The following is a 144,179-nucleotide window of genomic DNA, read 5'->3' as shown; positions in this document are numbered from 1 at the left end:
CCTGACATTTCCCCGATGCCGGGAGACTGGCGCCCGGCATCCCGATCGAAGAGTTAGGGGGTTAGGTTAGTATATACTTACCTTAGCGACGATCGGGATTTCCAGCGCTGCCGGGCTCTGCTCATCTGTCGTCCAGGCGCTGCCGGGAATCGAACCATGCGGCCGGCGGTATTTCATACCGATTCCATAGGGACCACGCGGTAGACGCCATTTCACTCCGGCTGTGGAGACTGAACAGGGAGGGTGGGTAGTGTAGGGCTGGGAGAGTGGAGCTGTGTGCTGTGCTGTCTGCTGTGTCCTGGGCTGGTGCATTGCTGATCCATTCTGGCTGGTGCTGCTGAGTGAAGATCCATTCTGGGCTGGTGCTCTGCTCTCTGCTGTGTCCTGGGGTGCTGATCCATTCTGCTGTCTGCTGTGTCCATCTGGGCAGGTGCAGAATTCATCTGGGCTGGTACTGTGTCCATCTGGGCCCAACTTCTGGACTCCCCCCCCAAAAAAAATGATATATATATATTTTGTAATAGAAAAATATTACACTAGAATACACTTATTTTTATTATTTGTGTGTGTGCGTGTTAGGCTTAACCGCACTAGATCCAACCAGCAACGCAAGTTGCAACATAGTGCTGCCCGACTCCAGTCGTGATCAATCGCTGCTCTGGGCCCAAGTTCTGGAGCTGAAAAAAAATAAAAATCAATTTTCTTTTTTTTCTAATAATTGGGTGCGTGTCTGTGTATGTTAGGCTTAGCCGCACAAGATCTAGCAAGTTGGCAATGCAACCTACTGCTGCCCGACTACAGTCATGATCAATCTGTGCTCTCGGGCCAAGTTCTGTAGCTGAAAAAAAATAAAAATCAATTGTTTTTTTTCAAAATAATTGTCTGTGTGTATGTGCGTGTTAGGCTTAGCAGCACAAGATCTAGCCAGTCGGCAACACAACCTAGTGCTGCCTGACTCCAGTCATGATCAATCAGTGCTCTGGGCCCAAGTTCTTCTGGAGCTGAAAAAAAAATAAAAATAATTTGTCTTTTTTTTTTATCTTTTACTGTCTGTGTGTGTGCGTGCGTGCATGCATGTTAGGCTTAACCGCACAAGATTCAGCCAGCAATGCAAGTTGCAACCTAGTGCTGCCCGACTCCAGTTGTGATCAATCGGTGCTCTGGGCCCAAGTTCTTCTGGAGCTGAATAAAAATGAAAATCAATTGTCTTTTTTTTTGTCTAATATTTTTGTGTGTGTGCACGACTGCACGTGTGTGAATTTTGGAACCGCACTTTGGCTACACTATTGGTGCTTGTGACACTGCTTCAAGACCGCAGAAAATATGGAGGGCTGTGACATGACAGGAGAGCAAGGCCAAGAACCACATGTTGTAGCTGCCGCCAGCAGTGCAAGGCTGTCAACTTCCTTGTCCTCTATGAAGGCCCATGCCCCAGAGCTTAAGTCACGCCATCGATATGGTAAAGCTACTTGTACTGAAATTAAGTAAAAAAAATTGAAAGGAAATTTGCCTTTAGATAAACAAAAAATTGTCAATATGCCCTTCACTACACGAAGTGGCAAGGAAAGGATAAGGCCTTGGCCTTTCTTTGGGAATACTGCTGATAGCCAATCGGAAAAAACAACTGTGTGCCCTGAGAAATCGAAATCACAAATCCCCGAGGAGAGTGCAAGTGTGTCTGCGGTTGCCATGTGTGAGCCAGACCTAAATACTAGTGAACTGGAGGATCCTCCAAGTTCCAACATTTGTGTGCCCTCTGTAAATGTGGGGAAGGGCAGTCAACATCTTGCAGATGTAGTCATTGAGGATGCTTCTGTGAAATTGCACATGGAGAAGGAGGATATTTTGGTAGTTGAAGGTGCTAAGGATGATGAGAATGTTGATGATGAAGATGTTGGTGATGAGGATGTTGATGCCAAGGATGCCCTTTGTGTAAGTAAGGCAACAGCTGTTGCCCATGGATTCAAAAAGCCAAAGCCCATTGTTGTCATGCCAGGACAAAAGACAAAAAAATCCACTTCTCACGTGTGGAATTATTTCCACCCCAATCTGGACAACAGTTGTCAAGCCATATGTGCCCGTTGCCATGCAAGAGTGAGTAGAGGGAGGGACCTAAACCATCTAGGAACCTCCTCCTTGTTATGTCACTTGGAGCGCATTCATCAAATATGAAAGTGTATATCGCCAAGTTCCAAAACTCAAAACATAACAAGTCCAGTGTCACCTACCTGCTCCCTCTCTGTGAGATCCAAGTGCCTTCGATCTCCAACACCAACACCTGCATCATCAACATCCTCATTCGTCATCGGGAGTAGTCCTGTTGCATCCAATGTTGGTATTCGAAGCATGATTGACTCCTCTCCTATCCGTGATTCCTCAGAAGGATCCTTGATGACTATGCCTGTTGCAGTGGCGTAACGATAAATTTTGCTCCTCCCTGCCAATATTTTTTCTGTTGCCCCCCCCATATAACCCCCCCTCGCCATTTTGGTAAAATAATTACAGGGCCATTTATACGCAATTTGGCCCCCAGTGCAAAAGTAAAAAATTTGCTCCCACCCCCCCTAGACAGTTTACAGTATACAGTAGTGCCCTTATACAGTGCCCCCAGAAGTGGTCCCCCTATGCAGTGCCCCAGGTAGTCATCCCCCTATGCAGTGCCCCTTATATAATGCCCTCAGTAGTAGACCCCCTTAAATAGTGACCCCAGTACTAACCCCCCAGCAGTGCCCCCAGTAGTAGTAGTCCTCCCCCAGCAATGCCCCCAGTAGTAGTGGTCCCACCAGTGCAGTGCCCCCAGTAGTAGTCCCCACCAGCAATGCCCCCAGTAGTAGTAAACAACCCCCCCAGCAATGCCCCCAGTAGTAGTAGTAAACAACCCCCCGAGCAATGCCCCCAGTAGTAGTAGTAAACAACCGCCCCCCCGCCAGACAGACAGACACACAAAATCCACTTACCTTGATCAACGCTCCGGCATCAGCTCCTCCGTCCGGCGTCCTCCCGGGCAGGCCCGCTCTGCTTGATGGGAGAGACGTCATGACATCTCTCCCATCATCACCCACTGCGGGAGCCGGAAGAGCCCGGCTCCGGCAGTGGGCGCAAGACAAGCAGCCAATGAGTCCGTCTGACTCATCGGCAGCTAAAACAAACACACAGCTGCCGGCGCCGGCGGCTGTTTGTTTGGTTATACTAGTGTAGTGCGGACGGCACTTATGTGTGGTCCGCACTACCGCCCTGCCTGCATGACTAACAGATGCTAGAGATCCAGTAGGACCTCTAGCATCTGTCTCCTCCTAGGCGGTGGCCATTTTTGGAGGGCCATTTTCTGCAGATTCCATGCGGATGGCTAGTCCGCATGGAATCTGCGGCCACCTCGCCCCACAAGCCCCCGCACTCCCCATGGCACCGCGGGGTCTGCGGGGGCTGTAGTTACGCCACTGACCTATTGCTGCTGCTGTTGCTGTGAGTGGATCTTCATCCCAGAAGGGGACCAGGAGGAAGACTACTTGCAGCGTATCCTAAAAAACAATTAACTGCTAAACAATAGTTTGCAAGGGCTAACAAGTATGACATCAATCACCCATTTGCACAGCAGCTTACTGACGCCATAACAGCTATGCTGGTATTAGATGTGCATCCAGTATCCGCCATTACTGCAGTGGGTTTTCAACAGTTAATTAATGTCCTGTGTCCTCACTACCAGATCCCTTCTAGATTCCACTTCGCTAGAACAGCAATTCCAAGTCTGTACAAGGACATTAAAAAAAACCCTTATTAATGTCCTCAGAAATGCCATTGTACCCACTGTCCACTTGACCACTGATATGTGGATAAGTGGGACAGGGCAAACTAAGGATTACATGACTGTGACAGCCCACTGGGTAGGTGTATTGCCTACAACAGCAACAGCAGCATCATCTACCAAAAGACAGCTGATACAGAGGCAGGCTACTCTTTGTATAACTGGTTTCACTGAGAGGCATACCGCTGAGAACCTCTTAGAAAAACTCAGGTAAATCATTGCTAAATGGCTTACCCCACTTGGACTCTCCTCCGAATTTGTGATTTCGGACAATACCACCAATATTGTGAGAGCATTACATGTGGGCGAATTCCAACACATCCCATGTTTTGCTCACACAATTAATTTGGTGGTGCAACGTTTTTTAAGAACTGACACGGTCGTGCAGAAGATGCTCTCGGTGGCCCGCAAAATATCCAGACATTTTAGACATTTGGCGACCGCTTGTCGAAGATTGCATGACCAGCAGGTACTGTTAAATTTGCCCTTCCATCAGCTGAAGCAAGAGGTAGTAACTCGTTGGAATTCTACCCTCTATATGCTTCAGCGGATGGAGGAACAGCAAAAGGCCATCCAGGGCTATACAATGGACTATGACATAGGCCGTGGAGGGGGAATGCACCTTACTCAGGCACATTGGAGAATAATTTACGTGTTGTGCAAGGTTCTCAAACCCTTTGAACTTGCCACACGTGAAGTTAGTTCAGACACTGCCATCTTGAGTCAGGTCATTCCCCTCAACAGACTTTTGCAAAAAAAGCTGGAGAAACTGAAGGAGGGGGTGAAACGGAGCGTTTGCTCAAAGTATGTCGGATTGGTGGATCAAGCCCTTGATTCACTTCACCAGGATCCAAGAGTCGTCAATCTATTGAAATCTGAAAAATATATTTTGGCGACCTTTCTGGATCCTAGGTTTAAGTCCTACCTTGTGAGTTTTTTCCAACAGACCCAAATCTAAAATTGTGCAAAAAGCTGTTGGTAAAAAAATTGTCATCTGCAGCCGCACGTGAAATGCCATCATCTCCTCCTTCAGTTTCTGCAGCTGCCAGGAAAAAACTAAATTTTCCTTACAGAATGCCTACTGTTCATGCAGATCATTCACCAAAAAATGACATCTGGTCAGGCCTGAGATTTGGAGTCCCATACACAAACTGGCTTTGCATTACTTAAGTTGCCCACCCTCCGTTGTGTACTCCGAAAGAGTTTTCAGTGCAGCTGGCAACCTTGTCAGTGATCGGCGTAGGAGGTTACTTCCTCAAAATGTGGAAAAGATGATGTTCATTAAAATGAATTACAAATTCCACAAGGAAGACCTCTACCAACAATTACATAAAAAAATTACAGAGGCGCCTATGGTGGATTCCAGCAGGGACAAATTAATATTGTGTGAAGGAGAGGATGTACACACTGATGGGGATGACGAGGACTAGGATGACGACAACTTGTAATGTAATGCCAGTTTGTGCGTGGGATAATTTTCATTTCCATGTCCAATGCACATTGACAGCTTGTTTTATGGGGGTCCAAACAAACCAATAATTTCAACCACAATTGGCAGTCCTTGTCGCTGAAATGATTGGTTTGTTAAACTGTCCTGTTTCGTGTACAACATAAGGGAGGGTCTTGCACCTTTTCCATTCCATTATGTGCTGATTGGGGCATTGCTGCCAGACATTTCAAATTAATGTTATGGTTGGTTTGGGAACCAATGATTTATTTTTAAATTAATTTATTATCAATATTACAGCCAAGGTCTGTACCAATTAATTTCATTTTATCAATTATTCAGCCAGGGGCTGCACCCAATGAATTGTTTTTTATTTAATTTATTATCAATTTTACAGCCAGGTGCTGCACAAATTAATTTATTTTTATTAATTATTCAGCAAGGGGCTGCACCCAATGAATTGTTTTTTAACTTTTTCAATTAAATTATTAATAATTATTCAGCCCAGGGCTGCACCAATGAATTGTTTTTATTTAATGTATTAATCAATTTTACAGCCAGGGGCTGCACCAACCATCAGCTATCAATTCTTCAATCCTCAAGGGTATCCCAACCATTATCGTTGCACAGTCCTCAACTCTATTAATAATTATATCAATCAGTTTTGAGCCAGCAAGCTGGATGCAACCTTTCGGCCCTATAACTAGATGAAAAAAAAATCAATATTGTCAGCTGGCCAAAATTGACTGGAAACGAGTGGAAATAAATGTTATTGAGGTTATTAATACTGTAGGAAGAAAAAAAGGCCCATTCTATGTGATTTTAGCTGTTTTTTTGATATTTTAAGAAAAAATCCAGATCCAAAACCAAAACACGAAAACAAAACACGGAGGCGAGGTTTTGGCAAACCAATCCAGATCCAAAACCAAAACACGGGGGTCGGCGCACATCTCTAGTTTAAACCCTGTGGTTGTGGTAGCAGAACTTTGATGTTGGTGTCAATCATTAGTATTAGCCTATAAAGGTGCCTTGGGGCTGGTATAATAGGTTTGTTATCAAAAGACTCAGCCTCTTTGTTTCTGGAAGGCCCACCTTCCCTCCCTGTTTGTTGTGTATTTGTTTGTTATGTGTGTTGTGGTGGAAAGAACGGTAGTGTATTTTTTTAGTTACACAAATTAGATGGGTGCGCTCTCCTTGTTCAATGATAGGCCAGAAACGTCCCCACAGGGAAATGACACAGCCCGTCCGGGCGTGCTTTTTGCTGGAGAGTTGAACACCAACGGTGATGTGTTTGGTCTGCGTGTGTTTTGTGGGAGTGTCCATTCTTTGTTGTCCACCACCATACTATCTTTAAACTCACAATCAATTTCAATGGGCAACATCTAATTATCTAATTCAAGAGCACAAATTCAATATTTTATTAATTATTAATTCATTATTAATAAGCTGATGTCAAATTAATTTGACCTTTAATTTTAAATCTAACTCCTGTTGTCCGTGTGTTTATTTTTAGATGAGTTTTTAGTTGTGGTAAGTCTGTAAGGTATAGTGCACATATCAACCATAGGGAGTTTATAAGATTAGACAAACACAGTTTAAACTATCAACACAAAAATTACAGTACCTTTCTTGTCCTTATTGAATACTGTACATCTTTTTAACTGTCAATGTAAAGGTTGGATAAAGTAGATGAAACCCTCGGCTAGTGACATCTTAAAGAGTTAATTGGTGTCAAGAGTTAACTAACTAGAGTTCAATCAATGAAAGGAGGAGTTGGTTAGAGTTGCCTTGCCCTATAAGAACCACTCATAAATGTTGGGTTTGCTATTCACATGAATCATTCCTCGAGTAAATAAGACCTCAGAAATCTTAAGATTAAGAGCCCAATTTATCAATGAAGGTAAACACCAGCGGAATCTTTCGTTTAGTATCACTGTGATACAAACGAAAAATCCTCTGGTATTTACCAATACTTGCCGGCAATGGGGACTGCATCGCTCTCGCCATCTAAAAATGGCGAGCGCAATGCTGTGACAAACAGCGGTAATCTTAGATTACCGCTGTTTGTTAAATCTAGAAAGGAAGTCATAACCCTATTAGCGAGCGCTAAAGGGTTTATGCTTCATTGATAAATGGAGCCCTAAGAATGTTGATTTGCATAAATCTGGAAAGGGTTACAACAATAATGTTCATCAGTCTAAAACAAATTGTATATAAATGAGAAAGTTCAGCACTGTTGCCACCCTAGGACTGGCCGTGATGCAACGATGACTGCAAGAGCACAGCACAGAATGCTCAAAGAGGTTCAGTATAACCTTAGCACCTGACTGTTCTGCAGCACTACTGGCAAAATGTTCTGTGGACAGAGGAAATTAGAGTTGTTTGGAAGGAACACACAACACTATGAAGCATATATATTCATTGATTAATGGGAATTGGTCCCGATAATTATTGCTGTATTAAGAAATTAAGGTTCACCAGGATTTACCATTAATCACATGCAGGTACAGGGGCTCCGATTGGTAATGCAGTAATTTCCGACTTCAGGATCCAGATGTGCTACTGCGCATGGGCGGTCATTAGATTGCTCATGTGATGTGTACTGTAGCCCATGTAGACATCTAAAGATGGCGTTAGCTTCCCTTACATGTGTTTATTCTTGTGACTTAAATGAAGATCAGAGGGTGGCAGAGTTAAGTGCTACAGGAAGGTGTGTGTGTGTGTGGTAATTCCCACGGGGAGGGGAGTTGGGCTCTATTTGCACTGGGGGGTTGGGGGAAGTGGGGTGGAGCGATTTGAAATTAATTAAATGGGTCCAGTCACTGTGGGAGGAGAAGGGCATGTGCAAAAATGGTGACCACACTGTGGGAGATTCAGCCCCATAGCTCTCCCAATACACAAGGGTCTGAGGGTGGAAAAGGGAACATAAAAGAAAGTTGGAGGGCAGGGGCAATATAGTAACATGGATCCCTTTAGAAACTTTCATGGACATTAGATTGAATTGGAATGAGAATGGGACAAGGCCACAACTAAATACTGGTACAGGATAAGGCTCAGTTTTATCTATGGGATGAACAGAATCCAGGACACAGGGGTCGATGTGCTAAGCCTTGGAAAGAGATAATGTGGACAAAGATAAAGTACCAAAAAATCAGCTCCTACAAGCTGTTTTTGAAAAATGACAGGAGCCGATTGGTTGGTATTTTATCTCTCTCCACTTTATCTCTGTCCAATGCTTATTACATAGACCTCAATGTAAGGTATGTTATGGATTCAGAAGTACAAGCAAGTATCAGTGTCTTTTTTCAAAAGAAAGTCCCAACTATTTGACACATCGCTCCAGAGGACAAGATGTTGCTTCCCTGAGAAGAGGAGAGTACCTACTTGATGGAATCTGATATCAGAGGAGCTGCACTGTTGGTCTCCAAATTGGATAGACAAAGGTGAAGTAAAGTAGAGACCAAAGCCCTCAGGGAGTGTACTTAGGGCTTCCTAGTGGAATTAGATTGTCCACTTGTTTGGAAAAGTATTGGTTTTGTAATAATCTCCTTGTAGTTATGGAAAATTAGTGAGCACCTCTGCTATTTGGTTATCCCTCATAGTTGTTAGATGAGGAGTGCTCAGTGCTACCTCTGTTCATGGCAAAGAGCTTGGGGGCACTAGGATCCAGCTCGGTTATTTCCCAGAGGTCTGACCTGCAACATGCGCTACTGCTCATACGTGCCTTTACTGCGAATCTTTCTACATTGATGTCCATGCTGTATAGATGTGCCCCTGTGACTCTCCTCTCTACAGAGCCATAGAAGACCGTACAATGTTCCACAATAACCTGTGCCACCACCATTTACCATAGGGAGAATACTGCTGCACACCACCAGAGCATATGCTCTAAAACTAGCCTGAACACTACAAGGCCTACCATACCCTATATAATATAGGCTGTATCTGGCACCATATCTGTAATCTGTACCTGTGTTAAACCCTGTATCTAATGCCACCTGTCTGTTTCTACTTGGTTATAAAACCTTCCATTAGGTTAAGATACTTGTTGTGTGGACTAACCATCACTTGCAGCTACACTGTGCCTCCTGCCCAGAACCCCAGCACCCATCTAATAGGCTCTGAGCCCCAGGTCACTGGTGTTATCATCTGCTAATAATTGTGAGGGGGTAAATAAAGGTGAGGACAAAGTCAAAGTAAAGAAATACTATAGAGAGGGTACTGTCCAGCAACCTTTGGCAGTTGTATGCCTGTATACAACTTTGCTATCTAGAATGGCGGGCTCCAGATTTTAGTCAGCTATTTCATTTAGACAAAACAAATCTGATAAATCAGATGACGTATACACTATTTTGAAGAATCAAGGTATCTTGAAAGTCCATGGTTCTGTCCAATCATCTTGTTTCTGACCAGCTAGCAGAGAACACTTTGTGGATTAAAGCATCCGGGTTCCGGACTATAGATAGACAATGTCTAGACAGACACCAGATGTTAGACAGTCAATAGTTAGACAGGGACAAAAGGTCAAACAGGGAAAAAGTCAGACACACTAAAGTTCGACATGTAAAAAGTAGGGTTTAGGGTTAGGCACTTACTGGAGGGCTAGGGTTAGGCACTTATCCAGATGGTTAGGGTTAGGCACCAGGAGGGAGGGTTAGGGACCAAGGGGAGGGTTGGGGTTAAGATGAGGGCTAAAAAAATAATAATAATTGTTGACCATTTTCATATCGAACTTTTGACCCTGTTGACCTTTTGTACCGGTCATCCTTTTTACATGTCGAACTTTAGTGTGTCTGACTTTTGTCCCTGTCGACCTTTTGTCCCTGTCTAACTATTGACTGTCTAACTAGACATTGTCTATCTAATTACTGTCTCTCTCTTATACCACACCCAAAAGCGTCCATGCTGGAGAGAACATACATTTCTGCTGCTGAGGACGATCACCAGAACTGGAAGGGTTTTTTTTTGAACCAAGATTACAAGATTGGTGAATAAATAAATGTAATCACAATTGCTGGTTGAATACCTCAATATAGCCAAGCCATCCAAATGTGATTAACTAATTTCTATAAAACACCTATGATTGTTTTGGTATTAATATTTCTATATTGGATCAAAGTTCCCTGAATGAAAAGTAAGCAAGAATAAGTACTTCCCAATTAAAGAATTATAGGAACACTAACCATCAGGGCTGTAACTAGGGCAGAGCGGCAGGTACCACCACCTAGGTAGCATAGTTTAGGGGACGCCATCGCCACCCTCTGGCCAGTGGTATTTTATGGGGTGTGAGTAAAAGCCGGAAACATAGTAACTGCATTGAAAAAGCCGGAAACAATGTAAAGTGTATTGAAAAAGCCAGAAATCCATAGTAAGTGTATTAGAGAAGCCGGAAATCCATAGTAAATTTATTCGAAAAACCGGAAATCATAGAAAATGTATGAGAACAGCTGGAAATCATAGCATATGTATTAGAAAAGCTGGAAATCATATTACATGTATTGAAAAAGCCAGAAATCATAGTAAAGTGCATTAAAAAAGCTGGAAATTATAGTAAATGCATTGAAAAAGCCGTCAATCATACATTTACTATGGATTTCCGGCTTTTCTAATACATTTGCTATGATTTCCGGCTTTTCTAATAAACTTATTATGGAGTTCCGGCTTTTTCAATGCATATACTATGTTTCCGGCTTTTACCCTCTTCCTATTTAAGGGTGTGTTACATAAAGTCGACATTTACTTTTGACATAAAAGTTACAAGAAAATAGTGCAGCCGATAACTAGGAATAATACAATAAATGACCTACTTCATGTAGCACAGATAAAGCTATTGAAACAGATAATAGCAGAAAGCAGAATAATAATATACTCATTTTAATACTTATGTGCTAAAGATAACAGGCACCTTGAGACAGCGTATTGGATGTCTTTTCCAAACGCTTTGTAGACACTTCTTATTCTGCAGTATTCAGCAGCACATTGCTGAACTTCCCAAAAGATAGAACGAATAACTGATGCCCTATCATTAAAATGAATCAAATACAGGCTCTCTAGGTACCCCACATAAAGGTTTGTTTCTCTCGCCCATTTTGTGCAGCATGTAATAACGACTTCCAATCTAGTTGTTCGTGTACTTAATTGAACCATAGGGGTTTATCCTTTAGCAGAACACTGAACGTTGGTTGCAAAACTCAATACGGATTGCTCAGCTGCTGTAGTCCTTATTTGCTTTACAAGGCTGGGCTCACCATAAACCTGTTCTCCTGCTTTTCCCAAATAAGAGCTATGTCAGGAGGTGTTGCTCAGCAAACATGAGCTCAGGTTGCAAATGGACTTTTTTACTTTTTTTTTGTAGCAGTAATAACAGAGAATGAGCTTAGGAGCATTAAAGGTTTTCCAGACATTAATTTAAACACATTAGAACATGGGCTGTTCATCAAGGCACAGTATAGGGAATGGGGATGATAAATAATCTTAATAATTGGTTTAGGCAACCCTTCACTCTTAATCTGATGGCCTATAAGTCTCATTAGGACTCCCTACCTTCAGGTGTATAATTATGGAAAGGACACAGCCTCGGGTGCAAAGGTGGCACTCTGCTGACTGTGCACATCATACCACGGGCTAAATAACAGTACAAATACTTTATATACAGTCAGGTCCATAAATATTGGGACATTGACAGAATTTTCATATTTTGGCCTCTATTCACCACAACAAGATGTGCTTTAACTGCAGACTTTCAGATTTAATTTGAGGGTAATTACATCCAAATCAGGTGAACGGTGTAGGAATTACAACGCTTTCTATATGTGCCTCCCACTTTTTAAGGGGCCAAAAGTAATGGGACAAACTAAACAATCCTAAATCTAACTTTCACTTTTTAATACTTTGTTGGCAATCCTTTGCAGGCAATTACAGCCTGAAGTCTGGAATGCATAGACATCACCAGACGCTGGGTTTCATCCCTGGTGATGCTCTGCCAGGCCTCTACTGCAAATGTCTTCAGTTCCTGCTTGTTCTTGGGGCATTTTCCCTTCAGTTTTGTCTTCATCAAGTGAAATTCAAGCTCAATCGGATTCAGGACAGGGGATTGACTTGGCCATTGGATAACATTCCACTTTTGAGCCTTAAAAAACTCTTTGGTTGCTTTTGCAGTATGCTTCGGGTCATTGTCCATCTGCACTGTGAAGCGCCGTCCAATGAGTTCTGAAGCATTTGACTGAATATGAGCATATAATATTGCCCAAAACACTTCAGAATTCATTCTGCTGCTTTTGTCAGCAGTCACATCATCAATAAATACAAGGGAACCAGTTCCATTGGCAGCCATACATGCCCACGCCATTACACTACCACCACCATGCTTCAATGATGAGGTGGTATGTTTTGGATCATGAGAAGTTCCTTTCCTTCTCCATACTCTTCTCTTCCCATCACTCTGGTACAAGTTGATCTTTGTCTCAACTGTCCATAGGATGTTGTTCCAGAACTGTAATGGCTTTTTTAGATGTTGTTTGGCAAACTCTAATCTGGTCTTCCTGTTTTTGTGGCTCACCAATGGTTTGCATCTTGTGATGAACCCTCTATATTCACTCTTGTGAAGTCTTCTCTTGATTGTTGACTTTGACACATATACACCTACCTCCTGGAGAGTGTTCTTGATTTGGCCAACTGTTGTGAAGGGGTTTTTCTTCACCAGGGAAATAATTCTTCCGTCATCCACCACAGTTGTTTTCCGTGGTCTTTTGGTGTTGCTGAGCTCTCCGATGCATTCTTTCTTTTTAAAAATGTTCCAAACAGTTGATTTGGCCACACCTAATGTTTTTGCTATCTCTCTGATGGGTTTGTTTTGATTTTTCAGCCTAATGATGGCTTGCTTTACTGATAGTGACAGCTCTTTGGATCTCATATTGAGAGTTGACAGCAACTAATTCCAAATGCAAATGTCACACCTAGAATCAACTCCAGACCTTTTACCTGCTTAATTGATAATGAAATAATGAGGGAATAGCCCACACCTGTCCATGAAATCGCTTTTAAGTTGATAGTCCCATTACTTTTGGCCCCTTAAAAAGTGGGAGGCACGTATTGAAACTGTAGTAATTCCTATACCGTTCACCTGATTTGGATGTAATTACCCTCAAATTAAATCTGAAAGTCTGCAGTTAAAGCACATCTTGTTTGTTTCATTTCAAAGCCATTGTCGTGGTGAATAGAGGCCAAAATCTGAAAATTCTGTCAATGTCCCAATATTTATGGACCTGACTGTAGATTGGATAAAGCAGGTGCTGGGAATTTACAGATCTCCGGCAGTGGTGTGCTTACCTTTGCCCTATAGCCATAGCCATAGTTAGGGATAGCCAATCTACATAGCACCTGATTCACAGTTGTACACTAGTACAGCTGTCGATGAGCGAAAATATGCTATTGCAACAGCGGCAGGGACTTGTACCGAGACGCCATTGCAGCTGTTCGCAACTGCGTATATATACACATACGCACCATTGGGCGCAGATCATGCAAACATCAACTCCATGAGTGAGTCTATGCTCACTCAGATTGGCTGCAGTAACTGACACGCTGAAGCCATGTTTACTGCGTACGGGATCTCAGACGCAGGATGTGACATGCCCCAGAAACGGTCGAGACCCATCTGCCTTTTAGCCTCCCCCAAATGCTCCCTGTATGTCAATCACACTGCAAATAGAGACTTGCAGCATACGACTACGGTAATGTACCTTGACGCATGCGCTGTGGAACTCACTCCATTTGCGAAAATATCGACATAGCATACAACTCTGAATCAGGCCCCTTGTCAACAAGTAGAATAGGAGAATTAATGGTATATTCACTAAAGTGCGGGTTTACTAAAGTGAAGATGTTGCCCATAGCAACCAATCAGATTCTAGCTATAATTTTCTAGATGGTACTAGATGATTATAGCTAGAATAAGTAGAATCTGATTGGTTGCTATGGGCAATATCTCCACTTTTGTAAACCCGCACTTTAGTAAATATACCCCTAAAGGTGCACATCCACAAGGCGATATTAATGTGCGATTGCACGATTATGACATCGTAATTGTGCAATCACTCATTAATCGTGCACAATTCGTGCATTATCGCCCGAACATGCCGGTAACGACAGATTGGCCATGTTCGGGGATGATGGACGGTGCCTACACTGAATGACAAATCGTTCAGTATAGGCACTGCAGGGGATGGGGAACGACGGTACGATTACGATGTTGTAATCGTACTGTCTTTCCCTAGTCGCCTAGTGGATGTGCGGCTTAAGAGTGCTAGGATATTGCATGTACGGACAATAAATGATCCAATAGTCTCTATCATACTTCCCTTCTCTCTCGGAATGTCAGGGAGACCCATGAATTTTGAGAGTTAACCAGTTATTAAGTTTAGGGGGGCAATTCATTTTTTAAATGGGTGATATATAAGTGTTGGATAACTTTTTTTCCCTTCAATAAATTAAAGGATCATTTAAAAACTGTATCTTGTGTAAACTCAGTTTGTCTATGTTATATATTTAATTGTGCTTGAACATATGAAACAGTTAAGTGTGACAAATATGCAAAAATAGAAGAAATCAGGAAGGGGCAAAAATGTTTTCATACCACTTATCAAAAAGTAGGCACAAGGCACGTCCTTGTTTGAAGAGTGTAGAATGGACTTGTCAGTGCGTAATTTAGTCTGCTCAGGGGGTGTAGAAATAGAGATTTACAACGATGGGAAGAGGGAAGAGGGCGAGTCAACAAACATGTCTGGGTGCAATAAGGTTTAATTTGGAGTAATATATTGTACCACATGGCAGTAACTAAGGCTGTGTGACCACTGCCACTGAACCTATGGGTGGATCCGTCACCACCCCACGGCCCTTGATACTGGCAAGCAGGATGCCTGGAACCCTGACAATGCTCTGGTCAGCGCTGCAATTACCATGCTACTAGTCCCGCCCCCACAGCGCATTGTAATGACGTCATGATTGCAACGCCATGACAGCGGGCGTTTAGGGATTATAAACACTACACTTGTAATATGGCATGGGCCACATTTATTGCGCATGAAACAGCTGTACCTTTGCATCAAGTTCCTTTTTTTTGCAAATCATCCCCTAGATCTTAAGTGATTATTTTTATACTGTTATTAACTAGAGATGTGCGCCGATCTCAGTGTTTTGGATCTGGATCTCCCCTGGTTTTGGATTTGGATTGGTTTTGCCAAAACCTCACCTCCGTGTTTTGTTTTTCGGTTTTGGATCTGGATTTTTTTCTTTAAAAAAATCATAAAAAACAGCTAAAATTACATAAAATGGGCCTGTTTTTGTTCCTACAGTATTATTAACCTCAATAACATTTATTTCCACTCGTTTCCAGTCAATTATGACCACCTCACAGTTCCCTATATTGTTTTCATCCAGTTTAGGCCCAAAATTTGCACCAAGCTAGCTGGCTGACTAAGCTAAGTGGCAGCAGTGGGCGGCACAAACACATGGCAGTTCAACTTTCAACATAGCACATCAGGAAACAAATGTTCTTATTATTCAAGAAAGGCCTGAGGGAGTTGGAGTATGTATGTAGTTGAAGGCAAGGTGGGGACAGGAAGGGTTGACTGGTAGTAAATATAATTACATTTTTTGATTCCGAAGAAAATTTATAAGGGAGAAGGGGAGGGGAGGAGACATTTACAAAAAAATATTTCACACATTCACATCAGTCCTTGCCCCAGAAGAATCCTTGAGCACCATGTCTGCTGCTGCTGGGAGAGGATTTTCTCATCCCAGAAGGGGACCAGGAAGACTTCTAGTAGTGCTTTCCACATGAAAAAGCATTTCCCAACCTGTACAGTGACATTAAAAAAAAAACATAGTTAGTGTCCTCAAAGTGCCACTTAACCAGCACAGATATGTGGACAAGCATAAGATCTATGATTTAAGGGAGGGGTATCCAATCCTGGTCTTCGAGAGCTACCAACAGTGCATGTTTTCCAGGTCTCCTCACAGAATCATAAGTGTAATAATAAATAATTAACTCCACCTGTGGACCTTTCCAAATGTGTTGGTGAGTAATGAATACACCTGGGCACCAGCTAGGTGGTCGGGAAAACGTGAACTGTTAGTAGCTATTGAGGACAGAGGTTGGCTACCCCTGATTTAAAGCCTAACGTTGTGTCTTTCTTGAGAATCCTGCACCTGCTTCTGCAGCTAGGAGTGGATTTTTTTCATCCCAGAAGGGGACAAGGAAGAGTGCTTTCCAAAAACAATTGACTTAAATAATCCTTTGCAAACCTTCCAAAAAAGCATTTCGCAACCTGTACAGGGACATTAAAAAAAACATAGTTAGTTAGTGGCCTTCAGTTCAACTGCCATTGTACCCACTGTCCACTTAATCAGAGCATTATTGTGGACAAGTGGAATAGAATAGTGGAATAGAGTAGCAAATGCAACATTTAAGGTTTAAGTCTTACTTTGTGTCTTGAGCACCATGCCTGCTGCTGGGAGTGGATTTTGTTTTTTCTTCCCAACGGACACAGATCTGAAGAGATGTAATTAACTAGTGACAGGAATAAGTCAATTTGGAGGCCCTTACACAAAACTGAGTTTTCAGCACAGCCGGGAACCTTGTCAGTGATCGGCCTGAGACTACTTCCCCAAAATATGGAAAAGATGATGCCCATCAAAATGAACGACAAATAAGGAAAAGATGATGCCCATCAAAATGAACTACAAATTCTACGAGAAAGACCTTTACCGTCAATTACGTGCAAAAATTACAGATGCACCAGTAATGGTGGATTCCAGCGGGGACAAATTAATATTGTGTGGAGAGGATACATCGCCCCAGATTATACCATCACTCAAGCCTATATCGTCATCCCATCCTGTGTTGTGTATAAAATTACAGCTGCACTCCCTGTTAGATTGGAGATTCATTGTCCACTTTAGTGGATGTGAGCTCCATTTTAGTCCATATCATCACCATACCTCTTACACATCATCTGACATGGGCTACAGGAGGAGCAGCTGCACTCTGGAATACAGTTGCATGGAGTTGCTCCTCTGCCTCACTGAAATTCAGGTAGACGGGCCATGGGTAGGGACACTATAATCAGAGACCGCCGTTTTAGCTGCTTTGTTCCATTTTTTAAACCATATCCTCTAATTTCACCTTTGAAAATGTTTTTGCAAATCTCAGCAGAGGGGTTTTGTGATGCCATGTCTAATGTGCGCTCGAGCACACACACAAAAAACAGATTGATTGAATACATTTTTGGTGGGCACTTGGGAGGGAGAGCACCTGAACAAGGCAGCAGCCTTTTGATAAATGACACCGGCAGCAAAGCACCCCTGTGCACCTACGTTGCTGATAAATGTGGCTAACACGCACACACACAAAAAAAATGTTTTACTTTTTTCACAGGTGGTGTGACTAACACGCACACAAAAATAATTGTTTTTATCTTAACACTGGTGGTGTGGCAGGCTAACGCACAAAAAAAAAATGATTTTATTTTTTCAACATTGGGGGTGAAGAGCACCCCTGAACGAGGCAGCTGCCCCTTGATAAATGAGACACAGGCAGTATAGCACCCCTGCACACCTTTATTTTTTTCACACAGGGGGTTAATAGCACCCCTGATGGACAGAGCAGCCCCTGGACAACACAGCAGCTCAACCAGCCCCTATAGACAATAGCTAGCCAGCCCCTATGGAGTGAACAGGACAACAGCAAGCCAGCCCCAGTATATGGACAACAGCCAGCCCCGCCCCCTATGGACATAAGCAGCAAGCCCCTGACACAACAATAGCCAGCCCCTGGGCACATATGGACATAATAAGCAGCTAGCCCTTGACACAAAAGTAGCCAGCCCCTATGCACAGCAGAACAGCACAACACAGCTTCCAGCTCCCTCAGCACAGCTCCAGCTCCCTCCCTCTTCAATCTCCACGGCCGGAATGAAAAATGGCGGCGAGCGCGGGACCTTTTATAGAATCAAAACCCAGAAGAATCAGACAGCGGGATGATGACGTTTTGCCTCATTTTCAGATCAGAGTCAGGCTGGAAAACCCGAGCTGACTCGGATCTGACTTTGATCCCCAAAGTTCACGTGGGTTCGGATCTCTGAAATCCGAACCCGCTCATCTTTATTTTTAACCTCTATAGAAATATACTGTAAAATGCCCACTTTTAACTATCCCTGGAGGTCCATTAACCCTCCACATTAACCGATAATAGCCCCAATATTTATATCTATTATTGCCATGGTAGCTGCAATCTTCATAATTTTGTTCCTGGAAATGATGTATTCCCTAATTCATTCCTGCACAATCCACTTTGCCTGTTTAACTAGTCAAAGCCAGGTCTGAATTTACAATATGGGTCAACTGGGCACATGTCCAGGGCAACATAGATGTAGTAGTGTATTAATTGTATGTTAATTATCTTTCTTTATATGTTTACTTTTAATTTTGTTGCATACTCTAAAGTTGTTGTTTTTGACTGCAATATTTGGCCTTAATAATACAGCCTTTTTTTTTTTTACAAATTTATTTTGTTTTATGCTAGATGCATGAGGTCATGTGGCCAATGGAATTGGAAAAGAAAAAAGAAATGGTTAAAGTACTTGTGAGAGGTTGATAAATGACAAGATATTCCCTGTAAGAGCGAAGCACATGTGTAAGTAGGATTGTAGTTTGCAATTTACCTGTAGTTTAAACCATATGCAAACAAATGCCTTCCTCTGGTAGGGGGTCTGTAATGCATTACTGTGCACCGTGCGGCCCTTTCAGGAGAAGACGTCTTAAATTACAAACAAGCTATGCTTAAAGAAGCCTTTGAAGATTTAGAAAAGGAAATATATGGAATGGAATTTAGTATTTGTTTTCATTCAGCATTCCGCTAAGTTGTATGAGGCACTGGTAGGTAAATACTGCGCAGTACTTTTAAAATAATCTATACATATAAACAGAACAAACTACATATACAGCAATAACAAACATGTCTTATGGAATACAGACTGGAGGAGACTGGTTTTGTGTCTTACTAAGAAAGTTATTTCCCAGAAGATCAGATAAATAATATCTATCCCTCTACCTACCAACCTATCCATTATCTGTAAAAAGTATGTACTACACACAGGCTTGTCCCCTTGGCCAGTTAAAATGAATTGACTACGTTCAATTATAACAGTAGGACATGCATCTAACATCCTGAATACTCTCTTATCGATCTTTAATTTTCAACAATAGAAATACTGATTTGTCTTCTCCTGAGGAATATTTAGCCATCATTGCATATAATTTATAGTCTGTTCCTGTCCCCCTTTATCTTCGGGCTTAACAACTTTCCCTATCTAACCATCTGGACAAAGGGAGGTCCAAGTGGGTGGATGCATGCAGTTCTATGTATTGAGTCATCATGGGGGAAGTGGGGGGGTTGTCTACTATCCTGGGAGTTTGGAGAAAAAAAAAAAATTCAGGAGTCTCCGGAAATTCTGGGATAGTAACAATACCAGTAGTATGCCAAGCCACCATGGTAGTAACCAGTGCCAAAAAAGGGAGACAGCTAGCTTTGTGCCAGCCCTGCCCCCTAACGGGGTGAGGCCACCAACTCTGGGAAGTAGAGCACTGCCCGAAGCGTCCCAAGGACGCTCAGGGCAGCTCTACAGGCTGCAGGGTGCCTGCCAGGAGTGCTGCAAACCTGCTTCTGAATATATAGCTGATAATTATTTGAACATTTGTATGGGATTGGTACTATTTGATCTAGTATTTTGCTATTAGTATTTCTGTCTGGAACATCCCTTGGATGCTCCAGGCGGCTCTGCAGTAGGCCTACTGTCTGCACGGTGGCATTCCAGACACCCTTCTAGCCACATGCAGGTGTCGTGCAAGGATTATAACTTTAAACATGCTTCTAAAACTGCATATTTAAGGTTAGAATGCCTGGAATACACACAGGATGGTGGCGTTCGGGATCCCGTTGGTCAGAATCCAGATGCTGGCATCACAACAGGGTTAGAATACTGACACTTTGTTGGTCAGTATCCTAACCCTCTACCTGTCCCTACTCTAACCCTCACTCCCCAGTGCCTTAACCTAACCTTTCCCTCTCCGCACCCTAAATCTAACCCTCCCCCTTAGTGCCTTACCTTAAACCTCCCCCTAACCCCAGTACTTACCTTCGGGATCCCGGTGGTCGGGATATTGTCCGCATCCCTAATCCCTGCATGGTTAAAAGGCTTTAAGTAGCACTACAGGCATGTGGGAATACTGGTGCCAGCTTTCTTGTGTCTACATAGTCGCTATCAGCATAGTTAAGCATCAGCATAGTGCATACCTATACAATCATCGGGCCGTCCATCCAATATCAAGAAAACGGCCGTTGTATTGTATAGGTGTGTACGCTGTCCCGATGCAGGCACGTTAGCCGATAAATGGCTTTTAATGCTCCTGCAACGGTCGGGATAGGGAGGTCACATCTTATGTACGGTTTAATATTTATCGGGTCGACCTCCCGATCCCATAGAAGCCCGTACACACTGTGCTATATCTGCACAATGTGTATGCAGCTGACAGGGGTCACACTAGGGAAAGACTGCACGGCTGATCGGGACAGTTTTACCCGAGATGCCTGCAATCGTAAAAGTGTGTACCCAGCTTAACTGTAGACATGTCAAATATATGCTGAAAAAGCTAAACGTATTTGGTCAAACAATTGTTTCAAGCTGAATTAGAGCAGGTGGAAGATAACCAGATGTAAACCCTTGGGGCTGGGCCCAAATGTAGTATGCGATTTAAACTACTCACAGCTGCATTAAATGCATTAGTTACACTGATATACTTATTGACTTTGGTGTTAAACACAAGGGTAGCATAAAAACACTTGAGGGGATTTTGGACACAGTAGCTCTTGCTTGGGAAGAATAGATAAAACTAGAATTGATATTCTTGAAGCAACATAGAATCACCAGTCTTGTCTATAAAAAGTAACATTATAGAAATCATATAGAGATTACCTGAAAATTACCACTCATTGGGGTCTATTCATGTAGCAGTGAAAAGTCCTGTTTAACTGAAAGCAGCTTTTCACAGCCTTCGTCTATTTATAGAGAGGCTTACCGTGGAAAAAGTTATTCTGTTTCCTGTGGCGCCTTTTGTTTAACGACTTAAATGCAGATTTTTTTCCAGCAAAACCGGTCAGAAATTGCCGGGTCCGCAGGCGAGTCCGGGGAGTCAGAGGAGATCCATTCTGCACATATGAAGAACGGATTTCCTCTTCAAAAACACAGTGGTGTGGTGCAGTCGCACCTTGTCAGCTGATGCACAGTTGGCAACGTTCGCATCCCATGCGATCATGTCAGTTAAGTGGTTAAGTAGATTCATCAAATAATGGAAAGCTTTGTTTTCCGTTTCGTTTGCTGGACCAGATACGTCGTCTGTGGACAGTGTAATCTGGGTCTCATTCAGACCCGCTCGCGAGCGCTGTACGCTTGCAAGCCGGTCGATGTTACTCAAATGCGCATGTGCTCAACGGAGGCGCCTCCGTCGCACGCATGCGCGTGACCCGGCGAGCGACGGGGAAGCCGTCGCTTGGGGTCTCGCACCAAAGGGGGCGTGCTGTCGATGGTGAGTGACAGCATACCCCCTTTGGTGGGCGTGCCGGGGGCGAGGCTGCCCAGACGGAGGCGTTCCCATGGGAACGCCTACCGTCTGGGTCGGGCCCCACTGACATCACTAGTAATGTCAGTGTCAGTGGGAGTGTTTTTGGCTCTGATAGAGCCAAAAGCACTCCTGGGCTTGCGGCAGCGAGACCCTACCGCAGGGTCTCGTCGCAAGCCCGATGGTCGCGATGGTCTTGACCATCGTGACCATCATTTTGGCTGCTCGCATAAGCTGTGGGTGGTCACCCACAGCTATGCGAGCGGCCAGGAGGCCGCTCCATTTTAAGCTAGGCCGGCCCTGATTCAGAGCAAACGCTCTGGTCAGAGCAGCCGGCTCTGAATCAGGCCCTCTGTTCGTTCTTATATTAAGAACGCTCTTCCATGATGGCTCCGCCCCCTTCTGTGACAGCAGCTAATCAGAGGAGCACAGGCATATGCAGGGTCAACTCCGTCCTGATTGCTCGCTGCCCCCACGCCCCCCACCGCTATTCTGTCCTGTATATATATTTATGAAGTGTGGAAGGCACAGTTGTCGGATGCTGCAGAACAACACTCGTGGAGACATCCCAGGAAGACTTGAAGGGGCCAAAAGCAGGGGTGCTGCATGGAGCTGTCGATGGGGAGAGATATCAGGCTGTACAGCTAAGGAAGATCGCTGCGGGCACAAGAGACCCGTGCGGGCAATTCTTGTTCAGACTATTTGGAGTTTCCACCCCTCAGCCCCGTGGGATTCCTGCAGTAATATGCCGATTGCCAGGCTCTGCACTCTCTCCCCCAATGCTCTGTCCCATCTGTCACTGTCGGGCACATGTGCATTTAGCACATACTTACAGAGATTATGATATCTCTGTAACGAATGGTGTCTGTGAGTTACCTGTCTCAGGTGATGAGTGGGATTCAATGGAGACCAACATGACTTGCACCACAGATGACATAGAGAGCTCTATTGCAAGATTTATGTAGCAGTGAGAACTGCCTTTGATGATGAATGACAAGAACTTGGAGGAACCGGACTGGGACCGACAGGAAGATTGTTGAGTTGAACTGGTGAACTTGGAACTTGACTCTGGACTGGAATAACGTGACAATGGCTGAAGGGAAATCAGGTAATGCTGAGATGAGGGCTAAACAGGGTAATCCAGAAATGGTGTGACAAAGGCTGGAACTCAGGTGCAGGCTGGATAGGGTAATTGGGAATAACAGGTTCAGGAAGGAATGGGTAGGTTTGGGATTTTAGGTTCAGGGAGGGAGTGGGTACATAGGAGCAGGAGTTGATCCACCGCAGGAAGCACGATGCAGGTTTGCAGGGTGCCAGGGACCAACCAGGAGTAGGGCTAGCACAGGACTAAGGTCAGAAGCACAGGAACTCACTTATAGCTGAAGCTGAAAACACAGGAGTTGCCCAGGCCTGGGAAATAGCAGGATTACTGGATTGCCAGGTATTGCTGTAGCAGGTTTTCTGGATTGCCAGGTATTGCTGTAGCAGGTTTTCTGGATTGCCAGGAGAGATGACCTGTTCTGGGAACCAGCAGGTTTTCTGAATGCACCAGGAATTGCTGTCAACAGGACCCAGGGATACACTTATACACAGAAACAACACGAACCATACACCACGGGAAGTAACGATATGTTCAGGCCTAGAATGCTATCAGGGGAGGCTATATATACCCTGGGTCTGGCTGCAATTGGTGGATATTGACAGGTGGTCTGGCAGTAGCATTCTGAGTGGTGGAAGGCACAACATGCAGAGGGAGTATTCATCTCTGCAGCACTGAGTCAGAACTACACCTGTGATTCCAATCAGGGCTAGCAGTGTTCACAGACAGGAAAGGACCCAGGTGAAATAATCACTGTGGAAGGAATGCATAGAGAAGTGCTGCAGCAGCATGATCAGAACAGGTCCTCCAGGCAAATTACACATACAGATCCATGGAGACAGCTGGCAGTGGTAAGTCAACAGGCAAAAGGTGAAAACTAGATAGGTTTGTGACAATCTCGATGTATCGCATTTCTGGCCGGGATCGTGGAGGGGCCTGATTTTCGGGCCACTTCGCCAGACAGGTATTTCTAATTAAATAGGCAAAACTACTATTTATCGCATCGATGTGATGCGATATATAGTAAAAAGGAACACTCGCCACAATGTTGTCTACATGAATAGACCCCAATATTGCAAACTTGCAAAGAGGATCACATAAAATATGGCTTACATAAAACACTTTTGCATGGTCTACACACACAGTATCTTTATTTTGTATCTTTACCCTGATTTCTACATATAAACTAACCAAAGTTCAATGTGATTTATAGCTTAGATAAGAAGCAATTCACGTATACTTACCTATTCTGCGATGCGGTATCCATGGGTCTAGCGCTGCAGTCTTCTCCTCTGCCAGCCGCCAGGTCTCCTCACTGTGGCATGTGGGGCAGTGTGAGGGAGGAGCTAGAGGTAGTGGGCGGTGCATGTGGGGAGCAGCGGAAAGTGCGGGGAGGAAGAAGGCACTGTAGAGATGAGCGGTTTGGTTTTACCGCTCAACTCCAGTTAAGAGTTAATATGTGGTGACACGGCATATGCCGGGTCACTTTATTATAGCAGCGACGCGCTTCTATGAATATCTCTTCCCATTCTAATGTAAAGGGAGGTGATCCCCACACAAAGCTGGTTACCCCTTCTGTAAATAGGAGGAAGCAGTGAAGAGCCCTGTTATCACTGATAAAGGGCTTTTCACTGCTCTATGTTTAGGCCCCTACAGTCTCTAATACAATACCAACCAATTTAGCATCACATTAACTACGAAAACCTTAAGATGGCCACACACTTAAGATTTACTAATTTAATTTGAATATTGTTGTTGTTTATCAACTATCGTTTTCACGTCATGTCCAACAAATAATCAGATATGATACATAACCAAGTGGGTTGGCAATTCTGTGTGTTGGCAATTTCTGTGTGTTCTTCTTCATAAAAAAATTGGATTTAAGCATAGGTTTGTTACTTACTATACAATTATCTATTCAATCTGGCTGGTTGGAATGAAAACCTGGTAATGTATGGGAGCAAATGACAGTCGATCATATGGTCTTAAACACTGGAAAACGGACAAAAAACAATTGTTCAAATTGGTTAAATTCGTGTGTTTTAGCCAATTTGTCTGAACAACCATTTTTGTCTGTTTTCCAGTGTTTGTGAGCAAATGGTCGATTGTCATTTGCTCCCATACATTACCAGATTTTCATTCCAACCAGCCAGATTGGACAGATATCTGACAGATAATTGTATAGTGTGTGTCCAGCATTAGTAATAACGAGATCTAACTAGTTTACATTGGCTCTATAAGTTCTAGCAATAAGGAGATAAAAACAAGCATCTGAAGTGAAAAAAAGTCAAAGTAAATTAGATAAATGGGATGATTTTCATAAAAAAAAATAAAACATAAAATATGAATACCCTTTTTCCCAACCCCATCCCCCATACAATATTGGAGACTCAGTGATTTCTATCTGTAGAGTGCAGACCATCAAGGATGTGTATATCATAAATGGGTGCAGCTTAGACAAGAATTCCAATAGGTATATGTAGATGTTGAGGGACAGGTTTGACTTCATTTTTTTGCACCTATAATCAGTATACAACAAATAACCCATGTTACATTTACAGTAATATAGTTTTTTGTAATGAATGCTTCGTCCTCTTGGAATATTTCACTTAGAACCTTATTTCTCTTGAAATTACCCTCACGCACCAAAAAAGGCCAGCAACTATCACTGTGTAATAAATTGGTGTCTAATGATGATTAAAGAATGGATTAAAATTACTTACAATATAAAAACTTTGTCAATTCTCATTTCACTGAACTTTTCTCCTCGGGTCCGCAGTCATCCAACCTTACCCAAATTTGAGTTTGAGCTCCTGGAAGGTGCTGGGAAATCTCCATAAAATATCCAGTGAATCAATTAGAGATCGGTCACTACCCAACATGTTTCGCTTGAGACAGCTTGGATAGGGATGATGAAGATGTCATAAGCTAAACATGTTGGGTGGTGAATATATATTTTAGAATTCATTATGAGAAGTTTATAAAATATTATGCTATCAGTGACCTTTTGGTGTGTGTATATTTGTGATCTCTTTCCAGGACCTACTTGGCAAGGCTTTTGATGTTATGAACATGAACATCGATGTCTGATTATGGAGCTGCAGACAAGTTCTGCTGTATTACTAGCTATTTACTCTATAGCATTTAAATCCACTTACAACAGATACATAGGGGACAATCTAAATGTCTGCGAAGGGTGTAAGTTGATGTTGCTATGGCATTAAAACGATGGGAACTGCACCTGAGCTCGCACCCCTCACGGCCCACTCTGAGCATGAATTCGCACAATTTCGCTCGCTGCCCTATGGGGCTGCAAGCGCTTTTGTGAGAGTTCGGGCTGTCGCAAAGTTTGGTTGTTGCAATGATGACTCAGGCCAGTGAGATCATTGCGAACAATGAAATTAACCCCATTATGTGATAAACTTGGGAAGACATATACACATCTGGGTGAATTGAGAAGGTACTTTGTTTTTACTAAATTAGTTACCTGTTAGATGCACTCTGATAGATTATCTAGCTACAAATATAAACTAAGTGGGTTTATGCATCAAGCAGTGAAAAGCGTGAAGAAGTGGACCAATGGAGAAGTTGCCCATAGCAACCAATCAGCTCCTACCTATTATTTTATAGACTGTACTTGATAAATGTTACTAGTTCAAAGCTGATTGGTTGCTATGGGCAACTTCTCCACTGGTCCACTTCTCCACGCTTTTTGCTGCTTGATACATAATCCTCTAAGTAACATATGTGCATGTTACATGCAAAGAATTTAAATAATCAATGCTGTTAGTAAGCTATTAAAGAATACAGTAAAGTAAATCTAAATATACAAAGTACAACATCGTGTTATGGGGCCTATTCATCAACACTAAAATAACGTTTTTAAGGACATTTTCCTTAAATAACGTTATTTTGGTATTCATGAACAGACTTAACACAGGAGATATCACAGATATCTCCTTGCTAAGTCCCCCTGCGTTAATTTCCACACTCCCCATACATTAGTATGGGGATGTGGAAATGATGGTATTCATCAAATTCCGAAAATTATCAATTTTCGGAATTTGATGCAGTTACTATTCGCCACTGTGAGGTGGCGAATAGCAGAATCCACTAACCTGTATCAGCGTGTGCGGGTCCCCCGACGAGTCCCTCCGGCGCTCTGCTCCGTCCTCAGGCTCCGGAGGCTGGTCTGTCATGTGGTCTGCAGGGAAACCACATGACAGACCAGCAGGACGGAGCCGGAGGCTGCTGCGCGGACAGGTAAGTCGGGGGGGGTACAAAACTTACCGCATCTGTAGGCAGTGCTGCGCATGCGCTGGTTTTACAGATGTAACAGCGCATGCGCAGCACTGTTTCCAGACGCGATAAGGTAGTGTAGAGAGGGAAAAGTATCTATTTCCCGAAAAGCTGTCATCGCAAAAATGACAGCTTTTCGGAATAGATACTTATGGAGAGGTGGAATGATGAATTCCACCTATAATTAGCTAGAACTCCATGAGAGTTCTAAAGCTAATTATCTCCATTGAATTTTTACGTTTAATGAATAGGCCCCTATGTGTGGCCGCTGCGGACCTTTCCTGACTGTTTCCTAGCAACTAGGATGCTGGGTGCTGCATGCAGCAACCCACCTGTTTGGAATACGTTGTTAGCTGACCCCAGACTCCTGTGATTGGTTTATTTCCCTTTCATTAGGGATTCTGGTCAGTTCCTGCCTGCCAGTGATATTTCCTAGTTCCTGTTTAGTGAGCTCACCACTCGGTCACTGTACAGTTCCCAGTCCCCCTGCCATAATATACCTGCATCCTTGAGCCCTGCCTCATGGGGCCCATCCATCAGCAATGGATTGCCGCGATCCTGCAATGCTGCAACCTGGCATCGCAGAAATCCAACATGTTGGATTTTTCCGATTTGACGATTGCGATCAAAAAGTTATTGTAATCGTTAAATTGGGGACATTTAACAAGTAATATTTCAGCAATCCTGCGACGGATTGCTAAACATTGATGTTGGTCGGCCGGCGTTTCCACCCGGCAGATCGGCATTTCCAATCACGTTGCAGGATCGTGGAAACACCGGTCAGATGTATGGGCACCTTTAGTCCTCTGTGGATAGCATAGCTCCCAACATGACCCTATCCTAGACTTCCCTGGTAATTTATGATTGTTGGCGGCTCCAGAGCTGGGGATGCAGCGCAGTCCAAAATTCAAATAGAGGAGTCACACCAACTGCCAGTGAGTGCCAGCCAGTGATGTTTGGCAGCGTTTTATGTTTTATGTGACAGTTGGTGTGACTCCCCTATTTGAATTTTGAACTGTGCTGCAGCCCCACCTCTTACCAGGGAAGTCCAGGAACAGAGTATTGTGTCCATCCTGGAGAAGGTCATGTTGGGAGGTATGGTGTAGTCCCTGCCAGTCCTGCTCCTGTGTCCTGCTGGATTCTGCCCTTTATCTATGCCCTGTATCCATCTCAGCTCCGGGTCTGTGCCTTGCCCAGACCCTCCAGCTTACCTCCTGTGACACCTCCGGTCTGTGTCCAGTCCCAGCGGGTTCTTGTGGATTCATGCTGCCAGTTTAATCATATGAAGTCCTGGTTCAGCTACAAACCAGTCTGTATCCAGAATAGCTGGTTCAGATATATTCCAGCTAGAATCCTGAGTAGCTGGCCTGCTACAACCCAGTCCGTATCCAGAACAGCTGGTTCAGCTATATTCTAGCTAGTATCCCGAGTAACTGGCCTGCTACAACCCAGTCCGTATCCTGCATAGCTGGTTCAGCTATATTCCAGCTAGAATCCTGAGTAGCTGGCCTGCTAACAATCCATTTGTATCCTGTCTTTCTAGTTCTGTGCACATAACAGCCTGTGTGTCTGTGGTTGCCTATTGGAGCAAAGCATATTTAACTCAGCTGTGTCTGTAATTACAAGTCTGAAGTTTGGTCTATCAGCCCATCTAACAAGTCTCCCTACAGTTGGATTTCATTCTGTCAGCACTCTGCCTTTCTTCAGATTTCAGTACACACCTGCACCTGATTGCTCCTACAATCACCATTGCTTTGCTGGGATTCCAACACACACTCCGCTCCAGATATTTCTGCAGTCACTATTGCCTTGCCTAGTCTGCCTGCAATTAACTCTTGATTGCCTGCTGCTAAACTCCAGGTTAATTACTCTGTGGAATCCTACCTATTTCATGAGCCCCATCAGTGAACTCTAGGGGTCTGATGCAAATAGTACAGGTTCATTCTTAACATATTGTAAACTAGTGTCATGATAGTTAACTTTTAATTACATTTTATATGCAATTCTATCCAAATGTGATTCCTTACCTCAGAGCAGAGGCGTCACTAGGGCTGGTGTCACCCGGTGCTATAACTCATGGTGACACCCCCCCTCCAAAAAAAAAAAATTGATATGCAGCTCCACGAACTCTCCCCAAATACCAGTCCAGCAATCACACTTACACAATGCCCCCAATAGTGGTGCCCCGTAGATTGCAGTGACCGCCAGATAATACAGAGAGCGTCGTAGTAACCGTCAGATAATGTAAAGAGTCACAGTGAATGCCAGATAATGCAGAGACCATCATTGACCCACATATAACACATAATATGAATACACCCCTTATACACACAGAAACACAATAATTATACCCACGCACATACATTAATCACCATCCCCAGCATAGACAGTATTACCTCCCCAAGTTAAAAACAAATACACCCTCCCCCATTGAATAAGTATATCATCCACCTAGGTCTGATGGGCAATGTCGCTGACGAAACGTGGGAGCAACCCTCGTCAGTGACATAGCGGGTACACACTGGCCGATATGCCCGATATGTACATATCTTCTAGTGTGTACCTGGCATTAGGTTTAGGGAGGGGAGGTTAGGTTTAGGCACCAGGGGGGAGGGTTAGGCACTAGGTGGGGAGGGATAGGGTTATGCACTAGAGGTGAAAGGGTTAGGCACTAGACGAGAGGGTTAGGGTTAGGCACTAGGGGAGAGGATTAGGGATAGGCACTAGAGGAGAGTATTAAGGTGTGGGGAGGGGGAGGTTAGGGTTAGACACTAGGAGGGGAGGGTTAGGGTTATGCACTAGAGGTGAGAGGGTTAGGGTTAGGCGCTAGGAGAGAGTGTTAGGGGGTGCGGGGAGGGGGAGGTTAGGGTTAGGCACAAGGAGGGGAGGGTTAGGCACTAGGAGGGGAGGGTTAGGGTGCAGGGAGGAGGAGGTTAGGTTTAGGCACTGGGGAGGGAGGGTTAGGGGTTATGGTTAGGGGTATGGAGAGGGGGAGGGTTAGGCACTGGGGGGGTTTGGGATAGGCACTAGGGGGGAGGTTTAGGGTGCGGGGAGGGGCAGGTTAAGTTTAGGCATTGGGGAGGGAGGGTTAGGGGTTATGGTTAGGGGTATGGAGTAGGAAATAAAGGACAGGGACAACACAGCCCCTGCAGGCACAGGTCTAACATAACAAACACACACACAATGACAGGTAATGCCCCCCCTCCTCCCTCATTGAATTATTTACATCCCATTACACCTACTGTATACCTGTGCTGGCTGCTGCTGTCTCCCAGTTCCGCTGACTGAGAGGTCAGAGGGTCACGCTGGGAAGAAGCAGGGACCGTGTACAAACTACTTGTCAGTATTCAAGTGTAATCAACAGTGTCTGAATACACTTGAACACTGGAAAAATGTTTTGTAGACTGTCCCTGCTTGTTCCCAGCGTGACGATCTATCAGACAGCAGCGAGGAGCAGAAGCTCAGCTGCCATCCATCCACCCCAGCGGCTTCAGCCAGGCTGATCAGTAATCAGCCCCCTGCCTCTAGCGCTTGCACGCCCGCCCCACATGGAGGGGACTGCATGAGGAGCTCAGCCGCACTTACTGTATAGAAGGCTGCCGCTGGCTGTCTCAGTGTGACAGGCGCAGCGGCAGCCGGCAGAAGAAAAAACTGTCTCAGCAGGCAGCTGCTGCAGGGAGAGCGCCTCTCCAGCCTGGCGTCTCCCTGCAGTGCAGGACCTGCTGAGCGGGGGGTGGGGATGAGTTGGATTTTGGTGTCACCCCCTTGGAGGGTGACACCCGGTGCGGCCCGCACCCACCGCACCCCCCTTGTGACGCCACTGCCTCAGAGGTTCCCAAATTCTGCCATTACAGTCCAGGCTTTAAGGATATCCAAGCTTGAGTCTACATGGATAAATCAAATTGACTGAGGTACTACTTAAGTCACCTGTGCTCAAGCATGGTTATTCTTAAAACGTGGACTGTAATGCAGAGCCGTAACTAGACTTTTTGGTGCCCTGTGCCAGAAAGACAATGGCGCCCCCCTCATTTTTCAAAGGGACATAATTCACCCAAAAAAGGGAAATGGCCTCATGGGGAAGGGCCAGGGAAGAGATAGGAGAGGCCAGGAGATGCTGGGGATGAAATAAGAGGAAGCTACAAGCAAGAATGATAATAAACAGAAATTTGACAAGCCCAAACAGCGCCCCCTGACCTGTGGTGCCCTGTGCGATGGCCCCGGCCGCACTATCCTAGCTATGGTCCTGCTGTAATGGTGGAGTTTGGAAACCTCTGCCTTACCTTTTGTTTAAAACAACGTCTTTACAGGATATGAAGAGCTGTCAGTCCTTCCTAACCTGTGAAGATAATACTGATTAAGTGTGATTTACCTATTAATGAAAGCATGAATGCAAATAAAGGAGATTCAAATTAATTGCTTTGCAAACATATCATTTATAAGATACACTAAATCAGGGGTTCCCAACCACAGTCCTCAAGGCACACTAACAGTCCAGGTTTGAGGGATAGCCATACTTGAGCACAAGTGACTTAATTAGTACTTCAGTTACTTTGATTTAACCATCTGGTCACAATCATGGATATCACAAAAACCAGGCCTGTTAGTGTGCCTTGAGGACCGAGGTTGGGAATCACTGCACTAAATTAAGTTCTTTTATCAAATAATGTTGGTATTTGATTCTGCATCATCCTTATGGGATGTCCTGGATGGCATTGACAAGAGTATCACCAACCCCATATCATGTTAGAACTGAATTACTTTTTGTGTTAGTCAGTCAGTACAGTGGAGAGGTTGCCCAAAGCATAGAGTGTGCTAGATGAATGATAGTTCAAAGCTGATTGGTTGATTTGAAAAACGTCTCTCCCTAAAGCTTGATACATTTCTCCCTTTCCTGTTTATTAACACCCAGGTGGAGATGTACTAAACCTTGTAGAGAGATAAAATACAAACCAATCAGTTCCTGTCATTTTACAGGGGGTGTTTAAAAAATGCCAGGAGCTGATTGGTTGATACTTTATCTCCATCCACTTAAAAGGCGCACATCCACATGCCGACTAGGGAAAGACAGTACGATTAAAGCATCGTAATCGTACCGTTGCTCCCCATCCCCTGCAGTGCCTACACTGAACGATCAGTCACTCAGTGTTGGCACCCTCCATCATCCCCGAACATGGTCAATCTGTTGTTATCAGCAGATTGACCAGCATGTTCGGGTGATGATTGATGTCGTGAACGCGCATTGCTGGTCATTGCCGACATTTGCATGCCCGATTTGTGCCCAATTAACGAGCAATTGAACGATAACAATGTTATCGTTCAATCGCTCTATTTAATCAGGTAGTGGATACCCGCCTTTACGCTCTACAAGTCTTCGTACTCTACCCCCCCAGTGCTTTTATTATTGTTTTTGTTTCCAATTGTAAACTGATGTGGAATCTACTTGTGCTGTATAACTAAATACATAATAACAATAACGTCAGTATACCAGATAAACACATGCATACAGCCTTTAGTATTGAAAAAGAAAAAAAAATACTTATTTTATTGAACATCATTTTCCTGAAACAAGAAGGACAGATATTTTTACTCTTGTTTTCCTTTAAGGGAAATTCCTGATTCCCAGGAAACAATGTAACTCTGATGCAAGTGTATTAAAAATATCACCAATTGTACAACAAGAAAAATATGGTCTGCCCACATGAAACGATCAGCTTGCTATTTTAAAACATGTTTTATGAGGGGTGTTACATGTAACTGATTGTTTAATACTTTCTGTCACTTAAATATGTCTTGAGCCATGTTTAATTTGAAGCAGTGTTAAGCTGTCTGTCTCCAGAACATGTATTATCCTCTTTGTACAATTGTTTTCAATTAAAAGTTTCAATTGTTGTGACATTAATTAGGAATCAGTATTACACATCTTGCTGGCACCCTTTGGCGGTAACTAGCAGAATGCAAATGTGCAGTAACTTATAGCAACCAGACATTTGCTATCACTGTCTACAACTGGCCAAACTAGGTAAGATCCTGACGTTTGAAGCTTTAGCTAAGCAGCTGGATTCTTACTTTTAGTTATACCCCTTTCACACCAAAATCCTAGGTCTGTCCCGGGATTTGGAACACTGTTCCAATATTGGTCAGCCCTGGGACAGACCCCTTTCACACCGCGGCACCGTTTACACTGCACATGGGTGCAGTGGAATTGTTCTACCAGCGCTTTAAGATTACATCATCTTCAAGTCCTGGGAATCTGCCACTCCCTATGTTGTAAACTAGTCCCGGGTCTTACGACCTGGGTTACCTGTTCACATTGCCCCTTAACCCAGGTCCAACCCTGCAACGGGTTGGAATGCTGGGTCATTGGACCCTAGAATTTTTTCAGGGACCTTTTCACATTGAGCCGCAACCCGGGTTACCCCGGCAATAACCCGTGACGAAATGGCAGTGTGAAAGGATTATTACTGATTTCTGGGAGTTTCCAGGAGGAGAAGGAAGTCTAGGCAAACAGCATGGTCTCAACCCTGCGATGTAATGCTACAATTTGCATCACTGCATCGCAGGGGGAGACGTAATGGTTATACGATTCATAGTGAACAGCATAATCAACTCTTATTACCTCTCGAGGACTGAGGTTGGATACCTCTGGTATAGTGCATAGATGCAGTTCCCACTGTAGCATAGTGATGTGTATAGAGCACATGTTCTCAATCTCGGTCCTCAGGACCCCAAACAGTGCATATTTTCCAGATCTCCTCACAGAATCACAAGCAAAATAATTAGCTCCAGCTGTGGATCTTTTAAAATGTGTCAGTGAGTAATGAATACACCTGTGCACCTGCTGGGTGACCTGGAAAACGTGAGCTGTGTGGGGTCCTGAGGACCGAGTTTGAGAACTACTAGTATAGAGTACACTGCAGTTCCCAGTATAGTATAATGAAATGCATGGTATATATTGCAGTGCCCACTATAGCAGTCTTTCCGAACCTCGGTCCTCAAGACACACTAACAGTCCAGGTTTTAGTGATATCCATACTTGAGTGCAGTACTAATTAAGACACCTGTGCTCAAGTATGGCTATCCTTAAAACCTGGACTGTTAGGTTGCTTGAGGGCCATGGTTGGGAACCCTGCACTATTCTGTAGTATAGTGAAGTCTATAGAATACACCTCAGTTCCCGCTATAATATAGTGAAGTGAATAGAGTGCACTGCCTAACCCTAACTTCCCCCCGGGGGTGCCTAACCCTAACCCTCCCGGGGGGGTGCCTAATCCTAAATCCCCCGGGGGAACCCTAAACCTAATACTCCTCCCCCCGCGGCTGTCCGCAGCCGGCGTCCAGCTTACCTTCATTCGGTATGCCGGGCGTCGGTCTTTCGGTGTATGGTTAATGACAGGCGTTGAATTTTCGACGCCTGTCATTAGTACCGTGCCGGGATTATAGTGTCTAGTAGCCGGCGGTCGGCATTTAGACCGTCGGCTTCCAGACTGCATCCCCCACTGTAATATAGTGATGTGTATAGAGTACACTGTAGTTCCCACTGTAGTATAGTGATGTGTATAGAGTACACTGCAGTTCCCACTATAGCATAGTGATGTGTATAGAGTACACTGCAGTTCCCACTGTAGTATAGTGACACGTATAGAGTACACTGCAGTTCCCACTGTAGTATAGTGACGTGTATAGAGTACACTGCAGTTCCCACTGTAGTATAGTGACGTGTATAGAGTACACTGCAGTTCCCACTGTACTATAGTGACGTGTATAGAGTACACTGCAGTCCCCACTATAGCATACAGTAGTGATGTGTATACAGTACACTGCAGTTCCCACAATAGCAGCGGTTCCAAACACGGTCCTAAAGGCACCCCTACAGTTCAGGTTTTAGAGATATCCATGGTTGAGCACAGGTGGTTAAATCAAATTGACTGAGGTGCTAATTAAGTCACCTGTGGTCAAGCATGGAAATACTTAAAATCTGAACTGTTAAGCTGGGCATCCACTATGCAATTTTCTGTCAGATATCTGTCTTATCAGGCTGGTTGGAATGAAAACCTGGTAGTGTATAGGAGGAAATGACAGTCGTCCATTTGCTCACAAACACTGGAAAATAGCCAAAAAAATGGTTGTTCAGACAAATTGGTTAAAACACACAAATTTAACCAATTTGAACAATTTTTTTTGTCCATTTTTCAGTGTTTAAAACTATATGATCGACTGTTATTTGCTCCCATACATTACCAGGTTTTCATTCTAACCAGCCAGATTGGACAGATGTCTGACAGAAAATTGTATAGTGGATGGCCAGCTTTAGGGTGCCTTGAGGACCACAATTGGGAAACTCTGCACTATACTATAGTATAGTGAAGTGAATAGGGTACACTGCAGTTCCCACTATAGTATAGTGAGGTGCATAGTGCATACTGCAGTTCCTAGTATAGTATAGTAGAAAGTATAAAGAGCACACCCTGCACCCAGAACAAGATACATGTAAGGCCCCTCCCTAAGTGGTGGCACCATCATTTATGTGATATATTTGGAAAGATGGTGATAGCAAAGACTCAGGGCCTGTGTCAGAGCCTTTTCTATCTTATGCACAAGAAGTCAAGAACCATCTTCTGAAGACAGGTAGGGGGGTTTCGCTGCATGGTGGGCTTGGGGGGAGCATTGCACACGGTCCCCCAGACTTAAATAGGCATCTGAGCCTACCCAAACAGTGTTGTTTTTAAATATTACTGCTCGTTGTATTCATTTAAATGTTCTCTTTGTTGCAGATTTCTGGAGGATGGACTGCAGGTTCCACTGACATGCGGGAGGACCGTTGTAAAAGCATGTACTGAGACAAATAAACTAATGACTATTTAATAAGTAATTTCTCATCAATTACTTGGGTCTTGCTGACTATGGCACCTAATGCTGGCCATACACTGGACGATTGAGCACACGATTTGGGAAGTTTCTACAGGTTGGACAGACCAATCATTTGAAAATAGTTGTAATTTGAGTCTTAAGCGAGCCCGATGCGCGTCCCCGCCGTCGTCTAGTTGGATCGCATATCAGATGGTTTTGCAGAGAGATCTCAACTGATCGAGTAGGAATTGACCCACATTATGTGATGTGATTGATGAAATTGTATGGTCTTATGTGAAATAGTTGGATTTTAAATACAAATCGTCCTGTTTCTGAAGGGAAGAATTTTCAAGGGAAATTGTAAAACTGATCTCTGATCTGACCAACTTTTGAATCTCCCCGTGTATGGCCACCGTAATACTTCACAAACCTTAGGCGTCAACAGTTCAAAATTCTTAACATTTCCTAATCAGTTACTTTGAAAAAAATATGCCCATAAACAATTCTAATACATTTCTATATATAAATAGTAACAAAATATAATTAGTACGTATCTCTGAACTACATTCATTTTAAAATTGCCATGTAGTATATGTGCAACATACAGGACAGGTTCCAAACTTTCCAAACTTTGCAACTTGTATGTCCTGGTGTCATTTTATATATTGTATTAAACTAATAGCATCTGTAAGCCATAGGTTTGGAAATGATCTTTACATTACAGTGTCAGCAGGATGCCATATCTTTACAACTTGTATTTTTTTCTTAATGATGAAAATGTTTATTTTATTGTCTGTCAACAAATTTACTGGCTGTTAGCAGCCCCAGCAGTTTATGAAGTACAGCTTATCTGACAGCAGTGATGATTAGCTGCAACACTACAGAAAGTCAGTCCATTAGGCAGGGACAAGGGAGGTGTGACAGCCGGAGAGGGGGGAAATCTGTCAGTTCCCAAACTCCCAGCCCTCCCATGTGTGTCCCTCATCAAATGATTCACTGCAACGTGGTGCAAGAACCCTTCCGGGTTCCCAATCCTATTTCCTGCACGGTGCGAGCTGAGCAGCTGCAGACAGCCGGAGAGAGGCTTCTGTAACCGGGATCCAGGCATCTGGGGGCACATAGGGCACAGTCACCCACCAGGGACTGCCAGCCACCGCAGAAAATGAGAGCTCTTTTGCTGACCCTGATGGGCTGCCTGCTGTTGGCATGCAATGCCCTGGGCAGCTCCATGTACAAACGGGAGCTGGACAAACTCTCCTCTTCTACAGCCAGCAATGCTAGCCATAGCACCACCCAGGTGCCCTCTGCCCAGGGCAACGACACCGCCAAGGTTACCCGCTTTCATAGCATTGAGCACTACATGCCCACCATCAAGAGCGTCTTCATATTCGTGTGCGGCTTCAGCACTTTCCTCATCGCCTGTCTCATAGTCAAGATCTTCAGGTACTGTACCTCCTCCTCCTCCTGTCTGTGTGTGCTGCTGGGATTGGGTTCCCTCACAGGGACCAGGGAGTTCTTGAGCTGTGCAAGGGGCATTTAGTTCACCTGTGCTCAAGCAGGGCATTGTTATCTGTGCTCATTTTGGTGTCATTCACCTGTGCTGAGAAGGGCAGGTACATCTATCTGTGCTCGGACACCGGGCTGCTGTCATATATGAAACTGATTATAAATCTTGAATTGTCACCATTTAGTGTTTATTGGTGCTGATTTGTATATGTATAGCCAAGTGCAAAGTGTAAGTACAATAATATGCTCATAGGCTATTCTCTCTCCCAGGCTGTCCTCCAGCTCTCTGAAATATTCTTGCAAATTTCTCTTTATTTTGCTCTTTAACTTTCAAAGCCTGTAATACTTGTTAAGTGACTTTGTAGCCAAACTGGTAAATGTTTAATTTGATTTTCTATAAATACCATACAAAATTGTATGTTGTGGTAGCAGTGAGATATCCTACTCCCCACTTTCCAAATTGCACATTGTGTAGCATGCGTGTAATTCTCAGTAATGTACTGTATGAGCCCATTATATAGAGAGCCCTGTGTAGTGTGAAACATCTGTTGGACAAAGTTATTGCAGAAGTCCCTGATCGATATCTCGTGCTTTGTGTGACTGATCCTTTTAGTCTGTCTGTTGACCTTAGACAAACACTGGAGAGCATTGCAAAATGAATGTGGTACTTTGTAGCTACCATTGCACCCTACTTTACATGTTTTATGAATAGCTGTTGTTTGCAAGTGAAATATGATAATTATCATGGTCAATGAATTATTTGGCCAATGTAGCCATTTTTTTTAGACTTTTGTATTGGGATTTTTTTTTTTCTTAATGTATGCTGCCAGTTTTTTTTTTTTTTAAGTCAATGCAGCATACGTTTGTTATATTCATAGGTCTATTAACCCATTACATGTGCATTGCAATATATTTTTAACTGTTTAAAATCAGATCTGTTGCAAAACTGTAGTTAGTTTATTTTTTTTTTTTATTTATTGTTTTAATATATGTGTGGCTTAACTGTGGTATACTTGCCGTCTCTGACCCCTGCATTGCTTTTCCCCATATACTACAGTTCTTGTTGCCAGGTCACAGTTTCCTATGGACAAGCATAGTAGCCAATTTCATTATTTTTGCTTGTGCGATAACACAATGGGTATTTTGGGATACCATGTTTTCCTATAGTATCCCAGCTGTTTACTGTGAGCAGAAGGAAAAGATGCACATCGCTAGTGTGCGTAGGGTGAAGGGGACAATATGTACATTGTAGTCAGCTGACACAACTGCAAATAACGGTGGCTGACATAAAGGACAGTTAAACACACCAACTGATATTGCTGTTCATTGTTCAGGCCTGGCAACTATAGGATTGTGTAGATTGCAAACTGACATTTGAGTTTTTCCTTCTTGATCCTCTGACTGCATGTAGTTCTTCAAATCAACTTTCTTCAACAGCCCTCCTCAGATACAGTTTTATATGGCATTTAGTATCTGATGCGTTCTGCAAAGAGGACTGTCCACAGGGCACCACCAGAATAGCAGGGCCATACCGTTCTCATAAATTGTATGAGGTAGAATATTTGTCTCAAGAATTCAAGTTATTTCACTTTCAATGTTTAACGTAATAAAAAAAAAAAAATTGCAGAGGTTACGCAGACCCACGGCAGAGTGATTGACAGGAAGTGCCGTTTGTAGGGGGGGGGCGGGTGAACGCAGCCGTTTCAGGGGTGTTCAGAAAATACCCACTGCGAAACCATACCGCAGCCTGAGGCCCAATAGCGTGCGCTGTAGTAAGCAATTCCTGAGTGAGGTCTGCCGTGCCTTAACTGTGCGTATGGGTCCGATGTTACTGATTATTTTGCTGTGTTGGCAAGGTATACGGATGTGAGTAAGGGGTAGTGGCTGTCCTTATGTCAGGCTGCAATCCCAATGTGAATTCAAACATTTACATATCACCGCTGATATTAGCAACTGCGTTGCGTGCGTATAAGCAGAATAACGATCCGTAGTGAATCAGACTCTTAAGGGGCCTATCCATTAGGCGACCTGAAAAACTGAACGACTAGCGTTCAGTCTTTCAGGTCGCCTAGGTGCGGTGCCCGCACTGAGCGGCGTTCACTGAACGTCATTCAGTGCAGGAGACCGACCTCCTATCTGCGAACATGTGGAACCTGACGGTCATCGTCAGGTTGACGAGCACATTCCACAGATAGTCGCGTAGGCAAGGATCCAGCGTGCACGCCCATCGCTGGTCCTTGCCGGCTATCCATTAGATGACTTTCTGAACGTTCCGACCAAAACCTCCTGGTTTTGGTCGGATCATTCAAAAAGTAGGCTAATGGATAGACCCCATTAGTCACTAATGATCCATCAGTTCTATTAAGACTTTAATAGGAGCTTCCCAGACAACCGGCCATACATTAAGCATAGTGTTAGTAGGCAAAATTATTATCTCAGAATATCAGTGTTTTTTAGTCATTGCCACAGTACATGTGTATATATATTTTAAATAAGATATCTTTTTACCTTTTCAAGTAATGTTGCCCTGTTTGGTAATACTCAGAACTTCTTTTAAATGTTCCTTATGGTAAAATGTTTTTTTTTTTTTACCTACCATATGAATTAAGATTCAGGGGTATATTTACTAGGCAATATTTTGAAAGCTCTTTTGCAGGTTTTACCTTTCATATAAAAAAGGCAATAATAGTAAATGCAAAAAATACATTTCTTAGTAAATATACCCCTAATAACCTTACTATAGTGTGTGTGTGTTTTTTGTTTTTTTTACACTTGTTTTGAGCTTCTATTTCATTATGTAAATGTAGTCTGTGTAAACGGCACATAAATGAGTAACTGAGCCAATACATGCCCATAGCTTTTTTTTTTTTGCTGAAAAGACTCCCTTCCATTTTTCCTACCTGACAAAGTTAATTTGCTAATTTCCGTTAACACCCCAGCTAACAAATTGATGGATTTTCCATGTATGATTCCCCTGGAGATCACGAGATCATATAACCAGTCCCCTAACAATCACTGCTTGGAGGCTAGAAATCGGGCATTGGAAAACAGTGCTGCCATTGGATGGCCGGGAAGACTTGTCCAATCGGCAGCATTGATATTATTTATCAACTGTATTTATGTTTGAGTCCTAGGATTAGAAAACCTCATAGTTTTAGATAGCAGTAGAGGAGGTGACATTGAGAAAATGTTGGGTTGACCCTTTAAAATAGTGTGGTTGATAAGTGATAGGTGGTTAACACATACAACAACTCTAGGGACACAGAGGCTTCACATGTTTCTTGCTAGGCATGAAATATCCAGAAGTCTAGACAATCTGCCCATTGCATTTGTCCTATGGTTGCTACAGTTGCACTAATCTAAACTGGGTCTTTCACATTCTCTGGCTCGCTGATAATCTCAGAGGATTTACTATTTTGTTTGTGTGCAAAGCTCATTTGTAGGACAACAAAGCATGACATTGCTCTTTTTAGACACAGGCTCCGTACATTAGACAGCTTTGCCTACTTCTTATGTTTCAATAGTGCAACGTACTGTACTGAAAATATTTTAATGTCCTCACATTAGGATGTTCCTTCAGGATACTTAGCTCTTCCCAGTTAATGCAGTAGGTGGCTGTAGTGGTGCTGGAACAAAACCGGTTTTATTTGCTTTTGGAGACTACAGTCAGAACTGGTTTTAGGCAGTAGAAGCGGCTGCTTCTTGTATAGAGGTGTGCAAATTATACTGGTCTGCAGACGGTGTAATGGTTAGCGTTACTGCCTCACAGAAATGAGGTCATGGGTTCAATTCCCACCATGGCTCTAACTGTGTGGAGTTTGTATATTGTCCCTGTGCTTGCGTGAGTTTCCTTCGGGTACTCTGGTTTCCTCCCACACTCCAAAAATATACTGTTGGGTTAATTTTTGTGGGGAACCAATTAACGTGTGTGTGTGTGTTAGGGAATGTAGAGTGTAAGCTCCACTGGGGCAGGGACTGATGCCAAATATTCTCTCTGTAAAGCGCTGCGGAAAATGTGTGCACTATATAAATAACTGGAAATAAAATAATAAATAAATCATTTCTAAATAAACTGAGTCTAAATGTATTTTTCGTTCTGAATTAGAATATGCATTCAGTTTGTCTTCCATCGGGAAGGATAATACGTGTAAAGTATTATTAAATTGGTACTTGCGCAAGTCTAAATGATAAATGTACACCTCATTCTGGCTGACCTAAAATGTTGTCGATGATGATCTTCGGGCATATTTTGCCTTTCGGATGTCTCTCTTCATGGTCCAGCAATAGTCAGCTAGCATACTGGAAATCCATTTGCCTTTGTACCTCTATTCCATCATAGAAATCTGCTAATGGGAACGCTTGTCATGCTCATCACTGACAGCCTCAAGATTTTCTGGGAAGAAGTCTAGGTGAGAGACCTCTAATGATATTTAACCACTTAACTGGCAATTTTTTTTTTCCAAAATCCGCTCCGAAATCGTTTTTTTTGTTTTTTTTGTTATGATTGACTTGGGTAAGGTTTAAAAAGATGTTCTTGACCTAACACAATTTTGTAAAAAAAAATAATATTTTTCTAAATGCTGTATACCATAAAAACAGCAATTTTTATGGCAGTGACGGCCATTGACTGTACCACCGTGGCCGATGGGTTGAAAGATCAATAGAATAATCGATTGTTTGGGACCACAGCTGCTGATGCTTCCTTAAAATCTGTTGGGGGCCTGCCATCCATATACGCATATAATTATATATGTATGTATGTGTGTGTGTGTGTATATATATATATATATATATATATATATATATATATATATATATATATATATATATATATATATATATATATATAAAATCAGGTACATAAATATTGGGACATTGACAGGATTTTCATATTTTGGCCTCTATTCACAATGGCTTTGAAATGAAACAAACAAGATGTGCTTTAACTGCAGACTTTCAGATTTAATTTGAGGGTAATTACATCCAAATCAGGTGAACGGTGTAGGAATTACAACGGTTTCTATTCTATATGTGCCTCCCACTTTGTTAGTCCCATTACTTTTGGCCCCTATCAACTCAAAAGCTATTTCATGGACAGGTGTGGGCTATTCCCTCGTTATTTAATTATCAGTTAAGCAGGTAAAAGGTCTGGAGTTGATTCTAGGTGTGACGTTTGCATTTGGAATCAGTTGCTGTCAACTCTCAATATGAGATCCAAAGAGCTGTCACTATCAGTGAAACAAGCCATCATTAGGCTGAAAAATCAAAACAAACCCATCAGAGAGATAGCCAAAACATTAGGTGTGGCCAAATCAACTGTTTGGAACATTCTTAAAAAGAAAGAAAGCATCGGAGACCTCAGCAACACCAAAAGACCCGGAAGACCACGGAAAACAACTGTGGTGGATGACAGAAGAATTATTTCCCTGGTGAAGAAAAACCCCTTCACAACAGTTGGCCAAATCAAGAACACTCTCCAGGAGGTAGGTGTATATGTGTCAAAGTCAACAATCAAGAGAAGACTTCACAAGAGTGAATATAGAGGGTTTACCACAAGATGTAAACCATTGGTGAGCCACAAAAACAGGAAGACCAGATTAGAGTTTGCCAAACAACATCTAAAAAAGCCATTACAGTTCTGGAACAACATCCTATGGACAGATGAGACAAAGATCAACTTGTACCAGAGTGATGGGAAGAGAAGAGTATGGAGAAGGAAAGGAACTGCTCATGATCCAAAACATACCACCTCATCAGTGAAGCATGGTGGTGGTAGTGTAATGGCGTGGGCATGTATGGCTGCCAATGGAACTGGTTCCCTTGTATTTATTGATTATGAGACTGCTTACAAAAGAAGCAGAATGAATTCTGAAGTGTTTCGGGCAATATTATATGCTCATATTCAGTCAAATGCTTCAGAACTCATTGGACGGCGCTTCACAGTGCAGATGGACAATGACCCGAAGCATACTGCAAAAGCAACCAAAGAGTTTTTTAAGGCTAAAAAGTGGAATGTTATGCAATGGCTAAGTCAATCCCCTGACCTGAATCCGATTGAGCATGCATTTCACTTTATGAAGACAAAACTGAAGGGAAAATGCCCCAAGAACAAGCAGGAGCTGAAGACATTTGCAGTAGAGGCCTGGCAGAGCATCACCAGGGATGAAACCCAGCGTCTGGTGATGTCTATGCGTTCCAGACTTCAGGCTGTAATTGCCTGCAAAGGATTTGCAACAAAGTATTAAAAAGTGAAAGTTAGATTTAGGATTGTTTAGTTTGTCCCATTACTTTTGGCCCCTTACAAAGTGGGAGGCACATATAGAAACCGTTGTAATTCTTACACCGTTCACCTGATTTGGATGTAATTGCCCTCAAATTAAATCTGAAAGTCTGCAGTAAAAGCACATCTTGTTTCATTTCAAAGCCATTGTGGTGGTGAATAGAGGCCAAAATATGAAAATTCTGTCAATGTCCCAATATTTATGCACCTGACTGTGTGTGTGTGTGTGTATATATATATATATATATATATATATATATATAATATTATAATATAATATAATTTTTTTTTTTTTATATATATATATAAATTTGTGGCAGTATTACCAGAGATGGCACTGGTGAGCAGCTGACTCTGTGTGTGGGGCAGGACAGATCTGCACACACAGAGTAGAAAAGCATTGTGAGAAGATGCCTAATTGCTGCCTTGTGGGACTGTGGCAGCCATAGAGCCCAGTGAAGCTAAGCGAGCCATTGGGGACCAGGAGGCCTGTGTCTGGATTTTGCAGGAGGCAAGGGGGGACCATAAACCTCTCAGACTGTGTGACATTGAAGCAGCTGGGCTGCAGGCTGAGGAAGCCAAGACCTACTGTATACCTGGAGGATACAGGGAAGGCACAGAGACTGTGAGAGACTTTATTGGCAGATTAGCTCCACCCTTGTAGAGAGGGTTCAAGAAGTGAGTTAGATGCCCTAAATAGGGGCTAGGTTGTTTATTTTCTGTTTTGTTTCCTGACTTTCCATGCTGGAAAGTAAAGCATCATTTATTTACCTGAAAGCTGTGTGTGGACCCTCATTAAGCACCTAAACACTGCACCAATCCACCCTCTGCCGAGCTAATTACCCCCAAGATATCACAAAACAAAATGTGTGTGTGTGTGTATGTCTTGGAGAGCGGCACTCCTGGCACAAACAGAGATTCCAAAAGGCGTGTATTGAGTCAACGTTTCAAAGCATTTAGTCAAGCTTTTTCATATATAAATTAGTGTTCTCCCCGGGCTGTTTTTTGCGGCTGCACTACCCAGCACGAAATGGCCTACCACCCGGCACTTTGGGAGCCTGCAAATGGGGACAGTATCTGGGAGCTGTATAAAAAGGACCAGATACTACAGACTTTGCAGCTTTTTCATAATCAGATGACTGGGCCTCTAATAAGAGAATTAATATATAAAATGGTATTTCAAGTTTAAATCATTATAAGGTCAGGGTGTAAAACATTTTATTATTGTGAAGGCCCCCACCCGGGTACTTCCTGATGCCACCCGACTGGAAAAAATTTTCTGGGGAGAATACTGTGTGTGTGTGTGTATGTGTGAATATATATATATATATATATATATATATATATATATAATATTTATTTAATTTTATACACATTATATGGCCAGAGCTCTGCTGCTTATAGGTCCTGCTGAGGGCAGGGTATACATGGAGGGGTGAAGCTTGCTCCCATTCCCCCGGGCTGGCTCTAGCAGGGCTGGGGGAGGGAGAAGTGGACCGCCGTGTTTGCTTGCTTGCCCGGCGGCTGCTCCATCCACTTTGCAGCCAAAGGCATTCCGTCGTAGGGCTGACCCTTGCAGGGCGGGGGGAGAGAGAGGATGATGGTACGCTGTTTGTTTGTATATGCCCAGCGGCTGCTATGTCCTTTCTGCAACCACCAGGTGTGGGTGGCGTCGGGCTCCAGATCGATCGGGCACACGGGGATGAAAGAAAAGTACGGAGGGACCGGGAGGTCCCTTTAAGCTAGGCGGCTGCTAGTAGATCATCTTCCAGCAGCCGCCCACTGAGCTTTTCTGACTGGTCGCATCAGATGTGACCATGTCAAGGAAAGCCTAGCCTGGTGTGGTCGCATCTGATGCGATCATGCCAGGACAGTGGTTAATCAGAAATAGCAATCCGCTTTATGGTTGGAATTTGAAATAGCATGTGATGTGACCCATTTTTCCAGCCAGTGAGAAGCCTAACACATGATACACAGCATATATGTGGGGCCCAGTTCTTAGCCAGGTCACCAACTTCACACCCGAAGTAAAATCCATGATACTTTTTTACGAGTGGTGTGAAATATTGCCTCTGAGATTTGAAGGTTACTTCACCATACACATAACAGAAATTGTCTAATACAGCAAATACTTGTGCACCCAGGGGTCACAGGACAGTGTGCTGAGCCCTGATTGGAGGAGCCAAGCACACAAGCTCCTCTGCCTCAACCAGGGGGTTAGTGCTACACGGGCAGGTCAGGCTGCATGAAGGATGAGGAGGAAGCTGCTGGAATCTCCACCTAAAGGGGAGAGTTGGGGGGGGGGGATACAGGGGGTATATTGTTGTACGCCCCTGTCTGTCTGTGTATGACAGGTCATGCAGAACACTAAAATCTGAAAATAGAAAAGTAACTGTCATAAACACACTCTGCCTGATGGAAAAATTCTATTCACATATTTGAATTCAGACTTTAAAACTGCACTAGAGTCAATATTCAGTTTTTTTTTTTAACAATTTTTTTATTGAAGCGTCCGCGTCGCAATTACAGACATTGCATTGAACAAGAATACAAATGTTCGTGAAAAAGAGAAATAATGATTACATATAGTTGTTCAATAGTGCAAATGGTGTATAACATTATCCAAACAGTGAAGAGATTAATCAATCGGTTCTTTTCACATATAGACTTATTACAATCCAAAAATTGATACAACCGATCATTATGAAGACAACAAAAATAAACTACCCTCCCTCGTTGTCCCCACCAAAAGTACATATGAAAGTAATTGAAAGGAAAAATCCAAGGTTATAATCGTATCAGAGGGTCATTAGCTGCAAGTTGTAACAGATACCAGGATGAGTTCTGTAAACTATGATGTATTTGGGAACGCATAGAGGTAGAAAGTGTATCTATATAACTTTCCCACATAAGGAAGAATTTCTCCATTTTGAGATCTTTATCCAAAATGACTTCAACCCAATTAATTCTAAACAAGTAATGTAACTTGGCTTTAAAAAGAGAAAGCGAGGGTGGGAAGGGGTTTATTACAAGCTGCTGCACTTAATGCCAATAAGAGGCATCTGCCCCCTTGAGTAATACTAGTATGTGGGGGAAATACACCAAACAGGGCCTTTTCTGCCATAAAAGGGACATAATTCACCAAATTGGCAATAGAGTAGGCACGTACTTGATACCAAAAACCACGAATCATGGGACATACCCCATATTCAGTTATCTTTTGAAGAACATCATGTTGACCAGTGTTATTAGTCCCAAACAAGGCATTTAAACTAAAGTAAAAAGGAAGTGAAAGGTGGGTCTGTCATCCAACCTAGTAAATGGCTAATTCAGATTGGCAACTCACACAGTAGGTTCTGCTGCATACCATAATATAGCGAGGATATAGAGAGAGCGTGCAGTGCTTATTAGTGACCATACCAAATGGTTTAGTAAAATGCAATAAATAATTTCAACAATGATGCACATAACAAATGTTCATGTGAAATAATTCCAAAAGTAGACCCCTTTGATGCTATATGAATATTAATAAATATATAAATAACCCTTTAAGGTGATCACACATGTATTTAGGACAAAATCAGAGTAAAATAAGAGACTGTAGCCAGGTCCCTCTCCAAGAAAATGTCCAGAATGCTATTGTCCCTCCTCTAAAAGCGATTCTACCACTGCACAGAGGTTTTATAATGTATTGACAGAAAGTTGTAATCAGTATCCCAGACAGTAAACTCCAACCTCACTGAGGTGCTTGTAAGTGCAATAAGACAATATCGTATGCCGCTTCTATGGGGATTGTTATTGTGGTTTCCTCCGTGGTGCATAAATAGAAAGTCAGTGCAAGGTGGTAAAGGTATGGTAGGGTGCAGAGCCCAAGAGCAGCACTAACATCACGAAGCTAAGTCTCCACAGTGTCAACTGCCCAATGTATAGCGCTGGTGTAATGGAGGCTCTGTCTTGGCTGTGGTTAGCGCTCACTCTTGGCATAGGGAGAGAGATAGTAGCAACCTGTCTCCTTATCACTGTGTGACATAGTGTAACCAAGCCACATTCGGGCACATGGCTTTGAGGGGCTGCAGCCAATGAAGTCACTGGAAGCCAGTGTTTTGTGCATGCACATTCCCACTTCCGCACGTGCCTGTCCTGGCATCTGCCAGATCCATTGCGCAGGCACCGTTACCCTGCTGCCTGGGACTACTGTCTCCTCCTCACCTTTCCTGCAGGCAACAGCAGCATGGGCAGCGGCAGAAGACCCCCTTACACAAGAGGGTAGGAGCCACTGCTGATCGTCACAAATTCAAAAAAAGCGCTCCACGCTTTCTCTATACAGGTTGAGTCTCCCATATCCAAAATGCTTGGGACCAGGGGTATTTTGGATATCGGACTATTCCGCATTTTGGAATATTTGCATACCATATTGAAATGTCTTAGGAATAGGACCCAAATCTAAACACAGGATGCATTTATGATTCATATACACCTTATACACACAGCCTTAAGGTAATTTTATTCAATATTTTCAATAATTTTGTGCCTCAAACAAAGTTTGTGTACATACATGAAATTCATATTTGTTTCATATACACACAGCCTATAGGTCATTTTATACTTTTTATTTAATAATTTTGTGCCTTAAACAAAGTTTGCGTACATTAAACCATCAAATAGCAAAGGTTTCACTATCTCAGTCATGCTAAAAATATTCCGTATTTCGGAATATTCCGTATTTCGGAATATTTGGATATGGGAGACTCAACCTGTATTTAAAACAAAGTCACACTGTCTATAAAAAAGCTTTTTTTGACACACTGTTTACAACTATTAATACTTTGTATGATATCCTTTGTTTATAATCATTTTGATACGGTTTGGCTGCAGTTCATGAGTTTCACAGTTTCTCTTGATGTCTTCATCCCTTTTGGCAAATTTAGATAAGTTCTTCTATGAGGCCAGTCTTGGTGGTGATTTGTCTTCTCCTTCAGATGTTTCTTTACAATTGCCCAAAGATTCTCATTGGTTTTTCATCTGGGCTGTTACCTGGCCAGGGAAGGACATCTACTATACACTGTTTTCTGACAAAGCTGCCACCTTTAAAAAAATATGATAGGGTTTTTTTTTTTGTGAACAGAAGACTATGAAAATGCCTCATTGCATTGCAAACAATTTTACAGTTTGTGACCAGTAAGTCAGGAAAATTATGAAATGTAAAAACTGGTGTCAAGTAACTCCTTTGAGCTTATTGAAAAGGTGAAAATTGCAGGGTCCGGAATACAGGGTGGATGATCGAAAAACTCAGACCTAAAATTGTGGCAAGTGATGGGCGTCCCGGTTGATATTATGCATGCACGTTTGTTCGGCCATATTGAAAATTGCACACCACTTTGTCACATCACCATACACCTACTGTAATTGACAATAAATTTCAACAGGTCTCGCTTTCTGCAAATTCAAACTTTGTATCGTAGGTTATTAACAAAGTACATCATCGCCAAAAACAACCATGACAGCACGCCACTCACAGAGCACTTAGACAACAGGATCGGGAGACCACCCGACCATGAATTGGGGAGAGGGAGTGTGCAAACGGTCTTTATTTTCTGAATTACCTTCATATTTAATTTTCAGTATATACAATATTGATTATTAAATTAATAATGATAACGGCAGTACAGTAAGTATTTGGTACAGGTGGGGTGATTCAGCTGGTGCATGAAAACAGCTTTGCAATTCCGTCCTTGGTAATATGCAAATACAGCAGGAGGTGTATGACACCCACGGCTGCATTTGCGATCTCAGCACTGCGACCAAGGTAACCATTGGTCGCGATGGTGGATGGCGTCTGGTCTCCGACCAGCTGAGTAAGCCTCGGCTTATGCACACTGACCTGTTTGCGAGGTCAAGAAAATGCTTCCCCCTGGCCTTGCCACTCCCGTAATACACTCCCTGTTTCAGGGAACGCCGGCTGCCCTGTACTGCCCCTTAAATGCCTCTGCCTGTGTGATTACGCAGGACCTTTTCTGGACCATTTGCAGAATGGGTCCTGCGCACGCGCAGATTTCCGATAATTGGGAATCTGCGTTCAGTGCTGAATCGGCCCCAGAGTTCTTTGGGAGCCAAGCTTTGCTTACAATTAAAATAGTTGGTACCAACCTTTCATTATTGTAATTGACTTGCTAAGATGGAAGGCTGATTCAGAGTTACAGTACACACAAGTTGGCATACTGTTGGTTTCAAAGCCATCATTATCACTGCGCATCAGCACCGATCCTATCCTTGGTGCAAATGATGCATCTGAAAAAACTGACTCAGTGTGTTTTTTTTTTTTCCCTTCTACTATTCCCAAGAATGTGCTATAAATTATAGTAACCCTCTAGATAACAGCTTGTATTGTTTTGGCTATCACGTTCTTCATAGAATATATCCATAATTTCCATTAATGGCAGTAGTGCATACGCCGGGTTAGAGTTTGTGGCCTTGGTTTGTAGCCACCTTGTAGTGCATTGTTCAGTAATACTTGGAACAGAAGAGTAAAGACTTCTATCTGTATATGCATTACCCCCTGCCTCCGGACACCTATAGATTGTATAAGCACCGAATATTAAAGACAGAAAATTGCCCAATGGACAGTAGCCTGAGAACGGTAAAACTGTGCCCCCCAGCGATGCTGCGAGCGATGTAATGATACATTGTGCACGTAGTACACACTGCGTATGACAGCGCAGTGGATCGTTATATGCTGCTTGTAACTACACCAGTGACGTGCGGTGAGGTAAATGGCTGGGGAGGCATTGGCTAGTATCAGAGACCGATTTACAGATACATATATGAACCTGAGGGTTCATGTGGGCATTATATAAAGGTGCAGCAGTATATAGTGCTGGAAATTTGGTGTGTTTTGATCAAGGATGTGCAGAAAAGGTAGACAGGGGAGGCAGTGCCTCACCTGCCATACACTTTTTACTCCAGAGTTTTGACTATAAAAATGATTAGAATAATACAAAGAAGATATTTACAATATTTTCTTTAACATTTTTCTTATTTTTATAGTTAAAACTTTGTAGTATACCCAAGTATGACAGGAAAGGCTCTGATCACCTGACCGCATATCACTGAACTACACCGCATCATTCATTAAATTGTCCCATCTGCTGTCCAGCACAGCAGATGGGGCGATTGAATGAACGACGGGCGGGAACATCGGATCAGGAGTACACACTATAGGATATGTATGATATATCGTTCTGATCCAGGTCGGGATGATATATTGTGTGTACCCAGCTTGAGGCTCAAAATAAAACATTTTTTTCTAATAAAGTTGTAATATTTAGTACAACAACATAGATCTTTGCACAACTTGAAATAATTCCATCATTGCATTCCTCTGAGTGCTGGGCTAGAGGTAACTAGCTGCTTGAGAGACAGGCTAGACCAGTATTTGAGTCAATGTATTAGTGTGCAGCTTTTTTTATTTTTACATACAGGTTGAGTCTCCCATATCCAAAATTCCGAAATACGGAATATTCCGAAATACGGAATTATTTTGGCATGACTGAGATAATGAAACCTTTGATTTTTGATGGTTCAAAGTACACAAACTTTGTCTAAGGCACAAATTATTAAAAATATTGTATAAAATCACCTTCAGGCTGTGTGCATAACGCGTATATGAAACATAAATAAATGTCATGTATGTACACAAACTTTGCTTGAGCCACAGAATTATTGAAAATATTGTATAAATGACCTGCAGGCTGTGTGTATAAGGTGTGTATAATACATAAATGCATTCTGTGTGTATATTTGGGTCCCATTCCCAAGATATTTAATTATGATATGCATATATTCCAAAATACGGAATATTCCGTTATCCAAAATACCCCTGGTCCCAAGCAGTGGCGTAACTATGGGGGGTCGGGCAGGGTGTGTGCCCTGGGCGCCGTGGGACCGGCGGCGCGGGGGGAACGCCGCCGGCCACGGTTCGGCCTGCCCTAGTTAGCCACCAGTGTAGCGCTGACTGCAATGAGTGCGGTCAGCGCTACACATTTACACAGGACCGGCGCTAGGCTTCCAGCGCCGGTCCTGTGCTGCACGCCTGAGCCCGTTCCCTCCCCCTGAGCGCTTGCCCAATAGCGCCAGGAGGCTGGCTCAGGCTGTGCATAACACACGCATCGCCGCCAGCGTTGGCGGCGATGCGTGTGTTAAACAGCAGCCAATGAGAGTCAGATAGACTCTCATTGACTGCTGCAGCACCCACTGCAAGAGCCGGACTTCCGTCCGGCTCCTGCAGTGGGTAATGGGACAGACGTCATGACGTCTGTCCCATTATGCTGAGCGCGCCAGCCCGGGAGGACTGGCGGGCGGCGGCGGGAGCGGCGTCGCGGACTGGAGGAGCAGCAGCAGCGTGGATTCAGGTAAGTATGTTTTTATATATATATTTTTAAAAACCTGTCAGCACTACTGGGGGCACAACGTGGGTGGCTACCACTGGGGGGACCTCTACTGGGGTGGGGGCACAACGGGGGGGGGCTACTACTGGGGGCACCATTATTAGGAGGACCTCTACTGGGGGGGCTATTACTGGGGGCACCATTATTAGGAGGACCTCTACTGGGGGGGGCTATTACTGGGGGCACCATTATTAGGAGGACCTCTACTGGGGGGGGGCTATTACTGGAGGCACCATTATTAGGAGGACCTCTACTGGGGGGGGGCTATTACTGGAGGCACCATTATTGGGAGTACCTCTACTGGGGGGGGCTATTACTGGGGGGCACCATTATTAGGAGGACCTCTACTGGGGGGGCTATTACTGGGGGCACCATTATTGGGAGGACCTCTACCGGGGGGGGGGCTATTACAGGGGGCACTTAATCGGGAGGGGGAACCTCAACTGGGGACCACTACTTGGGGGGGAACTACTACTGGGGGCATTATAAAAGGGGCCTACTACTAGGGGCACTGCCCTGGGGGGACCACAACTGGGGGAAATAACAGGAAGGACCACTACAGGGACCACTGGATAGGGGGGTCACTACTGGGAGCCTGCATCAGGGGGACCACTACTGGGGGCACTGCATGAGAGGGGGGGGGACTACTGCTGGGAGCACTATATAAAGGGCACTGCATAAGGGGATACCACTACTGGGTGCACTGCATTGTGGGGACTGCTACAGGGGGCACTGCATAAGGGGGACCACTGCATAGGGCACTGCATCTGGGGGGACCACTACTGGGGGCACTGAGTAAGGGGAACTAATTGGGGGCTGTGTAATGGGGACCACTACTGGGGATACTGTATAAGGGGCACTACTATGGGCCTGCATAAGAGGGACCACAACTGCATACTGGGGGTACTGTATAAGGGGTACTACTGGGTGTTAAGGTACACATGGATAGGAATGTTCAGCATGAAAATAAAGGGGTGTGTCATATTAACACACCCCATTTTTAAGTGACCACGCCCATTTTTCCCGGCCCGGCGCGCGCGCGCACATATCGGGGTGTTGCTGGGGGGGGGGGCTCCCTTTTCAAATTTGCCCTGGGCTCCAAATACCCTACTTACGCCACTGGTCCCAAGCATTTTGGATATGGGAGACTCGACCTGTAGTGCGTTTTAGGAGCCTATTTGTTAAAATGATGCTTCCTGAAAATCATGCTGATTTAATTATCATGGCTATTTAAGGAGAGACTAATGCATCTACATAATAATAAATGCATATTTAGGTGGTTAGATTCAGTTGTATTAGGCGCACATTACTTTGTGTCCATATGGCTCCTAAATGCATCGGGGTTAGATAAGTAAAGCGTCCAAACTATTGGGAGCACTACCGAAAATGCAGTTTGGGTTACCCAAAAGCCGGACTTTTTGCTTATTTTTGCTCACCGCCTCAGGAGGGTGCAAGCAGAAATAATGGGCACTCCCCCGTGCCGGGTACCCAAAAAACTATTGAATTACCCCCCTTAGAGTGTCATGTTGATCCCAAGATTTTCTCTGGTATCCTATTGAGCAATAGAATATGGTAAATACATGTGTTTATTATATTCCACATACATGTACTACAACTTTATTATTGGGTTATTAACTTCCTTAAACAGAACTGATAACACATTGTTTTGGTGTATAGGATAACTGATTTCTTCTATACTTCTGCTACTGTGAAAAATTGGCTTCTTTCTGGAGTTCGTCAAGCTCCAGAGATCCTGTAAGACAGAGGAAGAGTGGGATGGCACTGTGTCAGGCTGCATTTTTCTTCCAAACAGTTTAGTAATTGTAATGACGTTACAGGACGTGAGGCCTCTTTCTCTAAGCTTAAGCGTCTTGTTGGAGACCTATTCTGTTACAGTAACATCATGGATTACTTAAACCAAGAATAACAACTACGCTGGTTTGCCAAGCGGAATGAAAGCTAAAAAGGGAAAACACAAGCTCCTTATCTAAACACAAGCAGAATACAGAATTCATCAATCAGATGCAGCAGATGGGACTGTGGCAGAAGAATTTCATATACTATCACTGTCTTAGCAGACTTTAAGCATTCTGTTATTTGCATTGGGATTTCCATGCCCTAATTCGCTAGACCAACTTTCATCCAACCAGCCAACTAGTTGATTGGTTGGAATGAAAACCTGGTAAGGTATGAAAGCAAATGACAATCAGCAATTTGCTCCCAAACGCCGGAAAATGGAGAAAAACTGTTGTTTGAACAAATTGTTTAGATCAAACATTTAACAAACTTGTCTGACCGACCATTTTCATCTGTTTTCTGGCATTTAGGAGCAAATTGCTGATCATCAGTTAATCCCATTCCTTACCAGATTTTCATTCCAACCAATCAACAAGTTGGCTGGTTGGATGTAAGTTGGTCTAGTGTGTGGCCAGCTTTAGAATATTAGGGATTTGCTTTTATTTTTTTTCTTGTTTCTTTTTAATGTGTTTATTTTACTTTCTGCAAACTGAGGATTATGGAGAGAGTGCTACCATCTCTTTGCAGCCCTTTCCTGTCTTCTCTAAATAACATAATTTTTTCAGGATATAGGCCCTCATGCAGAGTCGGTCGCAAGAAGCGATCGCTCTCTCTGAATGACGGCGGCCGCTTCTTTTTTTTTTTTTTTAGTGCGGCCTCCTGGTCGCTAGCTAAGCTGTGGGTTACCACCCACAGCTTAGCGACCGACCAGGGTGATGGTCGCGATGGTCAAGACCATCGGGGCTTGCGACGAGACCCTAAGGTTGGGTCTCTGCAACCGCAAGCCCCAGGGAGCTTTGTGGGTGTTGGGGGGTGGGGCTATGCTCTGTGTCCAGGCACCATGTAAAGAAAAAAAACAAAAAACTATTTATGCTGTTCCATCAGTGGAGGGAAACCATCTGGTTCTACCCTATCAATGGGAAAAGCATTTGACATCGGCCATAAACCATCGATGAATCGTCGATGGCCGTCCCTAATCAGCAACTCTGTTCTGCAGGCCGTCTGTCATGGTAGACAGCAGACTGCCTATATGATAAATACCTGGGTTGCAAGGATCCCCTATAAGGTTTGACACACTGGGCGGTATGCATGACGAGAACCGCAAAGGACCGCTCTGTCGGTAAGAGCGGCCCTTTGCGATGGAAGGACGCCGGGTCCCTTCGGCGTCCTTCTGCGCATGCCACAGTGGGTGCTGGGAGGGATCCGATTGGATCGCGCTCTCAGCTCACTCCGATAGAAGTCCATAGGAAGATGGTATTACCCAACGCAACCAAACACTCCGAGGCTTGGTGCATTTGAGAAATGTGGTCAAACCCGCATTTTTGGGGTTTGACCACATTTTTCACATTGATGCATCCCGCCCACTGTTCTTGACACCCCTCCCACCAGGAAAGAAAACCTATATTGTGGATGTTAAGTTCAATACTAATAATTAAGTCATACTTGCCTACTCTCCCGAAATTGCGCAATTGCATCATCGCAGCCCCGCCCCGTTCTATATAATGTTGAGATATCTGGCATGGCAAAGCAAGGGGCGGGGCTATGATGACGTGATTCAAGTGCCAGGAGACTTGGCCTCTCGCCTGCTGGGGCCGGGAACGCCACCTGATTATGTCGGGAGCCTCCCGGCCTTTGCGGATGAGTCGGCCAGTATGCTTATAGGGTGACTTGGAAGATGCAAACAACACCCAGTTGAAATTACAGAAAAAAACACTATTTCTACTGATGGAGCGCTAAAAAATGGGTAGAAATTATGAATAAATGAGCAGCTGTAAATGTGAGGATGGTCAGTCCTCAAAGGATATAGTATACAAACAAACAAAGATAAACAGCGCTCTAAAGTATATATTTAAAATATTTAATATAAATGGTAAAATCACATTCATGAATTTAAAACCGCAAATGAGTGTACACACTAGTTACTCAGTCCTGATCATTGAGATGGCGAATCAGTGTCCATGTGAATGGAAGTAGTGGTAAAATATATGATCCAGCAGAATATTAACAAAGTCCAATATCCACAGCGGTGTTGGTCCGTATAGTAATTGCAGATGTAATGGATGCAATAGGTATCCCAGACCGCAAATTGTGTGTATGGCTTCTTGGGACAGGTCCGGTGTCCAAATATGGCAGGGTCCAATTAGTGGTTGCAGCGATTCGCACAATGGGGTCCCCAGGGCACCGGTCCAATGATAGTCTGGAATCGTCAACACTTCAATAGGCGATAAAATCCAAGGAGCTCGTCTCTGGGTCAGGAGGAGTATTGCAGTGTGTAGTAGCCAATCACTAACGCGTTTCACTGTGCTAAGGTCACAGCTTTATCAAAGGTAATGGGTATTGTGGCTAAACAGGCAATTTATACTCATAATCCAAAGGGCTGCTGATTAGCAGCTGTTGTATTTTAAACTTTCCATTTACATCAGAAAATATTTAGACAATGGTGATAGCATAAATAAATAGCTTAAGGTAGACAGACCTTTCTGAAAGATATGGGTTCAAGTATTTTGTGGCATACATTATAACCAAGAGTGTTGGTACTTACCGATCACGATCCTCTCCGTCCACGTGATGTAAACACACACACGTGGATGTGGGGAGGAAGTGACGTAAGTGTAAGTCTTCTATTGTATGTAAGTGGTTCAGCGGTGCTCACATGGACTATTTCTGATCATGTGCTGCAACTGCTGAATGTTTACAAACACTCCCGTTCACGTGATCCCTAAATATGTCACGTGATACGGGTATATATAGAACACAGTATTAGAAATAATCATGTTTTGTCAAATAATCATTATACAAAAATTCTAAATAATAATTCTGAAGCAGAGTATAGATAGGGACTAAATATAAAAATAAAAATAAAAACAAACAGCATAGCTGTGATATACTCCACCCTTAACACTGTCGTCTGCACATTGATCGCACTAGATCTCAAATATCTATACTATATCAATATTAAGGGACTGTTGACCTGATCTCATCCTGATATAGGAGGTAGGTAATATAATGGCGCAATTGCATCATCGCGGCCCCGCCCCGTTCTATATAATGTTGAGATATCTGGCATGGCAAAGCAAGGGGCGGGGCTATGATGACGTGATTCAAGTGCTGGGGTGGTCGACCCATCTAGGAGACTTGCCCTATCCTGCGGGGGCCGGGAACGCCACCTGATTATGTCGGGAGCCTCCCGGCCTTTGCGGATGAGTCGGCCAGTATGCTTATAGGGTGACTTGGAAGATGCAAACAACACCCAGTGGAAATTATGCTGGGCGTTTACCATGGCCAGAATGCGTTTCTACAGACGTTGTGACCAATGTATTTAAAACATTAAATGTGCAAAAATGTTCCATATAACTGTTTCACTGTCACATGACTTAGATTTACTGGAATTTGAGGCTATATCAAGTAGAATACAGAAGAATTTTACATGAACGAAACAGTGCTACTAAATTGATAGTAGGATGAACATTTATGGGAAAGTGTCACTGTCCAGCATTCCCAGTTAGTCCAGCAGTCCCTTAAAGGTGTTACTGTACAGATTGGTTATCGGGGCCAGTTCCGTAATGTGGAAAGATGGGTGTGCACCTAAAATATGCACGAGGGAGATAAGTAGGCGTACTTGCACAAGATGAAATGCTCTGCATGCCGCATATCTTGCACATTTGTAAATTATGACCTCTCTATGCCATATAGTGTATATGGAAAAAAAAAGGGGAATAAGGTATCTGCGCTGGTAATTATATAAATTTGTAACACCTGTATGAATCAATAATAAAGTTTATTCAATAGTGAACTGCAGTTCAATAAAACATACACACTTGAATCAAGTATTGTTAAAAATAGTTACCATAAATGGTACAGGCAGCCAAATATTTGAGATAATGTTTCAAAGAAATGTATCCAATGTTCCCAACAATTGGTTTAAATAACCAGTGGAATAAATGTAGCAATTCACACCATATACGTGCATAAAGGCTGCCCCATGTTAGGAATTAAGGTTCTGTAGCTGAACAATGTCACAAGTTCCTCTTATATCCAAATAAGTGTATTCCGTATAATAATCCTTACCCCACAGAGGCTCACACAATAGAAATAAACGGCAATGATGTTAGCGGATTTGCGCCATTGTGGTGATGGTGGCCCGCACTCTGGGTGTGGATCGAGGATCCGTTGTTTTGTGGGTGCAAAGTTGTGCACAAAGGGTGCCAAGGCTGAGCTGGATGTTGCCACCGATGTGACTCCCGCACACACCCCGGGATCTAAATCATCAGAATCAGAAACCATTATCAAATCTAACATTGCGGAACAGATACCTTCCAATACAAGTGGGCACACCAAAAAGAAGGAGAAATTCAGAGCTAGAGGAGTTAGAGGAGGACGAATGGTTTCTAAAGGAAAGGAAAAACTTCAGGGGTGCAAATATGGGGACTCCCCAAGAGCTGTAATTAATCTATCCTCTAAAACACTTTCTGAGGAACAGACTAATCTACTGTCAAGGGGATTGAAATTTGCTCCATCATCAAAACCAAATTTCTTTGAATTATTTGTTGAATTAAATAGATATGTACGCAGTCTATGCCGCAAAAGATATTTTGCAAATAAAAGATTAAAATGTAAAGATCCCTCAGGTGCGCCCGTTATTTTAGATAAAGATGATGAGGAGGCTGTCTTTATGTTGGAACAATTACAGTTGGAAAAATTCCGGTTTATAATATTAATTGTCCTCAAGAACCATCTAAGTTCTCTAAAAAATTGAAGTTTTTTCCTTTGCAGTATAAGAATTCCTGCATAGATACATTTTATAAAAAAACCTTGGAGGATTTTAGAGTGATGTGTGAGAAGCAACAGGATTCTTTCAAATATAAACAAAATCTGTCTAATCATGAATTAGTAGCATTGAGAGAATTATCCTCTGACTCTACCATAATTATCAAGCCAGCGGATAAGGGGGGAGCGGTAGTGATACAGGACGTAGGTGACTATCTAAAGGAGGCTATGCGGCTCCTTTTGGATGGGACCTACTATCGTACCCTCCCCTCTGATCCCACTATCTGCTTTCAGAAAAAGCTCAAATTATTGCTTGATGAGGCACATAATGATGGTGTGATATCCAGGAAGGAATTTGATTTTTTATTTTGTATTCACCCCATTATTCCCACTTATTATCACCTCCCTAAAGTACACAAAGACTTAATTTTTCCACCGGGTCGTCCCATAATTTCCGGTGTAGGGTCACTAACAGCCAATTTGTCATTTTACGTAGATCACTTTTTACAACCACACGCTGCCTCCCTGAGATCACACCTTAAAAACACTACCGATTTTTTGAATTGTTTATCTAAGATCACATGGAAGAATAGTTATCGATTTTTGACTTGTGATGTAAGTTCACTTTATACAAACATTCCTCATGAGGGAAGATTGGAAGCTATAGAGTTCTATCTAAAGCGTGAGTTTATTTTATAATCAATTTTATTTATTCTTAAACATAATTATTTTTTGTTTGATTCACAATTTTATTTACAATGCACGGGCACTGCGATGGGGACCCGGTTTGCGCCGAGTTTCGCCAACCTCTACATGGGTCGGTTTGAGCACTCATGTGTGTGGGAGGGCAGATTCGGTGCGAACCTGGTCCTCTATCGTCGATTTATTGATGATTTTTTTTTTATTTGGGATGGTGATGATGTTATGGTTTCTGAGTTTATGAGGCATTTAAATTCAAATAGTTATAATCTCACATTCACGAGAACTTGTCATCCCACTTGTATTACCTTCCTGGATATCAAGCTTGAGGTGATTGATGATCATATCAAGACCTCTATATATCGGAAGGAGGTTGATTCTTACAATTACATAGATTATCATAGTAATCATAAGAGATGGCTGGAGAATATTCCGGTTGGACAGTTGCGAAGTATTCGTCGCAATTGTTCAAGGAATATATCCTATGTTGAACAATCTACTCTATTAGTGGAAGTATTTAAAAAAAAGAACTATCCCGATAGAATACTAATCAATGCAGTGGAGTCAGTATCCAAGATTAACCGTAGTGATCTATTAGTTCCTAAAGTTAGAGTTATTGATAGTATCTCAAATGATGAAGCTTCTTTTGATAAATCGAATATTTTTGTCTCCAAATTTAATTGTTGTGCACATAAGATTAAGAATATCGTTAGACATAATTCCAAGATTCTACAGATGGATCCTCTTTTGAAGTCACAGGTTGGACTGGGTCCAAAGGTCATTTTTAAAAGAGCAAATAATCTTAAGAATTTATTAGCCCCTAGCTTTTTTTTCAAAGGGTAATGTGAATACCAATAAAATAAATAAAAATAAAAATAGAAGTGAATTATCAGCGTACTCCAATGTCTCGAGCTTATTGCCTAAATTAATTGGGTGTTATAAGTGTGGACATACTCGCTGTATCACATGTAATTTCATTAGACATTTACGATTAGGGATATAGATAGAGTTTTCTCAATCAAATCCTTTATAAATTGTAACAGTACTTATATCATTTACCTATTGGAGTGTTCGTGCCAATTATATTATGTAGGCCGCACTACTAGATCTCTTAAGATTAGATTCTGTGAACACAGGAGGAACATCATAAACGGTTTTGAGAAACATAGTGTGTCTAGACACTTTAATACAGTACATGCTAGAGATCCAGGATCACTTACGATTGTGGGTATTGAACATATAACACCCACATCTAGAGGAGGGGATCGTTTTCGTAAACTTTGTATGCGTGAGTCATATTGGATCCTCACACTGCGGACCATGTGGCCGGATGGTCTTAATGAGACAATAGATATGGATTTTGATTAAGAATGGTGTTCAGCATAAATTTGGATTGAGTTGATATAAGTTATATATTATTTAATAATAATATATCAATTATATATATTTTTTTATTTTTATTTTATATTTATTTTTAATTAAAATATTTTAATACTTTCTGTAGTTATATTTATATTTTTAATTTGATATATACCTTGTCTAATATCTGTATACATTATAGGTGTTATATTTAGGTTTATACACTTATACATTTATAGTTATTTATTTAGATTGTTTTTGGATATCCATTTATTTAGAATGTGATTTTGACTCCGGAATATAGCCCACTGATGGCTTATATGAGGGACCCTGAAAGAGAGAGATATATATGTATGTTCTCTTGATTTAGTATGCCTCTTTTTGTACTAATATTTTTAGATTTGTCAATATATTATTTATTGGATATTAATTTTATTGTCTCCTTTTGTCCTTGCACTGTCTCCTTTTGTGTCTATAAAACAAATAATTGTGCTTATGTTTAAAATGATATATGTCGGTTTGAGAGGAGTGAAATGTGTCTATTAACATTGGAGGGCTGTATTGAGTCAGCCACACAGATGGACACAATGCTCACTAATTATATAATTGGACTGAGTTTAAAAAGCGATTCCCATAGAGGATTGACATGCCATATGCCATTTGCCTTTTGAGAAAACCCCTGTATAGGGGAGAAACGCGTCAAGGAACCAGTGAACTGCTGACCGCTTTCTACAATCCCACTGCACTATTTGATCAAGTGTCTGTTATTTGGGCTCCCCGTTTTACACTAGCTGAATCTCCGCAAGTCCAGCTCCTGGCAGCCGCCTGTACAGCATTCGGCAGCCACTTGAATCTGCCTTCCACAGCCGCCGGGCTCCTGTAACATTGGGACGGACACGTGCACGCAGACTGCTGCCGGTGTCCCTCTCCCCCTGAGGCTCCTGTGCTGCGGCTTCCATCTCCGTGCGGGCCGCTGCCCGTCTGCCCGGGGTGTGTGCGGGAGTCACATCGGTGGCAACATCCAGCTCAGCCTTGGCACCCTTTGTGCACAACTTTGCACCCACAAAACAACGGATCCTTGATCCACACCCAGAGTGCGGGCCACCATCACCACAACGGCGCAAATCCGCTGACATCATTGCCGTTTATTTCTATTGTGTGAGCCTCTGTGGGGTAAGGATTATTATACGGAATACACTTATTTGGATATAAGAGGAACTTGTGACATTGTTCAGCTACAGAACCTTAATTCCTAACATGGGGCAGCCTTTATGCACGTATATGGTGTGAATTGCTACATTTATTCCACTGGTTATTTAAACCAATTGTTGGGAACATTGGATACATTTCTTTGAAACATTATCTCAAATATTTGGCTGCCTGTACCATTTATGGTAACTATTTTTAACAATACTTGATTCAAGTGTGTATGTTTTATTGAACTGCAGTTCACTATTGAATAAACTTTATTATTGATTCATACAGGTGTTACAAATTTATATAATTACCAGCGCAGATACCTTATTACCCTTTTTTTTCCATTGTTTTGAGGGCATTATGCAGAAGCCCTTTGGTATCAGCTGCAGGTTTTTATAGTAGACAGCAATTGAACAGTTAGCGCACCCATCTGGTTTTTTCTTTAGTGTATATGGGCCTGATTCATATTTGTATGCAAACCCAAAGACGACGTTACTGTGCAGTAGCATACAGGCCCTATGATCACACATTTTACTTTTCAGAGCATGTGCTGCTCTGCACAGTACATGATGCACTGATTTACATGGTCTGATCATGTGTTACTCTGTGTCCTCATAAATCTGTTGCTCTCATTGCGCCAGATAGACCCTTATGCTGGCCATACAGTAGCATGATTCCGTCCGATTATCCGATTTTAGACACGTCGTACGATGAATTGTCAAAATTGTGTAGTATTTAGGTAGGATACGTTTCGATGCGCACTCCCGGCGATCTTAAAACGTAAGGTATGATCAGATGTGAAGCCCATTTTATCTGTCGAAATCGTATGCAGACCGTGCCGTGTATTTGTGCATGTGATGCATCGTGCGTCCGACCGGCGTCATTTGAGTTACATTTTGGAGAAGTGTGTGTTCTTTCAATGACCTTCCCTCCTAAACTGCAGATTGATCGAATGTACATCGTGTGTCAATCGTGCGGCCGGGACTGCCAGACAGCTGCCAAGGAGTTCAAGGGAAATCGTAAGATTAATCTCATCTTATGCTGGTCGTACTAGTATATGGTCAGCATAAGGGGTTTATGTATCAAGCAGTGAAAAGTGTAGAGAAGTTGCCCATAGCAACCAATCGGCTTTCAAGTAGCATTTCTCAAGTACAGTCTATAAAATAGTAGGTAGGAGCTGATTGGTTGCTATGGGCAACTTATCCACTGGTTTACTTCTCCACACTTTTCACTGCTTAGTAAATAGACCCCTTAGACTCTTGGCACGGGCAGCCCTCCTGACAGGAAAAGGTAGGAACCGCCTCTGGACACAACTATATTGCTAGTGTACACTGACAACTGGGATTTGCGGTACTTCTACATCTGTCTGCCACTGAATCTGTGTAAAAAGGGTTCCGATCATTTCTTCCACCAACTTCTGTTGTGCTTCATTTTAGACTTTGTACGTGTGTTATATCAATTTTTGTGCATGTAAAGTCGCCGCCTAGCATCTATGGTACACTGTGAGTGCCTTTTCGCTGCATACTTATTGACATTTGTTTTCACCTTTCCAGGAGTGGCCTGGAAAGGACTTTCAAGTGGGCAGTGATGGGGGCGGGGCTGGAGTATCTGCGTCATTGGGCCACACCCGCTTGTGTGGGAATCCCGTGGGTCGCGCATATTTAAATAGGAGGTGGGGCCAAATGACGCGATTATGATAAACTAGTGTCATTAGACCCGTCCCCTACTACAGACCTCGGACTGCCGGTAAATTTCTCCCCATTCCTACTCACTTCACTAGGAAGTGGGTAGGATGCAGGAGAATTGCCTACTCTTTGGCGGGTGCAGGGACTACATCAAAAATCGTGAGGCTCCCGCAGGTCCCAGGACAGTAGGCATGTATACCCCTAGGTGTATTAAGGTATAAAGTTCTCATTAATCTCCATAATTTAATCTCTAATATTAGTGCAAACAGAAGTGCTATGTGATGTGGAATTGATTTAGATATCTAATTTCTCCAAAACCATACCTGGAGATTCCAAAATCCCACCTAACCAGCACAATAACATCAGGTCTATTTTTATGATTTCTGAAGGCTATAGCTATAGTAGAAATATACATTTTATGTCAAAATAGATAACAATGTTGGAATCTTTGATGGTGATGTCATCGACCCGGGATTATTGCTGGGTCAGGCCACCAGTCTGAAAGAGGTCTCAGGCGGGTCGCACCCGGGTTGGACTAGTGCACAAATCCCGTGTGCGACCCACCATTTGCTATCTGAAAGGGGTATTAATGGATTTTCATGGTCACATGATATTATAAGGGATGTACATTTTAATTGAAATTACACCAGACCACTTCTGGTTTCCTGAGTGTGATTAGAAATCTATTTATCTGTGTGGGCAGACTTATAAACTAACATCTAAAGGAAAACGTAACTCTTAATATGTTCTAATACTGTATTGGGTGTATCTACCACTTGGCACTCACCAGGGGCACCAGCTGGCACTGCCACCCCCAGCCAGGGGTAGAACAGCATTTTTCAACTGCTGTGCTGCGGGTTCCCAAGTTTGCCGCCAGAGATGCCTGCAGCGAAACTCCTAACTTCAGGCCCGCGCATCGCTGGACTCTTCCGGGTGGCTCAGCCATGGCCTGCTCCGTGACCAATGGAGATGCATCTTAGGTCACGCGTGCTGTATTGCCATCCTGCCCACACAGTGCTCATTGCTAATCAGTGAATGTGACAGGCTGCGCCCACTTTTGTGGCTGAGGGACAAGGAGCTCCTTTTTCTGCTAGCTAGGGGACAATGTGTATTGTTTTGCTTTCTGTTGGGCCAGTGTGATTGTTTTTTACTTGGGGGTCAATGTGTTTTATTTTTGTTTTCTGTGGGGGCCAATGTGTGCATTTTTATTTTCACCTTCCCCCCCCCCCCCCCCATGGGGAGCGATGTGTGTATTTCTCTCCGTGGGGGACTGATCGTGTTCCTTGGCAATTTTCACATCTTTGGTTTTAGTTGTGCTGCCAGCTGAAAAAGGTTGAAAATCACTGGGGTAGAATCACATAGTTACAGCCCTGAACAGCCTTGCTAATGCCCTCTGCATGCATATTAGTAGCGGTGTGCCCGGCTCCTTCTTTGCCGGGCACACCGCTACTAATAAACATTGCAGTGGGCATTGACTGTCATGTGCTCCGCCTCCCCCATCTTCCACATGTCTGCAGGGAGAGACATCTTGATGCCATGATGTCTCTCCAGAGTCCAGAGGAGTCTGCTGAGGAGTCCTTCCTTTGGTTAAACAAGTAGTACTACTGTGGGGCATAATATGTAAGGAATGCTACTGTTGTCATAATGTGTAAAGGGCATTACTACTGCATACATAATGTGTAAGGGGCACTACTACCTGTGTGGGCATAATGTGTAAGAGGCACTGCCACTATGTGGGCATAATTTGTAAGGAGAACTAGTGCTGTATGGCAAATAAGTAAGCGGCACTACTCTGGGTCATAATGTGTATAAGGATGCTACTGTGTGGTGTAACGTGTATTAGGGGTACTACATTGTGGTGTAACGGGAATAAGGGGCACTGTAATGTAATGTGAATAAGAGACACTACTATACATTGTAATGTGAGTATGGGTCACTACTGTGGGTAATTTGATTTGGGGGTACTATTGTATGGCCCCTCCCCTCCTCTCCCCACAAGACTATCCCCCATATGTGACGCTCTTGCCTTTTGGTGCGCACTAACCCTTTTTAAAATGGGGGGAAGGCAACAATCCCTTGCTTTGCCGGGGGCACTTGGACCCGTAGACACACTGCTGCCTAGTTATAATCTCTACAATGATATGAACTGCAGTATATCACATCTAATGGTATTACCTCATTAGTGGCGTGATGCATCGCATTCAGCATGCGATGCATCATGCCACTCTTTGCATGCATGCCGGCGTTAATTACGCTGGTATGCCTGAATAAAAATGCAAAGGACGCTGTCCTTTGTGAGTTAGGGACTCCCTCTGGTGTCATTCTGCTGGGAAGTGTCCGATTGGATCCATCTCACATCACTCTTGGAATAGAAGCTCATAGGCTTCTATTGGGTGTCGCATTTCGGGGCTTGGTGCATATGAGAAATGCGGTCATACTCCTGTCACGGTCCTGCGGGCCAACCGTCCCGATATGCCAATCTGAGAATCGCCACCCGTGACTTTTACAAGTTACCTCAGCACATGTGGTTCACTAAACCTGGTAACTGCCACCAGCAGAAGAAAAATGTAATGCTAAAACGTAATCGTTATGTAATGCTCAATGATGATGATAATTATCAAATACCAACAGCGGCAGCCCGGCGGGTCAAAATCCCGGTCTATTAACTACATCCCTGCTAAAACATAAGGGAACTTCTGCTCTCGCCTGCATACACAATTAGCAATACTTAGAAAAATAGGTAACATGAGCCATGAGTAATTGGGTCATAAAAATACAGATCCAGAACTAGAATTAATGTTTAATTCAAGAATATCTTCAAAGCTTATGTACAAAAAGTTACAAAGAATATAATAATTATTTATTATTATTAATAATAATAATAATAATATCCTTTATTTATATGGCACCACAAGTGTTCCGCAGCACCTTGCATAGTACATAGAACTAATAAGTGAACAAGAAACAAGTAACTTACAGTGCAGGACAAGGACACAATTTATATACATTGCTGTAATAGTGATTAAAGCACTCACAATAAGCAGCCGGGAGTTGGCAGTCACGTGTTAGGTGCCCTTATGGAGAGTAAAGAGTAGAAGAAAACGTAAATAGAAACACATGAGGGAAGAGGTCCCTGCTCGTGAGAGCTTACATTCTAAAGAATATAATAATGTTAAAGAGAATCACACCGTTACTTACAATTTCCAGAAAATAAAAAAAAATTAATTGGAGAATAAACCATTCTGATCCAGTTGGATTAAATGGTTCTGGGATGAGTCCTTTCCAGTGATAAATTAGGGATCATCTATATCCTTCTATTGCCTCATGCAGAATGAACGATGGGCCAGGGTTGAGTCACATATTTATGCCTGCTTTTTCATGTACCCCCCTCACCCCCTCCCTGGGGATCCCTTTTAACCCTTTTGAGCTCAGATTGTTCAGCTGGCTGTAGCTCAGGCAGGGCCATCTCTTCCATTGGGCTTGTTGGGCAGTTGCCCAAGGGCCCGAAGCTTGTAGGGGCCCACCAACCCGTCCCCTGCAGCCACGTCCAGTTGGTAAATATGTGATATTTTTATAAGCCGGCTGCTGGTGCACTGTAAACAACTATTTTTTGATCACTGTTCCCAAACCGAACACAGGGCTCTTAATGACTGATTTATCAAGGGTCTGACCAGCTGTCCTATAATTTCCACAAACATTATTTCTTTTATGCCCTGTACAGCGAGACAGGTTTATGGCTGACTCAGGAAGACAGACCATCCTATAACCTCTTTTGCCCAGCTTATTTCTACTTATTTTAATTTGATCTATTGCTCCGAACTAATATCTGCTTTAAAATGTAGCATTACCATAATAACCAGGCGATCCCTAGTGAAGCAAGACGTTTGTAAACACAACAGAATTATATTTAATATGACCTAAAGTTGTCACAATGCTTATATATATATATATATATATATATATAATATATTGCAAATGTTTTGAAAATAAAAGAGAATAAAACGGTATTAGCTTACATTTCTGTTACATATCCTATGCCTGGGAATAGCATTAAAGAGAGATGGACAGCAAATCCACTGATCACTTTTCTCAAACCCGGCAACTTCTTTTAGAATAACTGGGGTTTAAAAACCTATGTTCCCCTCTTTAACTCCCTCCTTGCTCTTTGGATATGACTGGCTATGATTGGAGAGTGTTGAAAGCTGATTAATAGCGTTGCCTCAAGGCTGTTGTAGTGGGGCGTCGCGCCCTGCCCGATTTGGCGCCCGGCTAAAACTTGGCAGGTGCTGCAGTGTCCTGCGCAGGCGGGAATTGCGGTGCAGCGATCGTCGCCGGTGAATAGATGCTGGGCGCAGAGACAGGAGAGCTTGGGGTCAGCCCGGCATGATCGTAAGTGCCGGGCACGTCCAGTTATTTAAAGTTGAAATAAGAGGTGGAAGGTTAACTGCTTATTTACACATGTAACAAGATGGTGGTTTGAAATACAGAAATGATACTAATCAGGGCATACATGCCTCATTGTTAATGCTGCAGTTCTGGATAATGCAGTGTCTGTATACCATTGAATCACGTCGGAATACCCCCTGACCGCCTACTTCATTCCCATGCCCTGAGTGTTGTGTATAGTTACCCTTCAGTAGACGTACATGTAAGTGACGTGGAGTGAGGGTGGAAGTGCGGTTCCAAGCCCTAAAAGGCCACCGAATGAAGAAATTTGTACCCTCGCGGACTCGCTTTGCTCGCTGCGCTTCGGGAATGGTTGCTTGCTTTGCTCACCACAGGTTACTATTGCCCCTCTGTGTCCAGGTGGATAGTAACTGATGACGTCAGGGTACATCTACTGAAGGGATCTGTCCGCTACCATGTCCTGAGGGTTGTAAAAATGTATTCAGCAATAGTTTGTACAGCATCCTGGAGCATACTCGTGATTTGATGAACTTTGTTTTCAGAAATATTGCTATAGCCTATAACATCTCTGCCAAGTGTAAGTAAATATGCATTAGTCCCTATTCTGTGTAGTCTTCTCAAATGTCTGCTAAGTGAACTTAGGTTAAAAATGTAACATATGACTGCAATATTGAAATACTGTAGGTATGAATTGACTGGTAATAAAAACCCTCTATATTCAATCAGGATTAGACAGTCGCTGCCACAAATTCGGCGGACAACAAAAATAATTTTTTAGATAGAACAATATAAATCTTTCATGAATTACAACTAAAGTCTTTCAGTTTGGCTGAAATAACAGTATAAATTTGTACAGCCCATTTGCTAAATGTCTCCATAGATATGATAAAATAAATATGCTGGGTTGGTGCTTTTTTTATTACAAAAGGTGAAATATCCATCAGACAGTGTCCCTCTTCCAGTAATTTGTCACTCCTGTTCCAGCAGGATATAAACTACCCTAATGAAAACCTTTAAGTTAAAACAACACATAGCAGATTCAGGGCACAGAGCCAATCGAAGCACACCCCTGCAGCTGTGTGACTGACCCTGCAGCTGCAGCAGTCACTCAGAGCACAACCGTGTTTTCTGAGACTTGCTTCATTTCAAGACTCAGTTTCAGATGTTTCAACACCCTTGCCAGCTCCTATACAGCAGATTCATGCAAGTTTTTTTTCTGTGCCTTGGTTCACTAAAATCGTCACTGTTCGACTCCCTTTTGTCACAGACGAATGGTTCATACTCCTAAACCTTCCATCAAAATCTGTCCAGTGGTTCAGGAGATTAGCCCGAACAAACAGACAGACCCCTAAACTGGGGACTATTTTATATATAGAGAGATATTTGTTGTAGAAAATGCTTCAGCTTGCTGTTTACATTTGTGAAATGATGTGCAAGTAATGTTATACATGGTAAGTTACTGTCATTTCTGCCTGTGACCTCAAAATATGAGTTTTGAAGCTGCAGGCAACAGATTGATAACAATGATGTTGGGCTGGTTCTCAGTAACCAATTTCCTAATTCCAGTGTTATTCATTGCCTACTGGACAATTGGCCACACAGGTCTCAAATGGGTTACTTGTAGTCTGTCTCACGAGGATAATTTCCCCCTGTTCGTCATCTTCCTGATTTTGTGAAGGCAGCACACTCTCTTTGTATCAAGTAAGTCCATGAATGGATAATTGTTTACTCATTCGCTTGGCTAGCCAGACAAGGTAACCTGCTGTCTTGGCTGCGTGGAAACATAATTCTGGTACTCTGATCTGAAAATGTGATCTGAGAATCCCTGCACAGTTCATTTGGGGCGAGTATTTTCAGTTTTCTTTATATTCTTGACAATTGACTTATGGGCTGCAAGAGAATAATAAAAATGTAATTACATAATTATCATGAAATTGGCAGATAGCTTGGTTGTCATTACATGAACAGAATATGTTCCCTTAACACACCCGACACAGAGAGGTATGATAGTACCAGATTACTGCATGTTATTCACGGTCTCTGTTTTATCTGTCTGTGTATCCAATGAATTTATATTTTAGCACTTTTGTGTATAGTTATAGCTAAAACCATACAAATATGATGAAGACTATACTTCTATCTATGCTTCAGTTACCACAGAAAGGCAATTATATTCATGAATTCTCCACCAGTATTCAGTGTGTGTATGATATGGCAAAGGTAGGGACACAGGGGCAATAGTGCAAAATAGTGTAGGGAAGCATCTAAAATTAGGGGTAAAATGGCGTTCCAGGACATTCAGCTAGGTTTGCCATTCTGACACTTCTAAATTCCCACTAATCACACATGTGGAATATGTATTTATGATGAGGATGAATAAGCACTGGCACATAGAGAAAGGAGAAGTAGTGAAAAGTAGCAGTGAGACTGTTAATAACGGTAGTTGTACTCTTTTAGAAACAGCTGCTCTTTCGACCCTCTTTCTGGAGCCAATGGTAATGCATTTGCCAAACCCTACACACTGTCACGTAGCACTGTTGCGTCACACAGCTTACCCTCACACCTGTAGCAATTAATTGTTACTGCACTGTAACTGCACTAAATGGGAAAGGGGTTGCTGCATGAGTGACGTCTGTGGCCCCTTGGCTGCAACTAGCAGTGATAGTGTCCCTCTACCAATCTACCCTATGCAATGTATGGATTGCTGAGGGCACAATATTTATGGCCTTTTTTTTTTTTTTTCGGCACCACAAGGTGTACTTGACTCCTTACAAGAGGTAACCTAAAAACAAGAACAGTATAAATACAATAAATAACAGTAATTATCACAGGAGTATAAAGACTAAACACAAACATTACAATAAAACCACAGACCAGAAGTGACAAGTACAGGGGAAGTATAGGGCAACTTGCTAAAATCAGCATGCAGTGTGGAGTTGCTGGGAAAGGCACAACAGCTGTCACTGATGACCTGTACCCATCTTATGGGAGAGCAGACAGTGTAGTGTTCTCCCCAGAAATGTTTTCCAGCCGGGTGGCATCAAAAAGTAGCTGGGTGAGGGCCTTCGCAGTTATGCGCGCGCCGGGAAAAGGGGGTATCTCCCTTACCAATCCAGCCCGATAAGTCTCAGGCTGCTCCCCCACTGGCTCTCAGTCAAAAGTGCCCATTATGCAGTGCCCCCTGTATTTGTGCCCTTTATACAGTGCTTCCTGTAGTTTTCCCCTTTATGCATTGCCCCCTGTAGTTTAGCTTTGCCTTTATGCAGTACCCCCAGGCTGAAGTAGTGCCCCCAGACTGTTCCCTTATGTAATGCCCCCAAGCTTAAATAGTGCCCACAGACTGGCCCCTTATGCAGTACCCCCAGGCTTAAATAGTGTCCCTTATGCAGTGCCCCCAGGCTGGCACCTTATGCAGTGCCCCCAGGGTTAAATAGTGTCCCTTATGCAGTGCCCCCAGGCTGGCCCCTTATGCAGTGCCCCCAGGTTTAAATAGTGTCCCTTATGCAGTGCCCCTAGGTTTAAATAGTGCCCCTTAGGCAGTGCCCCCAGACTGGTCCTGGCCCTGGTCCCAGCCCAGAACTTACCTTTACTTTCTGGCCGCTCGCACTCCCACACCCATTGCCTAGCGCTGACTGGATCTAACTAGATCCAGAAGGCGCGCGGGTAGGCTCCTCACGTCACGGGTGATGTCATGACATCACCTGCGCAGTGCATCACTGGGAACGCTTGCCTCTGAAGCGATCAGAGGCTTCTTTAGCCTTCGGTCACTTAAGAGTCCAGCGATCTACAGCGGGGGTCGGCGGGGGAAGTGACTGGCGGTAGGCTGTTTCTGCCGGGCGATGCGCCCGCAGAAAACTGCCTGGGCAGAACACTGCAGTGTCATAGTCATTGAAGGAGTAAAGACAAGGAGCACTAGTGATAAAGAGAGTGCAAGGTGAAGAACGAGGGAAGAAAGACCTGCCTGAAAGCTTACATTCCATAGGGGCAGACGAGGTGGGTAGGCGGATGGATTGAGAAAGAAGTGGGCACAGGTGCATTGGAATAAGTTTTTGTTGGGGGCGGGCAATGTAAAATCATTCTGGCGCCACCCTCACAATCTCCCTCTCCCTTGCCTAAGCGTCAGCCTTGGACTGTCAAGGGCTGTGCCTTTATAGTAATAGGCTGCATAGCCCCTGCACCGCACGGAGGAGGTAGTGTAATGTACAGTGTTCTAACTTAAAGACTGCACATTACACCACCTCCATGCGGTGCAGGGGCTGTGCAGCCCTGACAGACCAAGGCTGCTGCTGAATTAAAATGTTTTTTGGGGGCGCGAGCAGTTCCCTTGCTCCCCCCCCACCCCCCTCTCTCCCTTCCGATGCCCATGGGTGGGCTGGTAGGCTTTACTGAAAAGGTGTGAGAGCCATAGAAAGTCGGCGAGGGAGAGATTTCCAGAGGAGAGGAGCATAGCAGGTGAAATCTTGAAGGCAGGCATGAGAGGAAATGACCAAATGATGGGTGTGAGACGGCATTTAAGGAGGAGCATAGAGAGCAGTATGGAGTGTTGACTAAGATGAAGTTGAACTATAGGTGGGGGAGGTATAATAAAGGGTATTCTAAGTGGGGCGTACATCACTAGAAACACAAGAGGAAGCATTAAGGATAGATTGAAGAGGGAGTAGGAAGGCCAGTGGCCAGAATTAAAGTTGAAATAGTCAAGGCAGCAGATGAGTGAATGGATATTGGTTTTAGTGATATCTATGGTGAGGAAAGACCAAATCCTAGAGATGGTATGGAGGTGGAAGCAGAACTGAGAGATGGCCTGAATGTATGGAAAGAAGGAGAGGACGGAAAAGAGGGTGACACTGAGGCAGCAGACATGAGGGACAGAAGAGTTTGCAATATTTTACACAGAGAGAGATAAAGGGAAGATGGGGAGATCCTGACATTTTTAAGTGCCAGACTAGATTATCAGGTTACCAGTCTATCTGACACATACCAGAATTTCCAGATGAGCAGTACGTCCCTGCCATCTAGCCTAATCCCTTTGGTATTGGAGCTCTATAGTCTCCTCACTTGCCTATTCCCTGTGATGTGACTGCTACATTTGAACTCACATTCTGCTCGATCATCGTCAAAAATTTCTTTGCAGAGCAGTAAGGACTTTACCAGGTGCTGATATAACTATATATGCCACCTGCTAAAGATAAAGTTTTTGTTTTGTAGCAATCTGCATGAGTCTTTTCTTGTCAGAAGTGGTTTCGGATTCTCATATATTTACAGGTGGTCCTCCCTCATGTTAATTATAGCTAAACTGCAATTTAATTCCTTTAACAAACACGTTTTATGCTAATTATATTTGCTAGATGAATGCTAATGTTACAATTAAAATTATTTCAAGATTGCTATGTATTGCATTGGACATAATTACCTTTGCTTTATCTACTAAGAACAAGAACTGTGGGAGTGATGTGTAAGTCTATGCACTTTTGTAATGTATCGTGCCTGGATTTCCACCAAAATAGATTTTGGGCTCTGTATAACTAGCAGTGATGAGCTCTTTTTCTGCAGTTTCTGTGGAATAATTGGTTATTGCTGCTTCATGACATTTACTTAAAGGGTTACCACAAAGAAAGCATTGATTTCTCATACAGTCCCTTTGTTAACTCTGTTGCCTGGTATGGAGACTGCGATGTGTGAGCTACTTTGCAAAAAGCAAATCTTTTCGTAGTTTGGGATAAAAGCTCATCACATCTCAGGATAGCATTATTTTATTTATTTTATTTATTTATTAACAGTTTCTTATATAGCGCAGCATATTCCGTTGCGCTTTACAATTGGAAACATTGATAGAACAAGGGTAATAACAGGGTAATATATGTCTGTACATAGAGGTAAGAGGGCCCTGCTTGCAAGCTTACAATCATTATGTATACTTACCAGTCCCGCCGCCATTTGTGATCCTCCAAAGACATAGGGGATAATTCAGAGATGTGTGCTATACCGATTGTGCTGTTCTGTGCCAGCGCAAGACCCGTACACCCACCGCTGGGGGGGGGGAGTTGGGGGGTTGTGGGAGTTGGGAGGAGGCCACGATCTCCGTGGACTGATGGAGATTTAGTGGCCTCTTTCTTAAATAACCGCGTTTGCCGGCTGGAGTGACCCCATGGTTGCTTAGCCGGCAGAAGATCACACAGATGTTCCGATGCTGTGACCATGATTACTGAACATGAGTGAGCTTATCGACTTGCGCGTGCATGGTACCACTTGATGTGCTGGCTTTTGGGCTGTGCATGTGCAGTACAGCAAATGAGACTCTTCCATGCCCTCACGCAGGCCCCCCAATTTTGGCTTGCTTGGTTTCCATCACACGGTGGGGTCTTTCATAAATCTGTGCTTAAAAAAATTCTGCATTGGAACTGCAATACAAATTTTACTTACCGCAGTATAACTGCGTAAAATAATAACTAGAGCCCATTATGCTGCCTGCTAGTCAGTTGTATGGTATTTTGGAAATGAGGCGATCTGTGGGCAGTGGAGTAGAAAGATGGAAGTATCTATGAACATAACCAGTTTTAACCACAGACCTAGTTGAAAGCTTAATTCATTAAGGGGTCTATTTACTAAGCAGTGTTAGGAAAAGTGATAAGGTGCCAGCCAATCAGCTCCCAACTGTCATTTTTCAAACACAGCCTGTGAGATGGCAGTTCAGAGCTGATTGGCTGGCACCTTATCACTTTTCACTCTGTCTCCTAACACTGCTTAGTAAATAGACCCCTAGATGTTGCAGGTCTTTCCCATTGGTGAAAGGGGTGAGCATCTCTCACTGGTCAAGATTCGCACAGCATTCATAAGGTGGTAAAAAAAATAATAATAATAATAATTTGTAGAGATCATCTACAAGCATGGTAATAAAGAAAATTCTATTAGATCATTTCTGTTTTGTGTATTTTTCTTTTTCTGTTGATTTTTGTTCAGTTTCTCTTACTAGATATATACATACATGTTAGCATGATATATTGCTGAAGAGTCTCTTCCTTCGTTTTTGGAGGTTTGGCCGTTTACCGCATATGCACCCAGCTCCGGAATGCGATACATTCTGGAGCTTAATTGCGGTGGGCAACGTCATCATCTTTAGATGGTGTTACCCAATAGAAACCTATGGGCTTCTATTTGCATTTCCCTCTGAGAGTATTCCTCCCAGCACTCACTCACTTCCCGGAGGGTTACACAAGTGAGTATTTTAAACTGCACCCAGAGTCAGTGTTAAGCACGCCGGGCTTTACACTGATTGTGGGTGCCGTATTAAATATAGCCCCGCAGCCCGTCAGCGGATAAATACGTGCTTGCTTTCATACGGCATGGCCGTTGTGTTACAGCTGTGATACTCACTGACAAGGATGGCTGCCGTGCTTTTTTTTTTCTGTCCAGACAAAACCGATGTGTCTGAAATAGCTCTTACATAGTCTTAAGCTTATTCAGCTTTAGCCTACTTATACACACAGTTGTCCCCAAGGCGCACTCTGTCTGATTGGGATTGTCACTCTTGTCTCTTCCACCTCATTGTTTTCTCTCCACTTCCCCCATTCCATCTCACTGGTAGATGCCTCGTCCCCTCTGTAGCCTCTCTTGCTTGATGCTCACAGGTGGACAATTAAACACTTAAATGATGATTTTGTCCGGCAAAACCGGTCAGAAATTTCGGGTTCCGCAGGAGAGTTCGGACAGTCAGAGGAGATCCGTTCTGCACATGTGTAGAACGGATTTCCTCTTAAAAAACAAAGTGGGGCGGTACAGTTGCACCTTGTCGTTGAAACACAGTTGTCTGCATTCGCATCCCATGTGACCACATCAGTTAAGTGGTTAATACATGCCTCTCAGAGGGACTCTCTGCTCATTGACAAGTCAGGCTTGGCTGCCCTTCTGAGCGGCCACCTAAAACGCTGAACTACTGATTCATATCTGCCAAATATTTGGTTCCAGACTCCTTCTGGCATTTGATTACTGCTAAGCCCTGGGGTCACCCTCTTGTAACAGACACTGTCTCGCACTTGTAACCTGGCACTATCACCTCTATCACCACTGTAACTGAAAGAGCTCTGGGATAATGTGAATTTCTATAGAGCTTATCACCCAAATGCTGAGTTTGTTTTATTGGTCATCGTTGAGTCAAAAAGAGAACTAGAGGCTCTTAAAGAAAAATTAGCAGTCTTTGAGAGCACAAATATACCAGTACTGGCAGCTGATAAATCTATGGATTGATTAGAGAAATTGAAATGACAAGTGGCTAGTTATAAACATGAATTAATTAAATAAAAAAAGAAAAAAACTTTGAGCGAATCAATCTGGGTTATGAACATAATACAATTTATCAGTGGACTAATATCTACAGGAATAATTCAACTAGACATCCTTTCTGCCGCCATACTAATAAAATGCCAATAGATACTGAATCTTCTAATGATTTTCAAACATCGGGCAGTGATAGTGAACAACTAGTGACAAGAGGATTTTCACAAACAAGGGGATACTCTTTAGGTATGCATATAATAGCCAGGGGCTCTCAAGACCCCGTAGATGCACCAGACGTGCAAGTCAGAATAAGAGGGAGAGGCAGAGGACGCAAAATCACACACCCACGGAGAGCATAGTACTTTAATTATAGTCATACACATTGTCAAAATTTGAACAACAGAAAAAGGACTTTCATTTGTACCTACTGTTAAGTTTGATCCTCTGCATTGGGAGATAGAAAATTATTCCCTGCAAGATAAATTGAAATTAAGTGAATTTTATAATACTAAATAAAAAGTGACTTTGGTACAAGAAAATATTAATAAAAGTGATATTCCTTTTAAAACTGAAATAACTACAGGGTAAGTCAAGTTTTGAACCCATCACAAGCAATCCGTCAATCAAATCCTATATAAGAATGGTGGATCAGGATGTAAAGAAAAATACCAATTTAAAAGATTTTAGTTATAGTGTAGGCCTAATTTAACAAAAAATATCAGCAACAAACCCTGAAGAATTTAACAGCTAATCAAAATATAATTATACGCAGAGTGGATAAAGGGGGGTCCTTCAGGACCTCGATGTGTATAAAGCTGAAATAAACCGGTTTATTATAGTTGTACACATCGCCTACTACCTAACGATCCTACAAATATATTTTTAAAGAAAATGAAGGAAATTTTAGAGAATGCATGCGAGGAGTGCAAAATTTCTGAAAAGTTAAAAAATGAATTAATCCCAGCCTTTTCAATAGCACCACTTCTATACAGTATTCCAAAAATTCATAAAGACCCCATAAACCCGCCAGGATGCCCGATAATCTCGACACGGCACAAGGTTTGTTCTTCCAATCCGTTTCAGTTTATCTGGATTCATTACTTTAACCGTGTGTTCAAGTACATAAGAACTTTTTGTTTGATTTGTTAAACTGCAGGAATTAAGTAATATTTCTGAAGATTGTTGACTCTGTAACATATTAACTATAGAGAACCAGATTTTGATTTGTTAATGAACTTGTTGGAATTAATTTTGAAACATAATTTTTTTTTTTATGATGGTAAATTCTGTTTGCAAGTGAGTGGTTGTGCAATGGGGGTCCAATATGGTCCCATCGTATGCTAACTCATTTATGTTTTCTGTAGAACAGGATGTATCTGTGACCCAGAAATTTCATTAAAATTGTTTTTACACCAGATTTATAGATTTGTTAATTTTTTGAAAAGGCCGTAAAGATGAATTTGAGTCTATTATATCTAGAAAAAATTACACTGAAAGCCCTGTGAAATTTACATTCAATATGAGTAAGGACATTGTCAACTTTCTTTAATGTAAAAATCGTAAAAAAAAATCTAGGATAATTACTTCTGTATACTCTAAACCAGGGGTGGGGACCCTTTTTTCTGCCGAAGGCCATTTCATCTATATTACATTATTCACGGACCCGGTGCAGTCCACGCCTCCTCCATGTGACGTTCCACAGGGCGGGGCCACAATCGCTGGTGATTACAGCAATGCCTGGAGCATCTTGAGGATGCTCCAGGGAGCTGTAAGGGCAGCGGTGTGACCGTCTGAAGCATCCTAAGGATACTCCAGGCGGCTCTGCTGCATAGATTCTGGCTGCAGTGTGCCATTCTAGGCACCCTGCTTGCCAGATGAGGCTAGCTGAAAGAAGCCCAGAGAGCCAGACCAAATGATTCAGAGGAACTTATACGGCCCCCAGGCCTAAGGTTCCCCATCCCTGCTCTAAACCTACGTATAGAAGTACTTTCTTGTCCCCGTATAGATGTCATCCTGTACCATTGGTTAAGGGCTTGCCTTTTTAAGCAATTTTGCCACATAAAGAGGATTAATAGCGATCCATTAGAAGCAGAAAAACATAATATATATATATATATATAAAATATATGGTTTTTTTAAAATGACAAAAAATGTATTTGTAAACCTTGATACTTACCAAAACAAAGCCACCAGTTGGCAAATTAATGGCGCGATGGATTCCTAATGTGAATGCAGCAAAACCAATCCATTACTTGGGATCTTAAAAATATATTAAAACAAATATGGCACAAAAGGACCAGTCAGACTTGTTTACTTTTTATGTATTTTTCCCTTTCCCTATGTTTGTGTGGGCACATGATACTTTGCAGATTACCATGAAAAGCTGCGTATGACTCGGAATTCAACAAAACACCCCCAGGTTAAAATTACACAATGTGGATGGCACTCAAGTAATAGCAAACTAGGTTTCAACTTTCCACCATAGGAAAAAACTTACTCGAGATTTGAACTATAAGTAGACGGGAACACTTTCAAGGAATAAATTTATACCTTTTTATATAATTTTGCATATCAGACTGTATGCATATATTAAAGGGATACCGCACAAAATATTTTGAGCCGCACCTTTTCCATATACATATATTCATAAATCGGTTTTAGACCTATTTGTCATTTGTTTGTAGTTTGTACGTTGATCTCAGAAGTGGAGGGCAATAACTGCAACTGATTGAGACGGCAACTGTAGCATAGAGCAACATAGTAGAGCCTATGGGTCCTCTGGACACTGAGGGGCTGTTACAATTCTGCGCAGTGTGTCGCCGAACATCACACGATATTTCCCTGCACACATATATATACTGCCTATTGCAGTATGCTCAACATTGCAAATTTTCGTGCACACCCCTATGGAGTGTGAAGAAACACTTGGGGTGCTGACGGCCGCAATGTTCCTTTCTAGAATGGCGCATTACGCCCATCATTTTGAATTGCTCCTTAATAAGCAAGTGATGGATAGGTGAGCAACAGATTAATATACATTGAGTAATAATGCAACATTGAGGAGGGTAGAAGTATGATTGGATGTAAACAAGGTAGTATTATTGAAGTGTTGACCCTTCTTTTTCAAGACCCTTCTTTTTCAAGACCTCCGTAATTCACCCTGGCATACTGTCAATCAACTTCTGGGCCACATACTGACTGATGGCCGCCCATTTCTAGCCAAATCAATGCTTTGAGTTTGTCAGAATTTGTGGGTTTTTGTTTGTCCACCCCCCTCTTGAGGATTGACCACAAGTTCTCAATGGGATTAAGATCTGGGGAGTTTACTGGCAATGGACCCAACATTTCGATGTTTTGTTCCCCAAGCCACTTAGTTATCAGTTTTGCCTTATGGCAAGGTGCTCCATCATGCTGGAAAAGGCATTGTTTGTCACCAAACTGTTCTTGGATGGTTGGGAGAAGTTGGTCTTAGTGGATGTTTTGGTACCATTCTTTGTTCATGGCTGTGTTCTTAGGCAAAATTGTGAGTGAGCCCACTTTCATGGCTGAGAAGCAACCCCACACATGAATGGACTCAGGAGGCTTTACTGTTGGCATGACACAGGACTGATGTAGCGCTCACCTTTCCTTCTCGGTACAAGCGTTTTTACAGATTCCCCAAACAATCTGAAAAGGGATTCATCAGAGAAAATAACTTTACCCCAGTCCTCAGCAGTCCAATCCCTGTACTTTTTTGAAGAAAATCAGTCTGTCCCTTATGTTTATCCTGGAGAGAAGTGGCTTCTTTGCTGCCCTTATTGACACCAGGCCATCCTCCAAAAGTCTTCGTCATGTGTCATGCCAACAGTAAAGCATTTGTCAATAAAATCCTTTGGGCACGATTCAATTAAACGCTAAGTGAATAGCGCCGAGAATGAGCTCCTGGAGCTATTCAATTCTGCGAGAACTTCGGTCGGGGGAAGGCTCGTTCTCGCGCCTTAAACAGGGTGTTTAGGCGCGAGAACGGACATTATCCGACTAAACTTCCCGGTGCGATGCTGTTTTTCCGGCGCTAAGGGCAGAAAACAGCATCGCGTCTGAACTTTTGTCGGATTTCGGCTCGAATCCCCGGAGGGATGCGAGAAGAAATCCTAGTCAGGCTTAGCACCGCATATGAATTGAATAGCTCCGGGAGCTGATTCCCGGCGCTATTCACTTCATGATGAATAGAATTGCACCCTTTGACACATATGAAATGCTTGTAATTTTACTTTTGTATACCATAGTAACATCTGACAAAAAGGTCTAAAAACACTGAAGCAGCAAACTTTTGTGAAAACCAATACTTGTGTCATTCTCAAAACTTTTGGCCATGGCTGTATTGCAAATACCTTCTACTACTCAACGTGAAAGTAATCTCTCTGTAACCGAGAGATTCTACTAGATATTACTAAACAACAAAATATGTGAAAAGTGTCTTCATCTGATTCACAGTTGATCCAGCTATGTATAGTATATCTGAATCAACATGTACAGGTTATTTACTTCTTTGTAAGTTCATAATAGATGTTTTATCCCACCCTGCTATTATTCAAAGTCCATGTCTGACTTCCTGCAGTTGGTTGAGTGCCTAACCTGTTATGCTCTGCCCCTATAAAACTGAATTGAAATAAATGGGCTTCATTGTTCACCTTCAGTAAACTAAATGGGAAAAAAAATATCAGTTATTTTACCAAGCACAGTTCTTCTCTGGCATGATATTTTTGAAGGTAATAGGTGGTATATTTGGTGATCATCTAATGTCTGTGGTACTCCCAGAAAATTTTACTTTTAACACAGAGTTGTACATAAGTTCGTCTTGCAGGTGGATCATCTGATTTTTCGCATCTGCACACGTTACGTAGCCGATCATTACAACTTTGAGCAACTACAGACAGTGTAATGGTTAGCATTACTGCCTCACAGCACTGAGGTAGTAAGTTGGATTCCCACTACGGCTCTAACTGTGTGGCATTTGTATATTCTCCCTTGAGTGAATTTCCTTCGGGTGCTCCGGTTTCCGCTCACACTCCAAAATATACTGGTAGGTTAATTGGCTCCCGACAAAATTAACCCTAGTGTGATAGGAAATATAGTTTGTAAGCTCTACTGGGGCAGGGACTGATGTGACTGGCTAAATATTCTCTGTAAAGCATTGCAGTATATGTGTGTGCTATATAATTAACTGGTAATAAATATCTACATGCAAGTCTGATTGTGTGTAACTGGGCTTGCACGCAAGTATTCTGTAGGTGTGTAGTCGGAATTGCAGGCTATTCAGAGGTGAGCAGGGCCGGATTAAGGGGGGGGGCGACAGGGGCGGCCGTCCCTGGGCCCCCAATAGCAGCGGTGCAGCCGATGGCTTCACCCGCCACTAGTGTCCCCGCCGCTAGTGTAGTGTAGACCGCGCAGTGAGCGCGGCCACACTACACAGTGACAAACACACTCTCATTGGCTGCTGCTTCAACGGAGGGAGCCAGCTGGAGCTCACTTATGATCTCCGTCTTCCGGCTCCCCCCCGGGTAATGATGGGAGTGACTTCATGACGCTGACGTGTCTCCCATACTGCAGGAGAAGAGGGGCCAGAGCGGACAGCGGCGGTCGCGTCAGAAGCGGGGATTCAGGTAAGTTGTGGGGTTTTTTTTGTGTGTGTAAGGGGCACTGCATAGGGGGGGCCGCTTCATGGGGGCACTGGGGGCAATGCATAGGACAACTGCTGGCGGCACTGAATAGGGGTGGGCTACTACTGGGGGCAGTGTATGGGGGGGAACTACTGGGGGCAATGCATAAGGGGGGACTACTGGGGGCACCATATAAATGGCACTGCATGGGGGGGTACCATTACTGGGTCTGGGAGCACTATATAAGGGGCACTACTGAGGGCACTGTATAGGGGGACCATTACTGGGTCTGGGAGCACTATATAAGGGGCACTACTGAGGGCACTGTATAGGGGGACCACTCCTGGGGAGTTATATAAGGGGCACTGCATAGGGGGGGACCACTATTGGATCTGGGGGCACTGTATAGGGGGACCACTACTGGGGCATTATATAATGGGCACTGCATAGGGGGGACCACTACTGGGTCTGGGGGCATTATATAAGGGACACTGCATAGGGGGACCACTACTGGGGGTACTGCATAAGGGGCATTACTACAGGGGACGGTGGTATATACAGGCCCCCACAAGTTTGTTGCCTAGGGGCCCCCACAGACCTTAATCCGGCCCTGGAGGTGAGCATATGTAGAATTCCGTTTAATACCCCTTTTCCACTGCCTAAAAAACCCGGACTCGGCTCAGTGGAAACGGCTCCAAGGATTTCTTCACGGGTATGGAGCAGGGTTTTTAGCAGGTAAAACACAGTAACACTTTAGTGGAAACAGCTCTTACGTGGGTTTTCTGACCCAGGTAATTGCAAAAGCCACTGATTGGTCCTTCCAGGGTGCTGGCTACTGATGTAATCACCCAGAGACCAGAGGAGACACCTGAATAAAGGATGTAATTAAAAATGCCATTAAATTAAATAAATAATTAAAATAAATAAAGTAAATAATAATGAGAAGAAGAATTAAAGTAAATAAATAATAAATTAATGACATCCACAGGTTTTGCTGGGCTTACCCAGGTTCAGTGGAAACGGAGGCGATCCGGGAAAAACCCAGGACAAGGATGCAATGGACAAGGGGTCTAAGCCGGATTTGACCTGCCAAAATGGCAGGTAAACAACCGTGTTCTCACCAGGCTGATATCTGCGGGCGCATCGCCCGGCAGAAACAGCCTACTGCCCGGCACTTTCCCCGCCGACCCCTGCTGTGGAACGCTGGCCTCTGAAGTGATCGGAGGCTAAAGAAACCTCCGATCGCTTCATACGCAAGTGTTCCCAGTGATGCACTGCGCGGGTGATGTCATGACGTCACCCATGACGTGAGGAGCATGCCCCGCGCTCCTGCTGGATCTAGTTAGATCCAGTCAGAGCGAGGCAACGGGAGTGGGAGGGCGAGTGGCGAGCAAGTAATGGTAAGTTCTGGGCTGGGACCGGGGCCAGGACCAATCTGGGGGCACTGCCTAAGGGGCACTATTTAAACCCGGGGGCACTGCATAAGGGGCCAGCCTGGGGGCACTGCATAAGGGACACTATTTAAACCAGGGGGAACTGCATAAGGGGCCAGCCAGGGGGCACTGCATAAGGGACACTATTTAAGCCTGGGGGTACTGCATAAGGGGCCAGTCTGGGGGCACTACATAGGGGCACTACTTCAGCCTGGGGGCACTGCATAAGGGCAAAGCTAAACTACAGGGGGCAATGCATAAAGTGGAAAACTACTGGGGGCACTGTATAAAGGGCACAAATACAGGGGGCACTGCATAATGGGCACTTTTCCCGGTGCGCGCATAATTGCGAAGGCCCCCACCCGGCTACTTTTTGATGCCACCCGGCTGGAAAAAATTTCTGGGGAGAACACTGAACAATCTTGGGACAGACCCTGGAATTTGGTGGAAAAGGGGTATGATTTGATAATTATGTCTGAAAACTCTGGAATACCAAGCTTTTATTGCTATGAGAGGATGCTTTGGAAAGTTTTACATCTTATGCTGCCTTCCTGGTTAGGGGATATGGACGGTGCTATTGAATAGATTGTCATGTACAGAACAATATTTAATCCGCTTGTCCAAGAGAACATTTTTATATGCTTGATTTAAACATGCTGTGTGACTACTTAACACTAGTTTTAAGAGCATTTGATTTTGCTTAAATAGCCAGGCATTTTTATGACCTAATTTACAGGAGACGGATACCAAGCCTGCAGTGGTGGAGTGTTAACCATTTCCTTCTTCACAATTCTCTGTCGGTTAATGCATTGAATTCTAGATTTAGCAGTGATGTTACATAAACAGGATAAAAAGACCATATTTCTAGCAAAATACCATATTCTGTATTAGACAATTGAACAAAATGTCTAGTTCCTGTGTGTGTGTTTTTTTTTTTTTTTGTACATTTCTTGGCGTGCTTTATTCACTCACAGACAACTTTATTGTGTTTGACTTGCGATGTCACTGGCAGGATTTTCTTTTTTTTTTTTAATATATACAACCTGATTTAGAGTTGTGAAGAGGGGAGGGAGCAGGCCTAAATGAACTCAAAAATACAGTTTAAAAATAGAACTGATTGAGTGTGTAAAAACATGTGGTACAGTATGTGCCTTTGTATAACAAATCTACTTGCCTTGCAGTGCAATATGGTCGGCTATAAATTCTGCACCCTGGCACTTAACTCTAAATCTGCCCATTTAATGTGGGCGGTAGCCTGCAATTGCCAATGTTCTACTGATGTATTGGTGGGGCAGACACTCACCGCATTCTTGCCTACTCTCCCGGAACCTGCAAGAGGCTTCCAACTTTTTAGGTAGTCCCCCGCACCCCTGGAAGAGTAGGGCACACCTCTCGCATCCTGCCAACTTCCTAGAGAAGAAACTTACCTTGTGCGGATCCGTGAGGAGGGGGCGGTGCCTAAGGACGCAGTTCTATTACAATTGTGTCATTTGGCCCCACCCCTATTTAATTATGAGGTTGTGAGTTCAAGAACTGGCCATGACCTTGCTGAGAAATGGTTGATCTAAATATAGGGCAATGTCTCACAAGATAAGTCTAGAACTATGGCATACTTGCCCACTCTCTAGGAAGTTGCGGGGAGATGAGATGAAGTTGGCGGAATGCAGGTGATGAGAACGCAATTTGAGTTTTGATAACATTATTCCGTCCCCAGCCTACAGAAAGCTGGGAATACCAGAGCAATTCACCAAGGAGTCGGGCCACGATAACACGTATAGCGGTGCTCCGCCTCCATCCTGCCTGCCTGCCTCCTCCAAAGTTGGCAAGAATAGACTATGGTATATGTAGTTTGGTGTTCAAATTCTTTGCTTGGAGTGTTCTATAAGTGAGCTACAGGAATGTGTATATAGAGGAAAAAAAGAACCAGCACATCCATTTGAAAAGCCAAACTTTATCCAATACCAAGTGGTAAAGCATTAGAACATCCATATCATAAAGTGCATAGTCAGCATCAGGGCTTGATGAGACTTGATAATTACAATAAATTAATGGACAGCTTAATGCTATTAACACTTGTGTATATATAAACCGTTAAGCTAGCTTTTATTAATACTAATAAAAAACGACAAAGACACCACTACATTGGTTTAAAGATCAACGTTATTTATTTAATTAATTTAAATTTAATAATAAGGGTGGCAAAGAAGGACGCTACCACATACCAGCTCTATCCAATTGACTACCTTAAAAAATTGGGGGACGACTAAAACGCCCCCCCCCCTCTATAACTGCATAACCTGCGTTGTGCAGGACTCATCAGCCCTTACTATGGCACAGTGTGGACGCTCCGTAAGGAAACGCCCGCTGTCCCACACAGGGGTAGGACATACCCACTGTCTTTCAAAAGGGTAAGTGCCCCATAACGACCACTTATGCCACGTGTGGCCGCTGGCTAGTAGCGCCTTCCCGGAACGGCTAGGTTCTGAAAAACTGCAGCCCCGTCACCCTCAGCTAACCTAAACCCTAAATGCACTTAGCCCCTAATCAATGAAGAAATGAAAAAATATCTTGAAGGAACATTTCTAAACCGGTGTCAGAAAGATGCACCCCATCCGACCTGAAGTATTGCGGACTTGTGAAGTCAACAACTGATGTCTAACCACTACTCCTCCGGAAGCAGAAACATACTTAAAAATAGCAGCATTGACCTTTTTCTTCATTTGTCTATGGCCACCAGATCCCTGGAACCTCTCCAAACAAATCTAGGTATCATTTCTGACCACACCACGTGAGCATCGGGCCAGCGTGAAGCCACCTCTGCCAAATCAGCCTTCACTTTCAAAATAAGGTTGATACCTTTTACCTGCCCTACGTCATTGGCACCAAGGTGCACTACCAACCATCCTGGCCTCCCCCAAAGATGTTCTTTAATTAATTAAATTAAATCCAAAAACGCTGCCCACCTTAAACCACGTACCCCTATCCATTTAACCCTACGCCCCTCCAACATCAATGAAGCCTTCCTAGCTAATGGATGCCTTTTGGCCTAAAATATGTAGGAGTGACCTACAATCCACACTTGCTCCATTGACGTATGGGGTGCTGTAAAAGAAGAATCCCTAAATGTCAGTATCCTTACCCAGAAACTAACTGAAACGATTAACACAAAAACTGAGTTAGTGATGAACAATAAAAAACCCAAGTGAAGGAGAAAAATAAAAACCTCCCGTGGACCTTGATGTTCAGCCAATTGTAATTTAGGCCCCCTCGAAGGAAAATTAAAAATCCCTTCACACCCCCACTTTTTGAATGCTAGCCATTCAAAAACTGACGGGTAAGCAACGTTTTTGGGTTGGCGCAACCGGCGCAACTTCAAACCTTATCAAAACAATCATAAGACTTAAAAGCCGAAGACTTCCAATGGCCCATCTCCTGGATGGCTGAAGCTGGCAAGTAGCCGCTCCAATGCAAAATTAGTGGGTACCGTAGTCCTCACTCTTCAATCCCAACCTAACCAGCCAACTGCTGCAAATTGAAATTTAGTAAGGGGCAGAGAATCTGCATGCAATAAAAATTGCCCCCCTACCGCCGGCCGCAACTGCAAGTAATGCCTAGCCATTCGCAATGGGCAAATCTCAGCTACTGCATTACTTTTAATAGACAACCATTGACTTTTCCCATTTGATCAGTTTTGGAATGAGGAATCTTACAGAGAACCGCCTCCTCCTTTAACACAATGTTTTTAAATAATAAACCGGTATCCCTTGAACGTTTACTTGAAGCCACTAACTCACTAATTCTAAAGGCCCCAAAGAAAGCAAAAGAAAAAGCCAATTTAAACAATACTGCCTCAAAATCCGAATCTGCCACTGACTTCAGGATTACTACCAAATCTTGCAACAATCCCAAATCAATGGGCCTACGCAAATCAGCCGGCGATGGCCTCTCTCTAGCCCACCCCTTCAGGGCCCTTGACAAAACAAATGACTTGGTGGGATTGCAACCTGATTAACTTTAGCAAAAAAGGAAATCCCTGCTAAACCGGAAGCCATGGAAGACTTGGACCTACAGTGTCCCCAAAGAAATTCCATCAAACAAGCCTCTGCTGACTTACCCTCCCGCTGGTGACTACTATAAAAAGCCTCCCACTCGTGCCAAGCAGACAAATAAGCTCGCAGTGTAGATGGCGCCAAGGATTTCCGTGCCAAGTCCGCTATGCCTGATCGATAATCTGCCAGACATAAGGAGGACACGTTAATCCACGGGGTTCAGCTCCTGGCACCAAGATTCTAAACTTATCGAAGTTGAAACGGGATAAAGCATCTGCTATCCCATTGTCAACCCCAGGGACGTGCTTCACAAAAAAAATTGATATTAAACTGTAAACACTTCAAAAAAAGATGCCATAAAAGCCGAAGCGCTTGTGGTGACGAAGAACGCTGGTTATTAACCGCGTGAACCACTCCCAAATTCCAAATTGTCGCACCGTAAGACAATGCTCTGATTCGACAACTCTTTTGGCCCACAGCTCCACGGCCACAATTATTGGAAACAATTCCAACAAAAGCAAGTTGGCCGTAAAACCACGTGAAAACCAAGATGGAGGCCATGGCAGCACACCATTCCCCTTGGAAAAAGCCCCAAAACCTGAAGAACCAGTCGCATCAGTGAATAACTGAATTTGACACCGGCCTGGAAGTCCAGATCAGTTCCAAATTGACATTAATCAGAAACGAGGACCACACCCGTAAATCGTCCTTTATCTCTTTAGACAATCGTAAGGTATGATGCGGCTTGACAACTCCCGCAGTTGCCCTCTCCAGCTTCCGACAAAAACTTTCCCCTTTGGAATTACTCTACAGTCAAAATTGAAGGAGCCGAGGAGGGACTGAACCTGACGCAGTCCCACCCTCTCCTTGCTCAAGCATTCCTCTATCTTGGCCAAAAGTTTTTGGACCTTGTCTGCCGGAATGCGGTAACAAGCCACTTCTGCGTCCACTTCTATACCCAGATAGGAAAGGCTTTGCTCAGTCGCTGTCTGTCTCTTCCTCCGCACAGCTTCCCCTGGTGCCACCTCCTGCATAGCTGAAGTGCTAGCTACCTCAGAACCAGAGACAGGAATAGTTAATGCCTTGGGTACCACAAATTCTGAATCAGGAGTGGGGGGGAGGAGGGGGGGGTTCTGTACTGATAGGCACCGGGGAGACTGTAGGTAAAGGGGGCGTGGTGTTAGTTGAAATTGTGTGGCGTGTGGGGCGGCAGGTGCAGGTTTGGCCACTGGCGTATTATTCGCTGGTGGGTAACCTGGTAACCACTGGCCCGGCGTCACGTAACCAGTTTGCCAGGGGTACGTGTATTGGCTTGGAGGGAGTTGCAATGGGGGGAAAGCTGGCTGTCAAAATGGAGCTTGGCTGTAAACTGATACGGCCGGGGAATTTACTTGGAATGGCGCTGTAAGTGGCATAAAATTGGGGCTGGGCATAAAATTTGGATAACAGGTTAAGTAAAACAGTAGATATGACCATTTGCTACTCAGCCTAACTTCCAAACTGCAAAGAAGCTGAACCATATTCAAATCCCTCCTTATATAGTTCCTTAAAGGTATACGCCCCAAAAACTATTCATAGGCTAAATCCTATGACCAATCAATATCAACAAAACCAATTAATCTACCTAGCAACAGGTTCCTAACCTTTAACCAATTACAAAAAATTAGGTCCCTTATATGCTTTGTGCCTATGCAGCCCTCAGCTTATTAAAGTGCATAATGTAGCCAAGTCAGATACTTATCGAAAAGTCCCCATCAAGTGTATTTTTTTTAGATGACATATCTGATTCTTTGCAAAACCTGAGTGGGCTGTATGTAACAGAAGCTGTAAGTTCTGTGGCTTTTTGTAAATATCTGGGAAAGGGAGGAGTCTCACTCCTTTAAAATATATTACCCATACTTGCCGACTTTACAAAACTCCTTCCTGGGAGAAGCCCAGAGAGGAGATTCTGTTGACATCTTTGGGGGGCGGGGGCGGACTGTAGATGTCATTAGGCCCCGCCCCATCACAGTAAAAAAGTACGCAATTCGCATTCTACCCAAGGAGGGCATGAGGCCAAATTATGCGATTCCCATAATTTTAGCCCCATCCCCTACCATCTACCCATCCTGCCCACTTCACTAGGAAGTGCGGGAGATCTGCCTACTCTTTCTGGGGTGCGGGGGCTGCCGAAAGTCGGGAGCCTCACCCAACATCCAGGAGAGTAGGAAAGTATGGTATTATCATGTTCATCACTAATAGCTTTCATATTCACTCACACATGCATGTTTAAGCTCTTGGGGGTCTATTTACTAACCAGTGTTAGGAGACAGAGTGAAAAGTGATAAGGTGCCAGCCAATCAGCTCTCAACTGTCATGTTTCAAACACAGCCTGTGAGATGGCAGTTGGGAGCTGATTGGCTGGCAACTTATCACTGTTCACTTTGTCTCCTAACACTGCTTAGTAAATAGAGTTGTTGTAGTTTTTAACTCCTCACCATAGAGGTTGAGAGCTCATCAATGGCTTCCCAAGGGCATACAGGCATTTGGAGCCTGAATCATAGTTGTACAGCCGCTGCTTCTTTGTACACAACAGCTGTGCTATACTGTACAGCTAATATGCTTTTGCGGCAGGAGGCGTCTAAGGACAAGAGATGACTCCTGCCGACATCGCAAATCATAGTGCTGCATCTTACAACGCAGCATCGGTCTCGTTGCCCGCAGTCATCAGCCATCTGAGTAAGCCTAAGCTTAGAAACTTAGGGGATGATCCTGCACTGGATTGATTAGTACCTCTAAAAAATGTGTAAAATTACCAACATATATAAGTGATATTGCATTATTTTTGTCCAATCATTTTTCAAGGTTGGCGGTACTCCCAGGAATCGAATAGTATGTACTCGGGAAAAGAGTATTAGCCTAGGGCCCTAGGCTAATAAAGAGAGTGATACCTTTTTGGGGCACTCTTATATATATATTTGTAGAATTTGCTAATTAAAACATATATTTTTTTGCACTTTTGACTATTTTAAATGATTAGTCTGCCCAACTAAAATAACAACATATATGCTCAAAAATTAGAGCGTCAAAATGCAAATAATTCCGGAGACAAACTTTGTCTAGCGGCGAAAATAATAATCTTATACTTTCATATATCTTAAAAGTAGATCAGAAATCTCAGAGACAATGTGACAGAAAGTACCCCTATGGGGCAAATCCGTTATATGCATGTACACATGCCACAAGCCTAAACTTACTCAGACTGCACTGCCAGGGCCAAGAACACTGCGTTGGAAGAGGCAGACCCTGACACGCCTGCAAAATGAGGGCGACACACGACATCCCCCATTTTGTTATAAGGGCCACGTTGTTATTCCCGCCCCCTAAACTGCCACAGCATGCCGATCAGTAGCCATCGGAAATGTACGTAAACTATCAGCTTTGAGAGCCCGACTATTATTTTCATATAAAAAGTATGATTAAAATAATAATTACTGTGACTTACTCTAATTGTTGATGCGAACAACGTGGTTGTGACATTAAACAATTGCCCACAGAAAAATTAAGGGATTTTTTTTTTTTTTTTGGGGTGAATTACTGCATATAACCATAAATTGCTACCACGTAATCATGGAATGGTGGCAGCATGAAAAGTCCTAGGGCAACTGTAATCACCTGCAGCAGGGGGGTAAAAAGTAATTTGTGAGCCCCATAGCAACATATGAAAGGGCCCCATGTGCTCCCCAATAGCAAAAAACATCACATAGAAACATAGGACAGACATGGATGACAGACCCTTCACAGCAGAGTTGTCCCATAGCAGATGCATCCCCTGCACCTATGGTGGTTACACCCTTGGCCTGCAGGTTGTAGAAAGTGGGGATTAGGCAATTTTAGCTGCAAGATTTAATGCAACAATTTTCTTTTAAGGTAAAACATTTTGGGGGCAATTCAGTTGTTTATTGTGGCCGCAGCTCCGTGTAAAGTGACTGAGATCTATTCAGTTGGGTTGAGTGCCTGTTATTCATTGTGTATTTCTGTTCGCAGGTGTGAGCAGAAATCCGCCCATAGTAGGACTTTTTGGCGTCTTAACTGCATCTTGCCGAGCTTTTGGGCTCCTGAACTGTTACTTTAGATGGGAGGAGTCGTAAAATGCGGTTAATCCCTTGCATCTTGGGTGCAACATACACGATAATGATGGACGTCCAGAAAATGTTGAATAGCTCCCTAAGGTTTACATTGGTCCCTTTAGGCTCCTACACACAACACGATATTGCGAACAATTTGACCAATTCCGACGCCTTGGAATGACAAATCGTCAGTATCAGACAGTGTGTATGCACTACATCATGTTGTGCGCACTCACGTGAGGTCGTGTGCCGCATCGCCTGATCTTTTGTACATGCAGGAAGATCAGGCGTTGTGGCTGATGATCCCATACAGCACTATGCGGCGGGGCCAGCATATTGGGCGGTCGGGCCTCGGATCGCCCAGTGTCTACGGGCTACCAGATGTGTCAGCCTGTCAGCACTTGGATTGTGTGTTGCATCGCTGGGTACAATCGTTTAGTGTTACCCAGCTTTAGTCTGTGTAGATGCAACATTCCTCTCTATTTTAATACCCTGGGTGATTGTTACTGAAGTGTCCAAGAAGTGAATGTCTTCCTGTGGGTTTCTTTATCACTACTTCAAATTAAAATGTCTATGCTTATTTCAAAACATCCTAAATTGATATTCTGGTGTTACTGAAAGCCTGTATTAAGAGAGCAACACTTAACTGAAATGTTTTGAAGTTTTAGCTCACTAATTCTATAAATGTTTTTGTTTAACGCAAACTCTTTATACTGAGCAATTAAAGGTTGTTGTCTCACTTTTTGTCTAAGCTTCTTATTTTTTTGTTTTTAGATCTGGAAAGAGAATACGGAAAACACGTAAATATGACATCATAACGACTCCGGCTGAACGAGTAGAAATGGCCCCTCTCAATGAGGACAATTTTGAAGATGAAGATTCAACAGTGTTTGATGTGAAATACAGATATAGGTACTATACCTTATTACATTCTGATTTATTACTATTTTATAGGGGTTTTTATCACCATTCCACCAGTGTTGGTCTCTCTTCTGGCACTCCAATCATTTACTTCTACATCACTGCTGTCATGGTGTCTGGTAAGGTATAACAGAGTGACCTACTGACTTAAAAAGTCCAGTTCTGATTGGACAAGTTCTGAGTCCAGGTAAGAATTGTTTACACCAGTGAAATGGCAGAGGCTCCCAGTCACAGAAAAGCTTCCTGTACTAAAGGGATTGTCCACCGTTTGACCTCCTCTCCCATGTGTCTCTAGTAACCTTTGGTGAACACTACTGGACAGACTGCGTACTCCAGCAATATGCACAGTATTCTGGCTTTAGGTAACTGTGGCTATATAGGGGCCATTTTTACTACACAGGTGAGGAAGGCTGGGCTCAAGGGAATAATAAATTTTAGCAAATTGTTTTGGGTCCTAATTATTACAAGTCCTAATTATGGGAAAATAAATATTATACCCTTAAATATTTGGGGTATAGAAAAGTCTTACTTTCCTGGTAATACTGGGACATATGGGGAACCCTACTCTAAATTAGTACTAGTGTAACTCACACTAACTAATGCTTCTCTATTCAACACCCAAGTACTGTATATGATATATTTATTTGGGAAATAGATGGCTGAAAGACCACAGGGAATTGAGCTCTAAATCCAAGATATGATTATTCTTTATTGAATGAGTCCCCAGCCACTTCCAGTGATATCTCCCCCATTAAAAACATGCGCATATCCACTGCAGCTGGCCCCTTGCAGCGGTAGGTTATTGCCTATGGTTCCAGGCCAGTATTTTTGTGATTTCTCATTGAATTTTAATAAATAGACTTCGGATTGCTTAAGAGATGACTCATAAAAGCAATTAAGGGCCATGTCGACACCTCAATGTTGACATGTTCACAGTTTCACCATATGAAATGTCGACATTCAGAGTATGCTAACTGTTAGGGTGTGGTGGGAGGGGGTTAGGCATTAGAAGGAGGAGTAGGGATCGGATAACAATACTTATTGGAACGCTAGAGGATCACAGGTCTGCGTCGGGACTGCACATCATATGACTGCCGGATCCCAAAAGAAGACACTGCAGCCGCCTGGACCAGGTACAGTAAGTGACAACAGGGCCACCAGGGACCTTAGGTCGATATTATATCATTAGTTACAAATAGAGCACCAATCCCGCACCAGTCTTCTATTATGTCATTTATAGTTTTGTTTGTTCTCTCTCCAATTAGCTTATACTCAGTTCATCTGTAACTACAGATTAAATATAAAGCTTGCTGAAGTGCTACCCGCTACTTAAACATTATAGAAATCACATATACAAAGAAGAAAAGTAAGTAGTTTTAATGGGTGCACTGGGACCCACGTTGGTAATTTAAAATGTAATCTTTTTAATAGGTATGCATTAAAATATCTCACTGTATTAAATTTATTAAGATGATGAAATATAAAAAATAGAATTGTGCAAAAGAGATGAAAATTAAAACGACTTACTTTTGTTCTTTGTATATGTGATTTTGATATTCTATCATGTAGACATACTGAATGTCAACATGAGAACTGTCGACCTACCATACCACACCTGCCATTTAGAAAATAAAACGTTCAGTGAGCATGTTACATTGCTTTAATATAGGTGACGTATTCTGAGTATATGCTGCTTTCTGTATATCAAATGGTTCCAACCAGCTACTCACATCCGGGTAATGGTAAAAGGACCACCATGTACTTGCCTCACCGGGTAGTAAGAACAAAAGAGAGAGGTTTGTTACAAAATGGACAACCTCCTCAAAGAGCCATGAACACACATTACTGTCTTGTTCTATCTGCAGTCACATTTCTGCTGTCTGATCTAGATCTTGTTGCTGGGAGACGCATAGAAAAAGACATTACAGCTTACCCTCTTATCCAGTGCTACAACATATTACATTTTAGGTTGTTACCTGTATGTCATTTGTTAATTTGAGCAGTTCACACAGTACAGTCTGTGCTTTTGTTTTATTGAAATCAAATCATTCAGCTTTAGCATCTACCTGTTCCTCCCTATCACAGCTGAAATAAAGCACTTGTTTACATCTATCCCCAGAAACCTTGAGGAATTCATGTAGAGTATCTTTTCTCTGCAGTCACTCTGATGCGGGGTGTAAACAGCTCAGAATAATGCTGTGCTAGAGAATGACCTGTCCTTCAGATATGACAAGGCTTTTGTTGGGCCACAGAGAGAACTTGTTGAGCTAGAAAGTGATTAATGTGGAAGAGAGGGAGAACATTCTATTGATCTCCTTGCAGAGCGGACTGTGCCGTGTGAGTGAGTATCCCCCGGTGCTTCTGGCAGGCAGTTTGAAGTCAGAATTTGTATGCGTTACTTAAGACACACTGAGCAGTTAGACAATGAAGCTTAAAATGTGCCAGAATAATCTTCTAGGTTGATGCTTGTGTTGCAAAATACTGCTCAGTTATGCATATTCTTATTAACCCAGTATGTTTAAACCTACCACAGTCTGCATATGGTCAACGCAAATGGACACACTAAGCCAATAATGATGCTTAAAAATTAATTAACATCTTCCTATACCTTTTGTAGCAACTTCCCTGTATTGGGGTTTAATTTCTCTGATTCACCATAAAATTTGGCCTCCACAAAGGAAGGTTTGAGGTATAGCAATGGCCATGATACCTCCTCCGTCACCTTGGGAATTACCGCCATTACCTGAAGCTAAGCCCTGCCATAGATTACAATAGAGCTCGTGCAGTCAGGGTAGGCTGGGGAGGCAGAGCCTCCACTGTCATGCTTCCTCCCCTATCATACTCCAGAGTTTTGATATAAAAACTGTTTTTATACATGTGTGCCTCCCCAGGCATTGACCTCACCGCATGTCACTGATGGCAGCACTTCCAAGATCTATTAAGGAGGTATTAACCATGTGTAATGCTATTTTTTAAATGTATTTCTTTTGCCAAGAGTGGGTGTTGCTGGCCGGAGAGACATCTATTTGCTATATGCAGGGGGAATTTAGGTTACAAGGGTTCTTCTCTTTGTAATCCATTTTATTCTCTGGATCAATTTTTGCAATAATGCTAATATTTATTACTTGGAATATATTTTATGATAAGAAAGTGGACATAAGTACATGATTTACTGTAGTAATGCACATACTAATGCTGCCACAAATGTGTGCCTTCAGTCTTTGTTGGTGACGATCCCTTATTAGTAGAGACGAGCGGTTTGGATTTGCTGAAAACCAAACAAACCCAAACTTTGTGAGGTGGTCAGAATTGACTAAATAACATTAATTTTCAGTACTTTACAATGTTCCTGCTAGAAAGTGGACAGGGCATGATGCTCTGGGTTAGGCCGGCAGGGAGCTCCTGCGCTCACCAAAGGCGTGCACGCTTCCAAAAAGGTGGAGAGTCTCCCCCAAGCTCTATGGTACTATTTACCCGGGCCCGGGCTTCCTGAGGGGTCTGGCGCCACCCCCCCCCCCCCTTCTCCCTCCCTCACAGCAGCCCGGCACACAGCGACCTGACTACTATACCTACTGGAGGACGGAATAATTCCTCCATCCTTTATCCGATCCCGCTAACTGCACTACAGCCGCCGGTGGAGGTACTGCCCAGCACAGTCTCCGAGGACGCTTGGACGGACTTGCTATATATCTGTGCCTACATCAACAGGCTCTCCCTCCCTGCTACAACAAGCGCTGGATTGCTCATTTCTGTGAGCGGGACTTCGGAGACAGACGGGAAAACTGTGAGTCTCTAATTACCTGTCTCAAAAAGTCTGCCTGTTAAGGAACTGCACAGCTATTGCTATTTGCTGCTAATAGAGAGACGCTCACTAATGCCCACAGCCTCAATTCTTCTATTCTCCAGTCCAGATACATTGGAATATTTTTTCTTTTTTAAATCAATGCTGCTGATGGTGCTATGACACCTTGCTAATTTTTGACTCCTGAGTACCTGAACATTCTAATAAGGGATATTCCTGGTTTAGCAGACTGCTTGAACTTTTCACTTTTTTATTTAGTTTTCATAACTCTTTTAGATGTTTATATAATTCTATTTTAGACTGTATGTTATTTATTTGATTTTTCTGCATATTAAATGAATTATATTTGAGGCATTTTCGTTTAATGCTAATTCACTATGCGCAGGTCTTACATCTCTTTCTAAGTTTCCTTATGTCCTTCTTGTAGAAAGGTGCTAAATGTAAAACTGTACCCCACACTCGAGATGTTTAATACTGGTGACTTTTAGAGTTTAAAAATATCCCCCTTCAAATAAACCTATACTAAAATAAAAAAAGTTGATCCATTTACATGTATATTGACTAAAATCTTTTAATCGTGCCTCTCTGTTTTGGGTATTGATTAACAGATAGACAGTAAAAAGGTTGACAGTGACTAGAAGACACCTAATGTTAGACAGTCAATAGGTCGACTGGGACAAAAGGTCGACGGGGTCAAAATGTCAACCTGAAAATGGTAAACACAAAAATGGTCGACATGATTTTTTTGTTTGTTTTTTAGTCCTAATCTTCTCCCTAACTCGCCCCTTCTCCTCCCTCCTGGCACCTAATCCTAATTGTCAGGGTAAGTGCCTAACCCTAAAAAACAAAAATCATGTCTCGACCATTTTCATATTGACCTTTTTGACCCTGTCGACTATTTGTACATGTCAGCCTTCTTTCATGTCGACCTTTAATGTGTCGACCTTTTTGTCCCAGTCAGCCTATTGACTGTCTAACATTTGGTGTCTATCTAGACATTGTCGACCTTTTTACTATCTATCTATAGTCCGGAACCCCTCTGTTTTAGTTTATTGACGTAAAATGAGAAATTGTGATATGTATGAAATTATTTAGGGCCATGCAGTTATTTTTTACTAAGCACGAGTTGTGGAATCTTCTATATATGGATCGAAGATCCATTAGGTGTAGCCCTTTCAATAAACAGAGCATTGTGGGCACATAGGTACCCATTCAATTGCTTAGCACGACGACATCAACTTCACCAATCTGCACCAATGTTTTTGTTTAATTAGGGCATGATTCAAAGGTGGATGTGATGTCTATGTAGGACAGGGTGGAGCAATTTTTTTTTTTTTTTTTTGCTACTGCGCATGCATCACAGCCGCACTGCGCGTGCACGGAGATTGATTAGCGATGGTGGATGCAGTGAGAATTTATTCTCAAAGTGAATGACAGGTCGTGACTGCTTGAGGGAGGTAATGGGGGGTGGTTACAAAAATGCAGGCATATCGCCACCATTTCCTGGGCGTGTCCTAGTTGACGGACTTGTTGAGACGGACATCCTGAAACACCATAGGGTTGCTCAGACGTTCGATGGTGCACCCAATGTTCCCGTTGTTGAGTCATTTGTACGTAAGCGGCGGATCAGATGCTGGCGTTGGGTGTCTCTGTACACGAGACAACGGCTGAGTAATTAATTAACATATTTTTGCAGGTCCACTGCGTCCGAAATCGCAGTTGCAAATGCGTCCACCTCTGAATCAGGCCCCTAATCCTCGAACACCCAGCAAGCTATAGCTACAACAGGTTTTGGGGTCTATGTACTGAGCCTTAGAGAGATAAAGTGGATGAAGATAAAGCATCAACCAATCAGCTTCTAACTGTCCTGTTTCAAATGCAGCCTGTAAAGTGACAGGAGCTGATTGGTTGGTACTTTATCTACATCAACTTTATCTCTCTGCAAGGCTTAGTACACAGACCTCTAAATCTGGTGGCTATCGTTAACTGTTCAGAACTGACCATAGATGGCTCTAATCAAACTGCCGAACACTAAAATATTCTAAAAGGATCTAAACAGTTCTGCCTAGCGGGGGAAGGGATGCTTATTGCTTACGGTCCGCCATATTATAGCCTCACATGTAAAACCCTAGCTGGTTATGAGAGAACTTGCATAGGATATGCTAGCAACTCATACCTAACTACAATTCATATGCAAGTAATAATCCTATCCATTAGCAGATAGCTTAGTGTTTTAGTTAGTTTTCCTGCAGAACACTTCTAATTTAGGCTTTCAGGACGAGCAGAAATGGCTTGTTTTTGTAAGCATCAGTAATCATCCTAATTTTTCAGTTATTGCTTCAAGATGTCCTCAACTGATGATTGAAATTTTGTAAGAATTGCCAAATGAAAACAACTGTATGGGTGGAGGGTGAGTTTGATGTGTTGTGTAATATTGTATAGTATTTGAATGTGTTCCAGAGCTGCTGCATGTTGGCTTCAGAAAAGAGAATGCCGTGTTTTTTTCGTATAAAATAATTTAATCTATTAGAGAATGCTTCTTGATTTTCTAGCTGTGTCTGAACAGTTGGGCTTGAATCCATATGTGTGGGTTAAGATGGCCACACACATGTAGGCTTACAAAAAGGCCCCTTTACACACTACACAATATTGCTAACGATTTGGCCAATTCCGACGCATCGGAACGTCAAATCGTTCATATCGTACAGTGTGCATGCACTACATCGTGTAGTGTGCTCTCCCCCTGTGGGGTCGTCAGCCGCATCGCCCGATCATTTGTACATTCAGTAAAATCAGGTGATGTAGCTGACGATCCTATGCGGCGGGAGCCGGCATATCGGACGGTCGGGCACATCCAGTGTGTACGCACCGCCTGATATTTCGGCCTGTCGGCACTGGAGTCGTGGGTCCATCGTTGCTCCTTGGAGCGGGTTGCGGGAGCAAACACCATCTGATGGTGAATGCTCCAGCAGTCAAATTTTATTTATATTTTTGGAGCTTGATAGCGTATAAGGACAGCGGGCCATTCCAGGAGAGAAAGGTAAACAGGAAATATCTGTGATATCTCCGGCATTACCTTTTTGATGAATGGCCCGAAAACGGAATTTCTACAAAAGTGGGTGAAAATTTTCATTTTCTCCTGCTTTTGTAGAAATTAAGTGATAAGGACTAGGGCCCTCATTTAGAGTCGATCGCTAGATACAAGCTGTTGCTCTGAATAAGGGCGGCCGCTTGTGGTGTGAAGTGCAGCCTCCTGGTCTCTAGCTAAGCTGTGGGTTACCACCCACAGCTCTAGCGAGCGACCAGGTTGATGTTCGCGATGGTCAGGACCATCGCGACCATCGGGGCTTGCGACGAGACCCTAAGGTTGGATCTCGGCAAGCGCAAGCCCCAGGGAGCTTCCTGCTCTGATCGAGCAGGAAGCTCCCCACTGACATCATTGCTGATGTCAGTTGGGCCGCCCCCAAACGGCAAGCGTTCGTCGGGAACGTCTCCGTTTGGCCGGCCACCCCCCCTGCCTGCCTCCCAAACAGGGCGAGCTGTCAATCGCCATCGACAGCTCACCCCCTTTGGTGCGAGACCCGTAGCGACGGAGCGCCCGTCGCTAGCCAGGTCTCGTGCATGTGCACGTCGGAGCCGGCTCCGACGTGCGCATGCCCAGTGGGCAAACATCGACCCAGTTGCGAGCACTCAGCACTTGCGACCGGGTCTGAATAAGGCCCTAGATCCCTTAGACTGAGTGAGAATGATGGTGGCATGGCCAAGCTATGTGCTAGATGTGTGAGAACGAACATTTGGCATCAGGGCCGCCATCACCAATCGTGGGGCCCGGGACTGAAAAAATAGGCAGGGCCCCCCCCCACCCAGCCCGGGAAATTTCTGGAAGCAGCCCTAATTGGGGTGGTGTCTCATTGATCCTGCTTCAGGTCAGAGTGTAATACTCGCCCACCCACCTGGCAACCGAGGGTGGTTAATCCTGTCAATAGATATATATATCAGGACTGTCGGCTCTCTTAGGACTTATACACATCAATAAATTACGCTATAAGCGGCTCCTTTGCTCCAACGATATGGATAAAGCTTTGGATTAAAACCGAAATGTCAGAACAAAGGAGCCGCTTATAGCATTATTTAATGATGTGTATAAATCCTAAGAGAGCCGACGGTCCTGGTTTATAAAGTTTGTTGTGTGGAGGGCACCTGGGCATACATTCCTGGGAGTCAATGTGGTTCATTTATATATATATATATATATATATATATATACACATACACACATAAATATGTTTATATAGCCTTTGACCCCTCTGAACTACTGTTCAGCCCCACTCCCTATATGTTTGATATTCTCTCCCCCCCTCACCTTGTATACTAGTCCATACATATTTTCTCAGCCGGCATTTTCCTTGGGGTCCCCCAGTGTTCCGGTGCTGTCATTGTCGCCGGAGGAGGGAAGTCAGCAGGGACAGATAGGTGCGGGCGGCAGAAGGGAAGTCAGCAGGGACAGACGGAGGGCACCTGGCACCTGTAGCCAATCAGATGGGCAGAAAAGCTGGTCAGTCTCTTCGGGGGATCTGCGCATGTTCAGAAGCAGGGCTGTAGCAAGAACGCTCCAGCCCTGCTTCTGCACATGAACACAGCCATGCTCCGAAGAGGCTAAACACTGCCCGAACGGAGTTCTGCTGCTGGCCAAGTTGTAGGAGCAGCCGGGCCCTCCCTCTTTGTCTGAGTGTGCGGGCCCGGGACTCCAGGCCCGGCTGTCCCCCCCTGATGGCGGCCCTGTTTGGCATAGCAAATAATTGCGTGAAAAAGTAAGTTCCTAACATTCACATGGCCATTCCCAGCAATTTGTCTCTGGCAAACCAGAAACCAACAAACAGGAAAACAATTCTTTCTGATTTGTGAAAAAAAAAAAAACCCTCGACTTTTTTAAGTAATGGGAAAAACATCCATGTATTATTATTTACAGCTCTCCTGGCACCTCTCCACCCTTGCTGAAATCCCTCTTTAAATAAAACAAACAAACAAAAACTTTTGTCTCCTGTCACTTTTTTGTGGTGCGTGTCTATTTTCTGTAGCCTGTGTAAGAGCCCTGCACCAAACTCCTAATGAAGTCAGGCTGTACTGTAGTATTAGAAGTATATTGTGTAAGAGCAGAATCTGTATCCCTTATGTCCTCTTTCCTGTTTTCATCCTTCTCCATTGTGTTTAAATCCACAACATTTGATTAGCGTTTAGAAATATTTATTGCTCTTTTGCATGCATCTCACCCCTTGTCACTGTTGCCATTTGCCTTACGACTTACGTTAATTGTAAAATAAAATAAAATGTGTACTGGAGCTTGTTAAATCCTGCACCACTATTCAGATTTACTTATTTTGCAAACAGTTTAATTTGGAGATTGGGAAGTGCCAATGATGCAATAAAGTAATAATATGGTGCCAATAAAGTTCCTCTTGTATTTCACTTTTACAGCGAATGACTAATTTGCACTGTATTTATTTTAAATTAGCATTTTGTGTAATAGTCTATTATTAAAATTGAGATGATCAATTGAATTTGCTACATGTTTGGGACAGAACTGGGGATTCCATGATGCACAAAATTGTAGGAGGTATTCTGTCACTTAAGGCGGAATTCTTCCAGAGAATCATTACAATTTGAGGCAAAAATCCCACAGAACAGATTTTTGTTTCTTTTTTTTATTTATTTTTTTCATCTTTTTATTGAATCACCACATACAATATATATAGAAAAAACAGAAAAAAGACAATTATTACATGTCAGCTCAGAAGTTGAAAGCAGAAACAAAGACAAAATATTTTCAAATCGTCACAATGATAGAATCTACTCATAATGTTTAGCTGAACATATGTATTTCAATCATTTAACCACATTGAGGCAATGATCCCAAAATATTTTTGCTTCAGATTTGTGAAAGATGAAAGGTAGGAGTCATGAGTCGAGACCAAGAACCCAGCGCACCCCCCCAAATTAAACAATAAATGGACAGAAATATATACCCTAATTCTGAAAGTAATACTTCCATAAACACACAGTATATACAAACATGTATAGACATTCTTTACTATAAGATGTTTTAAGATTCCAAAGAGATTGGGGTGGGTCATTCGATATTTCACGGAGAATATACCATTGAGTGTTTTTGAATGATACATGGATATGTTTCCGAATACCAATAGGCAAAATTGAGGTATAACTCTCACATGTATTAAAATTTAGAGACCCGAATTTCCCTTTACAAAGTGGTTTCTATCCATTCCATATTAAACACCTGGTAAAGCATACCGAACGAAGGAAAGTCTGGTATCTGGACCTCTTAGCTGCGGGAGGGGGGGCTTAGGTTTAGGGACTCCTGGGGGGAATTAGGATTAGGCACCCCCCCCCCCCCAGAAGGGCTAGGTTTAGGGAGTGGGGAGGGGGGTTAGGTTTAGTCACCCCTGGGGGGAGGTTTGGGTTAGGCACTAGGGGGGAGGTTAGGGGTGGGGAGAGGAGAGGGTTAGGCTTAGAACTTACCTTAGTCGGGATTTTCAGCTTTCTGGTGTCGGTATTTCATCCATCGGGCTTACGTCTGGTGGTATGTCATACCAATTCCTTACAAATATGTTCCTTGTTTTATACAGCAATTTTAAAGCATGATATATGTTTGTCCTTTGGTCTGTTTTGGGGTGGGCGGTTCTTGGTAGCATGATTGCCCCACCCACTTTTTATGACTGCAAGCAATCCGCCTTGTGTTTTTCTTACCTCCAAGATCTTTCAAAAGCAAGGTAGGCAAGTATTGAATTAAATTGCAGGATTTGGTTGGTCTGGCTCATGTGATCCTAGTGGTCCTGCATACCTCCCAACTTCCTTACTTAGGGTAGACCGCCCCGATTCACAGCAAGGCGGAAGGGAAGGGTGTCGGCAGCAATGGAGAGGTGTCTCTAGGGCAGAGAAGGAGCGTTGTGGACAGACTAGCACATCACATAAGGCCTAGGAGCATGATCATGACATTCCATTATACATGTCCCAATTTATGGAAACCTATACTGTACATTGGGAGGTATGCAAGTGAATGGAACTTTTTGTACTTGATCTCTTTGGTACATTTGCAGTGTAGGCAATTTTTAAGTATAGTTTCTCTAGAGATGAGTGCAATTGCTGCAAAGTTGTAAACTTGCCGTTTGTGGAGTTTATAGACTATAGATAGAGCTAGGGTAACAATGGTAAATTCATTCTTAAGTAACACCTAAACCCAAAATCTGCTGGCGAAACATACAAAATATACTGCCACATGCAGAATGCGGTAACTGTATTTGGCGGAACAATATGAACATCTCACTTCTCTCTATTTTTAAACAAATGCTGCTTTTTGTATTTCTACAACCTTCTAGTGGAATACCATTGTCCTTTGTCATACAGTAAGCAAAATAAATAACACACGTTTTCTGCTCACATATTTCATTGGCTTTCCCCTTTTGATATATACCTTTTTTTTCCGTGGCAGGTAAAAACATTTGATCTCTCGACATCTGGCCACAAAGAATTCCAAAGGAGTCTAAATTCTGAAGCAGAGTTTGGAATTACTTATCTTGAAGAGAATATGAGAATTGTTTCTTCACGCACCATTGTGTGCCAAGAAATGACATGGATAAATCAGCTTTAACTAGAACTAAATACCCACGTTTACAGACCTGGTGATTTCAGGCAAATGGGGGAGAGACGTGTGGACTACTTTCTTACATGGATCATTTTTGTGGGGGAAACTTTATCGCTTAATATATATATATATTTTTAATGCAAGCCAAATACCTGCTGTGTCTTCTGTTTGAAGACATTATATGAAACCTTAATTACAGGAAACCTACTGGTAAAGCAAAATCAATACACCTTCGGGTAACACTTAAATCAATGAGAGGTTTTCCCCCCCTCTTTGTTCCCTCTCTCTTCCAGTGAACTGTCATGTAAAAAAAATAATTAGGTTCCTGCCACATGTTCTGCAGCCAGCTCGTTTGATTTGCTATACATGCAAGGGAAGATAACATCCAGATGGCACGAACTGTGTATGTGGTTGGAGCACTCCTTGGAAACTAACATGAGACAATCATCTTGTCATTCTAATACACTCCATTTACATCTCCACAGATGAAGGAAACCTCATATCTTGCACCAGAATTAATCCTTCATCTTGTGACGGTTGGCTGCTCACATCTTACCTTGCAGTAACCACGGTCACCCTGTTTTTTTTTTTTTTATATATATAGAATTGCTCATGTGTTCAAGACTGGTCTGTATACTTGCTACTATTGTATCTGAGTGAGATGACTGTATACAAATGAAATATTTATAGTAATCGACATAGAAACACTATTCGGAGTACAATGCTAAAACGTTCATCTCCATTGGCGGTGTCATGTTCACGTCTTATCTGGGGTTGGGGCGACCAGGAATGAGGGATCTCAGAGTTACATAATGTTGCTAGCCAGTACCAGTTTTCTGTTTCTGTTTTTCAGGTTACTGTTATATGTACAAAACAAATATGCAGCATTCAGACCAAGGGTTCCTAACCTCTGGGTCTTGACCCCCCCAAAAATGTAACTCCTCGCTTTTAAGGATAGGTCACCATTGTCCTTTTATAGCAAATGTATTGTGTACTACTAAGTAATAAACTAGTAATATATTTTTTATTTATGTTAACTATAGTGTACTTAATATATTTCATTTATAGACAGGAGCAAAGTAAGTAAATGAAAGTGTACTATTGAAAACAGGACCATGAGTTATCAGGCTGCTTCACTAATCCAATCTGAATCTGACCAAAAATGAACCCCTCCATAGATGGTAAATGCAAGAGTGACATCTGAAAGTGGGAGATCAATGAAATGTACATTTTAAAAATATTTTATTTGATAAATTGTTTTATAATGTAATCCTTCAATGTGTAAAGGCCTAGTAGTTGCTAGGGAATATTTATCTGTAAAAACACTGTTACATGTGAAGCGGGCGTTACCGTTAAAAGAAGCTAGACTTGGATGACATTGACACATTAGATTCCAAATTCTGAACCAAAGAATTGTAATTTTGTTGATATTAGGTTCATCTTGATTTTCGGGTTTTCCACTGGGGGATGGATTTCTGTAAGAGCCAATAGAATTCCTGCATGTGTAGGATAAACGAGCAGCTTGTTCCTTAATGGTTTATAGAGCACTTTAGATCTGTATGTCCTCATATAGTAGTCTAAGGGTAATGTTTTATCAGGAATCCATATACAATGCAGGCAAAACTTCTGTAAAAATGTCTGACCACCTTCTGATTATTTTAAATTACTAGCTGTACTTATTGTAACTTTAGCTACATGCAGGTATTTAGTTTCCATCTTCTTTGTGTCTTTTGTCCTTCTCTTTAATTGAGCAGACAGTTTTTATTTTGTGATGCCATGTGATACATCTGATAGCTTATCTCTTGATCCTGGGGTATCCAATTCTGAAAGCAAATCACTGCTGCTGCTCTGTTTAATACTATAAAAGTAAAAATCTGTGCTTGGTGATTAAAGTACATCCATCTCAAAGATGAACAGGAGGCATTCGGAGAGACAGAGCGGCATATTTCACTAATGTTGCAGGTAGGTATGTACAAACCAATGAGTTACCCTGAAGGTGTACAACCTCTTATGAAATTAATATCTAACATTTAAAAATTAAAAAAATTTGCAACCGTCACTATCTCTGACTCACTGGGAGGAAATAATCTTACAATAATACATATTGTAGTAAATTAGGTGGTAAATATAACTGCACCTATACACATGTTTATTATGAGGCACAGTAATCTTTAAGCGAGTAAAATGTAACCGATTAGTACTGCTGTTGGATTACAGTGGCCTTAATGTTTTTGTAGTCATCATGCCATGACTATGTGAATTTTTTAGTTGCTCCACAGCTGAAGGCTGTTTAGGGGTTTAAAGGTTCTCTAAGCCGCTCTGAAGATATATGTCTAGGGAGGTCCCCAGGCTGTTAGTGTTGCTAGATACAACAGGTTGGTTGTTTGAACTTAATTTTAAGTGTACAGCCATGTATTTGCTCCGAAGTTCCCAATGGTGAAGAGCAGCTGATCACTGTGGGGGGCAGGGCAAGGCGCATCCTGTCATTAGGCCTCATACACTTGGCCATAATGCCATGAATCACTAGTTCATGAAGGGAGAAGAGGGACCAAGAATACGTGACTCTCTGAGACCTGCATAATCTTTTTCCCTATCCATGGGTTGGATGTAGGAGGTAGACCTATTTCTTCAGGAGTCTATGAGACTCCTCAAAAATTCACTAGTCCCCTGGATGGTATGGGAGAGTAGGCAAGTATGAATCGACATTCGAAATTTAATGCATCCATGTAACAAGAATCTGACATCACTACTCTTCGCTAATCGTGACTCTGCGTTTTCCAGTATCTAACACCAGGTATGTCTTCCTGCATGTCTCCATTCCTCTACTAACCTAATGCCACTGCCCTTGTAACACTGCCCTGTCCTTACTAATTCAATCAAATAAGTGTACATTTCACTGTCTCCCACAAGATCAACATCCAACTCCTCGTTGCTTTAAAAATTGCGATGATCCCATTAGACATGGGACCATTCTGATGATATCGTTAGCCATGCATGACATGAACATTCGGATGATGTGTTTGGCTATTAAACAGTGTCTACACAGTTAGATATAAACTGAATACAGTAAAGGATTCAGACTCTTGTAAAATGTACCTTAAACATTAATGATACATATCTGGAGTAGTTATCTGGAGTAGAGGCAGAATGGTAAAGTGTGATGTGCTGACACACTGTTTTTTGGTCATTTATGTCACAAAATCTCTTTAAGCTGACAGACATCTATGGCAGTAAAGCAAATAAGAATTGCATGTATGCAATGCATACATATATCATGTATTTAAATGTATGTCATGTAACATTATTTGAAAGTATTTTGTGTTTTCCATCTGCATGACCTTCCTGTAGGAAAATCATTCTTCATCTTTGTACATCTTACCGTATCTGGGAGGCAATTAGTAGTAGATTTGTGTACTTCAAATGCAAACTATAAGTTGCCAAGTGTTCAACAGGGAATGGATGAAACAGAGTCATCCATCCAAACAATAGTAGTAGGAGTTATAATGCAGATTATCAGCCATGAATAAAGCCGTTAATCTGCAAAATGCAACTTCCCAAATACAGTGTAGAAAGGTAAGGCCAAACCTGATAATTGTATTGCCAGCGCTTCGCACATTGGGGTAGATGTACTAAGCCTTGGAGAATGATAAAGTACCAACCAATCAGCTCCTAACTGTAATTTTTCAAACCCAGTCTGTAACGTGACAGGAGCTGGTTGGTACTTTATCTCTCCCAACTTACACATCTCCTCTATTATCTTAAAATTTGACTGCAACTCTTGCTCATCTCTACTGGATCATAATATGTTACTTGTTTATTAGGTCAGAGATTTCTGGAATCTTCAGTTCGTACCTCTTTAATTATATCTATATCTACATCTCCCAGGCAAACATCAATAGACTGCTCTGTGCTGCAGGAGTAACCTGTCTGCTTCAGTGCCCAGACTTCACTTGATGCATGTTCATCTACTCCAGCACCCTTGTGAATTGTATTATCTGTGCACATCTGAATAATTACCTCAGTCTTGCCCAATGAGTCAGTACCCAATGAGAGCTGCTGACCCTTTGACTTGTACACAAATAAGCAGCTTGCAGTGTCTTAGCTCAGTGCTGTTTCCATTCTTTCCTAAATAATATACAGCTGCCTTCTTATACTGAAACATTATGCTATTAGGATGTCAGGCAGCCACTTTCTGTCTTTATGTTCTCCTCTATTGCTCCCCCCAGGAGATAACATGCTTGTATTTTAGGTGGGAGGGCAGCGTGACAGAATGCAGGTGGCTGGCTATCAAAGTAAGCTTGGAAATTAAGGATGAGAACCATTAGAAGAAGAGTTTCTAACATGCTGCTTTTCCTAACCCACGGCTAATCCGGTCTGGTAGGAGAAGCAGTCAGACATGTAATTCTTCATTGTTTCTCCAGGCCTAAGATGGGTCATTGGAATGTCATCCTACGCTCTGCTTTCCAAAGCACTACGGAAATTCTAAGAACCATTGACCCAGGTGTTCATCAGTGATGTAGGGAGCGATGCTCCTGTGCCTTATTTTGTTGGTTCTTTGTAGCCCGTGCTATTGCAAATCTCTTGATTGCTGGTTACTGGTTTAGGGAGCTGAATGGAAATAAAGAATACATGATAAATAATGTCAAATATTACATCCCATCCCACTGGCCAACATTAGGATTACTGTTATTATGAAAGGAATATTGCTCCCACAAGGCATTGTGGCTGTGATAGCCTGTTTGCCCACAGCAATGCCATTATTCTTTCTTTGAACAGAGGCTGCAGACAGGAGGGTAAATATAGAATAAATTATGTATTTTAGGTCAATATTTTGCCTTCTAAAGAGGATTCTACACCTTCAGATGACTTATAGTAAATGCATTGTTTTTTTCACTTCTAGCTTCCTTCTGTGCTTTTCAGCGATATAGCTAGATCATCAGGCAAAGTTGTTTATTTTCATTGTCTTTGTTTATGCCTCAGCCCTGCTTCTCTGCATTTGTATACCAATACATGTTATGCTGTCTGCCTTATGACCGAGACATACTTGAATTAACCAGAGGTAAACTACCAAGTAATGGAAACAAAAACAGTATATTGGGTAAAAGTTATAGGAGTGAGTTTTCAAGACCATCAATTAAAATAATCTACAGGCCCCCATACATCAGAGATTGATTGCAGCAATCGTGCAATTTGCAACCGATTGTGTATAAAAATCTTTCCCTTTTTCAATCGATTGCAAATTGGACGATTGCTGTAATCAATCTCTGATGTATGGGGGCCTTAAGTGTGGAACAAATCTTCCATAGCCTTGCCAAGTGGTCATCCTACTCTCTGTACTCGCTGTAATTTCTCTATAAGTGTTTATTAAATGAGTTGTGCCCTCATACAAATAGTAGCTTACTCTTCCTGTGTACATTGTGATCCCTGAGACATAGGGTGTTGGATGCTGATTTGTGCTAGTCTTGGACATGTTATTTTAAGTGTAAGCAATATTCCCCAGATCGGTGGGATGTGGTAGATTTATATGATGTGATTGCTCTACAATATGTACCTATAATTTATTTACAATATTTATACACTTTATGTTCTACTTGGTGCGTATATAGGTGATGTGTGATAATGCACATATATCTTCCCCGTGGGTTCTTTATCTGTCTGTAATCAGGATTGCATGGTTAGCCATTTAAAAGCAAATTCTTATGGGTAAATTGCAAATACCTTGTGAATTATGAGACACATCTGTAGTATTTGGGAGGAAGGGCTGTAACAAGGGGTGTGTGACTATTGCAGTGGTCTAGGATGCAAGTCCAAGGAGGTGGCATGATTATTATCCTGACAGCTCCCTGCCACACGGTTCTATGTACTGTGCTTAGAGAGGGAACCTGTTACAATGAAAATCACAGGACGTGTCCTTAGGAGACGCCCGGCAACTACCTTCCTGCTATTCTGCTGCTCGCTTGGTGCTTGCTGTGTGACATTATGTCATGCTTGCCGACATTCTGTCAACCCCCTCTAGGAGAGGGCAGCCAGGTCGGCCAAGCAGGGGGGGGTGGCGTGGCATAGGGGGTCATGGCCGGGGATATTACCCGGCAATAGGGGCGGAGTAACCACGCGATTTAGTAATTTTGGCTCCGCCCCCGCTATACAATGTCAACATTACCGGGTTTGGGGGGTCGGCGGCCGGGCCGGGAGGCTTGCCTTTTCTGGGGGGCTGGAAGCGCCACTTGATTTTTGAGAGGTTCCTGGCTGAATCGGGAGAGTAGGGAAGTATGCATAATGTGGGGTAGGGTGCACAGTCACACTGGTTCGGAAGTAATCTTCATTATATACCCTTTGCCCCTTGGTATGCTAAATTTCAATACTGAAGAGGTAACAGTCAGGTTGCAGCCTAGGATCGGCCGTTACTCACTGAAGTGCCGGCTTCCCCTGACCTCTCAGGCCGTCAGACGCCAGGTGCGGTGGCGAGTGACGTGCTGAGGATTATGCCTGGGGTCCGCTAGGACATCTAGGTTTTGGTCCGTGACTTGGTTTCTGCAGTTACCTTCATGTATGTAGCCATGACAGTCTACATCACCTGATTAGCCCTTCACCCAATGGTAGAATTGGTTGCAGTCTGCTGACACTGTCCTCCAATGGACCGCTACCTTAGGGTATTGAGTTACCTGTACAACGTTACTACTTCCAGTGAATACTTGCTGTTGCAGTATTCCAGGTTCTACGCTCCTTTCTTCTAGTGATTCATTCCTAGTGTTGTCTTCAGTGTGTGTACTCAGAACTGACTCCTAGTGCCTTTCTCCAGTGCTTTAACTGGATTGTGTTTCTCTGTTTACCACTTGTGCCGGATACCTGACCAAAGGGCCGCGACCTGCTTCCTGGGTGCAACTTAAACCCAAATATCGCTTGGAGGGGTCACTGGTGAATAGCTCCCAGTAGGTTAGACTCCATACCTTTGTTCAGATCTCGCCAACATTCGGTACTTGTGGATGAGGAGGACATCCAGATCCCTTGCCTCCGGTTCCTTTCCCAACCTGGCACCTCGAGTTCTAATCCCTCAGCACAAGAACTCCATAGCCCAAACGTGACTGTAACCTCTAGTGCCACATTGTGACACTTCTCACATGCATACCTCCCAACCTGACCCATTCCAGGAGGGACAAAATGCTCTGTTCCTGGACTTCCCACCTAATTTATGATTGCCACCACCTGTGTTGAATTAGTTAATTGATAACAAAGGTATTTCAACACAGAAGACAGCAATCATAAATTCAGAGAGAAGTCAGGAACAGAGCATTTTGTCCCTCCTGGATTTGGTCATGTTGGAAGGAATGCACATGGGTAGCAGCTTTAGATTTCCGTTTGAAACGCACAATTTTCAGGTCACAGGTAGAAGAGGACATGGGTAACCTCACACTAATCTTTTCTTGCCAGAAACTGCAACTTTGTCGCCTGAATGCGACACTCAAAATATAGTTGCATACATAATGCACCTGGGAAAACTGCAATACAGGCAGGCTGCTTGTTCTATCGTTTGTTTCTAAATGGCTGATCTGGTAACACTATATATTTAATGAGTGTCCTCTCTACTATAGACAAATTCAGACTTCCTATAACCCTTTCAGCACATTGTTTGTTGATCTTGTGCCAAGGTAAAGAAGAGTTGACCATTGAGCTAATTAAAACGGCTCTTCCTTTCTGGCAAGCATGTGACACTGCCAAATATCCACAAGGATGTGATTGTAATTCTTTGTACTGGCTGCTATGTGATCTGTGTTGTCTTATTCTCTTGGTTTTTTTATGTTCCATTTTGTGTGGTTGTAGGGGAAACAAGCTAAAAATAGAGTACAAGTACTTTGTCATTCCTTTTTGATTAGCTATTTAATGACTGCAAGACCTCATCTGTGCTTTAATTACCAGTTCATTTAAGCAAATGAAGCAAGCTGGCTGCAGACTTCCTGTGCGCTTTGTAATGGCATGTCTGTGTTTAAAGTAGCAGTGTTGCTTTTTTGCCACAAGAAAGCAAATGAGTGCCAGTTCTTTTGGCTTTTAAGGGTTTAAGTAAGCCAGATGCCAGGGTGCTGCAGTCTGCAAGATGATTGAACTTCTGTTTTGTATGTTGTAGAAAACCTGACCTGTAGTTACCTTGTTTTATGTGTGGTTTCATGAGCTATGCCTTATGGTCGAGTTGGTGTTCTAACAAGGTCCTATATAATACAGTCACACTAGTAGCGTGTGAAGGAACCCATAGTAAAAATTTTCCAAAACCAGGGAGGGGATTTACTAAAATGTGGCCATCATTTTATTTTGTGAAAAATGAGAGAGGAGTGCCTGCGTTGGCCATTAATATACTGTATATCAAGGATGAATAAAATTGTACTTTGATCCCTTTTTTCATAATGTTTTGCTGTATGCAAAAACTGCATGCCTTAGTTACCCATATATACGGGTCAATCCAATTAACCGTGAGAGAACTCGCAGGTGCGAGTCATAGCGGCAATGGCCGCACTTTACGCCAGCCTGAATTCGCTTAAAAGTGCTCATAGCACCATAGGGCTCTGAGCAAAATTCAGTGAATTCGGACTCTGAGTGGGCCACGATGTGTACAAGGTGCCAGTCCGTTGCCGTCATTTTAACGCAGTTGCAATGGCAACTCGCACCCTTCGCATTTTAATTGCTCCCATAGAATGATTATATATGCCCACTACTGTGATGTTTATTTGTATAGTAACTTGTATTTTTTCAAGTGTTCCTGTTTCTTATAAACCTTTGGAGCATCCAAGTAATAGGCCAGTCATAAAATAAAATCATGGTTTCTGTTGATTCAATAATAATACTTTTGTGGGTCAGTTCAATTAGAGGCCCTATTACGGTGCACCCGGTTATGCGGCAAGGTCCGATTTTTGTGCCCACCAACATGGGGTGATATATTCAGGAACGTGATCAGCACCTTATTGCCTTATTGAATCGACTCCTTTTAGGTGAAAAAAAATGAGAATGAAAACAGGGGAAACATCTCTAAATAAGGGTTGTTTAATTTGGAGTAATGGTTATTATGTATGGAGCTTTTACCTGTAATGTTAACAAACCGCATTGGTGCTGCGACTTCATGAGCAGCAACTCTCTATACTGCACATATAACATTGGCAAATATACATAGAGAGGTGGTGACTACATCATGTCTCACTCCAGACATGCCTGAAAAATGCATTTTACACTGACCTCCCTCCCTTTACCTCAATCTATGCTATAACATAGCTTTCAATTGTTCATGGTCATTGTATCCTCCTGCCATTCTAGGGGGAATGGACTCAGTTTCCGTGTCTCAAAATAAGTAATTCCTCCCTGGTATGACAGGTGGGCAGAGTCCAGGTTTAAAGTATAATTCTACAAATATTCCTTGTTACTTACCCCTTTCTGATGTCATTACCAGTACCTAGACAATAGCCCGAAAGTAATAGTGAATCAGTCGTATGGCCCCCGATGATGAAGTAGCCACCTCGCCGCGGGGGATACTTATCACTGGAGCAATTCATCATTGCTCCGGTACGGGGAGAGCTGAGGTCATGCATGCTCAAAGCCGCTAGGGTACAGTGAGGTGGAGGCGGCAGAGGGATCCACTCATATCCCTCTTCCTTCCCATAGAAAGGAGCGAGGCTCCAAGTGCCATAATGAATATCAGGTGGTCCTATAGGACCCCTAATGATGAATGGCGGCCCGTTACCTTAAGTATACGGAAACTAGCATGTCCGCATGTGTAATGGGACATTAACGGATGATAAATGGACCACTTAGTGTTAACAGATCATCCCTTCAATATGACACTCATATGAATTACAATGGTTCTGTGGCTGATTGAAACCAGGTGAAATGTAGACTTTAAGTCAACCAGCCATGGAATCTGTCTTTTTCATATGTATCCCTTATTAGATGGATGATCGGGCAACCTTACTTCAAATAATTGTTTTTTATATACTGGCTTGGGTTGATCTCTGTAAACACTACATATTCCGTACAATGCCTTTCCTACAGGTGTGCATTGTACTCTGTTTCGGTGACGGAGCCATCGGGCTATTGACCGACCATCTGATCCTGGTGCAGCATACACACTAAACAATTATCGAGCCAAAGACCCAATATTTTGGCAGATTAGCCTGAGAATTATATAGTGGGTAAATTTATTTAGTAGTAAATTTCCAAAATTGTGTTACTTTGCAATCTCATACTCTATTACATTTGGTGCGGGGTACCGTGTTATAAATGTATTATTTTGTAGGGTTTTTTTGTGTTTTTGTTTCCTTAAACCTTGTACTGATCCTGTATAGAAGAAAATAAATGTTTTAATACTAACTTTGATGACCAATGAAAAACTGTTAGTTTCTACCGTTTAGAATGCAACTAAAGTGAATGAAATAAGTGCTTATCTCTTAGTAATATCCACTTAAATAATATAGTAGAGGGTCAGCTTGAAGCTGCCTGCTTGTAAGATTTACACAACTTTTATTTGGATTTTTTTTTCAGGTTATGGCTCGTAACTGGGGTAACTATTATGTCAAGGTTCCCTGCAATTGGGGCTGTTTTCTACAGTAGCAATAGCTATAGTTACAATTATCTTAAAGAACCTCACTTTCTGATGTATTTGATATTCCATCAGGATAAATCATTATAGGAAATAGGTGTTACCACATTGTCCTATATTATAACTAGCTCTAAAAATCTATTATCTCCTAAACTATACCTTGTAAATTAATCTGCTGCTTTAACTTTCTAGTTGCTGGACGGGTCTGCAAAGCAACATTCTAATATTTTTGTTTTTTAGTTTGTTTGTTTTTTGTTAAAAGTTGCTTTGCAGGAATGTGTTTTTGTGTTTTTATTTTATATTGTAGTTTTTAAATATAAAAAATGCATTATACATACTCAGAGTTTAATTAAATAAAGGTGGTTTATATTTTAATTTATATAATTAATTGTACATAAGAATAATTGAATATATTGCTAGATTTAAGGCATCTTTATTTGTGCTGACAGTTAACTCCTTCACTGCTGTCCTGCGGGACTCTGGCGATGTTTGCAGTTCTGACCTTGTTTTTAAAATGCTTTTTTGTAAACTGACCTAACAATTTGTATATTCAAGGATGCAGCTTTCTGCACGGCCTTCGAAAATACTTCATTTTTTTTCCCGGATGGATGTATTCCAGAAAAAAAGAACAATGTTATTAGTGATGTTAAATGTTTCTAGACCAGTCTACCAACCATGGAGGCTGTATTATATTTTATTTGGATGTTTTTTTTTATTTGTATTAGCATAACAGATTTATGTTGTTAATAAAATGTCCCTGTGAATATACATATTGTCTGCTTTTGCTTGCACATTATTTTATTTTATTTTTCAAAACCAGTGTATCTTTATTTTTGTCCAAATTCCTCCCAGAACTAATTTAAATCACTTGGGACACTTTCACAATGAACATCTCATACTTCCCGACATTGATCTGGAAGCAATTGTGACAAATGTATCTCACGAAGTGGAGGGGCACACGCAACAATAATGGTGGTCACATTATTGAGGGGAGTGCCACCTGCACCACGGTAATGTCAGCAAAGAAAAAGACACATTCACTTGTTTTATCCTCAAACACGAGTAACCAGTATGGGAGAAATCAAGCTCTGGATTATTCTATTATGGAAGAAATGACCAGCATTACATTTATTTAAGGATCACACATCAAAGACAACATTCAAACTTGTATAGATTCAACATGCAATTTAGAGGATAATCCCCTCTTCTTTACAGAATTACAATACTTCTATAGCCTAAGGTAATCATTTTTACAGTAATATGGTGTATTATGGAATTGATATTACAACCAATATAAGTTCAATTGGACCTGTTAAATAAGAGGTTATACTGAGATGCCCTCTATAAACTAATACAAAGCAAATAATTGACCCAAATATTTGCCCAGTCTTTTTCTTAGTTCCACACTTCTGACACACCTACTTGCCTACTTTCCCGGAACGGCCGGGGGCTCTTCGTCGTACAGAAAACGGGCAAGTATCCGAGGCGGGCTGCCTACCCCTGGAACCCCGCACACTCCACTCCCACCGTGAGGGGGTTGATGATGCGATTGGCATTGAATCGCATCATCATGGCCCCGCTCCCTGCTTCCATGAGTACCAGGGGAAGTGGGGACATGGCCACCTATGTTGTGCCATGCCCCCCCGCCCCCCTGCTGTGCTGACCTGGCTGCTAGAATGTTGGCAAGTATGACCTGTACCTAGTACCATCTTATTTACAGGATTGCAGAGAACACTTGTCATGAAAAGCTTTTTTTGCCAACAGTGAGTAGAGAAAAGGACATTTTTAATTTCCCACTTAATCATCTTGCTTAGCCACACCTTTAATATATATATATATATATATATATATATATATGCGGCACTCGCAGATCTAAGAACAGAGAGTATGAAAAGTGAAATTTATTCCATCATCGATGTTTCGGGAACTCACGTCCCTTCCTCAGGATGCAACATATAACATATGAACAATACAGTAATATAAAAGCTGTTTATATTACTGTATTGTTCATATGTTATATGTTGCGTCCTGAGGAAGGGACGTGAGGTCCCGAAACGTCGATGATGGAATAAATTTGACTTTTCATACTCTCCGTTCTTAGATCTCCGAGTGCCGCCTCTGTGTTTCATATGATTTGGGGATATCACCCACGGTAAGGAGGGCACTGGAGCAGGCAATATTGCATTAATAGATTGGGAGTGCCGGATCATTTACTGCATTTCTATTATATATATATATATATATATATATATATATAGTACTGCACAATGCTCCTCCCATATACGTAAATTTAACAAAGACCACCAAGCCACACACAAACTCCCTAGAGGTTGGTATCTGCAGTTACCCATTAGACTTTGAATAACTCTAAAATACTTATCTAAAATAAGACCTGGACAACCAGAGTTGGGATTAATTTAGGTCAAATTTTTTGACCTCTCCCAATTAAATTACCTGCAATTTTCTTAGTATTAAAGTTAGTATGGTGGCGGAATGGACAAAATACAAGAACATGAATGCAAATCATTCGTTTGTGTTTAACTCTCCTGAGAAGTTCGGCCGGACGGGCTCTGTCATTTTCCAGCAGGGACCGATTAGCCTATAATAAATAAAGTGGAGCCCAACCATCTAAAATACATAACCAGTCAACTAAAAACTTTTGGTCTCTTTCCGCCACAACACAAACATTACATATAAACAAACATTTTTCCAGGAGAGAAAGGTGCTATCACTCAGGGACCAGCACTGATATAGAACTAAAACACACCACCTACAACCCTTTAGACTGAACTATCAAATGCAAAACATACTAAGAGAAAAAGGGGAAGTTAACATAACCCTTAAAGGGCCACTGTTCCTACAACCTCGGGGTTAAACCCGCGTCTCGCATAATATACAGTATGCCTTGCGCTTCTCTTCTCTGGGCCAAAGTGAATAGCTCCCAGTTCAGCACAAGCTTTTATTATAATTTGCTTTTGCAATTCTGCAGCAAGATTTACAGAAACAATTTTTTAAAGGGCAAAACAAATTTTCATTCGCACAGCAAAACCGTATACAATTTGAGGGGTATTTGAACCTTTTTTTTTTTTTTTCAACTTACCTCTGTCATCTCATATAGTGTATTCTTTGTTATCCTCCACCAGACCGCATGTCCTATGGTTTATTGGTAATACCACCGGGAAGGATTGTACTGGTTTATATGGTTATTAACTGCAACATTATTAGTCACCTCTATAATGATGTTATGTAGTTTAACCACTATTTTGGACTGAACATGGTCAAATGGAGTTTATAAGCAGTCTCAGTACATGGTAAGTATGGGTCTAGGACCATGTTGAGGAATTTTAGGTTGAGTTGGAGGTGTGACTGGTATGTGATTGAATATTGGGCATGTGTGGGCATTATGGGATAAGTAATTGAGGCCTGAAGTCATTTATACATTCCTAAAAATGAAGGTTATCATGCAGCCCTTGAAGTACAGTATATCTGTTAGCCCATCACTAACTTAAACCCATATGTTGTACTGATCAATTACAGGAACCTAAAGTAAAAATAAATCCTACATACAGATGAGGTACACATGCTTTTTGATAATTGTTTCCAATTTAGCAATTTTACTGGTTCCCCCTTCTCAGCCTCCTAAAGTGTATTATTGCGGAAAAGACTCCAACTGTTCCTGTTAGCATAGCCCCATTTATGCAGTCAAAACTCCTATTAGAGGATTCTACTCGAGTAACTGAATTTACTAGATATCAAAGCCAGACACATTCTGTTCAGTATTAATATTAAAGGATTGAGGAATCAGATGCAGACTGTTAAACTTATGCACCTGGTTGAAATGAAACCCTCAAAAAAGATTTGTTGAAGCTGCATATATCTATATGTGTGATAGGTAGATATTCAAGGACAGTAGCACTGATTTTCCATGTCTATAGCAAATCTGATACAATTTGTGCTTTACACTGAACAGTTACAAAGTTATAATGTGCATATTTTGTCTTTTGTCGCTGCTTAGGAGTATGTGACATAGGACATAATTCCTGGTACACCTGCCATGTGTAATATCCAAGGCATATGCAACTCGAGTTGTAAATCTATCAACCAATTTGCATATTTCTTAAATGGGATACAATATATAGAGATTTTTTTTTGTATATTCATCAGTCCAACTCAGTTACTAGTGAATAGCAATATTGTATGTATATGTTTCACCAATCCATATTAAACCACATGGCATCCGGACATTATTTTGCTAAACATTGGTTAATGACTGAAGCTGCAATTATAATAGCCATCAGAACGAGCAGTATTATTCCATTTATAGTGAATGTAAAAAAGGAAAAATTGTGACTCTTAAGAAACTACTATCAAGATCTGCTTTGTCTATTTTTTTTAAAGCTTTATAGACTGTGTAAATGGGCTACAAACCTTTTCAAACAGTACATAGCTTCTATCAAGTCAGTTTGTTTATGGCAGCATTTCCCAAACTTGGTCCTCCAGGCACTATAACAGTCCAGGTTTTATGGATATGCTTGACCACAGGTGACTTCATTAGTACCTCAGTCAATTTTATTTAACCATGGATATCTGTAAAACCTGAACTGTTGGGGAGCCTTGAGGACCGCATTTGAGAACCTCTGGTTTATGGATTAAACTCAGAGACTGGGGTGTTGGACGTACATTTATGGAGATAGATCAATGAGAAATGGAGCTGATGCAACATTCTAGAGAGGCAAAACAATAGCAGTCATTCATTTCCACAGCATATTAAAATATATTTATTTTAGGTTTGTAAACATATTAAAAAGACATTTGAAAGTTTCCTACACATACACCCTGTGTAAGTATGGTTTGTTAGGAGCAAATATTTCTATGTATATTATTCTGATTTAGTAACAAAAAAATGGGATGCAGTCACCGTGTCAAAACCCGAATGTCGACCGTGTTGAAATGTGACATAAAACATGTTTATCTGCAGAATGTTGACATGTCCACAATGTTGACATCTGAAATGTCCACAATCTGTAGAATGCCGACATTAGGGTTAGGGGTTGGTGTACATGAACCCCGCATCACCTGACACCATCATACTCGGAAGACACTGCGGTACCGTGGAAGCAGAATGAAGGTAAGCAATGCTGCACTGCCAGGACTCACTGCTTTGTTGACATGCTACATGTAAACATTAGGACCATGTCAACAATAACAAGGGACTTGGGAGCACGAGTCCATTGTTAAGTTTGTGTACAATTTATTTTATAACAAGTTTGATATATAGAAGTTTTTTATTATTTATGTCTCTGCTAGGTCAGGATATTGTGTAAAGCAATGGCCAAAGTTTTGAGAATGATACAAGTATTGGTTTTCACAAAGTTTGCTGCTTCAGGGTTTTCAGACCTTTTTTGTCAGATGTTACTATGGTATACTGATTTAAGATTACATGCATTTCATAAGTGTCAAAGGCTTTTATTGACAATTACATTAAGTTTATGCAAAGAGTTAACATTTGCAGTGTTGACCCTACTATTTCAAGACCTCTGCAATTTGCCCTGGCATACTGTCAATGGACTTCTGGGCCACATACTACCCGATGGTTGCCCATTCTTGCCTAATCAATGCTTGGAGTTTGTCAGAATTTGTGGGTTTTTGTTTGTCCACCCACCTCTTGAGGATTGACCACAAATTCTCAATGAGTTTAAGGTCTGGGGAGTTTCCTGGCCTTGGACCCAAAATTTTGATGTTTTGTTCCCCAAGCTACTTAGTTATCACTTTTGCCTTATGGCAAGGTGCTCCATCATGCTGGAAAAGGCATTGTTCATCACCAAACTGTTCGTGGATGGTTGGGAGAAGTTGCTCTTGGAAGATGTTTTGGTACCATCCTTTATGCATGGCTGTGTTCTTAGGCAAAACTGTGAGTGAAGCACCGATGTCAGCTCATTATATACGGTTATTAGACATGAACAAGGGATTAGGGCTGTTTCAAAATATTTATTTGAGTCAGATTTGAACCCCACCCTGCAGGAATTTCTAATAAAAGGAATTTCCTTTATACTTCAACATAATTATTTCTTACTTAAAGGAGAATTTTTTATACAGCAAACAGGCACGGCATGGGCACCAGGTTTGCCCCAAGTTATGCCAACATTTTTATGGGCCTTTGGGAAGGGGACTCAGTGTGGCATAGCAATCCAGTTGGGGAAAACCTGGTGTCATGGTCACAGTATATTGATGATATTTTATTTATTTGGAGAGGAGATGAAGATAATCTTAATAATTTTTGTTCCCATCTTAATCAGAATAATTTTAATATTAATCTCACTTTTTCTATAGCCAAAACCACTATTAATTTTTTGGGTGTGATCATATATGTTAAGGATAATCAGCTCTGTACCAAAACGTATCAGAAACCAACCGCTTCCACATATATTTTTTCGGATAGTTGCCACCATAGGAGTTGGCTCAATTCAATCCCAGGAGGCCAATTTAAGAGACTCCGGCGAAATTGTATGGAGGAAGGGGTCTTTGCGGAACAAGCTGAAACAATGAAAGATTAGTTTACTATGTGTGGTTATAATAAGAAAAGTATAGAGGAGGGCTTGGAACAAGCTAGGAGAATGGATAGAAATTAGCTCCTTTCTTCAAATGTAGGACGGGAAAAGGATGATGGGTACAAATGGGAATTTATTACTAAATATAATTCCCAGTATAAGGAAATAGAACATTTAAAAAAAATTGGTCCATTTTAAAAAGAGATCCAGTTTTAGGTAAATATTTGCCTGCTAGACCTGTACATATTTACAAGAGATCAGAGAATCTTAAGACACATTTAGTAAAGAGTCTACATTCAGAGCAAAGGGGAAGTAGGGGTTATAATAGGTCCAAAGGTTTCCACAGATGTGGAATGTGTATAGGGTGTAGGAATATACAAGCCCTAACTACTACTAAGATTGAATCTATGTATTAATGGCCATCAGGTAAAAATAGAAGAATTTATTACCTGTAATACGGCCAATGTTGTTTATACTATAGAATGCGTCTGTAATAAGTTCAATATTGGCCGCACTACTAGACCCCTTAAAATTAGAATTGGAGAGTATCTTAGGAATGTGAGATGGGGTGTGGAAACCCATTCATTTTTGCTTCATTTAAAAAAAGAACACAACTGCTCTGTTAGTAACATTAAGGGATTTGGGGGGATTAAACATGCAAAAACTAAAGAGAAATAAAGACATGAGTCTTTTAGCAAGAACAGAAATGAAATCAATTTACACATATAAAACTTTGGTACCATCTGGTCTTAACTTAGACTTCGAATTGAAGTGGTTTCTATAAAATTTGAATTACATGTGGTTTTTATAAAATTTTAATTACATATTTTTGATTATTATGTTTACATTTTTACGTGACTTTTTTATAGTAATTTATAGTATATTATTGTCTAATGTAACTGATGGAAATTTAGAGAAGACATTTGTTACTCTCTTATAAATTGATTTTAAGCGTTCCTTTAACAATTCGATGCTGCTAATAAAATTTTTTGTTTAGGTCAATTGACTGAAAGAATACTCTAAGGTATATAAATCATCTAAGAAGGGAGATTCCGCTCTTTAGAACTGGCCAAAAAACGAGAGGTTTCCATGGCAACCCGCAGATGGCGTCTGTTAATTAAGCAGTACTACGGATAGAGGTTCGGAAGTAGGAGATGTCACTTCCTGCTTCGGGTGATCTGTGGAATGCAGCTGCACGTTACAAGATCAAGGCTGAGACATAAGGTGTGACATTATTTCCGATCGCGGCATCCCGGATCGAGGCTTGGTAGTAGAAGACGTCACTTCCTGTTGCGGGTCATTTGTGGAGTACGGCTGCAATTGAGGCTGGGACATAAGGCGTGACATTACTTCCGACTGTGGAACACCGGAAGAGTCATAACGGAACATGGATTGTTTATAATGTGTATAGCTAGAAGGAAGGGTTTTCCAGCATTATTTTCAATAACAAGGGATGTTTTTTTGAATAATCAATAATAGATATATGTATAATGTTTTGAATCTAACCACTTACAACAATCGCCTTTTGCCTGTATTAACAAAAATTGGCAGCGAACTATATTGATTTCTATGTTTGTAATTATTTGTTGTATTTAAATCTTATTGGAGGTTGAAAAATAACCTATTCCCCCCTTATATTCTAAAACCTAAAAAAATAAAAGTAGATTAAAACTTAATTCATACTACTTTAAGAGTGCCTCCAACAAAGTCTACTTTTCTCTTCAGTCTCCTTATTCAAGATGCATATTATGTTAGGTTTATGTGAATATCCAGTTTTATGTGCATTTTGTGTATACACAAATTTTCTTAAAGAAACATTCTGTAGATTTATAGTGATAGATCCTCCTGAATCAGACCTTCAATGCAGCTCTTCCTGGAAATATTTAAACAACCTAAATCCACCCCAAACAACGATATTGCCTAGTAACACTAATACTGGAATCTTCCACTCAACCACGTAAAGCCTAAAACTATTTCATATAAAAAATGGGAACTTACGGTACGTGCACTCTTTGTTAATTTAGTCTTCAGTTACTATGTTACCCAGTGGTTTCACTATTCCAATTAGGCAACAATCTTACCATCCTAAACGTATACCACTAACGAAATAAAGACATGGAAACAGTGATTGGTGCAAATAAGTCACAGCTTATACAATATATATTTAATAAGTGAAAGCATAATGTAATACCCCAATGGGAAAAATACAGATGGTGTGGTGCAGGTGTAACTGGCGGCAATTCCTCATTCAGACCACACCCACAGAGAGGCAAGGGTTCCCCAATCAGACACAGACAATGGGAGACAAAATTCATGCAAAAGCTATACGGATATATTTTTAGAAACCCACAATTACTGAAATGGGTAACTGTTATAGAATGATAGGTTTGGTACAATATACACACACTAAATCACATAAATTACAATAACAAACGTACTGCATTTCTAATTGACTATTCCTATACTGAATTAGCAATGTTCTTTTCAAATTAATAGAATGTCCCAATAACCTAAGACAGATGACATGTCCTTTATAACCCAGGTTACGGGTAACTCCTTGTGCACACGTTGGGGCCCTTAAAGCATATTTACGACTGAATGGCAAGCAGCAATGTTGCAGTGCTGATATATAAATTAGGAGCAATGTCTCTATATCACACATAGAAGTTGTGTGTAATAATGGATTCCTCTCACCAAATCTGAGGATCAAAATTAGGATGCAACTTTCTCTTCAAAAAGTAGCCACAGTGAACAATTGGACAGGACTCTCAGCATGGCTTACTATGTGGCACTATAAGTCCCAGTCACTCTTCTATTTTTTTCTCTGTTACTACAGCTGTTTATCACTCTGCAATGGCGTCCCCTCAGCTCTCCTCTCTCCACAGCTCCCACTGTCACTGACCTGACACTGGTCATGTGATCTGCTGCTCCTGACCTCTTCAGCAGCTGCAGAGACTGCTGGGATATGTCTGCCAATGTAATGCCAAGTCAGACGTAATAACTCACATAGTGGGGTATTACAATAAGACTGGATGACAAGAAGGGAGTGCATACCCCCAGCAACCTCCAAATAAATGTATTAAATAAATGGGGCTGACACCCATTCCCGACTCAACCCAGCATAGTACTGGTTCCTCCATATGATGGTGACTAGATCACTCCCTAAGGTATTGACTAACTCACCATATCAAATAGCAAATATTCCCCAACCACTCTTACGCACAGTGTGCTGGCTCCCTGTAGGTCCCCTCCTTTCTGACAGTGCAGTAGTTACTGGTTTTGTGCCAGAGTCTACTGCGCATGCACAGGTCTACAGGAACATGGCACTTGCGATTATGTTCCCGGTGACTTCTCTGCTGTGCATGTGCAAATCTCCGGGAAAATGGCTCCAGCACCAATTGCCCTGTGATTTCTGCTGCTCTACAGCACTGGCCGATGAGGAACTCCAGAGTGGTAAGTGGAAAGTACAGTGTGTCGACCCCCTTGAACCCAACTAGAAAATACAGGATATCAAAGTCATTCGGGTTCCAGGAAAACCCTTCAAAGTGGCAAGCCGCATAAGGTCTTGGGTTTTACAAAAATCAAGAAGCCCAAACTGCCTTACAACTTATACCCCTTATATAAGTTTTATATGCCCCTGATCTCCACTGACCTAAAGCCTCAATGGAGTCAAAGGAAGATCCAGCGGCAGCCACCCAGGTTGCCTTTCATTTTCAAAAGGAATGAGTGCCGTAATAAGCTACCTGCAAATCCAGGGTGCCCAAGCACTTTTGAAAGATAAACAAATAAACAGGAATATAGTAAAAAAAGAGTAATTAAAGTGGATAATCCTTTGCTCGCCAGCTTCTGGTTTTAACATCATGTCAGCTAGGATAACCAGACATACTAAGGGATCAACATGAACAGGGAGGGAAATACAATGATCCCGACCTAACTAAACCATCATGGATTTGTTGATCTTGTACAATAAGACTTCCTTCCTCACATATACATTGTTAACAGGCAGACCAGAACACATTGATCCCTTGTTGGCAGTGACTAGCTCACCAACTTTAACCAAAGCGAAAGATAAATGGGAAAGTGTCTCTTTGTACTCATCCTCCACCACTGCGGAAACTGATTTAATCAAGGCTCTCAAGAGCCCAATAGGATTGTAGGAGTCCCTGCACCAGCTTGTTGCCTAGGGCCGAGTTGATTAGTCAGAGCATGGGAACTGCTGCATTCTGACCAATTAGCACCACTCTATTCTTTCCTATGGAGAGTGTGCTCTCATTAGTGATGGAGTCCCAAAAGGGACAAGTAGAAACGTCAGTTTGTTTCTGCCAAGCACCCTGAATGCCTACATGGAATGAAGAGGACCTATCCTATTAGATTAAATTGGTAAATTATGAGTGTGGGACAGTGTTTATTTAATAAAGGAATTCTTCTAAGGTATGTGTGTCTTATTTTCATTTTCATATTTTTTGTAGTAGTCCCTGCACGGTCTTGGTCTCTAGGTCACCCTTCAAGGCCTTAGAAAGCAAAAATAATTTAGTAGTATCTATTAAAGCAGTGGTTCTCAAACTCGGTCCTCAGGATCCCACACAGTTCACGTTTTCCAGGTTATCCAGCAGGTGCACAGGTGTGTTTTCATTACTCACTGACACATTTTAAAAGATTCACAGGTGGAACTAATTATTTCACTTGTGATTCTGTGAGGAGACCTGGAAAACACGCACTGTTTGGGGTTCTGAGGACCGAGTTTGAGAACCTGTGTATTAAAGCATTCAGCTTTGAGAAAAAAATAAATGCCAGACATTAGTGCTTTACAGTGGCCACTTTCATGCTAAGCCTACACTTGAAGTCATGCAATGTCTTACCTTCCCAAATGTAATATTTTCTTGCTGGCAACATAAAACTATATGCCTCGAGAAACAGAGAGCTAGAGCAGCAGCCACTCTCTGATTGTTGGTAGCTTCTTCGACCAGTGCAAACTGAGAGTGGATGCAGGTAGGCAGAGATGGATTGCCCTGCCCGATCCTAATTTTTATCCCCAACCCAACTCTGCTGGCTATCAGGATGGCGGGATAGCGCAGCACTAATGGGGAGTACCAATGGAGGTCTCAACCATTCAGCACTTACAGGTGACCGCATTCTGCAGGCAGAGAACCCTGATCTCTGTTTCCATAGGGGACACAGCTCTTCCTGTGCAAATGCTATGTCCTCTGTGCTGAGCTCCTGCTCCTCAACCATCTGCTCTGCCCTGCTTCCCACAGTGTTTATGTCTGGTCTGCATATCACCGTCCATTCCCCCAAACTCTAGTGTGTATCTCTTCTATGAATGTCACTCCCTAAGCTCCAATGTGGGTCACCGCGTTGTCCAATCAGAATGCAGTGTGTCACCATGTCCTCCCATACCCCAGGTTGTATGTCTCCATGTCCAGGCCCCAGTGTGTCTTTTATCATCCTTATGTGCGTCTTCACCCCCCACCTACTTCTACCATTTATCCACAACCACTCACCCTCTGTCCTTTGCAAACCACTATTACTCTAATTCTGCACCTTCTCCCACCTCCGCCTATTTACTTCCACTTCTGGCCACTTTACCCCTTACCTTCCTCTTCTTCTTCCTCCTCTGTTGCTGTAGGTGATGGAGATGGCATTCTTGTAATAAGTGACATGGAGACATCTGAGGATGGAAGGTACGCACAATAGTCTAGAAGTGATTCTTTCTCGGTGTTAAAAAAACTGGTACCAGTTGAAATTCAATTCTGTCGGGGGGAGGGGGGCGGGGATGAAGTTATGCCACTTGGGAGGACTTCTTAAAAACAAGCCTCCCCTGCACATCAGCCTTCTGTGAATCATTCCTGCAGGTCCGCGGCGCTCCACCGATGGCCCTGCCTATTTTGTCAGTCTCCGGCCCCACAATTTGTGATGGCAGCCCTGCATCGCAGTATCAGTCACAATACTTGTATTTATTGATGGTGACCCCCCATAATTGTAAAAAGCATCTAAACAGCAAAAAAAATGTCTCCCTGCAAACATTGGTATCTCCCGAACTGATAGGCAAAACATTTTCCAAATAGTGAGCCACGCTTCAGTGACCTGTACCCAGGGTCGGTGCCGGTTTCTGGGTGCCCTAGGCAACATTTCACCAGCCACCTCTGCTCCCTCCAATTCATAATATGCCACATATCAGTGTCCCCAGTTTATAATATGCCATACAGCAGTGTCCCAAATTCATAATATACTATATAGAATATGCCAAACAGCAGAGCGCCAAATCATAATGTATCTCATAATGCTGCCACCAGTTCACAATATATATCACACAGCTATGTCACAAATTCATTATATGCCACTCAGCCGTGAATTATGCCATACAATGCCCCATACATTATGCCACACATCAGTGCCCCAATACATATTCTACAAAACTGTGCCCCAATATATTCTAAAGGAATTGGGTCTACACTAGTAAGTAGGAAAATAATTGCAGAGTATGTTAATACACACACGTGCCCCAAATTTTTTATATGCCATATAGCTGTGCCTCCAATATATTATGCCACACATATGTTAATAGACCAATATACAGATGTGTCACATCAAAATAAATGCTGGACTACACATGATTGGTGGTGCTCCCAGAAGTTTGTAGACATGAACTACCAGGGCCATAACTAGGGTGGCGCGACCTGTGCCAAGGCACCGCAGGGCAGGGGGCACGGTTTGGGACTGTCAATTTTAGTGTTAGTTGGTTTCCCTTATTTCATAGGAACATTTAGAATACCATCTGTCTTATTTATCATATGTGGGTTCTAAATACCATCTTAAATTCAGAAGAAAATATGCACAGTCACAAAGGCTGTAATTCCTTACTTGATGTATATTCACATACTCCTAATAGTCCGGTTCAGATGGCCACTCTAATCCCTTATGCATTCAGATACAATTGGTCAACACATACAATCAGAAAATGACAAGGGCATAAATGTGGGGTAGTAAATGCACTATGGGTGCAGCAAGACTTATGTTAGGTACATAACACACATCACACAAAAAAGAATAAATAATAGATTATTTATCCATTGCGTATTGATAGGATAGTGCCATGGCACAGGTCGCACTACCCTAGTTACGGCCCTGGTGCACAGGTTCTCAAACTCTGGACCTCATTCAGAGGCGCTCGCAAAATACGAGCGCTCGCTCTGAATGAGGGTGGACGCGTCTATTTTCTGAGCCGGCCTCCTGGCCGCTCGCTAGGCTGTGGGTGACCACCCACAGCTTTAGCGAGCGGCCAGGTTGATGGGGCTTGAGACGAGACCCTTGTGGTAGGGTCTCATCTGGCGCAAGCCCCAGTGAGCTTTGGGCTCTATTAGAGCCGGAAGCTCACCAGTGATCTCACGAGTGATGTCAGTGGGGCCGCCCCCAAATGGCAGGCGTTCCGTCGGGAACACCTCCGTTTGGCAAGCCACTCCCCCACCCCGCCTACAAAACTGTGCAAGCTGTTGATCACCATCGACAGCCGCCCATTTTGTAGTAAGCCCCGGAGTGAGAGAATTTCTCTCTCACTCGGTGCTTGCGCATGTGCAGTGCGGCCGCTGCAGTGCACAGGGCCTCTACATCGACCCGCTTGCGAGCGCATCGGCCTGAGACCCTCTGTCCTCAGGACCCCAAACAGTGCATGTTTTCCAGGTCTCCTCACAGAATCAAGTGAAATAATTAGCTCCTCCTGTGGATCTATTAAAATGTGTCAGTGAGTAATGAACACGCCTGTGCACCTGCTGGGTGACCTGGAAAACCTGAACTGTGTGGGGTCCTGAGGATCGAGTTTGAGAACCACTGGGATAGTGCCAGGACTATGGACCTCATTCAGAGTCGATCGCTTGCTGCAAGCAATCGCTCTGAATGAGGGCGGCCGCTTACTTTTTAAGTGCCGCCTCCTGGTCGATCGCTAGGCTGTGGGTTACCACCCACAGCTCTTGCGATCGACCAGGGTGATGGTCACGATGGTCAAGACCATCGCGACCATAGGGGCTTGCGACGAGACCCTAAGGTTGGGTCTCGTCAACCGCAAGCCCCAGGGAGCTTCCTGCTTGATCGAGCAGGAAGCTCCCCACTGACATCACTGCTGATGTCAGTGGGACTGTCCCCAAATGGCAAGCATTACATCGGGAACGCCTCCGTTTGGCCGGCCACGCCACCTGCACGCCCCCCAAACGGGGCGAGCTATCACTCACCATCAACAGCTCGCCCCCTTTGGTGCGAGACCCATAGCGACAGAGCGCCTGTCGCTAGCCAGGCTTCTCGCATCTGCACCTCGGAGCTGACTCCGACGTGTGCATGCCCAGTGGGGAAACATCGACCCGGTTGCGAGTGCTCAGCGCTTGCGACCGGGTCTGAATGACTATATGAATGTCTGTGTGTAGTGTGTAGTGCTTCATCACTTTTACTGTTTGTGGTTTGCAAAGCATTGGATCACAGATCAGAGGGTGATGTATGCACAGTCCAGGGGGAGAAATAGAGAGGATGTCTGTGCTGTTTGTACTAAAAATGAAAAAGACCTGTTACACAATGTGCATTGCCGGACCTAGTATCAGTCTTTTTTAAGGGGAATGTGTAAAGATATGTTAGAGTTAATACTGTCAATTAGACCATTAGGGGCCTATTCATCATCACTTCATTTTTATAAAAGCAGGTGAAAATGCATCACCTGCAATTGTAAAAATGATGGTAAAGCAGGAGATATCTGATATCTCCTACTTACCTTCCTAATGCGGAATGGCCCTCTATCCCCATACATTAGTCTTCAGGTAAAGATTATTCAACAAATTTTGTTATGCTATCCTTATACCTTTAGACACCTCCCTCCATATCTTCAGTTTTCAGTCTAGAAACCATGGATAAAGCAAATTACTGATGCTGCATGACTGAAGACCTGGGCGTAGATTCAACACCCAATAATGCCTACCAGGGGTGTTTTAAGAGAGGAGGGGGCCCGTGTGCAGCCCCTGTTTGTGCCCCCTCCTCTCTCTCAGCGCAGAAGATTCTGGATTCATGCCAGAATCTACAGCGCAGAAGATTCTGGACTCATGCCAGAATCTACTGCGCATGCGTGGTTCTCCGGGGAAATGGCGCTTGCACCTTTTCCCCAGGACTTGGAAATGGGATTACCCGCACAGATATATAAATATCTTCTGTCCTTCCTTATAATAATCTAAAGTTTATAATATATACTTTAAATAAATAAATCAAAATTATTATTATTAATAAAGGAGGTGCACCCTGGAATAGAAATAATAGTATCAAAAAATCCAAAGGAGGAAAGTAATTCCTTAATGGGGCACTAATGGACTTATTACTGAAACATTTCAGCAAACAATTTGTCAACTGTTACAAGGAAATTATTGTCAATTAAAATATAACCTTTATTGGTATTTCAATTAAAATATTTGTCCGCGAAATATAGAAAAAACAAACATAACAAAGTGTCAAAATAATAAACAATGTGATATTAAAATCCAATTAAACAAATCCAACCACTATGAGTCTCCTGTGTTTAATGTTCTTTAATCAATGATATAATATTCATAAATCATTCGGGTGTCTGTAGACCTGAGGACATCTCAATTTGATGAGTAAGCTGTCTAAGCGAAATGCGCGTCAGGAGATACGCGGCATACGTTAATAAGCGTGTGCTATGTTTGTTATGAAGTATTAACCTTATACCACTATGAAAGTAGGAATACATTGCCGATAAGGGTGTCTGTTAGACAGGTGGACATAATAAGCGGGCGCATGTGTACAGAAGAAACCTCTATACATCTTAGTGAAATAACCAGTATAGATGATAGTGTGAGAGCTATATGGAGGAATACCACGTGCCAAACCTGTAATTTCTCCTGAATTAGTAACCATTAGAGGAAATGTGCAGCAGTTACTACAAAAAATCTGTATCATTATTCCACATGATTATCATGGGATTGTGAAATATATTAATTAAGAGGGATGTATGTACAGACAAATAGCTATAAATAGTGGGCATATATGAAATGACACAACTTATATGGACATCTTGTTGTCAATTATATACAAATTAAGCACAATAAACCTGCTGTAGCTAAATTGTTGTAGGAGGGAGCTTAGATAAGCAGGCATAACAAGTGGACACATGCCTACTAATGCAACTTGGTTGCCAATATCATATATAGTTTAAGAGACATACAGAAATATCTCTATGTGCCTAATTTGGAATTTTTTAAATGGAAGCGATTAACCTTTTGTTAATTTATATAATAAATATATTTGGCGCTTTCCTTTATATCTTGCGCTTATGATTCCTAATGATATTGAGTTAATGAACACGATATGAAATATAGGTGACAGTGTGAACTACATAATGTTTGTGATATACAACAACTTCTAAGTAGCAATTGCACCTTTTAATGATATGGAATCAGCATATTAGTTAAGAGTCACAATATAGGTGGATTTTGCAATAATTCCTAAGTGACACATATCTCTTTTTCTTCTAAGCACAGGAGTTGTGGGATACTATATGAGTCCAGTTTGGGATTTATCTTGTATTTCCTAATTGGTGTAATTGTATGTTCTCTCTGTGACATAGTCTGAAGTGAAATCTGCACAAATATTAAGGAAGTGTATATACATTTTTTCTAACAGACTATGATATTCACACCCTCTATGTCTGTAATACATACCTTCCTGATGGATAGATTTTGACACTGATGGTTTATTAAAACTCAGGATATTCTTCTTTCATTGATATATTAATCTTTTCATACATATATCAAATTGAGATGTCCTCAGGTCTACAGACACCCGAATGATTTATGAATATTATATCATTGATTAAAGAACATTAAACACAGGAGACTCATAGTGGTTGGATTTGTTTAATTGGATTTTAATATCACATTGTTTATTATTTTGACACTTTGTTATGTTTGTTTTTTCTATATTTCGCGGACAAATATTTTAATTGAAATACCAATAAAGGTTATATTTTAATTGACAATAATTTCCTTGTAACAGTTGACAAATTGCTTGCTGAAATGTTTCAGTAATAAGTCCATGAGTGCCCCATTAAGGAATTACTTTCCTCCTTTGGATTTTTTGATACCTTTTCCCCAGGGACATCTTTTCTGTGAATGCGCAAGTCACCGGGAAAATGGGCGCCGCCATTTTCCCTATGATTTTTTGCTGTAGAACAGGACACCGGAATCTGCGGAAAGTATAACTAAATATGGGTGAAGGGTGTGTAGTGTGGGCCCCCCTGGACCCAGGGGCCCGTGTGCACTGCACACCCTGCACCCATTATAAATATGCCCCTGATGTCTACACACCTGTCCAATTTTGCAGCAGATCTCAGATAAGCATTGCTGAAACTATCTGCTGAAAGGATTGCGTCACTGCACACATTCTTCCAATTTGATTTGAAGCCTGAATCAAGATAAATCATGTAAATTCATAAAATAACAAATAGATATTTAAGAAAAATACGCAAATTACACATACCTATAATACACTGTTTATATACTTGTTCATTTTATTTGTAGTTTTTATTTTAATTTTCTGACTAAAAAAGTGTCATTTTTACATAATGTTTGTTGACTGCAATATCCCATTAATAAGGAAAAAGTCTTGTTATGATGCATCTCAAACCCATGGTTTTACACTGTTGACCCTTCTCTTCTCATACAAAAGCTGCAATCCCTAGGTCTTTAAGACACTGTCTTACACTTATTCTCATCCTACATATCAAATCACTCTTTCAGAGTTCGCTTCACTTGATCCACAACCTCTCTGCTTCCTTCGTCAATTTAAGCACCACAAGGCTCAGTCCTGGGTACTCTGCTTGTTTTCTATCTTTACCACCTGTCTTGGGAAACTAATAAGCTCTTTTAGAATCCAGTAATAACTGTATGGGGCTTGCCTTGATTTTCACTTTTGCAATCCATTCGTGTACCAGACCCCCTTCTTTGTACCTGCACCAGCACGCCACATCTGGAGGCATGGCAGAGGGATACAGCTTTCCATCTGCAGAGCCCAAATAGATTCCCCAAGGAAGCACCAGCCTTCACCAACATTTACTGATGTTCTATAAATGTGGCAAGTAGGGCCTAGAGCTGATCTATAGTCAACTCTAGCTGCTGCCTGCATGCATTGTGATGTCACAATGCAGGTCACAGCTCTTTGTAAAGCATAGCCATCTGCTGGCAGCCATTTTGCAGACTCTCCAACATGACCTGTTCCATTAGGTACAAAATGCTCTGCTCCTGGACTTCCCTCTTAATTTATGATTGCCACCACCTGTGGTGAAACACCTGTCTCATCAATTACCTAGTTCAACCCAGGTGGCTGCAATCATACATTAGGTGGGAAGTCCAGGAGCAGAGCATTTTGTACCTAATGGAATGGGTCATGTTGGAGGGTAGGCATTTTGTGGTGACATTTTAACCAACATTGATACTCTCTGAGTATTTCCTGATTTATTTTGGATAATGGCTGTTGATAAGGACCTTGGATTAGATCTTCCAATAAGCCCCTAAACAGCAACATCTTCAGAAAAAAGAATCTGAATAACATCTTCAGGTAAGGAATATATTACAAATATTGGTATGTCACCCTTATGCCTTTAGACACCTCACTCTATTTTATCTGCAGTTTTTTAATTTAGAAAAAATGGATAAAGCAAATGTATTCATCTGTTATAATGCTGCATGACTTAATATGGGTACACACTTGTCCAATCCTCTGGACAAACTCTAGACCGGACTCTTGACACAATTCTACTGGAGACCTGGTCAACCCAATATATGTCTACACACCTGTCCAATTTTGCAGCAGATCTCAGATATGCATTGCTGACACGATCTGCTGAAAGGACTGGGTCACCGTACACACTTTTTCAATTTGTGATGTAAAGTACGAATTGAAGATAAATCATGTCTATTCAAAAAAAACAAATAGACATTTAAGAAAAATAAGCAAATTACACAAACCTACAATACTCTTGTTGCATAAGTGTTCATTAAGTTATTTGTAGTTTATTATTTTCATTTTCTTTCTAAAAATAATGTGCTTTTTACATAAATTTTCTTGATTGCAATATCTCATTAATGGGTCAAGAGTCCTGTCATGATTTATCTAAATTTCTGGCTTTAGGGCCTGATTCAGAGATGTGCACAAAACCGATGGTTGTACACTGTTGACCACTCGCTACAATCCCTAAGTCTTCTGGACACTTTCTTATCCTAATTCTCATCCTAGATATCAAATTGCTCTTTCAGAGTTCGCTTCACTTGATCCTCTCTGCTTCCTCTATCATTTGGAGTACCACAAGGCTCAGTCCTAGATTTTTATATATATATATATATATATATATATATATATAATTACCATCTCTCTTGGGAAACTAATAAGCTCTTTCAGAATCCAGTATTACCTGTGTGGGAATTGTCTTGATTTTCGCTTCTGCAATCCATTTGTGTACCAGATCAGCTTAATGACAAATCTTTGTACCTGCAACAGCACGCTGCATTTGGAGACATGGCAGAGGGATACAGCCTTCCATCAACAAAGCCCAAATCCCCATGTAGGGTTTACTGGTGAAGATCAGAGATTCACCAAGGAAGCACCAGCTTTAACAAACATTTACTGATGTTATATAAATGTGGCAGGTAGGGCCCAGAGCTGATCTAAGCTACAGCCATATCTAGCTGCTGCCTGTAAACATTGTGATGTCACAATGCAAGTCACAGTAGTACCGGTGCAAGGTTTCTCGGCACCCTAGACAACATTTCACCAACCGTCCCTGCTCTCTCCACTTCATAATATGCCTTGCATCAGAGTCCCTAGTTTATAATATGCCACACAGCAGTGTCCCAAATTCATAATATACTATGTAGAATATACCACATAGCAGCGCCAAAATTATAATGTACCTCATAACACTGCCGCCAATTCATGATATACCACACAGCTGTGCCACAAATTCATTATATGCCACTCAGCCATGAATAATGCATTACAATGCCCCAATACATGTGCCACACGTGCCCCAAATTCTTTATATGCCATATAGCCGTGCCTCCAATATATTATGCCACACATACGTTAATAGACCATTATACAGACGTGTCACATCCAAATAAATGCTGGGCCATAGACGATTGATGTTGCTCCCAGAAGTTCTGTAGACATGAACTACATAGATTAGCTGAGACAGATAAACAAAAAAACTCTTTCTGGGCAGTCTTTGACAAGAATATCAATAAACAATGAATAAAAATTAACTTTTAATATTATACCCTTAAAAAATACAATCCTAATGCTGGGCATACACTCTACAATTATCAGATATCTGTCCAATCTGGCTGGTTAGAATGAAAATCTGGTAATGTATGGGAGCCAATGACAATCGACCATATGGTCTTAAACACTGGAAAATGGGCAAAAATGATGGTCAAATTGGTTAAATTCATTTGATTTAACCAATTTGTCTGGATGACCATTTTTGTCTGTTTTTCAGTGTTTGCGAGCAAATGGTCGATTGTCATTGGCTCCCATACAGTAGCAGGTTTTCATTCCAACCAGCAAGATTGGACAGATATACAGACAGTACACCTGCAGCCTTTGTTTACATTGCCCTCACTTATAACCCCATTCCATTGATCCTGAAAACTACACTGTTTACTAACATGCATGCAAACAGTGGCATAGCTACCGTGGGTGCAAGGGGTGCGGCTGCTATGGTGCTTGAGCTGCCTCTGTCTCCCGCCACTCCCCCTGCACCCAGTCACGCACATCTGGTGGGCTGGCCCAGTCAGGGCCGTTGAGGGTCAGCGATGTTGATTTGGTGTCGGCCCGCCAGTTGATTACAGCTGGCGCACTGACAGGCAGGCATGAAGAGACAACTCGCCGGTCGCACGGCAATCAGAGTTTGTGGACCGGCAGCCAATCGGCAGTTGCAGCTCCTGATTAACTGCTGGTCCGCTAGCTCTGATTGGCTTACGACCAGCACCAGATTCAAATTGCGCCAGCCCTGTCAGTCCATATCTGCTGCTGTGCTGCCTGACAGTGCGTTAGCTGTATTTAGCTGGTGGCCCGGCCCCAAATCCACAATTGCTGGCTGCAGATGGCACACAGGGGGAGGCAAGAGGATGCTGGAGGACACGGGGAGTTGAGTTGCTGAGGGGGGGGGCATAATGTGTTAGGGGTACTACTGTTGAGTGGAATATTGTGTTGTATGGGGCACTACTACTATGTGGTATAATCTGTAAAATACATTACTGTGTGGTATAATGTGTAAGGGCCATTACTGTGTGGCATAAAGTATAAGGGGCACTACTACTGTGTGGCATAATGTGTATAAGGGGTACATGGGCTCTGTGTGGCATAACATGAATGGTCTCTATGTGGGGGCAAATGTATGTGGTTTTTTTTTTACCTATGGGGGTTCCCTTTTAAGATCTTGCTATGTGGCCCACAAAGTTCTAGTTACACCCTTGCATGCAAACACAGAGGCTCTGGTTTGCTCAGATTGAGGTTAAAAGGATACATTTGTAGCTTTCTCACAGGTTTTTGTCAGACTGTCAATTTGTACTGGAGCCATCCCTGGAATCTGTGTAATTTAAGAGTGTCCCCATTTTTATCAATTGTGTGACAGTATGTGTGTTCCTGACAAAGTTCAAACCTAGGTCAAAGCCTAATCATGGTCTAACTACACTCTCTAGGTCCAAAACTCTGGCCATGCATAAAAGACAAATAGACAGAATTTCTCACTTATTATATAGATGAAGATTTAAAATACCATCTGTCTTTATTATCATATGTGGGTTCTAAATACCGTCTAACATTCAGAAGACAATATGCACTGTCACAGAAGCTGTAGTTCATTAATTATAATCACATACTCCTAAAGCTGGGTACACACATAAAGATTTTCTGTCCAACCATCCGGGAAGCAGTCGGGAAGCCAATGAACGGAATCCCGATTGTCGGCTTCCTGACTGTATAATCCTGGCAAGGATTACATGACAAGCGTCGAAATCCCGACGCCTGTCATTTTCCCTACTCCGGGAGCCCAACACCCAGTATTGATACCCCTTAATCGCTATACCTAAATGTCGCTATTTAGCGCTATGAGTCGCATAAGAAATAATTGCTTTCTAATCCAATTGTGGTTCCAAAGCACAAAAAGTTATATTATTCAATGAAAAGTATAATGCGCTGTGATCTAGACAAATAGCGCAAAAAGCAAGTAAATACAAAGGTACAAGCTGATACATTTCCATTGCTTCTTGCTCCTGGACATTCTGCTATGATGCAGGTCATAGGTCAGTTCATACAGTGTCACTAGGGGTATGTCCCAGCTCCTCAGAAGTTTCTTTGTGTGGTTTCCCACTGAAGAACTGGTTTAAACTAGCCAAAAGACACTACATACAGAGGCATACATTCTAATCACTAGTTCCCTATAATTCATAACTTGTGGACGCATGATGCGATCTCCTTGCCGCTAGAACCGGAGATCTGCGAATAAACAAGGATTTAGAATGGTTCCAAACATAACTTGTCTACTAGTATCATATACATTACATTTCACAACATAAGCATTTGCTAATAAAACCTCTAATATTAAGCTTAATATGAAGGAACCTTTTTATAAGTGTGTGCATGTGTGAGTGTGAGAATATTGTGTACTTTCGCTAGTATGTGTTGTGCATCTTGTATATTTTATATGTATTATCTAATGGTCATATAGGTTTTGATTGGACTTTCAACAATATGCGGTAGTTAAGCAGACGCACAACGCTAATAACCAAGTATAGCGTCGTACCCGATGGTATTGTGCTGAAGACACAAAATGGTATCATCAGAGGCGACGCAAAATGGCGTCTCCAGATATTAAGTTTAAAAGATTTGGTCTCAGCCAATCATCCGGCCTCGACAGTCCACCCTTTGATAGCAACCAAAGCGCTATCACACTCTTAGTTTTAATCTATTCAATCATACACTATAAAATATTATTTAATGTTATCTTATGGGATGGCACAATTTGGTCATTAAACCATCAATAATGCGCCCCTGGGAGGGACATAAAACTACCCTTATACGCACACTGCGGATCTCTGAAGATCATGGGAAAGGTGGGGATGCACCTAACCTATAAAGGTCTTGAAGGGGATAGGGACTACATTATTTAAGATGTTTAAAGTAACATTTTAATAATACATTAAATGGCTAAATCTATCCACCTTTCATCATCTGATGGTACATTCTAGTTCAGGATTGTAATGCAGTTCTTCATTTACCTTGGTATCCATACTATTACTACTAACCACCATGATAATTTCATTCTCCCGGTTTGCCTTAGCATTACATTTTCCACACTTCAACACAGTAGGAACACATCTGACACATAAGCCAATTACTAAGATGACAGCCAATATGAGGATCAGGAGCTTACCTACACTAGCAACTATTTCCTGGACCCACTCTTCTAGACTGGAGAACCATTTTACAGAGTTCAACCATGAGAACCACTCTTCTACCTTTTTCTCCGCCTCAGTCAATAAGGCATTATGGTTCTTTCGAAATTCCCATTTCAGCTGCAGAATCTCATCCATCTTCCAGTCTATCATCTCCTTGGGATCACTAGTATTATTTGTGATGCAAGTGCAACACTTGACACCAATTTGGGTGGCAAGAGTCACACAGTATCCACCAGTAACAGCTGTTAAATAATTTAACACTAGTCTATGTTGCACAAGTTCTTTCTTATAGGCCAGTAGCTCTTTACCTGTGTATCTGAACATGTCATCATACATCTCGGTGATATTTTCTATTAATTTAGCAAGGTCTTGGATGTATCTAAAATTTAAAGTACCCCGAGTGATCCTGGTGGGATCTAATGCTACCAAAATTTGGAAGCCGGTTGTTTCGCTAATCAACTGTGTGGCTGTATATACTTCACCAGGTATCATGTTTCTTTTGTCTCTGTGTTCATACTGTGTATGAAGATATGGGGATGGTGTGTTTTTATGGATACCCAGCATTTCACCATGTGTAAGGGTCATAACCTCTGGAAGTACCCTTCCTAGATAACATAAACCTTCAGAACTCAGAGTGAGCCACTTGTACGCTTTCCTTCCACATATAAAATACACATCGTCTGGGAGTACATAAGGAATAGAATGCATCATTACAATTAAACACATTTCTCTGACAAATGATCTGGTACATGTCTCCAGTTGTATAATATCTGCACAGTACCCTACTGGTACTCTGCCAACCATTTCCTTGATAGGACTACGCATATACCTATACTGGAAATATCTCCCACTGGTAATAATGTTGAGTACAAGTTTGTCATCTAAGGGTTCGTTATCAGCTCTGTATGAAAAGGTAATTGTCTGGTTGTTCCCGGTCACCTCCCAACTTCCTGGTTTATTGAAATTGGTGATGTTTAAACATAAGAGAGATCTATCTACTTGATACTGGTGTAGCTTAAAATTTGGAGGCTTGGACTTAATGAATTTCCCGTTCAGTGTTTTCCCCTTATGTAATCCAAGAACCTCAGAGACATATTTAACAGGAATGGTACTAAACCTACATTATGTTGTCCCTGAGGCACATGAGTGCACACCCAACATTCAGTCTGGTTTGGGCAGAATTCATCAACGCAGATACAGCATGTGCTGTATAAACAATCATATCATGACCTAATACTACATCCTCGCTCTTACTGACCTGAAGAGCGGTAGCTGCTACACTTCTTAAACACATTGGGAGTGATCTTGCCACAGTGTCCAATTAATTGTGCACTGTAGTATGCTACAGGTGTATTAGTGTCACCATGTTTTTGTGTGAGGACACCTGCTGCACAGCCATCAACCTTCGTACAATATAAATCAAAAGGTTTTTCATTATCTGGTATTCCCAATGCAGGTGCTCTTGTCAGACTGTCCTTAAGGTTAAGGAAAGCTTGCTCTGTTTCCTCAGTGTGTGTGACACGGTTGGGTTTTGAGGATGACATCAATTCCTGCAAAGGTAATGCCAAAATAGAAAAACCTGGGATCCACATCCTGCAGTATCCACACATGCCCAAGATGGTATGGATTTGCTGCTGGTTTTGCGGCAGTGTCATGGTCAGTATGACCTGTATTCTGTCAGTTGTCAAATGTCATAGCCCCTGGGTTAGACAGTGTCCCAAGTATTTAACCTTAGTCTGGCATGGCTGTAATTTGTCCTTATCAACCTTGTGTCCTGTCTGTGAGACATGAAGCAACAATAGTTTAGTATCATTTAAACATGACATAAATGAATCAGAGCACAACAACAAATTGTCTACATATTGAATTACAACAGATCCATTGCCTGGTTGGAAAGATTGCAAACAGTCATATAAGGCTTGTGAGAAAATACTGGGGCTATCTATGAAACCCTGGGGCAATCGTGTCCATGTATATTGTACCCCCCTGTATGTGAATGCAAAGAGATACTGACAGTGAGGATGAAGAGGGACAGAGAAGAAGGCAGAACATAGGTCAATGACAGTGAAATGGGTTGCAGATGGTGGAATTTGCATGAGGATGACAGCTGGATTGGGCACTACGGGGAATTGGTTCTCAACTGCTTTGTTTACACCCCTAAGGTCCTGTACTAACCTATAACCGCTCCCCGCAGCCTTCTTCACTGGAAAAATGGGACTATTAGCTGGGCTAGCTGTGCGAATTAAAATCCCCTGTTGTAACAACCTCTCAATTATTGGATAAACCCCTAGCTCTACCTCTGGTTTTAAAGGGTATTGAGGTATTTGTGGAGCTTGCCTATTGCTTTTTAAATTTACCATTACAGGAGATACATTTGCCATCAATCCAGTGTCCTGTCCATCCTTGGTCCAAAGTGAACCTGGTATTTGAGATAACATCACTTTTACTTGGGATGGGCTTTGTTCTAAAATGGTAGAGTGAAGCATTAAACTTTGTGGAGTGTCCAATATTTCACTTACCTCATGCGCAACATTCTCTGGGATATCTAGGAATATACCATCAGAGGTACAGTAAATGACACATCCCATTTTACACAACAAATCCCTTCCCAGTAGGTTAGTAGGACCCGCTGCCACCAGAAGAAAGGAATGCTTAGTTTGCAGCCGTCCGATAGTAACCTCTGCAGATTTGGTTAAAGGATAATGTTGCACTTTACCAGTTACTCCCATTGCTGGTACTGTCTTGTTGGTCACCTGTAAATTTGATGGAGAATTTAACACTGATCTGGTCGCCCCTCTGTCTACAAGAAAAGAGTGTTTAGTACCAGCTATATCTACTGTCAATGTAGGTTCTTCCCTAGTACTCTCAGTTAACCTGACTGGCTGTAGACTACAGGTATGACCTGATCCCTAGAGCTGACTATCATTCTCCAGTAAAGCATTCACGGCCACTATGTGGGATGGCGACTGCTGAGAATTTCCTACATTCTGTTGATATCCTTTTGGTGTGAACCTTTGTATTTTCTTATTATTTGTCCCCCAATTTTTCTCTTGGCAGTATCTACTTATGTGTCCTTTCTGGTTACACTTGTAACATCTTATATTGGAAGGCTGTTACTGTGTAGGTTGTTGAGCGTGAAGAGTTGGTGGTTGTGTGTGGTATGAGGTTTGTGGCTGGGTATGTTGGTATGTGTTTTGTTGTTGCATGTGGTATGGGTCTGGTGGCTGTGTGTGCATTCCTTCTAAAGCTTGAATGCTAACAGCCATTAGCTTCTCACTTTGTGTTTCTCTCTGCCTAAGGATGTTTTTATCATGTTTTATAGCTGACTCCCTGAGGGCATCTACAGTAATTCCTCTCCAGTTAGGTTGAGAGGTTTGAACCCATATCTTTAGATTGTCTTTAAGACCATCCATAAGTACTGTGACAGCTACTTCCCTGTGCTGTGTGTTGTCATTTATGTTCTCTATACCAGTATATTGGTGATTGTCTGTAGCGCTTGGGTGAAATAATCTGCTGCAGACTCACTATCCTTTTGCCTTATGGTAAAAATTTTACTCCAGTTCACTACCATTGGAAAATATACGGCCAATTTGGTGACTATGCGTGTAATGTTATCCTGGTTATTCTCATCAGTTAAGGGACCATCTCCATCCAATACACAATCCGTGATAAACTTCTTCACATCAGTATTGGATGGAAGACATGCCCGTAATACCAGTCGCCAATCTTTGTTGGTTGGCTCATGAGCATTACCTTAATCTTTTACAAATTTTTGGCACTTAGCTTTTCTAGGGTCGGGAAAATCTGTCATTATTGAATGTAATTCTGCTCTCGTCCATGGACAATGCATTGCTACATCCCTTGTGGGTACTACACCATTTCCGTCCGGATACCCATTGGGAACTATTATTGTCCGGACAGGATGGACGCCTACCACTTTGCTGTTTTTAAGATTACTTATGGGAACTTTTACCTTAGTACTCTGGGGGTTCAATCTGTTACTACAACGCACTGTACTACCTTCATCAATTTCTACTGCTGGTACAAATTGATGGGATCCCTTCTGCAGATACAACTGGTGGGATCACTTCCCTTTCTGGGTTCAGTGCTGTTTCTAACAGATTTACTGCATATGCAATGGCTGACATTTCAATAGGTTCATTATCTACACACACATTTTCCTTATGATTACTCAGGATAGGGTACAAATTACTTGTTACATTTTTATAATTTTTGGTTTTGGCTGTACCGTCACCTTCAGCTGCATAGGGCGGTGGAGGTGTGCATGCGCTAATACCTATACCTTTGGCACCGCTACCTAGTGGTGCGTGTATGCTCTTTTGTGGCATGCACCCAACGCTAACTAGCGTCACTTGTGCGCTTCCTTGTGGTGCGTGCGCAATGCTGTTTTGCATCTCGTGCACATTCTTTTGCGTAGTGCTCGCGACGCTACTTAACGGTGCTAGCACACCACTCAACCACGTGTTCCCCTCATGCTGCTATAATTTCAAACAATCATTATACTTTACTCATTTCTTTAGAGATATCACCACACAGATGCTATCATTATTCAACACCTCCACATCAAAACTGCCAATCTTAGGGAAAGGTTTCACACATCTCTTGGTCATCTTAACCCATACATCACAGTACGCAGCATACTTTGTATACATTATATGCCTTGCCGAACCTGTCGGCCCTCCCACAAGCAGCGCATCGTCGACCATTCCCAGTGTCTGCTTAGCACCCATCTGGGAAAACGCTAAGCAGCTTATCACTAGAGAATGTGGACCGGTGAACAATTCCAATGGAGCTACTTTCACACACTCCTTTCCCGTTGTGCACAACCGGACCGCTAACCGTTGTGGACAGCGTGCACAACAGGAACAGAATAACGCCTATGCGATTATACTGTCTTTCTGGACACCTTTAACACAAGCCCTTGTCTGGTAGCTTATCCCTTTTTGAATACTCTCCCCTGTTAGCATTTAAGTGTTCCAATAACACTTACCCTTTCCAGTGATTTCTTCCACTACACCCCAAGTCACAATCACAGTCTACCCAACTGTGTGGTCCAGTCGCAGTGTCCAGAGAACCTAACTGATCAGTGGGCTCTGCGACTACTATTGGGGGCCGAATTTCGAAAAC

The 144,179-nt window shown here is 42.4% G+C and overlaps 1 protein-coding gene across 2 annotated transcripts; it reads left to right on the top strand.

Moving 5' to 3' along the window:
- Nucleotides 1-37,141: 37,141 nt before the first annotated feature.
- On the top strand, nucleotides 37,142-123,219 carry FAM174B (family with sequence similarity 174 member B). 2 transcript variants are annotated; one of them, XM_088452671.1, is made up of 3 exons: nucleotides 37,142-37,611; nucleotides 92,804-92,941; nucleotides 122,531-123,219. In XM_088452671.1, the coding sequence occupies exons 1-3, from the start codon at nucleotides 37,331-37,333 to the stop codon at nucleotides 122,541-122,543; spliced, it is 432 nt and encodes a 143-aa protein (XP_088308797.1). In that variant the 5' UTR covers nucleotides 37,142-37,330; the 3' UTR covers nucleotides 122,544-123,219. The 2 variants fall into 2 exon arrangements, with proteins under 2 accessions (XP_088308797.1, XP_088308798.1); XM_088452672.1 differs by lacking the exon at nucleotides 122,531-123,219 and adding an exon at nucleotides 104,260-105,449 and having other exon boundaries at nucleotides 37,143-37,611.
- The last annotated feature ends 20,960 nt before the right edge of the window (nucleotides 123,220-144,179 follow it).

This window comes from Taudactylus pleione, unplaced genomic scaffold (assembly GCF_031769625.1).
Source record: "Taudactylus pleione unplaced genomic scaffold, aTauple2 ptg000556l, whole genome shotgun sequence".
NCBI lineage: Eukaryota > Metazoa > Chordata > Amphibia > Anura > Myobatrachidae > Taudactylus > Taudactylus pleione.
The sequence above is the reverse complement of the archived record's forward strand: the minus strand, read 5'-3'. Positions and strand labels throughout refer to the sequence as shown.

Excerpts from the sequence above, each read along its gene's own strand:
- FAM174B (XM_088452671.1), top strand. The coding sequence starts at position 37,331 with ATGAGAGCTCTTTTGCTGACCCTGATGGGCTGCCTGCTGTTGGCATGC. Across the intron at positions 37,612-92,803 it reads CTCATAGTCAAGATCTTCAG|ATCTGGAAAGAGAATACGGA; the intron begins GTACTGTACCTC and ends TTTTGTTTTTAG.